The 137588-nt window shown below is 47.3% G+C and overlaps 2 protein-coding genes and 2 long non-coding RNA genes across 6 annotated transcripts; 1 reads left to right on the top strand and 3 right to left on the bottom strand.

The window, feature by feature from the left end:
• Positions 1-13386: 13386 nt before the first annotated feature.
• LOC140532354 (uncharacterized) lies at positions 13387-71869 on the bottom strand. 3 transcript variants are annotated; one of them, XR_011976467.1, is made up of 3 exons: positions 68027-71869; positions 62205-66012; positions 13387-15348 (listed from the first exon to the last, which is right to left on the bottom strand). It is a non-coding gene; the product is annotated as an uncharacterized lncRNA (long non-coding RNA). The 3 variants fall into 3 exon arrangements; XR_011976468.1 differs by lacking the exon at positions 68027-71869 and having other exon boundaries at positions 62205-65743; positions 65873-66511; XR_011976466.1 differs by lacking the exon at positions 68027-71869 and having other exon boundaries at positions 62205-66511.
• Positions 54337-61223, top strand: DLX6 (distal-less homeobox 6). The gene is made up of 3 exons (XM_072650751.1): positions 54337-56425; positions 57751-57944; positions 60044-61223. Exons 1-3 carry the CDS (start codon positions 55906-55908, stop codon positions 60293-60295), a joined length of 966 nt encoding a protein of 321 aa, XP_072506852.1. The 5' UTR covers positions 54337-55905; the 3' UTR covers positions 60296-61223.
• Positions 71870-72520: 651 nt separating the features above from the next.
• DLX5 (distal-less homeobox 5) lies at positions 72521-77672 on the bottom strand. The gene is made up of 3 exons (XM_072650752.1): positions 77002-77672; positions 74506-74690; positions 72521-73221 (listed from the first exon to the last, which is right to left on the bottom strand). The coding sequence occupies exons 1-3, from the start codon at positions 77372-77374 to the stop codon at positions 72901-72903; spliced, it is 879 nt and encodes a 292-aa protein (XP_072506853.1). The 5' UTR covers positions 77375-77672; the 3' UTR covers positions 72521-72900.
• Positions 77673-81576: 3904 nt separating this feature from the next.
• Positions 81577-84077, bottom strand: LOC140532355 (uncharacterized). The gene is made up of 3 exons (XR_011976469.1): positions 83825-84077; positions 83603-83719; positions 81577-81664 (listed from the first exon to the last, which is right to left on the bottom strand). It is a non-coding gene; the product is annotated as an uncharacterized lncRNA (long non-coding RNA).
• Positions 84078-137588: the final 53511 nt, after the last annotated feature.

The following is a 137588-nucleotide window of genomic DNA, read 5'->3' on the forward strand; positions in this document are numbered from 1 at the left end:
CAGTGACTTTGGGCAGCTCTCCTTCACTTCAATCCAATTCAGACAGGAGTCAAGGCATCACCCAGGAGGTCACCGTCCCTCTTTGAAAACAGACAGGATGTATAGAAAATGATGAGCCAAAGGGAGGCTCTGGAATTCAGAGGTGCTGTAGAAGGCTTCCCAAAGGAGGTGGGACTTTCAGGGACTCACAAGGTTTCCTTGGCCCATAGGAGCACACTTCCTGTTGCACAGGCATGTTCAGCCTGTTTTCAAACCAAGATAAATGTATGAGGGCTTTGCATTTTATCATTTGCTTTAGATGGACCTAGTGAGATAATGGCTTGCCTAACTGGTCCCATCCTTCCATAAGCCTTCTGCAGATAGAAGAATGAAGAAGGAGTTATTATTGGGGCAGAAAAGTGGGAGCCCCTGAAGGCTTTGTCTGGGAAGAGCTGTGAAAAGAATGATATAAGGATTTTGAAGCAGCAGAGTAACAGAAAAGAATGAAAGTGAAGGCCAAGGTGGGAAGTTGAAAATGCTAAGAAAAGACTGTGGCTGGTGTGCCACCTAGCCGGGTGTAAGGGATGTTCTCATTGACAGTTGGTGTGCAAAGCAGTGAGGACAAGACAGGGCACTGCTTCTAGTGCACTGAGCAGTGCTAATCAGCTGGATAAAAGAAGGGCTCCTCTGAGAAGAGCCAGCAAGACCTGTTTCAGGGGAGTCAAATCATTTGTCAAAGCCAATTGGGGTTGAGAATGTTCAGAGCGGCTCTGTTTGGGGCAAAGAGATGACATTGCTGAAACACCATAGAGTGAAACCTCACTTTTCTTTTAGATAAAGTGATTAATTGGCAATTTGCTCAAAAACCCACAGGAGATGCTGGATGTTTCCCTGCTCCCAACATGAAGGTATCCAGATACTCTAGACACAGATCTGCTTACACCTTGAAGGCCTCTGGACACACTGGACACAACCCTAGTCACACCCTGAAGGTCTCCCAATACAGCACTACTGTGACCACAACTTCCACCACCACCAAGGTGTCCAGGTGTAGACTCCCTTGTCCATGGCCAGATCAAGCTGTGGTCAGCTTCTCTGATAAGCATCCTGTTATGAAGGAAGTCAGTCTCTACTGGGCAGCTGGCACCTGCCTCATGATCTCTGAACCCCATGAAGTTGTTGCTGTGATAGGTGTGGGGGGCAGCCAACCATGATGTAGGGCTTCCTACCCCTTACTCAGATTTTACAAGCAGGGATTCTCATTCTCTGAAATGGCTCGTCCACCCCCACTTGCCCTCAAACTGACAGGTCTAGATTCTCAGAGAATCACCATCATTGTGATTATATTCAGTGGCTTAGAAGTAATCCTGTTGTGGGAGAATGCACTCCCCCTACTCTTTAGCTCTCGAGTCCCCCCCCCCCCCTCCACCCAGTGTGCTAATATTTTTTATTTTAATTAATTTATTTTTAGATTTCAACATTCATTTCCACAAAATTTTGAGTGCCAATTTTTCTCCCCATCTCTTCCCTCCCCCCACCTCAAAATACCTTGCATTCTGATTACTCCTTCCCTCAAGGTACCCTTCCTTGTATCATACCCCACCCTTCCCTTATCCCCATCTTCTCTTTTCTTGTAGGGCAAGATAAATTTCTGTACCCCATTACCTGTATTTCTTATTTCCCAGTTACATGCAATAATAATTCTCACCATTCGTTTCTAATACTTTGAATTCCAACTTCTCTCCCTCTCTCCCTCCCTCTCTATCCCTGCTGAGAAGGCAAGCAATTCAATACGAGCTAAATATGTGTCATTTTGCAAAAGACTTCCATAATAGTCATGTTGTGTAAGACTAACTATATTACCCTTCATCCTACCCTGTCTCCCCTTTTATTTTATTCTCTCATTTGACCTTATCCCTTCCTAAAAGTGTTTACTTCTAGTTACTCCCTTCTCCCATTTGCCCTCCCTTCTATCATCACCCTCACCCCACTTGTCCCCTTCTCCCCTACTTTCCTGTAGTGTAAGATAGATTTTCATACCAAATTTAGTGAGCATTTTATTCCCTCCTTAAGCTATATGTCAAAAGAGTAAGTTTCACTTTTTCCCTCTCACCTCCTCCCTTTATTCCTCCATTAAAAAAGATTTTTCTTATCTCTTTTATGAGTTATAGCCTGCCCCATTCCATTTCTCCCTTTCTCCTCCCAATATTTTCCTCTCTCTCCCCTTAATTTTATTTTATTTTTTTATGGATATCATCTTTTCTGCTTCAACTCAACCTGTACTCTGTGTGTGTGTGTGTATGTGTGTGATCCCTCCACCTACCCAAATACTGAGAAAAGTCTCAAGAGTTACAAATATTATCTTTCCATGTAGGAATGTAAACAGTTCAGCTTTAGAAAGTCCTTTATGATATCTCTTTCCTGTTTAGCTTTTCACGCTTCTCTTGATTCTTATGTATGAAAGTCAAATTTTCTTTTCGGTTCTGATCTTTTCATCATGAATGCTTGAAAGTCCTCTATATCATTGAATGACCATTTATTCTCTTGAAGTATTATACTCAGTTTTGCTGGGTAGGTGATTCTTGGTTTTAATCCCAGTTCCTTTGATTTCTGAAATATCCTATTCCAAGCCCTTTGATCCCTTAATGTAGAAGATGCCAGATCCTGTGTTATCCTGATTGTATTTCCACAATACTCGAACTATTTCTTTCTAGCTTCTTGCAATATTTTCTCCTTGACCTGGAAACTCTGAAATTATTCTTTCAATATTTATTTTGCCCTCCCAGTTCTAGTATGTCAGGGTAATTTTCCTTGATAATTTCATGAAAGGTAATGTCTAGGCTCTTTTTTTGATCATGGCTTTCAAGTAGTCCTATAATTTTTAAATTGCCTCTCCTGGATGTATTTTCCAGGTCAGTTGTTTTTCCAATGAGATGTTTCACATTACCTTCTAATTTTTCAATCTTTTGGTTTTGTCTTCTAACTTCTTGGTTTATCTCATAGTCATTAGCTTCCCTGAACTCCACTCTCCCTTTTAAGGAACTATTTTGTTCAGTAAGCTTTTGAACCTTCTTTTCTGTTTGGCTAATTCTTCTTTTGGCTTTTTGGACCTCTTTTACCAATTGAGTTAGTCTATTTTTAGAGGTGCTATTTTCCTCAGCATTTTTTTTGGTTCTCCTTTAGCAAGCTGCTGAGTCACTTTTCAAGCTCTTCTATAGCCTGGGACCTTTTCATATTCGTATTGGAGGTACTGGAGGCAGAAGCCTTGACTTCCTCTGACAGTATAACTTGTTCTTCCTCATTAGAAAGGATGGAAGGAGACACCTGTTCACCAAGAAAGTAACCTTCTATGGTCTTATTTTCCCCCCCTTTTTAGCCATTTTCCCAGCCAGTTACTTGACTTCTGAATCCTTTGTCAAGAGGAGGGTACTAGTGCTCCTCCTCCCCCCAGTACCATGCTCAAGGCTGAGATTCAGATCAGCTGCTCAATTCCCCCAGAGGTTTTAAGCTGAGTTGCCTGGACAATGGACCCAGGCTGCTTCAGTGGCCACCGTAGCTGCCTGCTGCCCACTGCTGCTGCCTCTGCCACCACCTGGGGTCAGTGCTGGGGGGACCCCATTCCCCTCTCACCCAGCTGGGAAAGCCCTCCCACACTGATCTCTGGAGCTTTCTTTGTCACTTGTGGGTTGAGGGATCTGAGACCCTCCCTGCTGGGAATTGTGCCCCAGAGATCTGTTCAGGTCCTGTTCCTCCCAGTGTTGCAAAGCCAGGGCTGGGCTCTGCTCCACTCAGCGTCCCATTAGATAGACCTTTCCTGTCAGCTTTCCAGGTTACTTTTGTCTAGAAACTTCTTTCACTCTGTTCTTCTGTGGCTTCTGCTGCTCTAGAATTGGTTGAGTCATTTTTACAGGTATTTTGTGGGCTGTGGGGGTAGTGCTAGAGTATATGTATCTTTCTATTCCACCATCTTGGCTCCACCCCCAGTGTGCTAATATTTAAACAAAACCAGCTTTCACCACATTGAAACTTTAGATCCTAAATATAACGATTTACTTAATAAGATGACTAAAGAATAATCTCATGGGTATTCACATATAAAAAGGAATGGAGGAATAATCAGACCCCAGAATCCACACAGAAATCCTGGTCACTCTCTCCTACCAGGAGATGTTCTGTGAGAGAAGAGTAGACACACACTTTCCAGCAAGGAGAATATGAGTGAGGAAAGCCTATGTCCTCAGAGGACTCACAACTCTGGCACTATAAGATTTGTTGGCTACAACAGAATGTGGTACTCTGCATGTTTTAGTTTATTTGAGGCATTTTTTGCTGTTTTTAACTTACTTTTGGGCATGTGGCCAGCAGCAGGATCACTGGGGCACAGATAGGAAGACTTTAGTCCTTTTCTTGCATAATTGCAATGTTTTCCTCCAGAATGACAAGACAATGAACATTCCCTGTTCCATGAATGGTATGAGTGCCCTCGTCTTCCCACATGCTCTCCAAGACTGGCACTTCTGCCTCTTGATCTTTACCAAGTTGATGGCTGCAAAGCAAAATTGCAGAGATGTTCTGCTTGCGTTGTTATTCTTAGTGATTTGGATAGTCTGCATTTCTTCTTTTGAAAGATGTTTATAGCCTTTGATTATTTATTGGAGAACTGACTCTTGGTCTCATGTATTTGTAGTAATTCCCTAAATATCCTGGATTTCAGACATTTATCCAAAATATGGCGTGAAAACATTTTCCCCATTCAATATCTTTTCTTCTCTTTCAGACTGCACTGATTTTGTTTTGAAAAAGCTTTTAAACCTCATCTATTTTGTATTTTGTGATCTCTTTCATGTTTTGGTTAATTAATTCTTTCCCCCAAACCATATTTGTGAAAAGAACCACTGCTTCTATTCTCCTCTCTTTCTTGTTTGTTTTTAGTGGTCTCTGAGGTCTCTTCTACCTCTAGATATGTGAGCCAGCGGTCCTAAGTGGTCTTGGCATTTAGCTTCCTTATCCATTTTGAGTTCATTGTGTCATATGGCCAAAGTTGGAAGTATATAACTGTTTTCTGTCTCATTACATTCCAATTTTTCCCAGCAGTTCTGGTCCAAGAAGCAGTTTTCCCCCATAGCTTGTGTTCTCAGGCTCATTGATCACTAGGCTCCAGCATTCATTGGTTTGTCTTGTGTGTTCCACTGAACACACTTTTATCTGTAGAAGATATTTGATGACGATGGCTCCATTATGTAGTTTTGAATTTTTCTTCATTATTTCCCTTCATGTTATTGCCCTTTCATTCCCCTAAGTGGTTTTATTTTATCCAGAAATGTCTTGGTCAGATAAGAAAACTGGGATGATTCGGTGATCTACCTATGTCACATATTCAGGTAGTATATGACAGAGTCAACTTGAAAGCATTTTGAGCATTCTTTCCATTTCCCAAGCTCTAAATCGATGTGGATGCTCCCAAATCACAACCACTGGAAACAATGGAACCTTTTGTATCAGAGCAATGAAGATTTGGTGTGTTGTACCTGAAAGGTAGCTGGCCTTATTTATATAGGTCAGGACCTACAGAAGTGGGCAAAGCTCAAAATGGTATTTGGGTAACACTCAGCCAGCCAACTTCTGTGTAAGTGATGACTCAGAACTCATCATGGAAATGCACTCTGTCCAGTTCTAGTCATCTGAAAACTATACCAGAAATCAATTCCACTCTGTTCTGGAGGAGAAGGGAAGAGGAAGAAAAGAAGAAAATGAAAGAGAAAAGAGTGAAGTCGTAGAGGAGAGGAAAGAGGAGAAAAAGAAGTAAAGGAAAAGGAAGAGGATGGGAAGGAAGAAGAGGGAGGATAAGGAGGTGGGAAGGGCCATTCTCCAATAGATAAGTAGTCAAAGGATGTGAACAGGCACTTTTCAAAAAAGGAAACATCAATAACCACTTGAAAGATTGCTCCAAATCATCAGTGATAAGAGAATATTGAAGATCAAAACAACTCACCTTAACATGCATAAAATTGATAAAAGAAGAAAATGGGAAATATTGGAAGAGCTGTGGGAAGACAGTAGTGATGCACTTATTGGAAGGGCTCTGGGTCAGTTCAGTCATCTTGTTTGCCTTGATTTTAGCAAAGCTCTTGACAAAGAATGTTCTACTTTTCTAATAAAGAAGATGGAAATCCATGGATGAAACCAGAATGCAGTCAGATTCAGAGCTGGTCAGATGGTTTGACCCAAAGAGCAGATATTTCAATTTCAGCATGGCATGCTGCAGGGAGAGGGGTGGGGAAAGGGTACCCCAGGGATCTGTGCTCAGTCCTGTGCTGTTTAATGTTTCCTCAGTGACTTGAATAAAGTCATAGAAGGTAGTTCATCAAATCTGTAGATGTCGTAAGAGAGTCAGAATTCAGGAGTCATGACAGGCTTAGAATTGGGCTGAATCTAACACAAAATTCTATAGGAATAAACATAAAGGTAAGATTTCCCACAGAAGAGACTGTGCCTACGTGGGTTTTCTAAATGGAGTACATGCAAGATGTTGACAGGCACCTCTGGAATCTTGCCTATGCCTGTCCAAGAAAGACTCACCACCAAATGTCAGTTACACAAAAGACCATCACAAATCATAAGATACAAACTCATTTATCCAAGCAAAATCACAAAGCTAAATCGGAGACATCAGGAAGCATAGAATATACCAGAAAAATAGACAAGAGTGAGAGTTCTTCCAATGGAAATGAAACAAGGTCTCAGCTCAGACCAAGAGAAATAGACCCTGATCTCAACCGGGAAGAAATTCTCTTTCCAAAGCCTCTAGCATGACAAGAAGGAAAACCAAGGATACGTTCAGTAGCAGGCTTTCCCTGCATGTATGTATCTTCCATAGTCTTTTCCTCTCTTCTCTCTGAAGTTGGTACTGAAGAGAATCTCTCCTGAAAGCTCTCTGCATTCTTTCCACCAATCTAGAGTCATGCTTTAAGCAGTAGCACCAACACATTCCAGGCCTGAGTGAAAGTCACATTATTTAAAGTCATGCACTGGGGTAAAAAAAAATCAACTTTGAGAGGCATGGAAAGACAGCACCTGCTCTGAAAAAGATCTGAACATGAGTCATAAGTATCATGGAAACCCCCCTCCCCAAATTCCTGCAACTCTGGGCTGCGGGAAGGGGAACAGCTACCAGGAAGAACAGGGGATCAAAATATCAAGAGCAGCGCTTTTTGTGAGAGCTAGGAACTGAAAACAAAGCAGATGCCCACCAGTTGAGGAGTGGCTTAACCAACTGTGGTCTGTGAGGGTAACAGAATCTGACTGTGCTGTAAGAAAGGATATGCAGAGAGCATCTTGTCAGACTTTCTCATTGTACTGATTATTTGTGCTGAATTTGTTTCCTTTCTCAGAAATATTATTATATGGTTCTCTGGGAGAAGAGAGTGAAGGGATACTTAGAATACCACAGTGATGTAAGAAACAGAAGATATCAATAAAACTTATTTTAAAAAATAAAGATGGTCTTCATGTATTTGAAGGTCTATCATGAGAAGTTACTTTGTTCTGTTGGGCCCTGAGACCCAAACCAGGAGCAATTGGCAGAGCTGTGAAGAGTTCAGGTAAGGCTGGAGGTCAGGAAAACCTTCCTGAGGATGAGCACTGTCCGTAAGTGAGGTGGTGAGCTCCCTGTCCCCAAAACCAGATGGCCACCTTGAGGTTCTTACTTAGGGGTGTGATGAGGGGCTATTGAATTCAGTCCCTTCCATCACTCCTATTCTATGCTTCTGAAATGCTATAAAACTGCTTGTGAGAAGGAAGGGGACAATCCCTACAGCTTTAAAAATGATGAATATTCTGGGGTGACTGGTATCTTGTGGGAACTGATGCAGAATCCAGTGGAACCAAGAAAACAACAGCATAAAGGGAAAAAAGCACATCAAGATTCCATAAAGGTGATTGACACAATGACCAGTCATAACTTCAGAGATTAAGATAACTCCCCTCTTCTTGACAGAGAGGTGGTGGACCACAGGTGTGGAATGAAGCATGCATATTTAGACATTGATCAAGGTGGTGATGTTTTTCTTCACTCTATCTGTTTGTTAAAAAGAAAAGATGTGTTGGAAGTGTGGTGGGGAGGGAGTAGAAGAGAGTCCCTGGAAAGCAATGTAGTAAAAAAATAAAAGAGCATCCACATGCCCTTAAAAAGAGAGAAGAGAGGGAGGAGAAGGAAGGCCCTTCACCAAAAGGGCTTTTAGTCCAGGTCTGTCCACAGTTGGTTCTCCATTGATCTCTGCTTCTGTGCCTGTAGGATCCTGGGGCCCATGATTCTCTGTCCCTTGCTCCTGCAGTGAGTATCTTGTATTTGGGGTACCCCATCTGACTCAGCCCATGGCCCCTGGCCTGCTTCCTCCATCCTTAGGGCTGGCTGACATCCTTGCCCATCTGGGCCTTAGCATCTGCACACTTGAGCTGCCAGTGGAGGCTCTGGAAAGGCCAGAATACCTCGGGCCTGGGCTCTGTCTATCCAATGCTGGAGGAGGGCCTTGTGGCCCTGATCTCCTCTCCTTCCTCCCAGAAGCCTGGCTGGAGTGACAGACTGAGTCATTACCAGACCTTTTTCTCCACCAAAGTCTTTTTTTTTTGCCTCTTTTAAGTCTTTATCTGTAATAAAATATGAAGAATATTTGATGTTTTAAATTCAGTAGCCTTAGATTTGAACCCTGCCTCACCAATATTTTAATAGCATTTTATTTTTTCCCAATTACGTTTTATTTATTTATTTATTTTCAGTGTTCCACAATCATTACCATATAACCTAGATTTTTTCTTCCCCTTCCTCCCCCTCTCTCCCTGAGATGGCATACAATTTTATATAGGTTCTACACATACATTCCTATTAAATACATTTTTACCATAGTCATGTTGTACAGACGAATTAAAATGAATGGGAGAAATCATATAACAAACCAAAATGGAATACAAAAGAAAATAATCTGCTACAATCTGCTACTGAATTCCATAGTTCTTTCTCCGAATGTGGAAGGCATTTTGCCTTAAAAAAGCATTGGGAATTTTTTAAGTCCTTGTATTGAAATGAAGTTCTAAGTCTACCAGAAAAAAATCCTCACACACTGCGGTTGCTGTTGAGCACAAAGTTCTCTTGGTTCTGCTCCTTTCACTGAGCATCAAATCATATCAGGCTTTCCAGGCCCCTCTGAAGTCTTCCTGTTCATCATTTCTTATAGCACAATAGAATTCCATTATATTCATATACCACAGTTTATTTAGCCATTCCCCAATTGATGGGCATCCCCTTGATTTCCAGTTTTTGACCACCACAAAGAGAGCTGCTACCAATATTTTTGTACATCTGGGACCCTTTCTCATTTTTATTTTGGGGATACAGTCCTAGCAGAGATATTGCTGGGTCAAAGGGTATGCACATTTTTGTAGCCCTTTGGACATAGTTCCAAATTGCTCTCCAGAATGGTTGGATCAGCTCACAGCTCCACCAACAATGAATCAGTGTTCCAATTCTCCCATATCTTCTCCAACATTCATCATCCTTCTGTTCTGTCATGTTAGCCAATCTGAGAGGTGTGATGTGATATCTCTGAGTTGTTTTGATTTGCATCTCTCTAATCAATAGTGATTTACAGCATTTTTTCATATGACTATAGGTATCTTTAATTTCTTCCTCTGAAAACTGCCTGTTCATATCCTTTGACCATTTATCAATTGGGGAATGACTTGTATTCTTGTACATTTGACTCAGTTCTCTCTATATTTTAGAAATGAGGCCTTTGTCACAGACACTAGTTACAAAAATTCTTTCCCAGTTTTCTGCTTCCCTCCTAATCTTGGTTGCATTGGATTTGGTTGTGCTCCACTGGAGTCTTATGGGAAAAGGTGCACCAAGGTGGCAGAGGTGGTGAACAGGTGTATTTTTAAGTGTATTCATGTCCATCTCTGTCACTAAGCACATTTTCATTCAGTAATTATCCTCTTTAAGCTTCCTGTGTCCTCAATCCAGTCCTGGCTGGACTGGCCTCCAGAGGACATAGAGAGTGTTTCTCTCACTTCTGGGGCTGCGTGTTGGAATGTCAGGGGAAGTCTATGTCAGAGACCATGTGTCAGTGGGAGAGCTTCTGGGCTCACAGAGTGTTTCCACCTTCTGGGAGCCCTTGGGGAGCTGGGGGGTGGTTCTCTGTTGAGGCTGTCTCCTTGTCATGAGGATGACCACAGGGTAGCCCAAGGATGGCCTGAGTGGCCCAAGGATGACTCTCCTTTCCCCAAAGTTGTCCTGCCTTAGCAATTTCTTGGCATTCCTTTGGTTTTGTTTGCCCACCCCCTTCTGACTGCACTGTTAGCATGATTTCCACAATGGGAATATGTTTTTATTTCATGGAGGACGTTCCTTCTCTGTCTTCATCGCCCACTCAGGATCTTCTCACAGCCTCTTTTCTCCCGCTCAGGCCCTGAGCTCATTTTCTCTTCCTGCTGAAGGGGGAGACGAAATTTGACACCAAGTCTCCTCCTACTTCTTTATTAAAATTTTAACATCAACACAACTTCAAGGAAAAGCTGTGGGTTCACAATTCCCAGAATAATTCCCAAGAAGAATGCACTCCAGCTGTCTTTTCATTCAATTGGTCTCTTTGTTCTATAGATGGGGTGGGGGGGAGTCTTACCTGAGATACCCCACAATCAGTGCCAGATGCCAGAGAATTACTCACCTTTCCCCTCCATTTTGTGGCTGACATTCGTCCTGCTCTGGAAGGCTTGTTCTAATGCATGGTGTTAAATGGGGGGAAAGCCTAGCGTTCCTCTCCAAGTACTTTCTTCTCTTGAGTTTGAAAGGAAGCCCTCATCCATCCCTTCAAGTGGGAAGATCATTCCCTATGGAGTTTATTATTGAGAGAGCCAAGTACCAAGCTCTGTCCTTGCCAGCCCCACCAGGAATGTGCCTCCACTGGTGTCTGTGGGCTTGACCTTTCCTTTCTCCTGAAAGACAAACCAGCTCAGAGGAGCCTTCTTTGAGTCTTCCCATCCCTTTCCTTCTGCTCCATTTTCATCTTATTTCCCTTCTTTATTTCACCTTTTCAGGATCCTTTCACAAGGTTTATCCATTCTCCTAATTCCTCCTGTGACCAGAAATGACTCGAGTCCTTGGCCAGTCTCTGGTCTCTCTTTTCCCACATGTCCCCTGGTCTAGGCTGATCTCCACCTTGCTCATACCATTCTGCCCACCTTAGGACTCTCCCTTTCCTCCACTGGCCACAGTCAGACACTGGGATGAGAACAGGTCCATGAAAGCCTGAGTATCCCATCATTTACAAGGCTGGGGATGGAAGAAGTCCCCCATGCAAGTGATGCAAGTGATCACTTAGCTTCCTCCAGAGGCAAAAGTGAGAAATGTTTGTACAGTGGGAGAGACTGATCTTGGGAGGCATTCTAAGGGATTTTAAGGTTGATTTTCCCTCTCCACTGCCCCCCCCTTTTCCCTAAGTCATTCATTCCATTTCACCCACAAAGCTTCCCTGGAAAGTATAATAAAGTCTAATTCTCTTCCTTATTTAAGAAAAATATGATGAAGGAAATTGAAATTCACTGACAAGATGACCACTTAAACAGCAGCCAATACTATCATTAGTAATTTTCAATCTTGGCACCTCTCATATTTGACCATTAGAGGGCAAGAAAAAACACGGTTGGGGATGGGGCTCCAAGGAGAGCTAAGCCCCCAGATTCCATCTCTTCCAGCTGCTCTCTGCCAGTCACCAAGAGGGAGACAAATACCTGCCTTATGGAAGAGGAGACAGGCAGCCAGTTCTTTGGAATGGAAGAAGCACAGGAGATGCTTTGATTGTTGAGAGACTTGCCTCTCATCTTTGGTTTCGAAGGGGATAGAGGGAGACAGGTCCAAGGCTTACTGGACCTCAAGCACCCAAAGGAAAGTGGAAACATTCTGTCAGGTACCCTTGGGGTCCCTCTCTACCCACCCCACCTCAAGCCCAAGTATGTGCAAACACTTAGATAACTGGATGGGTACTGGCTGCTGCAGAGACACTGAACCAAGGCAGAGCTCTCCCCAAAGCAGAGGCCTAATGGTGCCAAGTCTGGACTTTGGTGTGGGTGCGAGACAGCCAGTCTTGCTCTTGCCTTCACCTCCTGCCAGCCCTCCCATCTTGGTCATCTCATCGATTTGGGAATATTTCAGATGGTGAGTGACTGTGCGCTGGAACCTCTCTGGGTCTCCATTTCCTCCTTAGGAGAGAAGACCTTGCCCAAGTTCCTTTTGTCTGACTTTGTATCTCTTTTGTATTGACTACTCTGAGCCTGTATTCCTTTCCCCCAATAGAATAAAAGTTCCTTGGGGGCAGGGCCATTTGTCTTAGTGTCTTCAGCAGTGCAGGCACAGAGTAGGCGCTGAAAGGGTGGATGGATGAATCATCAGTGGGTGTGGGCTACAAGAGGAGGAGAAACACCCATCGGACTGTCCAAGAACTCCTGGGACAGCAGCTGGGGATTTAAGGACAGACTGTGAGGATAAACATTTCCTTTCTTTAGGCTTTCTTTGAGGGGAAGGAGTGAGGGATGACATTATTAAGAATCAATTATAAAGTTTAAAGAAACTCAGCCAGCAGGGTCAATGCCAATCAATTTGCAATTAAGACTCAGTGGTTCCATGGGCTAAGCTCCGTGTTAAGCACTGGGGAGGGCAGGGCAGGGGTGGAGGCAAAGAGGAAAAAAGGAACAGATTCTGCCTTCAAAGAGCCTCCATTCTATCAGGGAATACAAGAGATACGCAATGAAATATATACACAATAAATGTTAATTTGGGGGAGGGATGAGTGGGGGAGAGGGGCGGTGTCATTTCCTGCTGCATAATTGTGGACCTCAGTCTACACGAACCCATGGGAACAATCACTCAAGCTCCTTGTTGCTTCAATAGTTCTTCGTCTCGAAGTGGATTGGGATCCAGTTGTGTTATTGGCCAAGGCAGACCTGTCTATACAGGATCTTCAGGGAGGGCTCTTTACAGACTTCATGGAAATGTCTTTTTGTATTATTAACATTTTTAAAAAGAGACACATTTGTAAGCAGACTTTAGAGGTAAGGAGGAACTCTCCCACTACCATGCATTTGCACAGTTCATCCACCTGCTCCTCACTTATATCTGCTGAAATTCTCCTCTTCTTTCAAGCCTCAGCTCAAAGGTCACATCCTTTGTGAAGCCTTTAACCAGAAATACTATGATTAGGTCTATGCCCCAAAGAGATAAAAAAGAGAGAGAGAGAGGAAATATACATGAAAATGTTCATAGGATTTTTTTTTTTGAAGAAAGAAATTGAAAAGGAAGGGGTCCTCATCAGTTAGAGAATGGTTAAACAGATCATGATATATGCTTACAACGGGATATTATTTTTCCTTAATACTATTTTATTTTCCAATTACATGTAAAGATAGTTTTCAACATTCATTTTTGTAAATTTTGAGTGCCAAATTTTTCTCCCTCCCTTTTTCCCCTCTTCCCCCAAGACAACAAGCAATCTGATACAGGCTATAAATGTATGATCATGTTAAACATATTTCCATATTAGTCATGTTGTGAAAGAAGAATCAGAGCAAAGGAGGGAAATCACAGGAAGAAAAAACAAAAACAAAAAAGTGAAAAGAGTGTGCTTCGATTTGCGTTCAGACTCCACAGTTCTTTCTCTGAATGTGGTTAGCATTTTCCATCACAAGTCTTGGAACTGTCTTAGATCATCGCATTGCTGAGAAGAGCTAAGTCATTCACAGCTCATCATCACACAATGTTGCTGTTACTGTGTACAATGTTTCTCTGGTTCCACTAAATTCTCTTTGCATCCTTTCATGTAAGCCTTCCCATTCTGTTCATCATTTCTCATAGCACTCTAGTATTCCATGACATTAATTTCCCACACTTGTTCAGCCATTTCCCAATGGATGGACATTTCCTTAATTTCCAGTTCTTTGCCATGGCAAAAAGAACTACCATAAATAATTTTTGTACGTGTAGGGCCTTTTCCCTTTTTTTATGATCTCTTTGGGATGCAGACCTGGTAGTGGTCACAATGGGATATTATTTTGAAAGGAACTGTTTCAGAGAAACCTGGGAAGACTTTTATGAACTGATGCAGAGCAAAGTGAGTAGAACCAGGAGAACGATGCATATAGCAGCAGCAACGTTGTAAAGGCAACTCTGAAAGACTTGCCAATGCTGGTCAATTCAATGACCACTTAGAACTCCAGAAGACTGATGAGGGAGCGTGCTTAGTCTTGACAGAGTGGTGATGGACTCAGGGTGCAGAATGAAACATGCGCTTTGGGATGTGGTCAGTTGGGGGCATTAATTCTCTTTGTCTTTCTTTTATTTGTTACAAAGACTGGTTTGGGGGAGTTGTTTTTTAATTAGAGGAGGGGTTGGGGGATGGGTGAAAGGCTGGCTAAGGATAATGTTTTAACAACAAAGAGAGAAAGAAAAGGAGAAGGAGGAGGAGGAAAAGATAAATGAAGCATTTTTTAAAAGACTAAAAGGAAACGCCAGCCAAAGGGACAAGTTTAAAAGTCAGATATTGAATTTCTTCAATTCTTTTTACAAACCTCCTGCACATAAAAGTGATGTGTGTTTCCACACATGGTCCTCTTTTTTCTTTTCTATTTCATATATGGAAAAGTTCTTTTTGGCATGTGTTAAATTCAGAATGCAGATTTTAAATTAAATCAAAGTAAATGGAAACAGAGACAGTCACTCCCGCTGTCCCAAGCAAAGTGAGCCATCCTGGAGCGCTTGGCACAGTCCAGTTTGGTTCAGAGTGTCTCTGGGGTCCAAAGTGTGTCCATCAGACCTCACTGATTGTCCCAGTTTTCCCTCAACTTTATGAGTAACATCCCCACTAGCATCAAGCTCAAAAAACTCTAGAGCATTCTGAGATGCTCAGGATAGGTGAACAGAGGTTACTGTGGTTATTTTTGAGCCCTAAAACATGTGATGGGAGGAGCTACTCAAAGAGAAACAGAAAAAGGTGGACTTGGGGACGACTCCAAAGCTGGTTCCTTGTGGTTCACTTCCATAGAAGAGGCTCACCCGGCTTGTTGCTTAGAGGACACATCCAAGGGAGGCCAATCAGCACCCAGTCTAAAGGACAGACTTCTCCAGATCAGGTCTCCAGCCCTCCCCTGTCACTGAGGAAGGAAGCCCACAGAGATGCTACAGAAAAGATGCTACTCCTCAGGCATGAGTCATTTGTCAAAATCATTCAGTGAGTTTCCAGCAAGAGATAAGATTCTTCATTACTGCAATGATCTCCAACTTGTCCCACACAAATGTTCGAACTCAGAACTGAGATATGGACCTTCCTATAAAGAGACAGAAGGAGGTTGTGTTAAGTTAAAAAGCACATTCTGCATCTTCACAGCATGGACTTTTGTCACAATTTTGGAGGACAGTTTCCCGATTCTGCACTCTGGCTGCCCAAAGTGTCCTGTCATTCCACAGTAATTAAAATTCATAATCTCTTAGTCTTTCTCACCATGCTAAGGAAAAAAAAAAGATCTAATTGGATCTAATTCTAACTAAAGTGGGAATGGCTAACAGACAACCCCTCCCTTCTCCCATCCCCATCCCAGGTGGTTTGCATTCTGTAAAGAGCATTCATCAGTGAAATTAATTAGTGAAGTAAGGGAGGTAGAGGTGCTAAATAGCCTATGGCCTGTAGACTATTAATATAGGTACCCTCCTCCACCTTCTCTCACAGACAGAAGAACAGGTAGGACTCAAGAGCTGAGAGTTACCTTTATCCCATATCCTGATGGGAGTTAGAACACAGCTGAAGATGCATCCTATTCAGGGGACTCTCCCATGCCACAAGAAGTTGAAGAATCAGAGCCCTCATCTCCTCAGCCCTGGACTATTGCAAATGCCTGCTTATTGGGGGGCCTGCCCCAGATCTTTCTACTCAGCTGCTAAAGTGTTCCTAAGGTTCAGGTCCAACCCTGTCCTCCATGTCCCACCCCGCTCTACCCCACCCTGTCCAACAAACTCCAGGACCCCCCACTGACCTCCAAGATCAAATCCCAAAACAACTGTCTCCTATGTTCCAGGCTTCTTACACTTTCTTCCCCCTAAACAACCACAATCCAGTGATGCTGACCCAAAAACACATCTTGTTCATGGAGTCTCCATGCCTTCCCAATGGCTGACCCCATTCGAGCCCAGAATTCACTCCCTCTTCATTTCTGCCTCATGGCTCCTCGGGCTCCCTCTCAGAATCATCTAAGTTCCAATTGTCTGCAAAAAAGCCTTTCACCAGAGGGAGCCAGGTGGTGCCAAAGTTCACAGAGCACTGGGCATGGAACGAGGAAGCCTCGAGTTCAAATCCAACCCCAGACACTTAGCAGCTGTATAACCCTGGGGAAATCTCTTCACATCTGCCTGCCTCTGTTTCCTTAACTGTCAATTGGGGATAATAACAGCCCCTACTTCCCAGGGTTGCTGTGAAGGTCAAACATAAAGCCCTTCAGACCATGCCTAGCACATACTGGTGCTACATAAACACATTCCCTTTCTTGATCTTCCCCAAAGCCACTGCTACATTCCTGAGAAAATGCCCATCATGTATGCGTATATATGACATACACATGTTTGCATACATGTGCATATTGCAGGCCGTCTCTCCCATGGGCTCTGAGCTCCTGGAGAGTGGAGACTTCTTTGTTTGTTTGTTTGTTTTCTACCTTCTCAGTATTCCAGCTCTTAGCACATATGAGCTATGATTATTATGTAATGGTTGAGCTATGCTGGGAATGTGTGGAAGACCATGGGAAACAGAAGGGGCCCCGCCTGACTGGGGAAGGGCAAACGTGTCCCACAACTATAATAAAGGTAAGAGCTGAGAATCTGCCAAGCATAGAACCTTGAAGCCTGGAAACATCCCAGGAAGGCTCCTCAGAGACAAGGGTCATGACCAACCAGATGGGAAGCAGCTATTCACAGAGGCTGCCCTTCCTGACATCACTGATGGAGGCACAGTCCAGGGCTTCCCCAGATTTCCAGCAGAACATTTAGTAAACCTTGCCCCATGTGTTTTTGGAGAAGAGGACAATAATGCAATCATGTCATGAGAACCAGTCGGATGGCTGGACTCAACAAGCAGCCATTACTCGTTGTGGCAGGACACCCCGGAGACCAGAGAAGCTTGGGCAGGGCTGTCCTCTCCAGGCTTGATCCCCATTCTTGGCTGTGCATTAACCGGCTTCTTCCGGCACCTATTCTCCCATGATGAGCTCCTCCCCAAGTCCTCATTTTGAGGAAGGGCCTGGATCAGTCCCCACCCCCAACCCCTTCAGTGTCCAAACTTTGAATTCTGCTCCAGGAAGAAAGCTGGGACAAAACCTAGTCTCCTGTATCTCTGATATGTCAAAGGACATCTCCCAAGAGGAGAATCAAAGACTACTAACAACCAAATGAAAAACGATTCCCAATCATTAGCAAGGAAAATTTCAGTCAAAACAGATCTAAGGTTGCACGGCAGACCAGCTCATTGGTAAAAATGGTAAACGATGGAAATGATCGATGCTGGAGGCACTTAGAAACAAGAGGTATACGAATGCATTTTTGGTGGAGCTGTGAATTGGTCTGAACATTCTGGAAATTTGGGATTGTGCTTTTAAAAACTAACTAAAATATCTTTCCTCTTCACTCCAGAGATGCCCCTGCTAGCTAAACCTTCCACATAGATTAAAAACAGAAAGATGCCACATATTCCAAAACATTCCTAGCAGCATCTTTGGAGCACCCATGGGAGGAGGAGAAGGGAGAGGAAGACAGCAAATCCATGTAGAGTCCTGGAAGGGGTGATAGCTCTTCCTTATTGGCTTCCCCATAGGATCTGGCTCAGTTCCTCAACTGAGGTAGGAAATAAGGGAGAGGGGGGATGGGTTTTCCTGCCACCTAGACATTTTGGATAGGGTCTTTGTGGCCTGGGCTCCAGGAGGGGGGCCAAGGGAAAGCACAAGGGAGGTGTGGTCCTGGTGCTGAGCCGTTTAGGAGGGATTAGTGAAGGGAGGAGCACCGTGGGGCTCAGAAATGACCGTTAGGAGGATGGCTCCTCCCTCTGGGGAACCCCAGCTTAGCAATGTGAGCTGGGGGTGATGCATTTAGTTGAGAGGGAGTGATCACAATAATAAGCAGGCATTTCCACGGCACTTTAAAGAATGCAGAAGACCTGATATTATCTCATTCCATCCACACAATGACCTTGCGAGGGGAGATGTTACTATTATGTCCATTTTACTGAAGAGGAAAGAGGTTCACTTGGCTGAGGTCACACTGTGAGTCAATCTCAGAAGCAGGATTTGAATCCAGGTCTTTCTGACTCTCAGCCTCAAGTTGGTTCTCCACAGCACCATGCCAGGTTAACTTTTAGACCATCTGCACACAAATGATAGATTGCTGAAAAAGTACCCAAGAGAGGGAAAACATTAAACAGGTGGAGGCATCATGGCCCAACTGCATCTCCAGAGCGCACCCATTGTACTTGGGGATGGCCGTCAGAGCCAAGAGGGGCCTAGAGTAGAAAAGCAGGTAGCAAAGGCAGGGGCTGGGGGCCGCTGCTCTCTTTGGGTCTACCCCAGACCCGACCCAAGACTCCTTGAGTTGTAGGCCTTGACAAGCAGCAGTTGAGGAAATGCATGAAAGGGGATACTAGAAATGAGAACCAAAGGCCAGCTCAAGCCGAGCCTCTCTACTCCAAGCCAGAGAATCTGTGGTCTGTGGCACATGCTTGAAGGGCCCTGTGAAACACAGGAGCTCCTTCTAGCTCCCAAGGAATGCCAGCTCTCCAGACTCAACTCTTTTATTTATGTCTAGAAAGAGTAGTGTGTATGTGAGTGTGTAAGTGTGTGTCTGTGTCTGTGAGCATGTGTATCTGTGTGAGGGTGTGTCTGTGTGTGAGTATGAGAGAGTGTATATGGGTGGGTGCATGTGTGTGTGTGAGTATATGCATGAGAGTACATGCATGTGGCTGTAGAGAGACCCATTCCATGGTTGCTGCCTCTGCTGTAGGGTCTTTGTCCCCACTCCCCTGTTTCCTTGAGGCAGGTCCTCACCACCCCCATCAGTCTCTGTACCCATGGCCTGTTAGATCGGAGCTTACACTGCATGCCTGGACATCGGGCACCAGCCCTCTGCCAAATCAGCAGCTGACCTATGAGAAACATTTGCTCCACCAAAGGTGCTTTCTCCCTCTAGTATCATCAGCCCAGGTTCAGCCAGCCTGATCCTTGGTCTCTTCCATCCCTGTGGTCCATACTGCTGTGGTGGATGGTGTTTGGGAGGACCAGCCAGAGGGCCAGGGGTAGTGTCTCTGATAAACCAGATCCACGTGAGTAGAACCAGAACAGTTTGTTCAATAGCATGACATTAAGAATGACAAATAACTTTGAAGACTTAAGAACTCCAATCAATGGAGTGACCAACCACAGTTCCAGAGAACCAGTGCTGAAGTATGGTGAAGTTTTTCACTTAAAAAATTAAATTTTTAAAAGTTGAATTAAAAAATTAAGCCATGGTCACCTCCCCAGCCCGGTTGGTCAGTGACATCAGGGAGAGAAATCTCTCCTGGAAAGCTGTGTCAAGAGCACGTTCGGGATGAGGGAGAGAGGAGCCTGGACAACACTGGAGCTGAGAGAGGAACGAGAAAGGAAGAGTTTTCGAGAGACATCAAGCAGAATCTGGAACTGAGCTCCGAAGACAAAGAGGGGGAGGGGCATTCTCCAAGAAGTGGGAAGCCAAAGAATCCTAGAGAAATCAGTCAGAGAAGGAAGGAAAGGAAGGCTGTCCTCCACGAGGGGCTTAGCTAGCTGTAGGGGTGGGCAGGGTCAAGAGAGATGGGCCGTGCAGCCCCCAGGACTCCCAGAACAGACGGCCCCCAGGGCGAGCATGTGTAAGGAATTGGGATGCTGCTCCAAGTTTGAGAAAGGAGGTTGGTTGTGGAGACACGGAGGAAAGGATGAGTTTCAGGACCGAAGGAAGGAAAAGATGACAGAATTCTGGAAGATTCGGGGCTGAAAACTGAGTTTACATTTTGAAAGAAATACCAAGCGCTGTAGCCGAGCTCAAGCGGAGAGCCAAAGATAACCCCACAGCCGCATTCCTAGGAGATGAGGAGGGTAATGGAGTTAGCAGAAACCCCCGGAAAGAAGAGTGGAAGACGCAGGTCTCTGGCCTCCCCAAACCTCAGAGCAGATTCCAGCGGCGCCGACATCCCGAGTTACCAGACAGAGTCTGGGAGCCCCTTCAGAGTACCAGGGGACAGGGCAGGAGGCAGAGGGAAGGAGCATCGCACCCCACTCCCAGACAGGAGCACTGACGGCATCGGCGAGAGATGGGAGGGGGAGGAGTGGCCGGCAGAGACCCAGGCAGCAAGGATGGCAGACCCCTACATCCTACCAGATCAGTCTTGTGCACTGATGGCAAGGGAGTCCAGCCAGATTAATCAGGGCATGGGGTGGGACAAGGGGTGCCCAAAGGAAATCTCGAGTCAAACACCCAGGGGAGACCACTCCAGGCTAAGTGAAGAGCAACTTGTTGAACAGACAGGCTGGGCTCAGGAGGAGGAACGCCTCAGTCACACCAGCGCTAGAAGAACCCTGGGCTAGGCTCTGGAAAATAAGGCACTCCCACCCAAACCAACACAAGCTGACACAGCCCAGGTCAGCCCATGGGCACCCAGGAGGGCAGGGCAAGTGCTGGGGGCCTCACAAAACATCACCCCTCTTTCTCCCTGCTGTTTTTGGAGATATTCACGTCTGTGTCATATGCCCCTTAATGACCAGGGGACCAGTCCTTAGCTAAAACTGCCCACAATACATGGTACACAGTAGGTGCATAATACATTTTGGTTGAATTTTAAAGGACAAGCTAGCAGGCTGATGGAAGGCCACTCAAAACCAAGTGCTGGAAAACCTGCCAAAATAGACCAAAGATTAGACAGGGATATATAAGGACAACACATCAGAACTGTCTAGTGTCTATTGGGGAATTGATCCATCTTCCTGAAGAGAGAGTGGAAAGCAGAGATTCAGCTGAGCAGAGTCTGAGAAGAATAACACCAGCCTCCTGCAGGGGGTGCAAGACCTCCCAGCAAGCCCATGCTACAGATAGGAGAATTGGGTGCTTGGATCCACTGGGAAAAGGAAAGCACTATCAGCCTACTGGGGCCAACAGCACTTTGTTCCAGAGAGCAGAGTGCCTGCCTCTGGGCTGAACATCTCTTCCTTAGGAGCTGGGAGGCTTCCACTCAGCAAGAACTAGGGCAGCTTCTTCTGGTTGGAGGGGAAGGACTCCTACTCATTCTAAAAAAATAGGGTAGCCAAGCATTTCAGCCGAACTGACGATCTGGAAGCAGGAATGAGAACATCCAGTGATGATGTAGGATCTGTCGATCATTATCTGGCAGGGAGGGATCCACAGGGCAGCAGGAGCTGTCTGAGGACACTGGACATGTGAAAGACAGTCCAAGTCCCCATAGTAAATGCAGAAGAGGAAACCTGGAGACCCTATATGCCAGACGGCACCTGAAAAGATCCATCCACCACCATCTTCGTGCTTCAGAAAGTCTACAATTTCCTCGGCATGAACTGCATGCCACCAACAGAGATCAATTAATTGGATGCAAGCATTGATCATGCAGTTATGTTGTACCACACTGTTCTAGGCTCCAGCTACAAAGAAATCCCTACCCTCAAGGAGCAGAGCCATAACCTTTTGTGCCAATAAAGGCCACCTGGTGTCCAGACTCCTGGCCATGTTCCTATCATGTATCAACTGACCTCTGTAGGACCCCTTCCTTTCTACTGCCATGTTTGAACCAGAACAGACAGGTTCTCACAGGAAGTCTCTCACATGCCCCAGTCAGCCCAGGTATGTTAACTAGCTGGAAATTGCATCTCAAGGACAGTTGGGAAGAGCTGAATGTGACCAATATCACTGGGGTCAAGAAGGTAAGGGGGAAGAAGGGACAGCCACTGATTGAGCTGATATAGGAAAGGGAATGAGAGCCCAGAGTCCCCAGCCAGGAGCAGCCAAGAGGGTCTGCAGGTATGTACCTGAAGGAGGTTGAATGCTTTTGAGTGGCCTCTGGGAGGTTTCAAGGAGCTTACCCTGGGTCACTTGCTCAAACCGCTACACACCTAGCTGCCTGAGAGGTTTGTGTCCTAAGGAGCCTCTGGGTCTCCAAATGGTGCACAGCCCTGCAAGGAGACCAGAAGTCCCCAAATCCAGGCACCAATAAGGTATTTGGGTAGTTCCTGCCTCTCAGAAATGAAAAACACAGATCCAGACTGAAACACCTATAAAACATCTGTTTTCACACACATCCTGCATTTCACTTGCTGGAAGAGGCATCGTTTCCTTCTTAGAAGCAAGTAGGGCCTCCTAGGCTGTCAACAGTGATGAAAGGAAGCAGACTGCATGGTGTGAGTTGGGTGCCAGAGAGTCCCAGGCTTTCGTCCCGATGCACCACGTTACTTGGGTAGTCTTTATCACTCAGTACAAATACCCCTAGACTCAGGATGGAGTTTGAAGACAGGCAGTGACAGGCAGACAGTGAAGTACATAGGAGAAAAGGGCTGCTGACAATGGATGCCTTGGGAGGACAGCGATAAAGCCACAAGATGACTACAGGACCGCAGAACGTGGCAAACCTGGCTCCTTTCCACAAAGCAAGTCTGCATGATGGTACCAAAAGCAGCACTCTTTTCAAGATCTGATAGCAATCCCTTTGTATCTCTGGTGCTGAGAGACCTGACTGATAGTATTTGGTAGACCATGCAGGTTATATAGGTATTTCACTGAGTATAGCTTTACATACTGGTGACAGGTCAAATTCTGCCCCATAGCATCTTTTTTTCAAAATGGTTTTGTTTTGTTTTTTTACAAATACCGTTTTAACATTCATTTTCAAAAATTGCACTCCAGATGATCTCCCTCCTTCCCTCACCACATCCTCCCTAAGATGTATAGGTTATATGTATGCCATCATGTAGAACATTTCTATATTGGTCATGTTGTGCAGGAAGAAACAGGAAGAAAAAGAAAAGAACCACAAAAAAGTGGAAATACTCTGCTTCGATGTGCATTCAGACTCCATCAGTTCTTTCTCTGGATGAGGATAGTATTTTCTATCATGAGGTCTTTGGTATTGTGCAGATCATTGTATTGTGGAGAAGAGTTAAGTCATTCACAGCTGATCATTGTTACAGTGTTGCTACTGTGTAAAATGTTCCCCAAGTTTTGCTCACTTCACTTTGCATTGGTTCATGTTAGTCTCCCCAGATTTTTCTGAAATCTTCCTGGTTGTCGTTTCTGTTTTGTACAGTCTTTTTTTTCTACACATATATTCTTATTAAACACATTTTCACATTAGTCATGTTGCACAGAAGAATTAAAACAAATGGGAGAAACCATGAGAAAAATCAAACCCAACCAAAACATATCACAAGAGAAAAGATTCTGATTCATTCTGTGTTCCAATTCCATAGTTTTTTTTTTTTTTGTGAGTGTGGATGGCATTTTGCCTCAAGAGTCCTGTGGGAAGGTCTGCTCATCATTTCTTATAGCACAAAATATTCCATTACATTCATGTACCACAACTTGTTCATCCATTCCCTAGTTGATGGGCATCCCCTCAATTTCCAGTTCTTGGCCACCACAAAGAGAGCTGCTATAAATGTTTTTGTACATGTAAGTCTTTTTCCCATTTTTAAGATGTCCTTAGGATACAGACCTAGCAGTGGTATTGTTGGGTCGAAGGGTATGGAGAGTTTTATAGCCCTTTGGGCATAGTTCCAAACTGCTCTCCAGGATGATTGAATCAGTTCACACCTCCATCAACAAAGCATTAATGTTCCAATTTTCCCACACGTCCTCTAACATTCGTCATTTTCCTTTTTTGTCATATTAGTCAATCTGATAAGTGTGAAGTGGTACCTTAATTTGCATTTCTCTAATCAGTATTGATTTGGAATATTTTATATGACTATGTTGTTTTGATTTCTTCATTTGAAAATTACCTGTTCATATCTTTTCCCCATTTATCAACTGAGGAATGGCTTGTATTTTTATAAATTTGACTCAATTCTCTACATATCTGAGAGGCCTTTATCAGAGACACTTGCCCTAAAGATTATTTCCCAACTTTTTGCTTTATTTCTAATCTTGGTTGAATTGTCTGTGCAAAAACTTTTCCATTTAATATAATCACAATTATCCATTTTGTATTTCATAACGCTTTCTGTCTCTTGTTTGATCATAAATTCTTCCCTCCTGCATAGATTTGACAGATAAACTATTCCTTGCTCTTCTAATTTGCTTATGGTATCACCCTTTATGTCTAAATAATGTATCCATTTAGATTTTATCTTAGTGTACAGTGTAAGATGTTGGTCTATACCATTAATATCGCTTTTCATTTTTTCCAGTAATTTTTGTCAAATTCTTCTTATCCCAGAAACTGGGATCTTTGGGTATATCAAACACTAGATTACTATGGTCATTCACAACTATGTCTTCTGTATCTAATCTACTCCACTGATTCATCACCCTCTTTCTTGGCCAGTACCAGATAGTTTTGATAGCTACCACTTTATGTGTGTGTATGTGTGTGTGTGTGTGTGTGTGTGTGTGTGTGTGTATTCGTCCTTCACTGCCAAAGAAGACCATGCCATCAGAGAAATAATGATATGACTTGCACTTGACTTTATTTTGAGTGAGGTAGGGTTGTGCAGGTCACCAGCCTCACTTCTCCAGAGCCATCTAAATCCAGTGACCAGATATTCATCAGGATGACTGGAGATGACCCAGGATGAGGCAATTGGGGTTACGTGACTTGCCCAAGCTAGTGAGTGTCAAGTGTCTGAGATGAGATTTGAACTCAGGTTCTCCTGACTCCTGCACTGGTGCTCTATTCACTGTAACACCTAGCTGCCCCTACCACTTCATAATATAATTTTAGATATAGTACAGCTAGGCCACCTTCCTTTGCATAACTGTGAATGTGAATGGGATGAACTCTCCCATAAAACGGAAAGCAGATAGAGTGGATTAAATACCAGAATCCTACAATATGTTGTTTACAAGAAACACACTTGAAGCAGAGGGACACACAGAGTAAAGGTAAGGGGCTAGAGCAGAAGTAAAAAAGAAAGGCAAGGGTAGCAATCAGAATCTCAGACAAAGCAAAAATACATCTAATTAAAAGAGATAATAAGGAAGGAAACTACATCTTGCTAAAAGGTACCATAGACAATGAAGTAATACTAATACTAAACATATGCCCAAAGTGGTATAGCATCAAAATTCTTAAAGGAGAAGCTAAGTGAATTACAGGAGTAAGTAGACAACAAAATCACACTATTGGAAGACTTTAAATTTCCCCTCTCAGAACTTGATAAATCTAACCACAAGATAAACAAAAAAGAAGTTAAGGAGATGAATAGAATTTTAGAAAAGTTAGAAATGACAGACACTGTGGAAACCTGAATGGAGATAGAAAAGAATTTATTTTTTCTTAATTGTACATGGCACCTATATAAAAACTGATCATATATTAGGGCATAAAAAACTCAAAATCAAATATAGAAAGGCAAAAAATATTAAATTCATCCCTTTCAGATCATAATGCAATAAAAGTACACTCAATAAAGGGCAGTGGAAAGATAGATTAAGAATTTATTGGAAACTAAATAGTTTAACCCTAAAGATTAAGCGGGTCAAAGAATAAATTATAGGTCTCCCAGAAGAACATGACACCTGAACAAAAACCCTAAACACTATGATACAAGAAATAATTCAGAAGTACCACTCAGAACTTCTGAACACAGAAAATGAAATGCCAATTCAAAGAATTCATAGACAGGCTCCAGAAACAAAACCCAAAGCTACAAACTCCGGGACATATAGTGGTTAAATTTAATAATTCAATTAAAATGTCAACAAGTTCTTCAAGTGACCAGAAGAAATACCTTCAGATACAAAGAAAAGGAAATCTAAATAACAAAAGTCCTTCTGCACACATCATAAAACGCAGGAGAAAATGGAATAATGTGTTCTGGAGAGCAATGACATTCAGGATACACCCCAGTACCCAGCAAAACTAAGCTTAATCCTTAAAAACAAAGACAGACATTCAATAGTAAAGAGGTGTTTGAAACATTCTTTGGAAAGAAGAAATCATGTGCTTCTCATACCCCAGATAACAGAAATAAAGATGGGGAGAAGGAATGGAGTAGCCAGGGACGGCAATAGCAACAGAGGGACAACAGAGAGACCAGTGAGTGACTGCTTTCTAAATGTACACAAGGAGATCCAGGTGAAGCTGAAAGTCAGGTGGTGGTATCAGTGAAGAAGTGGGTTGGTGCATTATGGATAGGACCTGGAGACACCTCAACTACAGTTAAGTTGATGTCTTGTGGGACTGCATTACCAAATGGAAAACTGAATTAAAGGACGGAAGGGTGACAGGGAAGAGGGGAGTGTGGGATGTGCCCAGATCAAATCAAGAGATAGCATTCAGAAGAATGTGACCTCTGTGGTCACACAGGAAGAGAGGAGCCTGAAAGGGAGTGGAGGAAGAATGGGGGGAAATGGGAGGAAACAGGCCTTCTTTGGGTGGTGACAGGGGGCTTTACTGATGAATGCTTATATGGGTGAAAAGAGATGTTCTGTGAAGGGAGATGGGAACTGATGCTGGGTGTTGTCTGGGGGATTTGTTACCTGAAAAAATCATTTATTCCACCTTAGGAAAAGGGAATGGGAATGCCTAGGAGAGATGGATCCTGGGGTAGTCGGAGGGTATGAACCCAAGGATAAATTGAGGCAAATAGGGAAGGAAAGTGACCAGGGTGAAAGTATAGATCAGTGTGAGGTGCATAATCAGGAAGGTAAGGGGGCAGGGGAGGATCCTACTCAGAGGCAGTGCTCTCTCTGTCACTTGTACGATTAATATTGTTCTGAGAGTGAGGCACAGTAGAAAAGAAGAATCTAAGGGAAAGGGGCTACGAGAGCTACAGGCAGTGCTTCAAAGGGAAGCTCAGCAAGGGTATCTCAAAAGTTCTGATTCCATGAGGGATACAGAGACTAGACTGAGATTAGACAATCATAGGAGTCATGAAGCAAACAATGAAAGTCTAGAATAGACAGAAAGAGACGATGGAGAATGAAAAAAATAAGAAAATCCTCTCTGGAAAGGAGTGCCCAAAATGAAACAAACAAGCAAAAAGCCCTGCTGAGCAGAAAGAACAGGAGAGAAGGAGAGGAAGGAAGAATCTACTTGACTAACTGTGAAGAGAAAAGGAGGGGGAAAATGAAATAAGCAGGTCAAGGCAGGAAATAAAAAGAAATAGATAACTAAAGCTCCCAAGGGAAAGGGGTAACAAAAGGAAGCAGGAGTGAAGGAAAGAGAGTCAGTGGGAATAGGAATACCTTTTAAAAGATTAAGCTAAAGTAACTGAAGAGATACAGTGCTGTGTTTTCAGTAGAAGAGGGAAAAAATCATAACTTGAAAAAAAAGCTCAATATTAGAGAAAAATGGAGGATCCTAACTTTTCATAACTTTACATGTAAAGGGATTAAACAGTCCAATACAATGAAAAAAGGAAAGATCGGATGAGAAAACAAATCCATACAAGCTGTTGCTAACAAGAAACAAATTTTTTTAAAAAAAAAGGCATAGATGAAGTAAAATTGAGGGAATGGAAATATTTTTATGGACCAAGAGAATCCCAAAAGTTAGGCATTGTCATGATGCTATCTGACAAGCAAAGACAAACATCCAAAAAACGTACAAAGAAGATAAACAACAAAACTACATTGTTCTGAAAGTAACTATAGATGACAATATCAGAAACACACTCTAAACCCCTCTAGCATTCAAATTCATAAAGGAAACATTAACTAAGCTACAGGAAGACACAGCTAATAACACAATAGGGACAGGAGATTTCAATATTCCCCTCTTAGTTCTAGATAAGTCTAATAGAAAGAAAAGCAAAAGGGAAAATATGGAAGTGAACAAATTGCTGGAGAAACTGGAACTAAGAAACATATAGTATTTTCAAAATGGGACTGCAAAATAATATTATATACAAAGGCATACGTAGGCATAAACACATACACACATATGTACATGCAGATGCATATATACACACACATTAACACCGCGTGGACCTTCTACAAAAACTGACCATGTATTAGGGTACAAAGAATTGTAACAAATGTAAAAAAAGCAGAAATAGTAAACGCATCCTTTACAGACCATAACACAATAAAAGTAGGCATTAGTTCAGGGACAACAAACAAATGGCATAGACCAAATGGAGACTTAACAATGAAATCCTAAATAATAAGTAGGTCAAAGAACAAATAATAGCAACAGTTAATAATTATGTGAAAGAAAGTGATAATAACGGAACATCCCGAGATGTCTGGGCTACAGCTAAGGTAATTCTCAGGGGAGAGTCATACTACTACAAACACACTTTAACAAAACTGAAAAAGAAAGGATTAATGAACTGATACCCATTTTAAATGTTAGGAAGCCAACCAATAAAAAAAACAAAAAGGCACAAGTATTAAAATTTGGAGAAGTAGATAAATTGGAAACAAAATAGACATAGAAATAAAAATAAAAATCAAAGCTGACTCCTTGAGAAAAAAATCTAATAAAACTATTATATTTTTAGCTGATCTGATTAAAAAGAAGAGGACAGAAGACCAAATCAATAAAATAGCAAATAAGCAAGGTGAAATTGCAACAAAACCAGGAGAAATAAAAACAATAATCAGATCATATTATGGACAGTTATATGCTAAGAAAACTGAAAATAAAGGAATATCTTTAAAAATATAAAATATCCAAACTATCAAAAGAAGAAATAGCAATCTTACATTACCCAACCTCAGGAAAAAAAGAAATAGATCTTGTTATAAAGGAACTACCAAAGGGGGAAAAAACAGCTTCCGGACCTGATGAATTCGTAGGAGAATTATATCAAACTTGTAGAGAACAGTTATTACCATACTTCACAAGTTACTCTTAAAATAGAGAAAGAAAGCATTCTACCAGAATTCTGAGTCAAGTGTAATCATAAAATCGCAACCAGGGAAAGATAAAACACAGAAAGAAAACTATAGGTCAATATCATTGAAATTAAAAATCATCTGAAACTTTAAACAAAATTTGACCAAGCAGACTACAGTGATTCATCCAAAAAATCATTTATTATAACCAAATAGGTTAATATCAGAGATGCAAAGATGGTTCAACATTAGGAAAATAACCAAAATAATCATATTAAAAACAAAGACATCCAAAACCATATGATTATCTCCACAGTTTCAGAAAAAGCCTTTGACAAAGTACAGCACCCATTCATGCCATAAAAAAAACTTTAAAAGTGTAAGTATAGAGGAACCTTTTAAAAATTTCATTAAAAACATCTATCTAAAGCCAAAAGCAAGTCTCTTACGTGATGGGAATACAGGAGAACCTTTTTTAATAAATGCAAGAATGAAGCAAGGATGACCGCTCTCCCCACTATTATTTGATGTAGTTTAGGAAACACTAGCAATGGTAAGAAGAGAAGCAAAATTGAAGGTATAAATAGAGGTAAAGAGGAGAGAGATTACCCATATTGACTGATGATATAATATTACGCTTGGAAAATCCTGGGGGAGCATCAAAGAGACCAACTGAGACCATTCACAGCTTCAGCAAAGTTGCAGGCTACAACATCCTCAAATATCAGCCACATTTCAATATAATAATAACAAAACACAAGAAATAATAAGAGGAAGAAACTTAATTCCAAAAGACAAAATGTATAAAATACCTGGGAATCACCTCCCAAACACACAACATGCTTGTATATATTCAGTTAATACTCCTTGAAACAGTAAAGAACAATTTCATTGGGGGAGGAGGGGAGGAGAATGTCCAGGGCTCCAGGGAGGCCACACCCAGATGGTAAAACAAGACTTACAAAGTTAATTTACACTTTTACTGCCATAGCAATCAAATCATCAAAGGGATACTTTATAAAACTTGATAAAATAACAATCATTTGGAACAACAAAAGATCGAAAGTATCTAGGGAAATGATAAAGAAAAGCAGGGATGAAGGGGGAATAGCACTGCCAGACCCCAGACCGTATTCTAAAGTGGCAGTCATCAAAACCATCTGGTATTAGTTAAAGGGGGGGGAGAGGAGAGAGAGAGGGAGAGAGAGAGAGAGAGAGACAGAGAGAGAGAGAGAGAGAGAGAGAGAGGGAGAGAGGGAGAGAGGGAGGGAGAGGGAGATCAATGGAATAGACCAGACAAGAGAGAATCAGAAACAATGGAAATCAATAATTCAGTATCTGATAAAGTGTGAAATAGATATTATATTGCAAAACCTCCTTATTTGATTAAAAATAAAAACCCAGCTGGGTAAACTTGAAAGCATCTGGCATAAATTAAGCTTAAGCCAATACTTTATACCATATTCTGCAATACATTCTAAATGGATATTAATTATTTATCATTAATTATTTATTAATGATGTAATCATAACTTATTGGACTATAAAAAATCCCACTTATGGGTAAGAGTTGTATTCTTAAGCAAACTAGAGACAGAGGCGATTGTTGTGTAGTTATGTCTGACTCACTGTGACCCCATTTGGGTTTTTTTTGGAAGAGATACTGGAGTGGTTTGTCATTTCCTTCTCCAGCTCATTTTACAGATGAGGAAACTGAGGCAAACCTGATTAAATGACTTGCCCAGGGTCACACAACTGGAAAGGGTCTGAGGCTGGATCTGAACTCATGAAGGAGAATCTTCCTGATTCCAAGCCCAGGGCTCTATCCACTACACCACGAGCTGCTCCATAGAAGCAATTACAAAAGATAAAACTGATCACTTTGATTATTTGAAACTGAAAATTTTCTGCACAAACAACATTAATGCACCTAGGTTAAGAAGGGAAAGGTGAAATAGCAGTTGCCAGGAGACTCAGCGGTCTTGTCAGGAATTAGGGGGTCTGTGCCCTGCCTACATGGAAGCTGCTGAATCTGTGGCCCTCCGAGGCATCTCTGGATCCAGGAGCAGCCCAGGTATTCTTCTGAGATATTCCTCAGTCTAAGTCATTGGTTTTTCTCCTGCTGCACCCAGACCCCTGCCAAGGGAAATAGAAATAGAAATCATCCCCAAGTGACCCCTTGGTCAGAGAGTTAAGAATACCTGGGTTTAAGGCCTTTCTCTTCTCTCAGAGCTCTGGCAACTCCACCACTAAGATGCAAATGCAGTAAGTCCTCATGCCAAGAAAATCAGAGTTCCTGTTACTATCTACCAAATAAAGTGCCCTGTGTGCCAAATTCATTCATTTTATTATTGCTTTTCTTGTGAGAAATATGCATGGTAAATTCAAATTTGTTCCTTTTCACAGAGCCTGAGAGGTACAAGGTTTACTGAAAGTCAAGGGATTGGGAACCCAATGGAAACTCCTTGAGTGAAACAATCCACAAAGCAAGCTTGTAGAGTTGTTTCCCAGTCAAAAACTGGGGGCCCTGAACTATCTGGCTTGGTTTTGGACATTCATAAACTGAATGGCACCATGCTGGTGCCCTGAAGCTGGACAGCCAACACTGCCGTCTTAGGGTTCATCACAAAAGAGAACATCCTAGACTTGTGGTTTTTGAGCTTGGCTCAGCCAACTGCCAAGAACATCCTAGTGCTATGTAGGGCTCTTCTAACTGGACCAGGATCTTCCTCCAGAGATGGACTGGTCCTAGCCCTGGACCTCCAGGCAAAGGACAGACCCTTTCAACCTCACTCTTACTCTCTTAGCTGGCCTGAATCACTGACCCAGTCTTCATTCCCATCCCCCTCAGCTTGATCTCTTTCCTATCCTTAACATGCTCTGCCCTTCTGTCATGGGAATCTGGTGAGTCCCTTCGTCCCAAATGCCTCCACCTTCCATTCCTCCCCTCATCTTGGCTCCCCAGGAAATCCTGCTTCTTGGACTCTGTAGTAGAGCTTACTCTGTCTCCCCAACCCTTGCTGGGCCAGGGGAGTGCCTAGCAATGCCCTTCCCTCCTCACTGACACTTTCAGACCCTCCCTCTACTGCTTCTCCTCTGCTTCCCAGTGAAATGCCAGCCCTGGAGAGCAGGCATGGTTGTTTTTGTCTGTGTGTTTCTAGAACCTAGCCTAGCTTCTGGCTCCCAAAAAAGGTCCAAACAAAGCTTTTAGAATTCTCTGGGATCAACACCATGATCAACAATGACTGCAGAGGATGGAGGATTGAGAATGCTGCCTCTTATATTCGAAGGGCTCAGCATAATGCCTGGCACATAGTAGGCACTTCATAAATGCCTCCTGACTGACTGAATATCCACCTGCTTGACAACAGGTGAAGGATAGGACACTCTTTTTTGACAGGGGCCATAAAGGCATGTGTTTTGCTTATAAAGCTTGGTTTTTCTCTTTTTTTTATTGGGGTGAGTGGGAGATGGGAGGGAGAGAAAGTAGATTTTTGTTCACTAAAAAATTTTTTTTTTAATTTATTTTTTAAAAAAATTTTATTTAAGAAATAAACCTGTATCGAATGAATAGATCCATCTGTACCTTCTTCCCCCATTTAGCTCCTGGTGGCTCCTACCAGCTCCCAAGTCATTCTTATGGATTCGTGGGCCTGTATCTACAAGTATAGTCTCTCTTTGCCTAAAGCCCTGCCCTTGCTCCTTCACCTTTCACAGGACTGTTCCCTCCAACAGCCTGGCTTCCCATGTATTGCCCACTATGATCTCCAGCTCTTCTCAGCTTTACTCAGACAAGGTCATACCTTTGTTCTCACCTCACATGTCACTTCTCTTCCTCCATCTTCCTGGATTCAGCAGTTTCTTTGTCTGACCATAACCCCCACCCCCTGCCCCGTCTCTCCCTTTATCTCTCTCCCTGTGCCTGCCTCATGCCTCCTAACTCTAGCCTCATCTTCTGCCATCCCAAGTCCCCACACTCCTCTCTGTTCACCCAATTCATTTCTTCTGCTCCAGCACCTTTCCTCCCTTTATAGTCTGGAGTTTATCATTAACTGGCTCAGTTTTGCACTGCCTGTGGCCCCTTGATTCCTTAGCCCCCTGGGCCATATTGCTCCCCATCCCAGCTATGGTTCTCCCTTACTATCTGCTTTCTCTGCTCCTCCTGAGCCACGTATGGAGCCACATTACTGGACCAGCTGGATCCACCACAAATGTGTCTTCCCTAATCCAATCCAACCTCTCAGGGCAAGGCTTCCAATCTTCCCTGATCCTATCATGGGTCATAGATTGGCTGTTTCAAACCTTCACTGCTTTCTTCTGGGCTCCTTTGGCACCCCTCCCCTCCCTCTCAACAGAGGTTCTCCCTTTCTACTTGACAGAGAAGATAGAAGCCACTCCTCATGAACTCCTTTTTCACCTTTCCTTGACTCATTCATAGAAGGGAAAGAGGATTGGGACCTCTTCCTTCTTTGAGACAGAAGGAAAGTCAAGTCTAAGTCCATTTGTGCCCACAATTCACAGGTCACATGGTACACCCCCAGCCTCACTATGCATAGGTGTGCTTGTGTGGGTAGGTGTGTGTGCATGTGGCTATTTATGAGTGTGGAGAGTATATGTTGGTATATGTGTATTCATACAATGTGTGTGCATGTGGGCTACAAGCATGTGTGTGGATGAGGGTATATTTGTGGGATGTGTGTATATGAGACATCTCCTCCCCATCCTCCTGGCTCTACAATAGCCTTCTTCCTCCAAATGTTCAAATTGTCCTTAGCATCCTCCTTCCTTTGAATCATATGTGCAGCACCTAGTGTTTAAAACCTGGAGCAGGAGCTGAGTAGCGCAATGTGGGAAGGAGAGTGGAGTTAGAGAGGTAGGAAATGATCTAATTCACTAGAAAATTACTACCCTCCACAAGGTGTGCACACTTTAATTAAAGAAGCCTGCCCACAGGACCAGGGGCTCCGCTCCTCTCCCCACTCACACCCTGGACTCAGGGGAGTACCTGAAGCAAGAGAGATGACATCTTTACAGCCATCCCAGAGCTAGTTTCAACTTGAGCACGGAATCTTTGGCCGGGGGCCAATGCCAAGCACCTAGCACTGTGGGTCTCCTTCCCCCAAGCACTAGATACTGGCAGACAGCAGGCATGGCATAGAGAGAAATCCAAAGGAAAGGGAAGGCATTGTCATCTTTGACCCTTTTGGGGCCCCTCTTTTCTTACACTTATTTCTATCCAGGGGGAAGACAGGCAGAAAAAGTTCACCAGCCCAGCTCAACACAGGAACTGAACAATGGACAGATGCTCCCAGATCTAAATTACTTTTACTAAGTGAAAGTCTTTCTATAACTTCTTAACATCAGATTCCCATGCTCTGCTCCCTGCCCCTGCCTTTTTAAAACCCTATACTTCCTACCTCCCTGATGTCTGGCCTCCCTGAAAAAGTACTGTCATGACATAAATTATTAGTACTGTATTTGAAGAGGAGCTCCCTGATTCTTATTTCTTAATAAGAACTCATTTCTCAATAAGTACTTAATAAGAACTTACTGTCTTCTGATGCCTAATGTCATGAAACACAGTTCTAGAAGAGAAACAGCTCCTACACCTCTCAGTCATAGGGAGGAGGGAGGATGCATAACCAAATAAGGAAGAGTGCTTGTACAAACAAAATTAATGCATCTAGAATAATAAAAGAAGTAGGTGAATGAGAGAAATAGTTTTATCAATTTTTTAAATCAAATTCCTAGGATAAGAGTTTGATATCCAAGACATATAAAAAATAAACAGAATTCTATAAGACCCAAAGCCATTCCCAAATAAATAAGTGCCAAAGGACATTTTTAAAAAAATAACCTCTCAAAGGAAGAATATAAAACTACTAGCCACCACATGAAAGGATCACTAATGATAAGAGAATTACAAATCAAAACAAAGTTTGACCTCACAATGAGCAAATTACAAAGGTGACAAAAATGGGTATCATCAGTTTTAAATAGGATTGTGAAAGGAGCTAAAAGCATCATTGAGGGAGCTATGGATTAGCACAAGTATTTTGGAATTATGTAAATAAAGTAACTATATAATAAAGCATGCCCATGGAACACTACTGAGCTGTAGTAAGCATGAACGCGATGAAGACAGAAAAGCCTGAGAAGCTTTACATTAACTGATGCAAAGTTTCATAATGGAAAGTACCAGTCAAAAGTCAATGTTGTCAAACTACAACAAACAAATCTGGCCCCAAAGAACAGGAATGGAAAGATGATGCCCAGCCCACTTCTTTGCAGAGGTGGAAAATCTCCAAGGGGGGAGCCCTGCATTTCTCTTCAGATTTTTTCAATGTGTTGATAGGTTTTCTGATTTTTCTCTTCTTTTTTCCTTTATCGATAATTAATTTGCTATATGGGAAGATTCTGAGGAAGAGAAGAGGGGAAAGGAGCCCTGACTTTAATTCTGAGGGTGGAAACTAAGTTTACCAATTAAAATTTGTTGGGGGAAAAAAGAGAAACATCCTGCTATCTATCTACCATCTTTCTAATACTGTGGCCCAGTGAGACTACAACAAAGATGAAAGTGTGAAGAGGGATGATAGGAGACACTGAAATATGAAGACATTATTCAGATACAAAAGAGACATGACACACCCTAAGAATGTCTGATCCTCAATCAGCTCGATTACATATGAAGAGGTCTGTGAGACAATCAATTTGCTTCTAGGGCACAAGCTGCATTCCTACCTTTGTCCCAAGACACTGATGTGCCAAAGATCTTGACTGAGCCTATGACCTCTAACAGGAGCCTGATTGATCCCCTTCAGCCACAAAGAGCACCTAAATGATGGAACTGTCCCAGAAGTTGGCGACATTGTCAGACCGGAAAGGCTAGAGCTCTGTCATCTCCTGCCTGGACATGTCAAGCAGAGGTGATGAAGCAAAGAGGAGAGAGAGGCTTCTGCTGGTCCTTGGTGAAAGGTTGTGGCCCTATCTAAAAGAGTGTGGGAGCTCTCCAACTCAAAGGAGAATTGTCACAATCTGACCAAAAGGCGTGAAGTGTCTACCACCCATCCCAGGGCCTGACTGGAGGAGGAAGACTAGGCCAGGGAGTCCAAAGGACTGACTCACCCAATAGAAACTCTGAATGCTTACAAGCTAAGAGGAGCAGAATGCCCTGCCTGACTCAACCCAGCAGCAGATGAATCTTCTAGACTCCTAACAGCTGCAAAGTGATTCATGGAATGAGACAGCTCTTCCCCAGGAGCAGTCAGACCAGTTGAGCATTGGAGGGATTAGTGCACCACTGATACTTAGAGGAGCACTCACCGGAGAAAGGAAATCCAAAGAAGTCCTCTAATTCCAGAGCTGGGAGTTGCTTTGGCCATGATTGGCTGCATATATTCCCTATACATGTGTCTTCCTAGCATTGGACTTAAAATTTCTTCTCTCATCCCATTGTATATGTATTTGTGGGAAAGTGCAACCCAGTTTAGGGGACAATGCTTTGTAACTATTGTACCTGCTCTGCCATTTGAGTAAATGTCTTTGCTAAAGAACTAACTCTGATGGCTAATTAGTAAAAGAGGATGCCCCATTCACTGATGGGGGCTCATCATCCCTTAGTGTTAGATAGATCGCCACATACAGCCACAGAAAGCTGAAAGTAGCAGCAGCAGTTCCTATGGGAACATGGTGTGCTCCCACCAGAGAGATCAGAGACACAGCCCAAGGAGGGATGCTCTATGTAGTGTGGTGCTGACTCTGGCTCTTACTGACAGAGTCAGCTGTTAAATTTCCAAAATTAGCAGTTGTCCCTCAGAAATTGTAAAATGATACAGTTCAGAGCTTGACTTTTTTTTGTCGGTTGTCCAGCCAACAAATGAAGAAAGTGTCAATGATGCAGGGGAAATTTAAAAGTCTGTCATGCACACATTGATTTTTCTGGGGATTCCTTGGCACACACTGTCCAGGGCACATACTGCTACATGTATGAACACAAAGCATCTTGAATACTTCCCATGTGCTGAGCACTAGGACACAAATAAAACGGCAAGGCAATCTTTCTCCTCGAGGACCTTACAGGAGGAAAAACCACCTAGATATAAGAAGCAGTGTGGTTTGAGGGGACTTCCCGGAGGTGGCAGATGCAGCCCCGGAGGAGGTGACTGGCCTGTCTGTCCTTCCCCCAAATGGAGGCAAAGTGGATTGGATTACACTAAGTAGAGCAAGAGGTAGAGAGGAGGGAGCTTTCTGGGCAGATGGTAGACAGATACCCAAATGGATGGCTGGAGCGCAGCATGGCAGCTAGAGACTGTTTGGAAAGAATGGACTACTGAAGGCTGGACATGTTATTATCCAGTCCTTTCACACTCTTCATGGCCCCACTTGAACCATATTGAAGGAGTTTTGTCTCTTCCTCTCCAGCTCATTTTATAGATGAGGAAATTGAGGCAAACAAGATTATGTGACTTGCACAGGATCACACAGCTAGTTAAGTATCTGAAGTCAGATTTGAACTCAGGAAGGAATCTTCTTGACTCCAGGTCTGGCGCTCTGTGTGCTCTGGCACTCCCTGACTGTCCCAGAGTTGAGCATATTGGTTGACAAACTGGGGCAACTTAGCCCCAGGGCAGAATGATCAAAGCTTATCTGCAGTTACAGGTGCATTTTGACAAAACAAACACCCAGTCAGCCCTGTTAAGTGGCCCTCCTAGAGTTACCGACCATTAGTAGAACCCAAATCCTTTCTGTGTGGACATGCCAACAAATGTGGTCATTGTATTATTTTGCAGGACTCCTCTACAACTCACATCTGGGCTGATTCTTTCTGAATACTTTTGGAGAAAGCTAACCTTTGGGAGGCTTCTCTCCTTGCACCTGGTAGCTCTTCCGGAAGTGGTATTTAGCATCAGGGGTCACAGGCCAAAGGATCTGTCACTCAGCGAGGGTGTGGAGGAGTAGAGCCCCAGCTCCTCCTTTTACAGAAGAGGAAATTGAGTCACAAACCGGGGAGAGGAGGGTTTGTGCAAAGTCACTCAGGGAGAAATTGGAAGGTGTGGAATTGAAAAGCAGGTCCTGGAGCCCCAGAACCAGTGCTCTCCAACCTCCCTGGAGCTCTCCAGACCTCTCAGACACTCCCCAGCTCTCCCAGGCTCCCTCTAGCTCTCCCAGGTGCCCTCCAGATCTCTTAGCCTCCCTCCAGCTCTCTCTGGCTCTCTCCAGATCTCCCAGGCTCTCCCCAAATCTCAAACTTTTTAATCCACCACCTTCTCTCCCTCCCTAATCCAATCAGATTTTGGCCAGGGGCCTTGGAACCTTCCAGTCTTCCATTCTCTGAGCAGACTCAAAGGTAGTGTTCCCTCAGATACACTTCAAGGCATGTGATGCGGGGCAGGAAGGGAGAGGTGGAAGCTCCATCAAGGAAAGAGGCTCCCAGGGAAGACACAGGTACAGAGTCCACTTTCTCTCCTGGCATTGCAAGACCTGAAGTGAATGAAGGGTCTGGAGGAAGAAAGATTTCTGCAGACCTAGGCAGCTGCCTGGCGCCCTGAGGTCCTGAGATTCTGTCCAAGGTGCTCAGCTTCCTACCTGCTACCTGGAGAACCCAGGGCCCAATAGGGCAAAGGAGCAGCATCTGCCTTCCTGTGGGTGAAGTCTATGGAGAAAAGAAGGACCAGGAGAAGGAACTGAAATTTCTCTCTTCTGAAGCATGTGCTCTTTTTCTTGGGGAGAGGGGAGATATATGATACACAGGTAGATGGGAGTAGGATAGATGGGATGCACTGATTCTCGTTCACCAATTTCCACACGACTTGGCTTCTGCCTTCTCCTAAATGACTGCTGATTGTAGTTTGGACTTGGAGGTCTGGGGCAGGGGGCAGGGAGGTGGTGTGTGGACTTGAATCTAGGACCTGGGGACTTGTGTCTGGGGGTCAGAGGAGAGGCTATAGGTGTTCATAAAAAGGTCCCTAAAAGACAAGTGTTTGCTAACTGAAGTTCTCATGTGGAGCTACAGCTAGTCATTTTTGTGGAGGATGTCCGGGTTCCATACAAGGTTCAAAGGTTGAGCTGGCCCTGAGTGTCAACTGACATCCCAGCCCTTATACACACAGACCCCATCACCTTTTCCCACCAATCCCATCAGCATAAAGCATAGCTACTTAAATTTCACAGAGGTGTTTCTTCCCCTCATCCAGCTGTGCCTTCCCCTCCCTTGTGAACACTTAGACTCACACACTCCTACCACCCTCCACTCTAGTCATTTCTGCCATTGTCATTGTCATAGTCATTGGCACTGAACTGGTTCCTATTAAGAGGATCTTTTTCTGGACCCTTCCCCTCCCAGGCTGGTGTCAGGGAGGGGGAGGCTTCAGGAAGGGGAAGGAGAAGACAGAATTGTCATGAAGAGGCTTTGGGGAGGAATGAGGCCCAGTCTTGGGAGCCTCAGGCTCCCACTCATACACTTTTAAGGCCAGATCAGCCAGTGCATCTCCCCTCACAGCCTAGTTGGCCTCACCAGAAGTTAATGTTCCTGTGGGTACATACATTCCCCTTCCCCAGAGGAGCAGGGAAGCTTGGGGAATTAGGGGGAATGGGCAGGGCTAGATGGTCCAGGGTCAGACTAGCCTCTTGTCTGGGAACAAAAAGAGGAGTGAGTTGAGTTTCTCAGGGGCCTGGGTCATCCCCCTACCCATCCCACTGTCTGCACGAACAAGGGCACATGATGATACCTTCCCCCTTCCCCAGCAATCTGTGGTCCCTGCAAAAAGCCAAAAGGGTAGGACAAGCAGCTACCTGAAAGTGCCAGACTGCCAAGCTGGCCACCAGGCAGTCCTGAGTGTATGGAGGAAGGATTCAGGGGTGACCCACCAAATGTCTCTTAGCTTTTGCCCACCCTCAGCTCTGCCCCCATATTTTCTTCCCTCCCCCCTCCTCTAGCCTTGTAGTCTTAACCTGAGTAGAAATCATCTCAATTTGTCAGAGCTGTGAGAAAACAGTTGTAAATGAGGGGGGGCCGGGTTGGTGTATATGGGGGGTAGGAATGAGGGGTGGGCACCTCTCTGGTTTGTGTCAGCCTAGGTCTCAGTAACAGGGCCATCAGGTGAAAGCTGGCACTTCTGCCTTCAAAGAGCCAGAACAGATCAGGATCAGATGCCCAGACCAACCCCCACCTCCCCCGTCTGACCTTAGGAAGAGACACCTCCTTCCCCAAGTTCCACTGGATCCAGTACGATGCTGCTCAATTAGAGGTACAGGAACTGGGTCTCCAAATGCCAGGACCCTAATGATGAGGGGGTAAGATTAAGACAGTGCCCACTCTTTGGCCTTGGCCAGCGTAGCCCCCCCCCCCCCCCCCAAAGAGGCTGTTTGAGCCAGCGACAGAAGTGGATTTCCTTTATAACCTTGCTCCTTGGGGCGGAGCCGGGGGCAGGGGGGGGCAGCCATCTGACCCAGGCAGCCTTCATACTGGAGGGGACCCCAGGAAACGTTACCAAAGGAAAAGCTGCCATTCGGGCTTGTGGGCTAAAACAGTCACGGATTTTTACTGATTTTGTAGACACCAACCAATACTATTGTCCAGGATCAGGAAATCCGGACGCTAAGTTTCCCTTCGTGGCCCTTTCCGAACACAGGAGTCTCATTTGGGGGCCGAACTCAGCTCAGCTTGGTTCTCCTCCGAGAGTCTAAGAAAAAGAAAAGCTGACTCCCTGAAAGCTCCATGTGGGAGACCTGCTTTCTGGGTGTGTGCTCCGCTGTTATCTCTGTGTGTGCCGAGTGTGTGTGAATGTGTGTGTGTGTGTGTGTGTGTGTGTGTGTGTGTGTGTGTGTGTGCTCGTGGACACCAACACCCAAAAGCTGCCTTTGTGCACCAGGGACCAAGATGAGGAGATGGACTCTTCTTTTCAATTGTTGAGCATCGAATAAATCTCCCCTCACCTCACAACATTTCCAGAGAGTCCCTACTCCGGGAAACAGGAGAAAAGAAGAAAAAACGAGGAGAGGAGAGGAGACAAGAGGAGCGCGGAGGAGAGAGAAAAGGGGAAAGAGAAAGAATGAAATGAGGGAGGGAAAAGGAAAGAAAGAAAGAATGAAAGCAGGAGGGAGGGAAAGAAGAAGGGAGAAGGGAAGGAAGGAGGGAAAGAAGAAAGGGGAGGACTGGAGCCCGGTTTCCTCTCATTTGTTTATTGCCAGCTTCTCCCCCTCTCTGCAAATCCATTTGAATAGCTTTCAAGCCGGAAAATGGAGCCGGGCTCCTGCCCCCTATTTCGGCGGCGGCCGCGTCCTGGCAACAACGCAATTTTCTATCATCAAGGATAAATGGCATCGAACAGAACATTCTGATAAAAAAGAAAAAAAACTCTGCAGCCGAAGGAGCGCGCGGTGATTGCCGGCCTTCCTGTCTGTCATCCCTTTACAAAATCCGCTGCTCAGCCCTGAGCCGCTGCTGTCAGGGCTAATGATGTCTCTTCTAGAGGGGGCGCCTGGAAGGGGGAATGGGGCGGGGGAGGGAGGCCTGGGGCTGAGGGGGGGGCGGTGCTCCCAGCCTAACGCACAATGGGCTCCTTTGGGAAACACGGGACTGCCGGGAACATGGTAAATATCTTTCTTTGCCTCCCTTCAAATTAGACCAAGCTTGGGAGGCTAGACCACAGGTTGGGGTGTGGGAGGCATGGCAAGGAGATGCCCTGGGATCTCTTGGACTAGGGCAGAAGAGACAGAGGGAGAGGAGAGCCGAGAGGCCTTAGAGCACTAATGTTTCAACTGCCCAACTGGGAAGCAGCAGGGAGAAAGTGAGGAAGAGGAAAGCTGGGTACTTTGTGGGTGCACTGTGTGTGTGTTCTATGGAGGAGCCACACCACCTGAGAGTCCAACTCCCACACCCAGTGGACCCCCAGACACCCAGAAGCTGCCCTTTCTCTGGCCCTCTCCAGGAGTCTCCAGGTTGAAGTTCTAGGAACATTTGTACCTTTCTAGCTGAAGTGCTCTAGGTCTGATGTTGCCCACCACTGGAACTGGGCTCAGGTTCGAGCTGATGGGGAACAACACCCCCCCCCCCCCCAGGAACTTTCTCCTTCAGAATAAAAGGAGGAACCAGGGAAAGAGGGAGAAGGAAATTATGGAAAGAAGGCTGACCTTTGAATGAGAATGCCTGGGGTGGAGTGGGAGAAGGCCAGTGCTCCAGGGACTAGGAGAAAACCTGGATCTGTGTCACTCTAGGGCCAAGTTTGGGTCCAGGAAGTCAGGATGGGGGTAGGACTTTAGAGTTGGCCAGCAGAGAGAGGGAGAGCCATCCCAAAGAGTCATTGGGCAACTGCCTATAGCTTTGCCAAGGGCCAAGCAAGCATAACCGGATTGGACAAATCTCTTATTTTAGGTAGAAAGTCAATAGTGAGTCTTAGTTCCAGCCCTCACCTCCCCCATCCACCCCACACACATTGAAGGTGACTATGACAGTCCACTGCCAAGAGCAGGCCTGGCCTACTTTCAATGCTCCCCCCCACCAAGACTAGAATCAGAGGCCTCTGGCAGGGCTCCATAGTCAAAGCCATGCATCCAGCCCACCTCTAGCACCACACTGCACATCTCCCCCCTCCCCACTGCCCTCCTTTTACAATCCTCTCAGTTAAAAGATGATTCTGGATCAATGCTAGCTTCCAACCTCATCAAAGAGGATTTTTGCAAGAAATAAGGATGTGTTAAATAAACAGGCATCCATAGGGAAGAACCAGAGGCCTTTCTTTGCAAAACTGCAATTTCCAGAAATCACCAAGAAGGGAAACAGTGGGAGCAGGGTTCAATGCCCATTGGAATCAGGGAGCTTTTGTGAAGTACCTACTATGTTCCAGGCACATTCCTCAACTCCAGGGATTCAATGACAAAGGGGAAAGGAAGGAAAGTCAATGTCCTCAAAGAGCTCAGCTTGGGGATAAGGCAGAGGGGAGACACCATAGATTCAGATAAAATCATGGAAGGCAGTGTCCACTGTCAGCTGGAGTAGTGGTGGCAGAAAGGAGATGGCACCTTAGTTGAGTCACGCTTGGCAGCTTTGGGACCACCTGAGAGCCTCTAAAAGAGGCCAGTACAAAGACCCTAAGATGGGAATGGAATGTACTATATGGTGAAGAGCTAGCTGGCCACCAGTAAGGCCAAACCCAGGCCTGGCCTTCATGTAATTTACCATGGTTTTGAAAGGGGAGAAAAATGGTTCCTGATGTGAGCAAACAGACATCCATATAAGCTCTACTGTGACCATGGCTTCCTTGGGATTTCCTGAACAGGAAAGTTATGAGTGTGTATTAGACGGGGAGGAGGGAGAAGCCACAAGCAGCAACGCCACCCTCCCCCCCCCCCCTTGTCCAAGTAATCGGAGATACCCAAGGAGACCTGATTTCCAAGAGCACCCCTGAGGGCTTGGGTTCAGCCTAAGCTGCTTTCCTGGATTCCTCTGTGAGCCGCTAAGAAGTCAGGAGGTTGGGGGTGGGGGGAGGTTGCTTCCTACCTCCCTGAAAGAGGGATATATGTGGAGTAGCAACAGACCAGATTTTCAGAAAATAACGTCCCATTGTAGGAAGTAAAAAATAGATCCTTCCTCTGGAAATCAGAGACCTTAGACATTATTGTCAGTCTCCTTTTTATACTGGGCCCTATGTAAAACAACTTGCTACCTTGCCAAGAACCTGGATCCATAGAAAAGACTCACCTTCAAGCCCCAGCTCCACCACTTGCTAGCTGTGGAGCCTTGGAAACCTTCATCCTCTCCCTTCTTCTGAAGGTGTGTGTGTGGGAGGGGGGTGGGCTGGCAGAACTCATGGTCTATTCCAGCTCTATGATCCCATCCAAGCTCAGCCACAGAAATTCCACAAATCTAAAATGGTCATCTCAATGACTCTCCCTCCCCAACTTCTGATAATTTGACCATGAAAAGAGAGTAGACTTGCAATAGAGGACGTTTGGGAAAACAGGTGACTTGGAGAAAGAATCATACTCTCCTGTCCCCTTGATCCAAATAACCCAGGTCTTTTAATGACAGGTAAGATACTAAAGCATTCCCAGGTCTGTGGCCCATGAAGAATTTCATTACATTTTCTGGCCTCACCCCCACCCCCAACACCACCACCAAGACATGCCAAAGGGACTTCCAGTCTTGGGTTATTGGGTCTCTGATTGGGGATAAGAGTGGGGAGTTCAAAATCTCCTCCTTCCACAAAGCATCGGTGTTCACAGGACTATAAAATTTGTGGAAACTAGAGAAGTCGAGAAATGGGTGCTGGGCCAGGGTCAAAACCATAGAACTCTGGCAAACACGGAGCAGGGTAGGCTTCCTGAGGGCTGAGGAATCCCGCTCCCCAGCCCCATGCAGGCCTGAGTGTAGCAGTTTCTGGTCCCGAAGCGTGGTTGAGGAACAGCCCGCCTTTCTTTGGGTTCCCAGTTCTAGAGGAGTCACTCCTGCAGGCAGACAAAGCCTGGAGAGTTTGCCTGTCCTCTGCGGGAGGTGGTGGTGGGGTTTTCCTTGGCCTTAGCGTGGGCACAGATCGCTGCAGAGAGACGAAGTGAGGGTGGCATTTAGAGGGAATGGGGAAGAGCAGGGAGGCGGGGGGCGATCCAGACAAAGCAGGAGCGTCTGCGAGCCTCGATAGAGGTTTTTGCAAATACACCGGCGAATTTCCCGGGAGGAATGGGCCTAAGCTACTATCCCTCTGCCCACGGACCAGAGGAGACGCGCCAACCGCTGCGCCTGCGTTCTGGGGTTGTCCTCGCAAGTAGCGCGGAGGTGGGATTTTGGGGGGGGCTTCCATTGTTTCCCGACTTACGCAGACCCGCCTGACTGCCCCCCGGAAGGCTGGCCAGCGAACTTGGACAACGGGGCACTGAATGGGTTAGGAATCCCAAAGACAGACGTCTAGCGAAGAATCGCGTCCCAGGCCTGTTTCCCACTGCGCCCTCCCTTCCTCTTCTCTTTTCTTTTTGGACCCTCTATGGTCTCCCTGAATGCCTATCTTTCCAAAACCCGGACAGTAGCCAACCTTGTACCAGAAGGACTGACCGACCCACGAATGGGGAAGCCCCTAGGGCCTCTGCCTAGCCTGGTCTTCCATGGCGCTACCCTCCTCTGATTCGAGGGCAAGGATAGAGGGAGCCACAGCAGACTCTGGCAGAGGCCGAGGCCGTGCCTTCTCCCTAGAACTGGAGAAAGGCTGCCTTGGCGGAGGGGGGACGGGGAACAACTTTACGCTGAAAGCAGGATTGCCACGGTTTCACCATTCATCACGAAACTCTACTGGGAGGGAATGGGGAAGAACAGGGAGGCGGGTGGGGTAGGGCATCCAGCCAAAACAGGAGGGTCTGCTGCGGGGGGGGAGGGGGAGGGGGCAGCCGGGGGTGCTGTGCATGGCCTGGCTCAGAACTCTCAGTGACCCTGAAATTCGTTTCAGAGAAAGTAAGAAACAGGACACTCGAGCTAAAAACCCACGCCGGGAGGGGTGCTGCCCGGCCAGCTAAGGTCCGGAAAGAGGAAAGGTGCCTCTTCTCAGGCGGGTGATCCCTAGCTGCCAAGACCCTTAGTACTGTTCACCAAAAGAAAAGTTCCTCAAGAAAACTGTCTCCCTGCGCAGGCTGGCCGGGACTTGACTTCCCTCTCCTTGGCTTCTGGAGAAAGAGAAATCTCAGAACATCACCCAGCTGCCCCTTCCCTTATGCTCCTCTAATCAGAGGGAAGGCGGGATGCAGAGGGGTGGGAAGGAGTGTGTGTGTGTGTGTGTGTGTGTGTGTGTGTGTGTGAGCGCCCGCGTGCCAGTTTGTGTGTTAGAGACAAAGGAGGGACAGACAGACCAGCGGAGAGAGACAGACCCAGGCAAATAGACAGAGTCAGAGAAAGTCTTCAAGGCCGAGATCGAGACAGACAGATGCTGGCTTGGCCCTTGGCTCCTTAGGAAAGGAGAGATTAGGAGCTGGGCGATCCTGAGAGACTATGACGGCCCAAGCCCTGATGGAAGCCCGCCTGCCGGGCTCAGCCGAACAAGTATACGTTATTCAACATGTCAAGGTCCCCAGAGCCTCCCTTTGCCGGCAGTCAGTCCCAGAGAGATTGCACCGAGCCAGCTGGGGAGGAAGAAGAGCCCGGATCCGAGTTCCCTCCTATCCCCCTGTACTCTGTGCCGTGGGCATTCCAGATGTCAGAGCGCTGGACTTCATGGGAGCAGGGCTCCTTTCTTATTCTTGAGGAAGTCTGAGCTTGGCGTCTGGGCAATATTCTCTCCCCAGTGACTCCCGCAGCCTTTCGCCCTCATACTCCAAAGATGCAGTATGTGGCCCGGGGGTAGAGGAGGCGGAGGGCGTACAGAGACAAGGAGCCCCCTTGTAATGTTTTCCCGGCAATTGGGACTAGTGCGACCCGGGAGGGAGGAGAATTGTTTTACCAGACACCCTTCCCGGAAAGCGAGAACAGCCTCCTGATTTTCTGCGCGGAGGGGAGACAAAGGGGCAAAATTCTTCCTCTGTCCTAGGAGGGAGGGGCGCTGTTCCCTCCTAGGACAGAGGACCGATGTCGAGGGCGTGCATCCCACAAACGCGAGAGAAAAAAGGAAGGGGCTGCCGCGGTCCAAGCCCGGTACCCCCTGACCGCAGTCAGGACTGTCTGCCCTGGCCTCAAGCTGGTGAATCTCCTCCGACTCCACAGGAGTGTGCTGGCTTCTCTCCTCCTCACCTCACCTCTCCTCTCTTCTTATTTTCCTCCATTTCTCATCTTTTCGTTTCTTTTCTTAACTTTATTTAGCTAACTTTATTTAGGTTAAGAAGAACTGAGCTGCTTGTCGTACAAAGATAAAAGATGGTGAACTAGAAGGGGAAGGAAGGAAGGAAAGAAGGAAGAAGGGAAGAGAAGGAAGGAAAAAGACGAGGGACCTGGAAGCAAACGTTCAGGTTATTTCTGTGATCTCAGACTCCGAGACTGCAAAAGGCTCCTAGCCGACCACGGCCGCCTTAACCTTCTGCGGCAAATCCCCGAGTCCAGTTAATGAGATCTTTAGGCATTGCCGATTCTCCAGCTGTGAACGCTTGCCTCCAGTCTGGTGCTCTGTGAGCCCGGTTCAGTTCGGTGGCCCCGCTGAAAATAGGCCCAATAGAAAACGATAGCCTTCCTACCCTTATCCTACCCTGGACTCCAGGGAAAGGGTGCGGGGTGGGGGGTGGAGGAGGGGAGCTGACTGGCAGCCCAGGCCAGCCTCCTGGAGACAGGCGCTCAAACAGCCACCTGAAAAGACTGATCTTCAAGTGGGCAAAGCTTTCCAAAGAGGAGGAGGTGGCGAGGGTGGGGAAAGAGAAAAGTGGCGAGTGGGGGTGGGGCAGGTTAGGGCATACAACTCTCTCCCTGTCTGGCTGTCTCCGCGTCTGTCACCCCCTGGGCCCTCCAGACAGCCCGCCGGCAAACGGAGGAACACGCAACAGAGGGAAATTGCTTCAAGACCTGGGTCCCTGCTCTCCCCGCCTCCTCTACCTCACCATCTTCTTCTATTCCTTATCTACCCCAGCCTCTCCACAACCCCGAATTTGAGGCATGGCGGAGGACGCAGAGTGTGAATGCACTCGCCACCCGACCCCACCTGGGAGCCTCAGGCAACCCCCAGAGTAGCCAGGGCCCTGCTGACAAGACCTGCAGTCCTAACCCGAATCTCCCTGCGTCCTTCCTAATGGCGCGGCTCTGCCCCTCAGCTGGTCCAGCCAAGAGATTCCTGGCTAACGCCACCGACTGAGTCTCAGCCCCTAATTCAATTGTGAAGCGGATTGTTACTATTACAAACACTGACGAGCAACACACTGAATTAATCTGGTTGTACGGTTTTAATTAAAGGGAGGGCTTCCCTACACATCTGTACAAGACAGTGGCTGATTCTCGGAGGACTCTGTCTTCGGAAAAGGATTACTGGGGCCTGCAGGCCTCCCAGTTCCTGCATCTGCAGGCGGGAAGAGAGAGGAAGAAGGCAGGGGGAGGAGAGGGCAGAGGATAGCGTCCTCCGTCTCTCGCTAGCTCGCTCACGGGCTTTATCTCCAAATCTCTGATTCTGGCTTTTGCTGTGTCTTTCCCTGTGCTTCTCTCCGTCTTGTCTAATATATACACATGAATACATCTTGTATGTATGGGTATGTGAATATAGATAATGGTATGCTAGATCATGAATACACATGTATGCACGAGGTATGGTTCTCATTCTACTTGCTCAGCCACATGGCACGCACCTCCTCCCCGATATGGCCCGAGCTGGCGGGACTGCTGAGACAAACAGGTGGAGGAGGGTGGCAATCAGGGAGCAAAGGAAATCGGGGAAGACCTGGGGAGGGGCCTTGGGACTGAAGGAGGCCTGAGAGCACTGAGGGAGGCCTGGAGAAAAGCGGTGAGCATAGACTTCAGCTACACCCGCTGGATCTTCCAGGGCCTGACTAGTTAGTGGGGTCCAACTCTAACTGTTGAGAGTATTAATAATGAGGCCTCTGAGCTGGTGCAGGTCGTGACAGCTAACAGGATGTTCCAGAGTAAAGGTGAAAGCAAGGTCTGGCAGTATTAGCAACAGGACTGTCCGTCCTGCCCTTCTTCCTCCTTCTCCTCCTCCTCCTCCTCTTCCTTCTTCTTCTCCTTCTTCTCCTTCTTCTTCTTCTTCTTCTTCTTCTTCTTCTTCTTCTTCTTCTCCTCCTCCTCCTCCTCCTCCTCCTCCTCCTCCTCCTCTTCCTCCTCCTCCTCCTCCTTCTTCTTCATCTTCTTTTCTCTCTCTCTCTGTCTCTCTCTGTGTGTCTCTCTGTTTCTCTCCTCTTTCCTCCCCAACCTTTCTCGCTAAACTGCCACATCTCTGTCCTCCCTCTTTGCTCATCCTCCGGGGTCTCCTTTCTCCACAGAGCTTTTGTTTGTCCCATTACACGGGTCTCTGTCTTAGCCAGGATGCAGCTCAAAATTTCTGTTAAGTGAGAGCTGTGGGATAGATACTAGGCTGCAAAGCCCCAGGAAGTTTTCAGGACACTGGGGAGGCTTCCCTCCAGCCCTGCATCAGAAGGCCTTTGCAAAGGGGAGGGCAGGGGAGCCGCAGAACTGTGGGACTGAGAAGGCTGTTACCTTTCACCCATTTCAATATAACTTTGGACCCCTTCTTTCCCTACCACCGAAACCCTACGGCCAGAAGGGATGGGACAGAGAAGGGCGATGGAGTAGGGGCTGGAGGATGGTCTGCATGATCTCAAACTCGTCAGAAGAAGCACTTCCCCAAATCTAGGGAGCTCTGTAGAGGACTTCTCAAGCCCGTTTGGCCGAAGTCACTTGCCTGCCAGGTGTAGAGGTGTGTGGCCCTAAAGAGGCAAGCGCTTGGGGAAAAATCGCCCCTTCCCTTCTGGAGGGAAGTCAGGGAAAATTGGCTTTTCCTCATTGGAAACCAAGAAACTCAGGAGGAGTGGGTTCAGCCCTGCCAGGATTGTGATTTCTCCCCGACAGGTTTGGGGCCCTAAAGTCCAGGGAGGGACAGGGAGTCTTTGTTGTCGCGACAGTGGCGGCAGCTGTGGCGCGGCACCTCAAGAACTTACGCAGAGCAGAAGATGCTCCGAGGCATTTGCTAAGACTCTGGACTCGGCCTATTAACTCTTTATTGCTGCCTAAACATAGGTGGCTGCTTCCTGTTGTCTGTCTGGTCCTTCCACTATCTGCCCACGGCCAGAGAGAACTGGCCACACTAGCCTTTGAATGAAAGCTGGGGGCTCTCCTCCACCCCCTTGCCCCTCCCAGCCCCATCAACCCCCTACACTCATGGCCCCAATTTCCCAAGTCCCAAGTTCCAAGAGCCAGAGCTAAAAAAGTTCTAAAGGGTCCCGCCAGAGCCCTTCAATTTGGGGGTGAATTCTGGGGAGGGCAAGGGAGGTGCAGACATGGAAGAGGGGAAAAGAGCGTGCCCCTAAAGCAACAACAAAAAACCGCAACCGCCACAAGAGCAGGAAAATTGGTCTGTATTCCTTGCTTGACTGTTTTAGTAGTGAACTAATTCTCGTCCAAGAAAAGCAGGCCCCCTGTTACCTGGGGGTTTGGCCCAGAGGAGGGGAAAGAAGGGTCCCTAAGGCTCCCTCCCTCATAAGCCAGGATACTGGACTCCCAGAAATAACCTCCCCACTCCTAGGCCTCCTGGGGTGAAAAACTTCCACCAAAACCCCTGTCTGGGAAGTCCAGGTTGGCTTCCTTGACAGCTTATTGATATCTGGGGATATCACTCCTGGAACTTTCAAACGAGGATTTAAAAAAAAGCAACTTACCAATCTAGCCGAAGAAAACAAAACTAGAGGCCTGTGGATGCTGGCCAGGAGACCCCAAGAAGACCAAAGGCCGCACAGGCTCTGCAGCTATCTCAGCAATGGGCTGGGCCGAGGATCACCTCCGGATCGGATAACTGACTTCACTTCCCATGCCCCTCCTCTGCTCCCCAAAAGAAAAACAGCCCTGTACTAAAAAACTAGAAACATAGAAACTTTGTAGAAACGTGTTTGCCATCACCAGAGCAAAAAGATGCCAACATAGTGCAGGTCTTTCCATCAGAGCTGGAGCCACAGCCTTGCTATTCCTCTACCCCTCAATGGCTGTTCCAGGCTGCTGCAGACCAGGACAGAAGGTCTCCTGATGCCAATGCGGGATGGCACGTGTGTGCTGTGGGCCAGTGCTCACGCTCATCCATATCCACACAAGAACTGAGTGTATGTATGCACAGACCCCTGGCCTAGATTGGAGATGGGCCAAACAACTGCCCCTAGGCCCCCATCCCACTGGCCGGGCCCACAGACCTGGCGTTATGAAGCAAATCAGCCTCAAAATGTTTTGTAAATTGTTTTAATCCAACGCATTCTATACAGGTCGAATTTCATTAGAATCAATGCAGTAAGACAGCTTAACTTTGAAAGCCAACCTGACTTCTAATTAGCGCCTATGTTCTAGAACAACCTCTGTCTCTCAAGAATGACTAGCCCCGAGATGTGGGCCAAGAATGTCCACCGCCCTCACTGTCATGCACTCTCTGTCATCTTTCTCAGAGTGTTAGAGCCTTCGGGGCATGCCCTCTGGCTCCCTCACACCCCCAGCTGGCCTGAGCGATTACATAGAAGGGTGGGCCTCTTGTGGGGCAGCAGTGTCCTCCCTCGTGTTCCATTTAAAATACTGTTTACTCTCATGCCCTGCTGGCATCGCAGTTTTCTGAGCTGATGCTAACTCCAGCTGCCGCCCTGGTCAAGACCTCTGGGGGATTCCCTGCCCAGTGGTGAATCTCCTGATACCTGTGGAGGACAGCGGGTCTTCCTTGACCTAACTGTCTTTCAGGGGGCATGTGCTCTTTCGTGGGACAGAACAGCTAGGAGCGACCCGGGCTCCTGCATGCCAGGGAACCCAGCGATTGGCCAGGGACTAGAGGCTTCCAGCTTGGATATTTCCCATTCCCCAGACTTCTCCGTGATATCAGAGGTACGGGCCAGCCTTGAGGAAGCGAGACCTCCTCTTCCTCCTTTTCTATTCAGCCAAACCTTTATCTACATCCCGGCCTGGAGACAGTTGATGAAATACCGAGAGACTGGGTGGTGGGAAGCCAGGGAATCAGAGATTGGCCTAGGGTGCAGCCCTGTCCAGCGCCCTGGCTTCTGTGTCTTCCAGCCACCAGCTCTAATGCTCCAGAAACTCAGCCCTCTGGGAGGCGCATGGGGTCAGGTCCCCTAAGCCTGCGGGCCTGACGCAACACTGGCGACCATCTCCAAGTTGACCGGAGCACTTGGGCATTGGGAAAGCGGCAGCATCGGAGACAGCGCAGGCTTCGAAACGACTTACGAGAAAGTCAAACTCGTGTTTGTCTTGCTCGCCGGCGTGCAGACAGCGAAGGATATCTGAAGCCCGAAGCCCTGGCGGGCAGAGGGGGCGCCTGGCCAAGGCCACTAGCTCTGACAGCCGTCGAAACCTCGCCCATCCCCCCAGTCCTTAGGGCTGAGTATGGGCGGCGATCAGGTCTTCCTCCCTTCCCTGCCCCCTCCCCCCCTCCAACACCCTGCTAAGGTCTTGCTTCCGAGAAGAGTGGGGCGGGAGGAGGAAAAGGGTACTTGAGGCAGGCTGCAAAGCTTTGGAACTGCACCTGCCGAGAGGAAAAACTACAGGGGGGAAGGGCCTCCCCGGCTTAAGAACCGATTTGTGGGCTTGAGGCCATGAACCAGACAGGTCTGCGTACAGCCACACAGCCTGGCTAGTATCGAGTGCAGCGCGAGCCCCTTGGAATATCTGCCAATCTGCAGGGGGAAGCTGGCGTCCTTTTCTCCCCCTGCATCCCCCCTCCCTCCCTTTCTCCTTCCTCCCCTCCCCCCCCCCCCCAGCCCTCGGGCTGCCCTGAACGTTCTAGTCACAGCAGGTTTGAAGCGAGTGGATCAGATTACCCTCTCGCGTGTTAAAGCAGAACCCTTGTGCAAAGCGGTCAAACAAGGCCCAATATTCACGAATGAATTCGGTGGGGCGGAGGGACGGGGAGGGGGGAAGCAGGAAGAAAACACCATCCCAGAAACACCGGGAGAAAATCCTATGGGCACAGCTCTACCTTAGAGGGAGGGAGTGAGAGAAAGAAGGAAGGAAGGAAGGAAGGAAGGAAGGAAGGAAGGAAGGAAGGAAGGAAGGAAGGAAGGAAGGAAGGAAGGAAGGAAGGAAGGAAGGAAGGAAGGAAGGAAGGAAGGAAGGAAAGAAGGAAGGAAGGAAGGGGAAATGAAGAAAATGCTGAGGAACGCGCGGAGCGCTAGTTCGTGGGGACCCTGGAGCTCTGGGCCTGGCCACTAGTTCATCGGACTCCAGAGGGTAGCTCACTAAAAAAAAGGAAAAGAAATGCAAATGGAGCAGAGATCCGGCAAGCCTTTCCCACATTGCGATAAGCACTGGTTTCTGGGGGTGTGGGCGGCGGCGGCGCAATCCCAGACAGTTTGTTTCTCCAAAGAGAAAGAAGTCCGTGTTGGGCTGTAGAGTCTCCGAATAGGCACCAGCACACAACACTCTCTCACACGTTTATCTTCGAGGGGCCCCGGGGCTCTCTGCCAAGAGTCCGAAGTTAGGGACTCCAGAAACCCTACTGAAGTCCGCTGGGTCCTGGATCGGTCTGCCTTCTTTCAGTGTACTGCCCGGCCCAGTCTGACCTGGAAGCTCGGGCTGCCTTTACACACACACACACACACACACACACACACACACACACACATTACACTCCTTCACACCACATATATATACACATAGAACACAAGCCGTTCTACCTTGTGCGCTCTGCAGGAGCTCCCAGTTGAGGCCAAAGGGCACTGGTCACCTCTGCGCCTACACACCTAGCCAGGTGGAACGCGCCGGTCCACTATCGCGATCGGCTTACCTGGTAGCTTCCACGCGACCCGAAGCTGGGGAGCTAGGCTGGAGCCAGGAATGAGAGAAAGAGAGAGTTGGGTGTGTGTGGGGGGCGGGGGGGTGGAGAGGGAGAAGGGAAAAGAAGAGAAAGGGAGAGGGAGAACGAGAAGAAAAGAGCGAGCGAACGAGCGCGGGCGGTGAGCCCCGAGCTCCTAGAGACGCCCGGCCGCTGCCCCCGCCGCCGCTGCCGCTCTGGTGGCGGCGGAGGCGCGGGGCGGGTGAGGAGCTCCCCAGCTCGTCTCTTCCCCGAGTCCGTCCATCGTTGCAGAAGGAGTGCGCCTACCACCACCTGGATGTTCCCCTATAAATCCCCTGGCAAATAATAAATGGACTAATAATAACAAGGTATGAAGTTCTTTTTATAGAAAAAAGGAGAGAATTGAGACTAAGTGCGGTGGGGAGACAAGCATTGATAAGAGGATAATTGAGGCGACAGCAGCGTATAATTAGAGGATAATTTATGCTATATCCACTTTTATTCCACCTCCCAAAATAAACCCAGTCCATAATCATTACAGGGAAATTGTTCGGAATTGTGCGGCTCCCATTCGAACCAAGTGCCGCCGTTAATCACGGCTCCTGATTACAGGCCTAATTGCCTCCTTCCCCCAAGTAAAAATAACTGCAAACAATAAGTGGCACGCGCGGCTCCAGTGTTGCCATTAACGATGTTGATGATAAAATACAATCAATCGGAATTGGGATCGGAGGCGCGGCGAGGACGCGGCTGGACCTGGCCGGGGCTGGGACCGCGACGGGGGCAAGGAAGGGACGGGGCCGGGCCGGGGACCGCGACTGGGGCAAGGAGGGGACGGGGCCGGGCCGGAGACCGCAACGGGGCCAAGGACAGGAAGGGTCGAGACGCGGACCGCAACAGGGACGAGGACGGGAAGGGGCCGAAACAGGGACAGCAACGGGGAAGGAGACGGGCACTGGCCCAGTTCAGAGCCAGGTTGGTGGCGCTCATCTCGGCTCCACTCGGCCCCCCAGGCTCGGGAGGGAAAGATGGGAGAGAAGGAGCCAGTCGAGGGCATTTGTAATCAGCATTGCCAAACCACTAACCACACGGATCATTTGCATATATTTGAAAGCATTACAGCGGCTTCTGTTTTCAATAGGAAAAAATGCATTAGTGTCAGGCCTGCATGGGGCGCTGGGGACGCGAGGAGGGGCTCTGTGCCCGAACCTCTCCCCAACGGGAGGGAGTCTGTGATTTTTGCTGTTTGTTTGTTTTGATCCCTTGGAGGAGGGTGGGGACGGTTTGCAGACCCAGAACTTGTCCACTTCAGCCAGGACTCTGCCTGCTCCGCTGCCAGGCCACCTTGGGCTCTGGGGGCTCCCTGTCCTCGCCCCTCAGGCTGCGGGACAAGCCACCTGAAGCGGCTATTGCTTGGAGGAAAGGGTGGGAGCAACGTGAAGCGCTGGGGCCAGGGGCCAGAGATCCAGGAGGCCAGGAGGCCGAGCCTTGCTGAGCTACTCTTGGCTGAGGAAGGGCGGGGGCCGAGGCAGGCGGGCTAAGGAGGCTTGTAAGGCCCAAGGCTGGGGAGGGGCGAGGCCAGGGAGGGGCCCGATTTCATTCTTTGTTTAGCGCGGGCTGCGGGGCTCAGCTAAGGGTGCGGACCGAGGCGCAGGGGCTCGGCGGCGCCATGCCAGCGTCCGCGGAGGGTAGCAGAGCGCCCCACGCCGAGGTGCGCCCAGGGGCCGCTCTCTTCCTGGCGCTGGGCTAGCTGAAGGTAGGCTAAGAACTCGGAGGCACAGGCGCCAGTAGAAGCCGTGCGCTTGTGACGTCAGGGGTTGAATGACCAATGGGAAGGCGCTGCCCTTTGGAGACAAACCATTCGACTCGTGGCGTCTGCATGAAGTCTGATAGCAGAAGCGCAACTTTCGCAGAATCCACCTTAAAATCTCTGCCTTAAACGGCACCAGCCCCCGAAAAGCCAAGGGGGGAAACGGGGGAGCGCAGGCCCCCTCCCCCTCGCCTCTGCGCTCCTCCGCCAGCCCTCCCCCTCCTCCCTGCTAGTTAACAAGGCCCCGCTCACTAGATCTCTTTCTATTAAAAAAAATCGAGGGGAGCGAGAGAAAGGGAGAGAGGGGGAGAGGGGGGGGGAAGAGAGAAAGAGAGAGAGAAGGAGAGAGGAAAGGAGCGAGCGAGAGAGCGAGCGAGAGGAGGCCAGAGCGCAGGAGAGAGCGCCGGAGAGAGGCCGAGCGGGGCAGAGGCCCAGGGAGGGCGAGGAGGACAGAGAGCACCCCGCGCCCCGCGACCGCCGCCGCCCCCCGACCTCACCTCTGCAAGAATCCCCGCGCGAAGGTGGCTGGAGAGGCGAGAGCAACGAGCGCCTCCGCCGCCGCCGCCCAGGGGGGCCGGGCCCAGGCCAAGGCGGCCGCCGCCTGGGAGGAGAGGGCTCCCTCCGAAAGCCAAAGTTTTCATGATGACCATGACCGCCATGGCTGAGGGCTTGGACGCCCAGGACTCGTCCAAATCGGCCTTCATGGAGTTCGGGCAGCAGCAGCAGCAGCAGCAGCCCCCGCCGCCGCAGGCGCCCCCGCAGGCGCCCCCGCCGCCGCAGCCGCAGCCCCCGCCACCGCCGCCGCCGCCGGTGCCCGGGCAGCCGCATTCGGCGCAGCAGCCACCCAACTCTCCGGCCATGGCGGGGGCCCACTACCCGCTGCACTGCCTGCATTCGGCAGCAGCAGCGGCGGCAGCGGCGGCGGCGGCCGCGGGATCCCACCACCACCATCACCATCACCACCACCACCAACACCACGGCGCGCCCTACTCGTCGGGGGCCGGCGGAGGAGGAGGCGGCGGCGGGGGCGGCGGGGGTGCCTACAGTCACCGCTCGCTGGCTGCAGCATACCCCTACATGAGCCACTCGCAACACAGCCCCTACCTCCAGGCCTACCACAACAGCGGCTCGGCCGGCCCGACGCGGCCCGACGACCCAGGTGAGCCCGGCGCCCAAGACGCCTCCCCGAGCTCTCCCCGTCTGCCTGCCCCGCTTGCCCTCTACCCCGCCTGCCTGCCTGCCTGCTTGCCTGCCTGCCCTCCTGCCTGCGTCCCTTCGGGCTGCGGGCCTTCCCCGATCCCCTCTCTCTCTCCTGCTCTCCCGGGATCTCGCCTCTGGCCTCTTCCCTGTTCCAGCCCGTCACTGAATCGCTCCGGGCTCCTCTCCGACAGCTCCGTCCCATCCGCGCTTCTCCGCTCCCTGGCACACCCGTGTTTGGGAGTGAACTCCGAACCTATGCGGGGGCTGTGTGCCCTGAGGCTCTGTCCTGGTGCACACATTCACTCACACACGGTTACGGTACCAGTTTGGCCCAGGGGTCCCCTTTCAGCTCTTGCCAGCCCTCTGGTCTTCTTATCCTTCTTGCTTCTCTTCCTCGGCTTTGCCTGGCCTCGGTCCTACCGCTGGCGCCTCTCCCTAGAGTAGGGGCTTACCGCAGAGCACCAGACCCGGCCTGGCGGTCATGCGGGGCCGGGGGCGGCTAGAATTGTTTGGCTTGCCGGTGGAGCTGGTCCGCAGGCCGATCTGAGGATACCAAGAAGGGAAGGGAGGAGGTGGGGAGGGTATTCTGGCCCAATTCTTAATACAGGCAGCAGGGCGGAAGGTTCCCACGGGCTGGTTGACAGTCTGTCCCCACTTCGACTCTCCAACCCAAGATCGGAGGAACTGGGTTGAGTCTTTGTTAGCCCCTGAGGGTAGGGAGGCTAGCAGCCTCGCCGGAAATGTTTGGAGTCGGCTAGAGGCCGGGCTCCGGTAGCGAGTCAAAGGATTCTACGCACCCTCACCCCCTCACAGCAGCCGGGTCGCACCTAGGGCTCTACGAGAAGACCCCCTAGTCAGCTGGGAGGAGGGTGTGGTCCGTGTGTTTGGAGTCAACGCGGACGCTGTGTCTTCCGCTGGCCTAAACCCACAATTCGATGAAACTGAGCAGAATCCCAAACACCAAACACCAAACTGGGGGTGGGGACGGAGGGAGGGAGGCATCTTCTCAGGTGGGTATCTGAGCAGCCAGAGCCCTTGTCCCTCTGGCGCGCGCCCTCCACACCCCTACTGCGGCCTGGATGTGGGACTCCCTCCACTTCCCCAGCTCAGTCCTCGTTTCGCCCTCCGAGGGCTCCGCGGCAGCCGACAGGACTAGAGCTCTTCCACCCCGATCGCGGCTCTGGGAGACCTCGGGGAGGGAGAGTGAGGTCCCTAGGGGCATCCCTCACTGGCTCACGTCGATCCCTCCCCAGCGTCGTTCCCACCGGCTCCCTTTGCTTACAGATCAACAGAAAACCACGGTTATTGAAAACGGGGAGATCCGGTTCAACGGTAAAGGGAAGAAAATTCGGAAGCCTCGGACCATTTACTCGAGTTTGCAGCTGCAGGCTCTGAACCATCGCTTCCAGCAGACCCAGTACCTGGCTCTGCCCGAGCGAGCAGAGCTCGCAGCTTCCCTGGGCCTGACTCAAACCCAGGTAATTCTGCCCCAGGGAGCTCTCCTGGCCCGCCTGCCGGCGGCCTTGTGGTTGAACACGGGTTGAGGAAGGGATGTGGCTGAGGCCAGTGCATACGGCCTCAGGGAGGGGCCTTGAGGCTGGGGGTTCAGGGGAACATTTACAGGGTATGGACAAGCCGTGAAGCGTTGGAGGGAGATTCTGGTTTGGCCTGGCCTGGTGTGCACCCTCCCACCCCACCCTGCACCGGCGTCCAGGTCCTCATCGCTCCCGCTCCCCCCCACACACACCACCTACTCAGTGCAGTGAGATTTGACAGAGCTAGGTTAGCGGGTTTGCAGTGGAGAGCTTGACCAGGGGGAAAGGCTAGGATGGCTCCCGAGATGAAGGAGAGGCAAGAAGGCTAGGCGACCTGAGAAGGCGTTGCTCTGCAACCGAGTGTAAGCAGTCTCTTTATCGAGCTAGGCGACATTAAGCACTCAGTCTAGCTCCGTGGCAGAGAAAAGGAGTAAATAAAGTACAGCTGAAGAAGCTCCTGGCCTGTTACAGCTAGGCGGAGGGTTAGGGCTCAAACCCAAAGGATTCCACCCAGGTGCAGCTGCAATCCCCTTCCCAAGAGAGGAAGGGCTTGGAGCAGCAGAGTGTCTGATGGGAGAGCCCTCCTGGGGACTTGATACCCAGGGCAGTGGTTCCTCCGGGATCCCAAGCTGTCAGGTGTGCTTCTGTGCCACAGTAGGCAAAGACACTAAAAATTTGGATCTAATGATTCAAGATAAAAGGAGAATCTGAGGCATCCTTGGCCAGGACTGACAGGGCAAACGGTCCCCGCGGCTGGCCATCTTCGAACTGTTGGGCTGACAGAGACCTCCTCAGAAAGCAAATGGGTCAGTCAGGAAGAAGGGAGCAATGGCGGCTCCGTCTGAATAGGCAGTTATCGGGAAGGTCAGTGCTCCAGGGGCTGAGCCTTAATGCGAGGCTTTGAGGCTTTGCACAAACGGGGTTGGGGACTCCTCTGCCAAAGGCGGTCCTTGCACACCAACTGCGGCCTCCCCCTGAAGCCGCCGACCTACTCCCTGCCTGAGTCGGCTGCAGCTGCCTGGCCGCCTCACCATTTGTCGGGATGTTTTTTGCTTCGATAGGACTGGGAAAGCTCTCTCCAGTTTCTAGCGATTAAGATGTGAGTGTGTGTGAGTGCGTTTACATTGGTATTGGTGTTTAGGTATATTGTGAGTCTGTATGTGTGTATGGTGTAGATATGTATTAGGTTTAAATACACGTGTATCTGTCCTTGTATGTGCTGAGTTAGCTTCCAATGTGTGCCTGTATTTATATATATATACATATATATATTTAGGTGTTTATACAAATATTTTTTGTACCTGTGTATACCTAGACACATAAATTCCTGTAGTACACACCCATACACATTATATATATATATATGTGTGTGTGTGTGTGTGTGTGTGTGTGTGTGTGTGTGTATAAAGGCCCATCATTTAGGTCTTGCACCAACTTCTGCGTCCAAGGCAGGGGATCAAAGAGGCCCGGCCTCCCTCCCCGCCCCCCCAGCTTCCCTGGGTACCTAGACTTGAGCCCCTAAACTCCACATAGTCCATAGTCCCTTCACTCCTGGATACCTGACCACAGCGTGATAGATCAGAGGCTCCCCAAGCCAGTGAGTGAAGGATGGATGAATGACGAGCCTTGTGACTGCAGCAAGACCCTGGCACACTCAAGCACTCACATTCTTACCCACCCTGAACCCACAGTATGTCCTGAATAATACTCTTTAGCAGAGTCACAGGATGGCCAGTTCAGTTAGGGCTCACCACCACTCTTGCGCACTGTGAGCAAACACCCACTCGAATTTGGATGCAGGGAGATCAGAAAGGAACTCTTAGGGAAGGAGAGGAGGCCGAGTCGAGCAAATCTGGCTCCCGAAGGCCCTGCAGCCCTTCGAAGTGGCTTGCTATTCTGGTCCTGAGCCTCCTCCAGCCTTGTTTAGGCTTGACTGTGGGAGGGCTGGGAGGGAGGAGGCCGGGACCTCTGCTCTAAGGCTGCAGGTGTGGGTCGGGCCTCTGCTCTGCCCTTCCCGGCTGACTCCTGCGTTTTGCTTCCAGGTGAAGATCTGGTTTCAGAACAAGCGCTCCAAATTCAAGAAGTTGCTCAAACAGGGCAGTAATCCTCACGAGAGTGAGCCACTGGCGGGTTCGGCGGCTCTGTCTCCGCGCTCGCCGGCCCTGCCTCCGGTGTGGGACGTTTCTGCTTCAGCCAAGGGAGTCAATATGCCCCCCAGCAGCTACATGCCCGGCTACTCTCCCTGGTACTCTTCTCCGCACCAAGACACGATGCAGAGACCGCAGATGATGTGACCCCGCAGCGTCTCCCTTGAGCTAGCAAAGGAGCCGCCTCACGAGGGCAGGGGAGCTCCGGGTCCTGGGTCCCCAAAGCAAGAGGGCCAGGCAAGCGGGGCCAGGCAGGGCCCAGGAGGCCAGTTGGGCTTTTCTGCTTTGCTTTTCTCCCTCCTCCCCCTCCCGTCTCCCCCACGGAGCAGCTTCTCTGAAGTAGCTGGAGCCTGGGAGCGAGCCTCAGCCCTCCACACTTCTCCAGGAGGGTTCCCGGGGCCACCTATGCGGTCAGTTTCGCTGCCTCTTGGGACAGCCCGATGGGGCCTGCAGGCAGAGACTTGTTCCGGACTTTCTAGCCCATCGGAGAAACCTCCTTCCTCTAGCAAGACCAGGCTTTCCCTAGTTTTGGGAGTTTAGAAGCCGACCCCAGATGAAGGAGGAGAAAGAAGCTGCTTACCCTCACTCCTCCTGCGGGGGGGATTTTGCCAGTCCCGTACAGGAGACAGCAACTTTCCTCTCCCCGCCCTTCTCCCCCTATTCTTGTCTGGAGGAAGATGCTCTGAGCCTGTCGGTCCCATTGAAGGGGGTCTGGGGGGTGGGGGTGGGAGAGTGCTGCATGTTGTGCTCCAAGTGGGCTGAGCAGGAACACGGACAGACAGAGCCTACTGTCCATCCCCAGGCCCTGACTCCCTGGTCCTCGTCCCTTACCATCCTCTCCAAGCCATAAACTCGGGAGGAAAGACAGGACAGCGCATCTACACCCCCTGCTGACCCATGACTTGGCAAAGCTCAATCAGTGAAGTGGCAGCCAGCGACCCCCATTCATGGAGCAGCTCGTTGGGACGCTTAGAACGAGAAACTTTCTGTATATATTGTTGAATTTTAGCTGTACAGAGACTTTGTATGTTTTTGTCTTCTTTCATATATGGAGTAAAAGCCACAAAATGCTGAAGTCTCTCTCTCTCTCTCTCTCTCCCCTCCCCCTCCTCCCCTCCTTCCCTCATCCTCCCTCCCTCTCTCCTTCCTTCTTCCCCCACCCCGCCCTCTATTTTCTTCCCCTCTTAAAAAAAACCTTCCTAAAAAGCGATGCCACAGGCTCCTGGAAAGGGGACATTGTGAAGACTACTCTCCTTTCTGGGACCTACTTCAAAATGAATCCTGGTGTCTTGGTAACTAGCCTTCCCTTTCTCTCTTTTCCTCCCTCCCTCCCTTCTTTCCTTCCTTCCTTCCTTCCTTCCTTCCTTCCTTCCTTCCTTCCTTCCTTCCTTCCTTCCTTTCTTCCTTCCTTCCTTCCTTCCTCCCTTCCTTTCCTTCCTTCACTTTCTTCTATCTCCCGTCTGTTTCTACCTTTGAAATTCAAGAGACATATTTAGGTCATACGACTGTGCCTAACATATAGAAATGGAGAGGACCAAAGAGGTGTCCGTACCCATCCTCCGTCCCTCCCTTCTCCCTTCTCCCCCTCCTCCTCCTCCAAGAGCCCACTCTGACTTTTTTCAGAAACAACTTCTTCTGTCTTTAAAGCCAAAGACGAAAGCCAGGAATTGGCTCGGGTACATCTCCACCACCTCTGGCCGAGGGCCCTTGACCAGTAAGCAGCCGGCCTGGGATGGGGTGGTGCTGTCCGGCCAGGCTGAGTTGGGGCTCTTTGGGGGTCCTGAGTAGAGGGTGGGAAGCCCTCAAGGGAAGGGCACTAAAGGCCTCGGTCTGCAGAGCCGGCCGCCAGCACCATACTGCGAGAATGAATGTCTAGGGCAGCCCTGGGCGGCCTGCAAACCCTGAGCCTTGAATGCCGGGCGCCATTGATCAGGAGTCAATGGGCCGTTCGCTCTCTCCCAGGCTCCCCCCAGGCTAATGACAACCGCCGCCGCCGTCGCCGCTGCCGCGCAAAAGGACAGTCCCTATAATTAGGCACAAAGCAAAGACTACTTACCCAGAGACCCGCTCCCTTTTTGTTGAGGAACTTCCCCGCGCAGTCAGGCTTCAGAATGGTTTAAAACCGATCAGTCTCGTCATTTTCTACCGTTCGCATTGTTCCATTAGGAAAACTGTTTTCTTTTCTTTTCCCCCCTTCCCACTGTGAAACTTTGGGCTCTGCGCTCCCCAGGATCACGGTGGAACAAAGCCTCCAGCTGCAGTGCCATCCAATTTGAGGCAGACATTGGGGACAATTTAAGGGTTTTATCCACAAGAAGGTTTTTTTCCATTCTCTTAAATGCAGCCATAATTAGAGTAATTTTTCATGTAGCCCGCTGATTACAGCGTTTTTACCGTCAAAGATAATTACCTGTAATTTCCCCCCACTTTTAATACTAAAAAGCCATCTTTATTTAGATTCAGGAACAGGAAAGGCGAAACAAAAGAGGGGAATTATTCTGTTATTCATACACAAATTGCAGAGACGTAGGACCGAAAATTGAAAATTAACCCAAATTATAATGCTGGAAAGAATGGAAGAGGCTGCAGAAGTACAGCTGCTAGTGGGCTTTTACTGAATTATTCAAATGACGTTCAAGAGAAAGCTAGCTACCATACATGAAACCAACGGGAGCCCCGTGCCAAACCACTGTGAGCGCCTGGCATCCAGGACCCCAGCGAGCTCCTGGGAGCTCTGAAACCTTCCTTCCATCTTCCCTTCCTCCCTTCCTCCCTTCCTCCTTCCTTCCTTCTTTCCTTCCCTCCCTTCCTCTTTCCCTCCTCCATCTTTCCTTCTTTGATGCCTTGATTCCTCCTCCCTTCCTTTCTTCCTTCTCCAAGGTTTCATGTCACCATTCCTACTCCTTTGGGTTGGGATGACTGGGGGTGGGAGGGATCTGTCTTCTAGGGGTCTGTAGTCTCAACCCAAGAAGGGAGTTGAACCGACCTTGGACTCCTTGAACTTCATGAGTTATGCAGTAACTGCAGAATGCATGAACTGCTTAGGAAGTCCTTGACTGAGGTCCAGGATGGGCCAGGGAAGTGTGTAAGCATCACGCATCCTGGTACCCGGGGACAGTGGCCCTGGCTGGAGCTAGCTGAGCGTACCTTCCGGGCTCCAAAGGCAGTTCACTCTGTGAAAAGTTGCCAGGTTTGTGTGAGAAGGAAAACAGGGCCTCCCTCTCCTGCTACCCAATGCCCCTGACCATCTCTTTGTCTTTTGACACAGCTCAGTTAGGTTCAGTGTCCAAGGAGAGCCCTTTCTCTGGCACAGAGAAGGGTCTACAGGACACACTGGCTTCCCAGGAGCTCACTGGCTCTGGCTTCCTTTCATTTCGAGAGCTGCCGGCTGGAGCCGAGGAGAGCGGCCCTGAGCCCCGGGAAACAGCGTCATCTATGGACAGCGAAGAGCAGCTCTCTCAACCTCCACACAGCACTGGAGGGAGACACCTTTGCTGTGGCCTGGAACAGATCATTGACAGGAAGGTCCGCCCATCTGAAGGACCAACTTTCATCTCTCTTTCTGCCCCTCTAGCAGGCCCTAAGCAACTCATCCAGAACTGGGCGGAGGCATCATGGGGAGGCTTTCACAGAAGAAATGGGTGACATAGAAACAGCCCTGCACTCACTGCCAGCTCGGGAGACCCAATGCAGACTATCAATGGGAGGGTCTCAGACAGAGGTCGCCAGCCTTTAGGGACATTTTCAGGCAGGAAATAGAATAAAGCAGCTCCAGGAGTCCTGCAGGAGTGGCCCTCTGGAGCACCAACAGCACGCAGCCCAGTCAAAACTGAGAGTAGGCCAGGGCAAACAGCCTTGGCCTGACCAGACTGAGAAACCTCGTATCTGCCTTTGGAGTTCAGACTATCACTCAGGTCCTGCAAGGTTCCAAACTCGCAGCATTTCTCGGGACTCCACTATTCGTGTGCACCAGAGGCCAACAAATTTATCATCCATTCATTTGTCACGTATACAGTAACGGCGAGAAACACAGTGTTTGTGGGAAGTGGGTGAGTGGGAAGGCAGACAAGCAGAGAGACAGAGACAGAGTCAGAGAAGAGAGACAGAAATAGAGACTGACAGAGAGACAAAAAAGAGACAAAAACAATGAGACTGAGGGAGGGAGGGACAGAGGGAGGGAGGGAGGGAGGGAGGGGGAGAGATGGATAGAGTCTAGGTTTCCTGAGTATTCACCATGAGCCAGAGGGTCTGGCCTTCCTTGCCTCCATGATCCCTGCCTCAGTGTCCCATCCCATTCTCCACCACTGACTACTCCAGCTTCTGTCTTTCGAGGTCGCAGTTGGGGGTGGAGGCCTGGGAGCTCTATGGAAAGCCCTCAAAGGCCTTGGAGGCTCCAAAGGCCGAGTCTTGCAGCCTCATGAGACTCAGAGGCAGTGGAACAAGGCAGCCACTGAGGCTGGCCGCAAGGAAACGAGAAGGACGCACTTACCCTCGGGGCAGAGCCTGCAGCTCTGAAGCCGCGGCTTGGGGTCGCCAGCGCTGAGCTGGCCGGAAGAGCCGAGCACACTCGGCTGCGGCTCCTACGGGCGCAGCTCTCGATCCCTCCGTCCTCGGTTGAGTGAGCACAGCCAGGTGCGAACTTGTTCGCACAGCCCAGCACCTCTTATATCGCCAGCGAAATTAGCGGTTATTACTGTCACTGTTTAGTGATGGTTAGCTTGATAAAAACACACACACACTGCTGTAATCAGGACCTGGTGCATCTTTGCAAATTACAGATAATTGGAAACGTCCAGATTATGATAATAGCATCCTAATCCAGCCCGCGAGGTAATGATTCCGGAGTGGTACATGGGAAACTGTCCAGTAGGACCAATCCAGCCATTGTCAACACAAATGCGCTGCTGAGAGGCAGCTCTCGGCTGCCGCCGGGCGCTTCTCATTTCCTGGGCTCTAGGGGAGGCCCGGAATGGGGAGGGGGTGGTGATGAAGGAGCCTCTCCCGCTTCGGGGAAAGGAGGGGGTCGGTGGCGGGCAAGGCCAACTGCGGGGATAAAGGGTTTCGGGATTCCCCCAAGGAAACAGCGAACCCGAATGGGGAGCAAGGAACCTGGGACGAGGAGGGGTTCAGCCTTAGCCCCCGACTCCGGGATTCCCTCTCAGGATTTCTGATGGCTCCTCGGGTTCCTCCCTGACCGTCGAGTTCCCCGCTTCTGTCCTGGTCTCTGGGGATCCTTCCATAGAAGGAAGGAAAGTATAGCCCTGGCTGTGCAGCACCCTTCTCTCTCCCCCTCCCAACTCCTCCCCGCCCCACATAATCAGTTAGTCTCTGTCCGGCTGGTCGCCCTGGCCTTCCCAGTGGCCTCTCGGCCCCCGTCAGCCCTTTGGGACTTTCAAAGCAAAAGGTTCCCCCACACCCACCCAGACCTTAGGCTCACTGATCATTTGCCAAACGGTGTGCCAGGGACCTTTTCGAAAATGTCTTTGTGGCCTCTGGAGTTGTCAATGACGTTGGTAGGTGGGCATCAGGGGAACTCTGCCAACGTGCTCTCCTACTTACGCCCCTTCTTTGTACACCTTTTCCAGGCCCATAGTCCTGAAAGGCCCGAGTAGAAAAATAAGTTTGTCGCTAAGGTACCATCTGAACCCAAAGTCCCAGTGGGTTGGTTGGATGCCCTGCCCCTACTGGCCTGTCTTCAGGGGCTCCTCAACCAAGTCCACAGACCTTGATCCCCTGCGGTGCTCAACTAGGACTCTCAGGGGCTCTGACCTCCAGGACAGTTGAGAGCCTTGAACCTGTCCCTGGATGAAATCCAGCTTGGGGGGCGGGGAGAGTCTCTTCTTTCCTTCCCTCCAGGGGTCAGTCTGAAAGCCAAGACAACGCCTAGAGGAGCCTCCTCTGTATGGGACCCTCAGGCATGGAGTGAGCCTGGATGGGAGAAGAGGGGACTCTACTGCTTGAAGTCCTCCAGGCAGGCCTTTACATTGTGAGGGAGTGGACTACGATCGATCCTTGAAGGAAGCAGCCGGATGGATGCTCGGGGCTCCCTTCCTTCAGAACCAGAGGCAAATGTCCTAAGGACCAGGGAAGCCGAGCATTTACGATTAAGGTTCTGCTTTCCTTCCCTTGACCTTACACCCTGACCCGAGGCAAGTGCTACATTCTGGCGTAGGAAAGCCAGCACTTCTAAATCGAGAGGCGAGTGGAATGGGCCTGGCTCAGGTAGAGCTCCCGAGGGCATTCTTAGAGTTGGCGGGCCTTGTTTGTACCTCTCCCTGGTCACCTCCCTCGCTCTTTCTAGCAAAGACCTAGTGGTCTGCTTCCCTCCCACCCCCACTCTAGCAGCCTCTACAACCTGTCTTCTTGAACTGGGGCGGGGGGGGGGGGGGGGGGGGGGGCAGACTTAAAGTAGATTTCAAGCCCTAATTGTTTGCCTTTGTCAAGCACACCTATAGTGCATTTCTGCTACTTTTGCTTATCTGGGGACTGTGCCCCTGAGCAATCTGGAGGGAGACTCGGCTGAGCACTGACACAGAGGCTGGAGATGGCTGGGCTCGGGACTGAGGAACGTGGTCTCCCTGGAGGGGCAAAGACCCGGACTACATTTCAGGGCTTTGTCGAAATGAGGACTTCAGGTGTGGCTTGGACATCAGAAGAGAATTCTCTTGGGAAGCTCTAAGTAGCTTCCCCATCCTCCCCTCCCCCCAACCAAGCTCGACGTAATCAGAAGCTCCGGAGAACAAAGGCTGAGTTCATCGCCAGCAGGGACTTCTCCCTAGGCCTAGACCAACGCCATCCTCGGCCAGCCCGTGGCCATTGCTGCTCACAGGCACCAGCTTAGTCTGTACAGTGGCTCCTCCCTTTCTGCAGAGAACTCCGGCCAACGGAGAGAACTAGAGCCTTTCCCCCTCTTCCTTCTCTTTCCTCTTCTCCCTCTTCCTTTCCCTCCACACCTGTCCTTCCCCTCCCTCCCAGTACCTTTCCCTCCCTCTACCTCCCGTTTCCTTACTCTTCCTTCCCCTGCCTTCTTTCCTTCCTCCCACCCTTCCTCCTCCCATCCCTCCCTCTTCCTCCTCCCTTTCTTTTCCCCTCCCTCCCTCTTCTTTCTTAGTACTCCTTCCCTCTTTCTTCCGTTCCCTCTTTCTCTCTCCCTCCTTTCCTCTCTCTCTGTGTCTCCTAACTCTTCCTCTCACCCTCTCTCTCTTTCCTGTCAAGTTTCCCTTTCTTCCTCCTCCCTCCCTCTTCCTCTCACTCCTTCACTTCTCTTCTCCCTCTCTTCCTTTTTCTCCTTTCCTCCTTTTCCTTACCTCCTTCATTTTCTCATAGACAGAAGCAAGAGATAGACTTTCTGTGGCCCACTAGCAGGGCCCCAAACCCCTCAGACTAGGCTATGGGTAATTGGGGGAAGAAAGTTATTTTGGAGAAATGTTAGAGAAAAGCCAAGTTGTGGTCTCCCCTCCCCCCCCCCCCAACTGCTTATTGAGCTTCCTACCCTGTGGGAAGGGGGTGGGGTGTGGGATGGTTAATGAATCTGGACTGTTGGTGTCAAGGTCATGCTTAGGTACTGAGATCCCCATCTCAGGAGCAATACTAGGGCTGGAAGCAGGCCGAACTTTCCCCAGTCCAGGAGGTGCCATTCCACCCTAAGGATTCCTCCTACACTCCAAGCCAAGTGACCTTCACCAAGGCTAAATGATCTTGGCTAGCCCTGACATTGTGTGTGTAGGGAGAGTCCTCAACAACCTCCCCTCCCTTACCCTAGACACAAGTAGAGGTGTGCGGACGTACTGGGGCCCTGAGAGTAGATGTCTATTGACAGACAGAAACCCTGGGCCAGGAGATCTCAGGGGAGATTTGAATGGGAGAGGGGATGCTCACCATAGAAAGAAAGCTCAGGAACCAGTTTGGGTTCTCTCAATCAGTGGGTGATCTTCAGGGCATCTGGTTGGAAGTTGTGAGTGGGAAAAGCTCTTGGGATCAGAGGGACCAGAAGAGTTGAGCTGGTATCTGAGGCTATGGGGTAAGGAGGGAAAGCACTATTTTGGAAGGGGTTGGAATTGGAGCAAGGTTGGGAAAAGAAGGGAAAGAAAAAGCAGACACACTGGGTCTTGAGGTTTGAGACTGGAAGAGTGTTGGACAGGATGTGCGAATATGTGGGGGGGGCAGGCAGAGACAAAGAGAGACAGAGACACTTATAGAGTGAGAGACAGAAAGACACAGACAGAAACAGACAGTGAGAGAGAGCTAAAGAGGGAGAGAGACTGACAGAGGGAGGGACAGAAACAGAGACAAACAAAAACCGAGAGGCAGAGAGACAGAGCCTGAGGCAAAGGTAAGGAGCGCTGGGACAGGGGAGTGGGTGGCATCGGATAAAGGTTCTTTTCCCAGGGGCAAGTTTTGTGCCAAGCAGAATGAATCTGCTTCTCTGTGGAATGACTGTGCTGGGGTGGATGGGAGTCCCGACTTGAAGGCGGGTGAGAGGGAAGGAACGAGGCCTAGGGTAGAGGCTGAGGCCATGAGGCCATGGAGGGGGGCCGTGCGTGTGGGGCTGTGCTTCAGGCCCTGTGGCTCAGCCCTGGAGCCGCCTGGCACCCGCAGGAATGCCGCTCCTCTCGACTCCCTGGGCTGCCCCCGTCTCCACTCCGAGGGAGCAGTGGCGGAGGGGTGGGGAGGGCGGAGGGAGGGCGGAGGGAAGAAGAATGAAGGGCAGAAAGAGAAAAGAAGCCGAAATGAGTGCAGCCCAACCCAGCCTAGCTGGGAGGGAACAAAAGGTGCTTCACCTGATCCCTCCCAGCAAGATTTGGGGGATCGGAGCTAATCTTGCTCCAAGCAGCTCGGCTCTGCGGGGCTCAGCTTGGCTCCTCCTCGTCCGCTCCCTGCACCCCCTTTCCAATGCAAGAAGCCGGAGGAGCCTCAGTGCTTAGGGGAAAAAGGGAGGGGGAGCCTTCCTGCCCCCACTTCTGCACAGGAGGCTTGAAGGAGGAGCACCACAATCTGGGCAGGGGGAATTGCTCCCCCTCCCGGCGGGGTCCATACCCGGATTCCCACCCACCCTGCACAAGCAAATTGGGGGCAGCTACGGCAGGACTGGGCTTTTTCTCCCCCTCACATTGTATCATCAGACTCGACACACACGGTGGGAGCTGGAGACCAAGACCCCTTCAGACCGACCCGGAAGGGTAGATAACGAAAGTGATCGAGAGAGACTAGAAACCGAAGGAGACAAAGAAGGGACGCAGACACAGAAAGACCGATGAGGAGGAAAGCAAAAGACACAGAAACGGAGACAGAGAGATAGAGACGGGAGAGAACGAGACAGAACTCCACCGACATCGGGACTGGGAGCGAAGCCACATCCGGGCTATATTTTGGGAACCGGCTCTGCTGCCAGCGCGTTATTTTTCTGTCTAGTTGCTGGAGACTCCAAGGGCCCCAGGTCCTGGCGGAGAAGCCTCATTGTCCTTGCTGTCTAAGGGAACTGGTAAGCAGGCGCTTCTGCCAGAGCATTTTTGTCCACCATTCCCGGACCGCGCCAAAGAAATGGGAAGGAAGGAGACAAAAGGGACAAGAGAAGAAAAGCAAAGAGAACTCAAAGGAACCACACCAGCCTCAAAACCATCAGGGTCCCGAAGGAACCCTTTGGACCCTTCCCCGCAGTCCAAACTAAGGAAGTGCCCGAGGTGGCCTGACTCGGAGCTGTCTGGCCACGAGGCTCGTCAGCTCGAGAAGCCGCGGTGCCCTCAGCTCTCTCTCTCACAAGAGGCTGCCCTCCCAGCCGCACACAGTAGCGCCCGACCTTGGGCTAAGAAAGGCACCCCCTCTGCTGCCCCTCCCCCTTTCTTTGTGCGTCTTTGTGCCCAACAGAGGTCAGCCTAAACCTCAGAGAAGGAGGAGAAGGCAAGGACAGAAGGTAGAAGAGGAGGTTGAGTGTGTGGAGAACAGAGGAGAAGACGACGATGGAAAAGCTGGTGTCCAAAGTGATAAGCGGAAAGCCGTTGGTTATACCCAAGTACAAGGCTTGGAGAGCTGTGCGTCCCACGCGGGAACAGCACCCAAGCCATCGTCCCCAAGCACACTTGTAGCAGACGACACGGGGCCCGTGCAGACTTCGGGTCCTCAGCCAGCCAGGAGAGAAAAAGGGAGTTCCACCTGCTCTGTGCCATATTAATTCCCCATGGTCGGGGGAGGACAGCTTGAGTCCTTCGTCCTCCAGCTCTGTGTCCCCGAGTCAGACTCGAGTCTGGATCCGTCCAGGATGTCATCGGGTCACTGAACGTTCCAGGGAACCAAAGGGGGGCTGCTCGGGATGAGCCCTGGGCAAAGCAGAGGTTGGCCCTCGGGCTTTGCGAATTGACGTCTGGAAACTCGTTTTTTTCCTGTACTGCCTGGGCCTCCCGGCTTCCTGCACTCCCACCTGAGCCACTAGGAATCCCGATATTCAAGTTAGCTAATAATATTTAACTAAAAAAAAAAAAAAAAGCAAAACGAAAGAAAACTAGATAAAATTGAACCTAATTCCAATTCGAAAGCCTTGGTAGTCTTTACTTAAACGAGATCGAGTTAGGAAGCAAAGTTGGGAGACACTGGGTCAGGAGGAGGTTCGCAGGGCTAGAAGTAAGCCCAGGGGCAGCAAAGCTTACAGGCTGAGCAAGTAGGAGGTGAGGGCTTTGGCAGTTGGGCCCATCACCGTCAAGGCGCAGCCAGCCTTCTAGGTACTGCTTTCCCAGTTCCGAGGTCTCCAATGGGCCTGAGGATGTTTCAAGCTCTAATCTTGACCACCCACCAACAACCACCACCAACACCCACCACCACCTCATCAACCAACCTACCAACCAACCGAGGACAGCTACTCCCGTCAGCCTCTGAATCCAGGGACTGGCTGGTGGACTTCCTGGCGGCCAGCTCTGCATTTGCCTATTTACTGCTCCCAGTTTCTTTTGGTAGCAGGGGGACACGGGAGGCAGAATAGAGAGGCAGTCCTAGGTAGAGATTGGGAAATGTCTGGGCCATCTCTGTAGACTGTGCAAAAGCAAGAATCAGACCGACAGATAGAAAAGCAAATACAGATGCAGACAGATGAAGACGGACAAAGATAAGGACCAATAAATAAAGAGGACAGACAAGCAGACAGACAGACAGGTGAAGCCCAATTGAGAAACACAGGCGAGGAGAAAGACAGGGCCATGGCCCAGACTGGCCCCATTTTGGGCAGAGCGAAAACAACTCTGCTTTAGTTTCTGGCTTTGGGGGATCTGCTTTGCCCAAGCGCTAGACAAGCCCCAAGTCTCCTTTCCTGGAACAGATCAGTCATAAAAGAGATTGAAACGTTACCCACGTTATTATGCCCTTTATAGTGACACTCCGAAGTACCCTGCTTCAATTACCCAGCTGCCAGTGGGGAAATGCTGCTCTCATCATTGGAGAGGGAGCTCTTCTAGCACTGAGGGGCTCCCAAACGTGCCCCCTCAGATACCCAGCTTCGACCTCTGGGCACTGCCTGGGAAACTGTCCTGAAACACACATAAGGAGAGGACCGGGAGCCCGCCCCTGTGCCTATTCCCATTGTCTGAAAGAACTCCTGCAAAGTGTTGTTATTATTACCAGTAATGTAGCAATTAAAAATAATAAAAAACTCAAGATATTTGAGAACTCATCTCTTATCCCTTCTCCTCCTCTTTCTTCTTCTTCTTCTTCTTCTTCTTCTTCTTCTTCTTCCTCTTCTTCTTCTTCTTCCTCTTCCTCTTCCTCTTCCTCTTCCTCTTCTTCCTCCTCCTCCTCCTCCTCCTCCTCCTCCTCCTCCTCCTCCTCCTTCCTCTTCTTTTTCCTCCTCCTCCTCTTCTTTCCCGGCAGAGACAAAGTAGACCCTCATTTTTATTCTTTACTTTGCTCTCAAGCTTGCTTGGGGCCCAGCGTAATCTGCCTAATTGCTCTGGTTACCGCCACCCCTGCTATGCTCATTGTGCTAAATTCCGAATTCCGGAGGCCTCCGCGCTGGCCAGCGCAACTCCCCCGGGGGGGGGGGGGGGGGGGATGAGGGAGGGTAGAGAATTACACCTTCCGAACTTCTCTTCAACAGAGCTAGTTCGAGGTTAAGTTCGGCAAGATCTGTCAGTATCACGTGGCCAGATCCATAAACCCCAGTAAGTCCCTCTCTCTGCTTGTATGTGTTATATAGCACAAATAAAGACTGTGGTCCATTGTCCCAGTGAAGTTACACACAGTGGAGCCTATGTCCTATACATCAGACTAACCAATGTGGTGCTTCCCAGAGGTGCTTCCATGTTTCTCAGAGATTCCCCACAATGGCTTTCATGAAGCATCTCCAGACAGTTATTGGAAAGTCAGAAAGAATATTTTTTCAGACATTCTGTATTCATGGTGGAAATAATTTTATTTGTCCAGAATATACAGTTTAATTCCTCTATCTACACCTATTTACATGGTTAAAATAACATTGAAAAAAGTCTTTTGAAAAGTTGAGGTCATAGATTTCAAGGCACCATTGATAGTGTCCACGGATGCGCAAAAAGTTCATCTATAAAAAGGGGAGAGAGGGTCCTTTGAAATGCAATAACTTACATGCACAAGCTTTACACACGAATCTGGGTCTCCGGTCGTTGGTTTTAAACACTTCCCCACACGCATTCCTTTCATTAATATTCCTAAAACAGCAAAATACAGGAGTCCGGGCGACAGAGACAGAGCGCAAGCGGCTGGCTCGCGGGCAAGGGGCTGCGCCCGCTCCTGTCTCTCTAATAAAGCGTCCCGGAGGTGAGCGCCAGCGGATGCTGTAGGGAGCCATGCGGCTGGAGGTGGGAATTGAGGGAACCGGCCCCGGGGTACCAGGACGCCGAGTTCTCCAGGTAGCTTGAGGCGGGGGACGGATTGGAAGCTGGATGGTGGCCCAGGGAGCGAGCTGCTGCCCCGCTTCCCGGAGGCTCCCACACAGCTGGAGACTGCGGAGAATTACACGCCATGGGGTCACTGGAGCTGGGGCTGTGCTCCGGCGGCATCTCCCCATTCTTCATGATCTTCTTAATCTTAGATCTTTTGTTCTGAAACCAGATTTTAACCTGGAGAGGGAACAAACGCAGCGATTAGGAGGACAGTCTGGGAGGAGACGGTGGACCCCTGGCCAAGAGCCCCCGCCCCCGCCGCGCCTTCCCTCACCGTCCGTCCCGCTACCCCTCTGCCCCACTCACACTCCAGTTTCCGGGCCTCCTTACTGAGCCGAGCCAGAGCCCGCATTAAACAAAGCTAGGGGCTGTGAACCAGGAAGATTCGTGTTCCTCCCTGCCTCTCTCCATTGCTCCAGGTCTTTTTTCCTCTCCCTGGCCTTGGTAGCTCCAGAACACCTGGCTCAGTAGTCCTACTTATGGCGCTCGACCCGGGTTCTCCTTCTTTCCCGGGTGCGCCGGCCTCCCGGTTTGGACATGTACTAGAGGCCAGACACCTAGAACCTCCCCTATCCTGCACCGCCTCTCTTCAGGCCCGGGCAATCCCTTCTGCTTCCTCTCCCTCCCACCCACATCCCAGGCTCAGAAAAAAAGAGCGAGGGAGCAAAAGAGCGGCAAACGACCGCGGGGTGTGTGCGTGGGGAGGGGGCGGATAGAATGAAAATTCGATTCGCAGGAAGTCACCGAGATGACTTTTATAGGGGAAAAGAAAGGAGAAAACAGGCTCCTGGGGGTGGCACGGAGCCGATCTTGCGGCCCCGAAAGCCCTAGGAGAGGAGAACCGACAGAAGGACAGCTAGCCAGGCAGGCATTGGTCAGACTATCAGGGGCCGCGTGGGCCGACAGACAGAACTGCCTGTGCCCAGACGCCGGATCCGGGCTCTAGTGACCTGCTTGGATTTTCCACTAGAAGAGGGGAGCTATCAGCGCGGGAGATGAGCCTCAAACACCCCAGTGCCCTCACGCTTCTCCTGCTCCTGGCAGCCTCTAGCTGGGAAGCCTGACGAGCACCAGCGCTGGGCGGTTCCTTTGTTTCTGCGCCCACAGTGTGGGCCCCAGGGGCCCGGGCCTGGACCACCTGGCTGCCTAAGTGCTTCCCCGCTCCAAGGAAAGAGGACCCACTAGTTTGGAACTGAGGTGGGGGGCCGTCAGCAGACCGGGTGAGTACCCACCAACATGTACCACCTCCCGGCAAAGGCCTTGGAAGCTAGAGGGAGGAGCGGCCCGGAGGTGCCAGCCGAATGAGAATAGGTAGGATGCAGTGCCTGGGCTCTCACTACCCTAGTCTTAGCCAGAGCTTTGAACATAGGAAGAGCTTTTGGGGGGGGGGGGCGCGGCTGGAGGGCGGTGGCGCCGGGACTGGAGCCCAGGCCAGGGAGGCCAGAGGGCTTCTGGCTTTACCTGTGTCTGCGTGAGACCCAAAGAGGCCGCCAGTTCGGCGCGTTCCGGCAGGGCGAGGTATTGGGTCTTCTGAAACCGCCTCTGCAGGGCAGCCAGCTGAAAACTTGAGTAAATCGTCCGAGGTTTGCGCACCTTCTTGGGTTTGCCATTCACCATCCTCACTTCGGGTTCTGCAGCGTCTTTGTCTAAACCATCAAAAACAGAGCCGGTTAGGGTCCTGCTGAACAAGAAGGCAGCTTCCTGCCGGCCTGTCTGGCTTCCTCTTCCAGATCCTGGAGCGAATAGGGCGCCTCAGGGCCCGCCAAAGTCCCCGGGAGCCCAGATACCAGGGTTTTCGTCCCAACAATAATCTTCCTCCCGCACTGCACACTCCCTTCTTCCCCATCCCCACCTTCTTTAAGTGGCAGAAAGACTATGTCAGGTCAGACAGACTGCGGACTGGCCTTTCTCCTCTGTCTGTGACTCCTCTGTCTGTCTCATTGCCCGGTCAGTTCAACCCGGCTGCTTTCTCTGGTCACCTCCTGCCCGGAGTTCTTTGGGGGCCTATTTTCGCCTCTCCCTCCCCTCACGTGGCCCGCACGGACGTAGCAGGGCCGACCATAGTACGAGACGGGTCCAGAACCTGGTGAGAACTCTGCCGCCACCGTCTCCGCCCTCCGAGCCCACACTTGCTGACCCAGAGGCCGCGAGCCGAGGTCTACCAAGTTCACAGAGCCACAAGCAAGCACACGGGCTCCTTCTGAGCTGAGCTGCCCCAGACAGAGGGCCGATTATCCCAGGCCCGTAATGTCCTTGCAGATCGGCTAGGATACAGATGCGTCTGGTTTCTTTTACAAATAGACTTAATAAGCCCTTGACAAAAAAAAAAGGGGGGGGTCGTTCATTTCATGAATGAAACAGAGAAACAGTGAAAGAAACAGCCTGGCCAGCTCCTCCGGTCTATGTAAAGGGCGGCAGAAGGCAGGGGATGGGGAGGGGCAGGACAGACAAATGCCTAGCCACAGACAGCGCGCGCGCTGCAAAAGATTGAGAGCCTTCGTAAGAAAAGGGAAATGTGGAAAGGCCGAGAAAAATTCTAGGGCGTCCCGCGATCTGCCGAGTGTTAAACGCCAGCAGAGATGAGGGGTGGGAAGAAGGGACTGGGACAAAGAGCCCTCTCTACGGCGAGAAGCGTCCCTACGGCAACAGAGTACCTCCTGCCCCCAAGAAATGATTTTATCAGAGGCTTCATCTCCAAATTTGGTGAGACTTCAGAGAAATAACTCGTGTGTAGTGTGAAGTGTGTGTATGTATATGTGCACGTTGTGTGTGGTGTGTATGTGCATGCATGTATAAGGTTGTGTGGTGTGTATGTGTATGCGGTGTGTGGTGTGCATATGCATGTATGTATACGTGTGCAGTGTGTATGCATATGTTTGTATATATGTGCGTGTATGTATGTGGTACAGTGTGTGTATGTATTTGTGTGGTGTGTGTGTGGTATATACACTCAGCACAGCTCCTGGGGGGTGGGGTAGGAGGTGCTGGAGGGCTAGGGAAGGCTGTGGTTTGCTTCTGCCAGCTCAGGGATGCTAATATTAGAAGGATTATTCATGTGTTGAGGGTGGGAAGCTCAAAGCCCATCAGAAAAACCTCCCCACAAAGACCCCCCACTTCTAACTGCTGAGCCGCAGCAGCCCAAGCTCTGGAGGCCGCAAACTCTGAAACCAGCCTAGAGGAGAGGGAGGGACACACACACACACACACACACACACACACACACACACACACACACACACACAGAAAGACGGAGAGGAAGAGAGAGAGATACACAGAGACAGAGAGAGACAGAGACAGAGAGAGTCTGTGTCTGAGTGTCTTTCTCTGTGTGGAGAGGGGTGGTCACTAACATTACCTACTCGGCCAGGCACACACACACCTCATTTGGTTAGACGGCTTCTGAAAACGCTGAGCTGAAAAATTCAACTGCGTTCTCGGAACTCCGGAGTCCGAGTAACTGACCTGGGCAGATGCAGTCTGACGCGCCCCGGGCTCAGGCGGAGAGTGCTGGATGCCCGCAGCTACCCTGGTACTGGCCCAGGGCCTAGCTGGTTCTCTCCTCTGAGCTCAGTGCCCCATACATTTCCCCCCCTCCCTCCTCCCCCCCACCAGTCTCAAACTTCCCGGGATTGGGATTCTTTCTGCTCAAATCACCTCTTGAGCCACGGCCAGCAGCTGTGGAGCGGGGACCCTCCAAGTTGGGCTCGCCCACAAGACGGGGGTCTAGCCATAGAGGCAACTTATAACCAGAAGACCTTGGACCTTTGAGGGTCTATTTGCTGACTGCCCTCTCCTCGTCTGTCATCGCCTTTGCTGCGAGGGGCGCACCCACTCTCTCCTCTCCGTTCTTTCTTTAGCTGCCTCGTGTTCCCCCAAACGCTTTCTCCCTATCTCTCAGTTCTCTCCCCAGCCCCCGCCCATTCCCTGGCTCTCCACCCAGTCCGGCCCAGTCCTCACCTGGCTGGCCGGAGGAGCTCTGTGTCCGGCCATAAGCCCCGCTGTACTGGGGATGGTAGGAACTGGCGTAGCCGTAGTCCGCGTACGCTTTGGCCGGGTAGGTGCCGGGAGGCGGCCCGGCGGCGGCCCCGCTCACGCCGTGGTAGGGATACTGGTAAGGATGCAGCGCCTTGCCGTAGGAGGCGGCGGGGGGTGAGCAGTAGCCATGCGGGGCACCCCCCGTCGGGCTGTAATAGTCGGCGTCTGTGGCCGAGGATTCCGGCAAAGTGGGCGACTCCTGAGACGGGTGATGCATGGCTGCGGCCGTCTGAAAAGGAGCCGGGAAGTCACTGGAGCGGATGCTGGGACCCCTCCGGTCAAACACCCCGGTCATAGTTCGGTGGCAGAGGCCGACACCCAGGCAGTGGAAGTGGCTGCGGTTGTGGGGGCGGAGGCTCAGGGTTCTCGGGGAGAGGAGGCGGCGGCAGTGGCGGAGGCTCTATCTCACTCTTGGGGCTGCTTCGGTCTAAGCAGACATGGCTGTGGGAGAGGAGGAGACAGAGGAGGAGGCGGGGGCACTGGAGAGGGAGGAGGCAGAGGAGGAGGAGGAGGAGGAGGAGGAGGAGGAGGAGGAGGAGGAGGAGGAGGAGGCGGGAGAGCAGAAGGGGGAGGCAGAGGAGGAGGAAGATGAGGAAGAAAGGGAGGCGGAGGAAAATAAGAGGCGGCGGCGGCGAGGAGGCTGGGAGCCTCGGAGTCTCGGGCTCGGGCAGACTGCTGGCGGGACGCAGCCGAGCCTTGGTTAAATCCTTAATTGAGCGCTTACGCACAGCGGGGTGGATCGGGTTCCATTGGCCAGAGCAGTCGCGAGCAGCGGCACTCGAACTCACCCAACTAGTTCAGCTCCTTGACAAAACTGGGCTCAAAAAAAGTGTGTGTGTGTGTGTGTGTGTGTGTGTGTGTGTGTGTGTGTGTGTGTGTATGTGTGTGTGTGTGTGTGAGAGAGAGAGAGAGAGAGAGAGAGAGAGAGAGAGAGAGAGAGAGAGAGAGAGAGAGAGAGAGAGAGACGGAGACAGAGGGAGACAGAGACACAGACAGAGAGACAGAGAGAGAGAGACAGAGAGCCAGACCCTGTGTGATGCAGTGTGGGCTGGAGGAGGGTTCCCTGAGGAAACTCACAGGAGTTCCCTCCTTCCCTGCTCTCTCACTTGCCCCGAAGCAAAGACACACTTGGACACACAGAAACACTCAGATACCTACTCGAACACAAGCACACTTACTGACCCTTCCTCGAACTGACACCACTTGAAGGAAGGTTGGCCCTGGATTGGAGGGCTCCAGTGCCCTGAGGAGCAGGAAGTCTTGACAAGGGAGGGACGAAATTCGAGGGGCTGGAGTGAGGAGGCCTAGACCGACTAGGCCAAGAAAAACCAAGTGCTTCTTTTCTAGAAGAGATGTTGGTCAATGGGGGTCATCACATGTTGGGGATTTCAAATTTGGGGAAGCTAAAGATTGAGCATTTCCTTCTCTGAGACATCTGACTAAAAGACCCTCACTGGGCTATGGGCGGGTGCACACCAGAGCATACACCACATGTGGGACCACATCATGCAGGGGCACACACATCTCACATACTGGCCAACACTCTCTGGGCCGAACCATGTCATAAGGGACTCCATAAGTTTTCCCGGTCCATGGATGTAAGTCCAGGGAAGCATCCCCCCTCCCCAAAGTTAGGCTCGAAGGAGCTATCTTTGCAGACACCTGCTCCTCTTTCCCCCCTCTTCCTCTTGCTTCATGTCTCCCTTGTCTCTCCCTGGCTCACCAGGTTCTAACAATCGTAGTTCTAAAGCCATGGATACTTCAACCTGGGACTTTGAGGCCAGTTGCAAAACGCATTCTCAGAAAGCAACCAAGACACTGGCCTCTGGTCCTTCCACTTGCACCAAGAGAAAACTTGGAGAAAACAAGAGCCAAACTGTGGGAGAGAAACTGAAGAAGGCTGCTCCATTCCCTCCTTCTGTGTCCAGGAGCCACAGGGGTCTCCTTGTACCCTTGAGTCATGGGTCCTTCCTTTTCTAAAGTCCAGGAGAAGACCACGGCCTTGCCCAAACTTCTGGCTCCAGTCTCTTGGGCCCTGGTCTCTTAGTTCCACATCTTGTCCACCATCCTTGAATATTGCCGCACCCAACCCCCGCCTCCCAGTTCCTTCATGAAAATTTGAGCAGGGGAGGAGAGAGAGAGAGAGAGAGAGAGAAAGAGAGAGAGAGAGAGAGAGAGAGAGAGAGACAGACAGACAGACAGACAGAGAGACAGACAGAGAGACAGAGAGAGACAGAGAGACAGAGATTTAACAGGGATTTCGGACCTATCTGTCCTTAAGCTGAGCTTCCAGTCACAGAAATCTCCTTCCTTTTTTTACCCCAAGAAGTAGGGCTGGGATCTGAAGGTACAAGGGTGCATTCCTAGCAGTTTCTCCAATACAGGCGGGAATCCTTTCCCAGAAGGACTGTCCACTGCAGGCCAGTGCGCCCTCGGTGTCTGAGTGTGTGCCCTCCGGGGCCTGTGTGTAAGGAGTTTTGGTCTTCATTGTTCCCACACAACAGGAGCCCCCACCCCCACCTCACCCCCTCCTCGAGAAGAAAAGACTGCTCTGGGAAAAGGGGAAGGAAAGGAAAAGACGACTCTCTGTATGTTCTGACTTTAAATATGAAACAATACTAAGGGAAGAACATAGGCAAGTCCTTGAGCAATAGTCCAAAGACTCCGGGCCTTGCTGGCCTGGAACTCTCTCATCTGAACCCACACTCGCACAGACCCGGGACCAAGGAGCGGAAGCAGGCCCCTTGCCTGGCCACAGCGGTGCCCACGCCGGAGCTCCTCAAAGTGCCTTCCCACTACCACCCCCCACCCTGGGTCTCATCGGTATAGACTGAGGCTGCCCGGTGCTGGTCAAGAGTCTAGGGGAGGGAAAATGCGCCAAGGGGGCTGAGAGCGGGACCAGCGGCTCGGGGACCCTAACGGCTCAAACCTCCGGAGCCTCTTCTGAGAGGCTGGGCCTTTCTGTTGGAGAGGAAAGGAGCTGAGCTAAGCGTGACTCAGGTCCAGAACTCGGCAGGTTAACAGTGAGTCACCCACACCCCTGTCGGTCAGGCCAAATTGCCTGCAATTTTGGCCAAAAGCGCAATCAGCCTCAGCCCTCTGCCAACCTCTCTCGCTTCTTTTTAATTCTTGGACAACTCTGCGAGTGTGTGTGTGTGTGTGTGTGTGTGTGTGTGTGTGTATCTGTATCTGCGTCTGTGTGTTCTTCCCCAGTTCACGAACTCCACCCTCCTCTGCCATCACACAACCCCTCTTTTCTCCTCGCGAGCCCTCTTTCCCTGCCCCCCTTGTCTCACTTGTAACCATGCTGGGCAGTGTAGCTGCTGGGTCAGTCCTTTCAATTCCATTAGTGGCCGTGCTCCTGCTCCTCATCCCAAGTTGCGTGTGCTCGTGTGTCTGTGTCTATGTACATGTCTTGTAGGGAGCAAGGGGTGGGGGACGAGGGCCGCTGTCCCCTCTCCTCTTGAGGCACCGTGGGTGACAGCCCGTGGGAGGGTCGCGGGTACCAACTCTGACTCTCAGTTCCCACTCAGTTCTCTCCCACCTCCTCTATCAAGTTCTTAGGTGGTCAAGGGATGGGGGGACAGTAATACTGGGCTGCCTCCTTCCCCTGAAAGAGTCTACAAACTCGTGCTCTTCTCCGCCCTCCCCCCAAGATCAGACCCCTACCAAGCCCCAGGAGGCTGGGTGAGGAAGCTTGTACTTCCCAGCCCAGCTCAACCCACAGCCTCGCTCCTAGGCGGCAGAGACACAGCGCGAGCAGCTGGGAGCTTGGGGATGCAGACTGAGTGGCCAGTAGCATGCCTGTGCCGCGAGCGCCACCTTGTGGCTGAAGAGAGCAGCTTTCCAGCGCAGGATGCTTTAGGTTCCCGGAGAGACCAAGCTAGCCTCAGCTGAGGAGCCAGATGCGACTGATCCCTGGCCACGTGGCCTCAAAATACTCCTAATGGACGAAGAAGCTCAGGCTGAAAAGATGAGGTGACTGTACCAAAGGCAGAGTGGCTAGTGTCCTTATCACCCCCTCTCCCTCATTTCTGCCCACTCTGCTTTTGCCTCATTGCCCACGCCAGTCCAGAATTGCTACAATCCCCTCCCTCCAAGGCCAGGATGAGTCTTTCCTCCTCTTCCCTAGGGCTACAAGTCTCACCTTTCACTCAGTGCCCATTTTCCCTGTGCTGACCACTAACAACAGCTCCACCCATCCCCCAGAAGCCCTGGATACCTTCTGCCCTCCTACGGAAGAGGAAAGGCCTGCTTTCTCTGTCCACACACAGAGAAAGATGCTCCATTCAGGTTGAGACAGAATCCCTCCCCAAATTCCCCACCCACATACATACATATACTCCCATTCACCGAAAGCCTCCCTTCACAGATACAGAACAACAACTCCTTCCCACAACATTAGATGAAGAGCTGAAAGGGACTTTAGACATCATGAAGTCCACTCCACCTCCATTTTACAGATGGGAAATCTGAGGCCCACGGAGACAAGTGGCTTGTCAACGGTCACATAAGTAGTAGTTAATACCAGAATCAGTTCCTCTGACTCCAAATGAAGTACTCCTCCTGAGTCACAGCTGGCACTCTGGGAAGGCAAGTAACATTTACAAGGTCATACAGCCCCTTTGTGTCAGAAGCAGAACGTGGACCCAGACCTTTTATCTCTGAACTGGCTCTGTCCTTTTACTCTGTGTCTTCCTGTCAGATCAGAATTGGTATAGTTTTAGGGTGAGGCTCCACTTAGATGTCACTTGTACCTGACTTACAGAAAGTAATAAGATGCCTTCATGCTTGAAATGTTGAGAAGACTTGATGGATGTCTATGGTATGGACATCATTAGATATGGATGAGGATTGGCCATGTCTGTCCAATAAATCACTCATTCAGAGAATTTCAACTATGTGTAAAAAGCTTTGATTGATTTAGCGATCTTTGCAAGGGAATGTGTTAAGATTGTTTGAGGGACTTGGTCTTGCCCATATAGAAAACCAGTGAGTGAACTGGTATTGGGGAATGTGTTATCTACTAGGCCAGTGGTGGAAGTCTCCAGACAAACCCCAGAAAAGGAATCAAGTGGGTCAAGAGAGTGAGAGAGCAGGGTGCTTCAGCCTTGGCCCCATTCTCCACCAGCCTTGCTCAAGATGAGCACCTGTGGGCTTTGAAGGATTACAGCATGTGGAGTTTTCCATTAGTGTCCAGTCATTATCCCTGGGACAGCAACAGTTGTCAGAAATGTCTACATCAGGAGATGACGACAAACTAGGTACATTGAGGACTGTACAAGGATCCTAGCAGAGAAGCTGTATCATATGGAAGCAAGATTTAGGGGACTTCAGTGAGGGGAAACAACTTATGAAAGCTGTGAGTTACCTCCTTCATCATGGATGCCCTAAGACTGAATTTTCTTTCCCCTGGAGTCTTAGAGAACAGCTAGATGTCATAGTGGATAGAGTTTGACTTGAATCCTGCCTCTAGGTAGGTGACCCTAGGCAAGTCACTCAGACTCCTTCAGCCTCACTTTCCTCATCAGAAAATGGGGACAGTAATCACCCTATCTCCCAGGGGTATTGTAAGGATCAAATGAAATAGTATGTAAAACTCTTTGCAAATCTTAAAGCATTTCATAAACACTAGTAGTAGCGGTGGTAGTAGTAGTAGTACTAGTAGTAGTAGTAGTGGTAGTAGTAGTAGTGATAGTAGTAGTGGTAGTAGTAGTAGTGGTAGTAGTAGTAGTGATAGTAGTAGTAGTAGTAGTAGTAGTAGTAGTAGTAGTAGTAGTAGTAGTAGTAGTAGTAGTAGTAGTAGGGGTAGGGTGTGTAGAATGTTGGCATCACAGACTTTGGAGGAATTGTTTTGTAGCAACAACATTAAGTGGTAAATACCTTCTGCTTAAATCTAATTAAGTCTATCAGGCTAATTGATATCAACTGGTAATCATGAAAAAAGCTAGTGGAGCTTCTTTAGGGGCTCTACTTCCATGAGCAGAGAAAAGGCCTCTGATCCCTGGTGTCCCAGGCTGCTAGGGTTAGTGATGGGGTGGCAGAGTAGCTATTCATGCCAAAGTATGAGCTATGAAAAGAAAAGGAGAATTTCCTACCCGCACTTAATGAAAACATTGCCTTTGAAACCTCTGTCCCTCTAGCCCATGTACAGGTTTTGGATGGCATGGGTGCTTGATCAATGTTTAACCAATGTTGATCAATGAATAAATTCATTTTAGCACCAAATTCAGACATCTATGTGAGCTCAGGCCACCCCAGAGTGAGACCAGGCTCCCCACCTAGTCCACAGGGAGAAAGCATCTGCTTCAGAAAGAAACATGACAGATTCCTATCTAGGGTCATTGATTTAAAGTTGCAAGGACCTAAGGTTACCTAGTATAAGGCTGAAAGGTTAAGTGAATTGTCGAGGTTCAAACAGGGAGTAAGTTAAATGTCTGAGATAAATTTCAAATTCATGTCTTTCTGGCTCCATGTCCAACTTTCTATCCTTTGCCCAGTACTTCCTCCCGAGCCTACGTACCACCAGTCCTGCTTCCATCATGGCCCCTGTAGTCATCATCCAGAGAGCAAACACCTCTTGTGGAGAAAGAGCCCATCATCCCTGCTGCCACTCAAATCAACTCTTGATCAGCTGCCACTGAAAAGCAGACAAGACCAAAAACTCTGGTGGCCAGAAGTATCCCCTCACCCCTCCATGAGTTCTACTCTCAGACTGGCCTCTAGGAAAGTAATTGACAATTACCTCTGCAGGGGTCCCAGCCTCTGCATTCTCAGCAGCCACAGATACTGAAGAACCAGAAAGTTCTGCTCCAAGTCTTTACCATAGTCAGATGATTGTATAGGGTGTATGGGGTATTCAGGGAGGACTAGCACCTCTGGTATGAGGGTTGCCTTAATTATATCACATTAGTACATTAAAACAAATAGTAGGAAAATGCAAAGCCTTCTCCTACAGTTGTGGTTATCACCATATCTTCCCCTCCTCCTCTATCTCCTCCTCCTGTCCCCTCCTCCTCTCCCACTTCCTCCTCTTCCCCCTCCTCTTCCTCCCTCTTCTCTTTGTCTTTCTTAAAAGTTCACTGCACTTTCTGCTATCACTCCACTGTTTTGACTCCTCGGTATTAAATGTGGAAAGATTGGTTGGGAATAGATTGGTTCTAGTATCAGATGCCAGAATACTAAATTGTATACTTTTTTTGCAAGCCAGTGGGGAAGTTTTGAAAGTTTCTCAGTAGTGTATGATCAGCGCACGTTTCAGAGAAGTGACCCAGGTTATAGTGCAAAGGCTGTATTGTGGAGGGCACCAAGACCAGCCACGAAGCAGTGTCATTTCTACCTTCTTTAACATCCTCCACATCTGTACCCTTCTCTCCACCTACCTGACCAGCACTCGAGTTCATCAGTTTCTTCCTGGGGCTAGTGAAATAGTCTCCTATTGGTCTCCTAGATGCAAAACTCTTCCCAAAGTGCTCTGTCCCCTGCACAATTACCAAGTAATTTTTCTAAAGTGCAGGTCATTTTCCTTCTTTAGGAAATCCAGCAGTTTCTTATTTACTGCTAGGATCAAAGATTAGCTCTGTTTGGCATTTCAAGCCTGTCACAACCTAGTCCCAATACACCTTTTCAGCCTTCTTCTTTCCTTCCTTCTTTTCTCCCTCCTTTCTTTTCGGAAATTAAAAGCTTTTCCATTCCAAATGCCCTCCCTCCCTCTAGTCTCTCTCATGCATCAAGAGGATGACCAATAAAATCATCATACATGTGAAGTAATGCGAACTTTCAGATCAGCCATGTTGTTTTAAAGCAGCAAGAAAAACAAAGGAAAAGAAAACAATCTGCTTCGCTGTACATCAGTCCAACGTACGCGTGAGCTCCCTCTCTCTGGAGGTGGAGAACATTTTTTTATCAGGAGGCCTTTGGAATGATCTTGGGCCATTGTATTGCTGAGAGTTCACATTCCTCTCCAAGGACATTCTGTTCTAGCCAAATTGGCTGTTCTTCCCAGTGGGGATTCCATTTCCCATCTCCACACCTTGGCCTTGGCCCCCACTGCCTAGCATGTCCTACCTCCTCCAATCTTCCTTAAAATTCCTTGTTTGCTTCAAAACTTAGCTCAGGTGCTACCTTTGCCATGAAACCTTTCTTGACCTTGCAAATCTATAGCCCTTTTCCTGACAAATTATCTTGTTCCTTTTTAAATATATGGAGTACATGCTCTTATGTATCTCCTTCTTGAACTGGCATTTTGGGTCCTCAGAGCAAGGTTATTACAACTCCCTCAGAGTGACAGAGAAAGACTGGAGGAGTCGACTTTTCCCTCATCCCCAAATTGCACAAAGTTCACATTCCCCACCAGTCTACTTGTCCCATGGTTACTAGTTGATATCATTCAATCAGACATAAAAATTTCATTCTGAACTTAAATACTCCAAAAGAGCATTTCCATATGCAACAAACAAAAAGATGATTGATTGTATATGAAATTACAAATCCCCACTTGCTATTACTTTAACAAAAAAAAGGTCATAGTAAATCCCACACATTATTTTCAAAATTTTTCTACATGCCTTTGCTTCATTCTAAACTTCCTTCTCTTGTCTTCTGTACACTTAAAAAATTTACCCAGGGCTATTTTGTCAGCATCCCTATAGTTAACCTTTCTCTTTCCTCCCACCTCCCAATTAAAAACTGAAAGGAAAAAAATGCACAACAAATAATCATAGTTAAGCAAAATGAACCCAAATGCTGAGCATGTCTTCAAATGTATGTCTCTTTCTGCACTTTAAGGCCATCCACCTCTCTGTCACAGGCGAGCAGCATGCTTCATTCTAGGTCCTCCAGAGATAGGATTGGGTCTGTGTTGTACGAGCACCTAAGTCTTTCCACTTTATTTTTCTCTACCATGTTGTTGTCCTTATATAAATCATTCTTCTGGTTGTGTTCCCTTCACTCTACATGTCTCCATTCTCTCCAGGATTCTTGGCAATTTTCTCATCATTTCTTTTGGCAAAATCATGTTGCATCATGTCCATATGGGAAAATTTCTTTCAGTCTTTCCAATGGAAGGGTGCTTCCTGAGCTTCCAGTTTTCTGCTTTTGATTTTTCCGCTCTTTAATTTTCCCTTCATTTTTTTTACTATGCTCAAGTACTTGCCTTTGAATGCTATATTTTACATTATTGGTGGCAAAGAATGTCCTTTATAATTATGTAACTTCTATTTCATTAGGCTGTCCCACACAAACTATAGATACTGCTACTATATCTTTAAGAATCAAGTGGAATATTGTGGAATAGGCAGTTTGGACTTAACCATTTTAACTGTCCTTCTATGTGCTATTTCTTTCATTCATTGCAATCACTTAATAAAAATTACTTCCCCAATTGATCCAGATACATAAAGTTCACCCATGAATGTGAATCAATCATTGAATAAACTTTTATCAAGTGCCTATCATGCACCAGGCAGTATGCTAAGACTGGAGACACAAAGAGAGGCAAAAGACAGTTGCAGCCCTCCATTCAATGTGGGAAACAAGAAACAAACAAATATGGGCAAAGAAGCTATGTACAAGATACATAGGACATAATTAACAGCAGGAAGGCAATAGAATTAAGAAGGGGGAAGGATTCTTGCAGAATGTGGGATCTTAGTTGGGACTTGAAGGAAACCAGGGAAGTCAAGAGGCAGAGATGGCCAAGGAGAGCATTCCAGGCATGGGGGCACCCAGAGAAAATGCTCAGAGCTGAGAGGTAAAGGGTTTTATTCACAGAATAGTCCGGAGGTCAGTGGTACTGGTCAAAGAGTATGTGGTAGAGATTAAGTTTCAAGAAAATCAGAAAGGTAGAAGAGGTCAAGCTTATTTGGAATTATAGTTGTGTGGGAAAGGCTCAGTTCTTTCTCTTAATACTTCTTGGCATCCATTAAATGGGAGGAGTCAGTCCTGCTGTGCTTTGGAGAGTTATTATTCTCCTTTGAAGACTGCATCCCTTTTTGTTGGGGTGTTGAACTCTACTGAGGCATCAAGGTGGCGCAGTGGGTAGAGTTATGGAATTATAGTCCATAGTTCACTGGGCTTGGAGTTAGGAAGACCTGTGTTCAAGTTGGGTCTCAGACATTCCCCAGCTGTTTGATGCTCAGTCAGCCTCAGTTTCCTCAACTGTAAAATGGGAATAGTAACAGTACTTACCTCACAGCATTATTGTGAGTATCAAATAAGGTTTCTTGTTTGTTTGTTTTACTACTGAGATTTCTTCAAAGAGTAAACCTAGGAGTCTTTCCTTTCACAAAATTTTCCATGTCCTCTTTGCCCTTGTGGAAGTTACTCTGGGGGGTTCTTAGCGTTAGAGCACAAAGCCAAGGAACAAAGCAAACATCCAATGGAAAGTGCTTCTCAGCAGCCTAGTCTATTTTGGGCAGGAAGATGATCATATCAGGCATTACCAGAGACAAATACAGCTTGTTAGCACTGGATACATCTTGATGAGAGACAACTGGACAATACCAAAGGAGATTTGGGCTGCTTGAAATCATCTGTCATAACAGACATCCCCCACCCACCCATGGACGGTGGTGAGCACCGCCGTGATTTCTGCACTTTTGACAGTGTGATCTTTTCTTTGCAGACTCATCTTGACAGTCTTTCATCCTGACATCATGAGATCATCTCCCTTGACTTCGACCTGAAAGCTTCAGGAAATGCCAGCAATGGCATGATTCAGATGCCAAGAACAAGCTAGCAAGTCCCGTGGTCCTTGTGGCCTTTGGAAAGCAGCTCTGAGGGGCTCCCTGGGCCACTGCAGGCGTTGAGCTCTGGGCTATTTGCTTAACCTTCTTTTATCCAGGGGGCCTTAGGCCACATCACAAGACTTGAGGCTGGACAGCCATTCCTCAAGCTGCTTTGATTTCTCAATCCCCATGGATTCCTTGAACAAATTTCCAATGAGTCAACACGAATTTATCAGGTACCCACTATGTGTGAGGAACTGGGCTGGGTGCTGGAGATACAGTGACAAAAAGTCAGACAGTTCCTGCCCTGAAGGAACTCGCATTCCAAATTTGGAAGATAGAGAGTTTGTGTGAGGTTATAAAGGAATGGAGCCTGACCAGGGATGGAACTTACCATTTTTGTTTCACAAGAAATGATGTGAGAGGGGGTTGCTGTTAAAGAGCTTTAAGGTGATGTGAGTGTGAACATTTGAAAACCCCCTGCTTCCATCATGTTTCCTTCTGATTGGAAAAAGTATTGACATATGTGGGCCACCAGGAGCTGGCAATGGGAGTTGAGGATTTTGCCATTTTTACTGAGTAGAACCAGTCAGCTGCAGGGACTCTCCAGGATCCTGTGGCCAGCGGTTGTTTTCTCTTCCCATGCGTGCATGGTCCCTTGGTAGGTTGAGGCAGGGCATACTCTGACTTTCCAGGGCTCAGCTTTCCTTCCACTATGCATGTGGTGCCTGAATGGAGCAACTTGCCAGTCTCAAGGCTTGTTATTTGATGGAATATTTTTTGTTTATTTTGTCAGTTTGCTTTAATTTTACTTTTTTATTTTGAGTTTATCAAATATAAAATTCCAAAATATGAAATAATAATAAAAGCTAGTATTCATATAAAGGTTTAAAGCTTGTGAAGTGCTTTAAAATGTGATCTCATTTTATGCTCACAGTCCTGGAAGGTTTGCAATATATTATCGCCTATCTAATAAATGAGAAAAATGAAGCAGATGGGGATTATGCGACTTGCCCAAGGTTACACAGCTAGTAAGTGTCTGAGACCTTCCTGACTTCCTTGACTCCAGGTCCAGACATCTACCCACTGCCAGTAGAACAGAAAAAGAGAATTGTACAAGAATCCAATGAACTTCTGCTACATAAAACTTGTTTTTGTATGAGTTCAACATATAACTTTCGAAGTTGTCCTGTTTATCCCTATTTCCTTCTAGATTTCTTTCTGTTTTCTTATGTGGATTTACAACGATGCTGCAATGTTTGCTTTTTATTTTTTAATAAATCCATCACTATTCTTTGTTCCTCCTACATCTATCCCACAAATTAAAAAAGCAAATAAAACCAAAATTCTTCAAAAACAAACAAATATGCACAGGCAAGCAAAACCCACTCCCACCTTGGCTGTGCCTGAAAATGTACGTCTCTTTCTTCACTTTGAGTACACTTGCTGGCAGGAGGCCAGTCACATGCTTCATTGTAGGGCACAGTCAAATCAACAATGATTTATCAAACTCCTATTGTGTTCCAGGCACCATGCTAAGTGCTAGAAATATGAAGAAAGACAAAAGCAGGTCCTTGCCCTCAAGGTGCTCCCATTGTAATGATCCTCCGAAATCCAGGCTGGTTATGACATCCATCAGAATCCTTGTTTTCCAAGCTGTTTTTCTTGACCATGTTGTTGTCCTTACCTAAATTATTCTCCAACTTCTGCTCACTTCACTCTGCATCAGGTCATATAAGTCTTAGGAGATTTCTCTGAAATTCTCCCTTTCATCACTTGGTACATTGCAACAATATTCTATTACGTTGACATACTATAATTTGTCACTCATTCTTCAACTGACTGAAAGCCCTTAGTTTGACTGGATACTTTTTCAAATCATTTAGGGATGGGAAGGGACTGTTTCTTGCAAATCAATCAGTTGAGAAATTCATATGTATTTATTAAATCATTATTAGCGGCTCGGTGCTGAGTATTCAAATGTCACACGTGTTCTACTACCACCCTATTAGGTTGACTCCCAAGAAATCCTTAAGAAAATTTTCACATCTCTAAATAGTACAACAAAAAAGAGAATGGATAGATCAATGATTTGAGCATACAATAAAAAAAATCCTAAGAAAAACAACAAAATTTTAAATCCATAATTACATACTAAAATAGAAATCCTGAAAAGCAAAGAAGAGATGAACGAAATTCACAGCAAAAACCCTTCTGAGTCTATAAATAAAATTAGAAGCTTTTTGAAAAGAATAAAGTAGATGAATCATTAGTTAATTGGATTTTTTAAAAAGAGGAAAACCAAATTACCAAAATTCATAACACGTGAAAAAGAAATTAGGGAATTACTGGGTTTTTTTTTAAAAACTATTTTACCCAGCTACGTGCCAATAAAACCAACAACTTAAATGAAATGGATGAATATTTACAAAAATATAAAATAACCAAATTAACGGAACAAGAAATGAAGGATGGGAGTAACAAAAATTCAGGAAAGAAATTTAATATGCCATAGATGAATCCCCAAAGGAGAAAAAGAGAGATGTATTATACATGAATTCTATCAAACATTAAAATAAAAATTCCAATATTGCATAAATTATTTGCAAAAGCAGATAAAGAAAGTATCTCACCTAATGATGCAAATCGATCTTGATATCTAAACTAAAGAGTCAATCTAGTAAAAGAAAACTCTATCCAGACATCCCCAGGGAACACTGACACAAACATGTCAAATAAAATACTAGCACAGAGCTTATGGCTCTACTCAACAGTAAGACCAGGTGGGATTTTTACTAGGATTGTAGGACTGGTTCAATATTTTGAAAAACCACGAAAGCTATGATTGTTGCTCAGTCATGTCCAACTCTCCATGACTCCATTTGAAGTTTTCTTACAAAAGATGTTGGAGTAGTTTGCCATTTCCTTCTCCAGCTCATTTTACAGATGAGGAACTGAGGCCAACAGGGCTGAGTGATTTGCCCAGATTCAATCAGCTATTGTCTCAGGCCAGATTTGAACTCATGGAGATGAGCCTTCCTGAATCCAGGCCCAGAACTGTACCACCTGGTTGCAACAGACCCCATTAATAAGAGGAATAGTAACAATCCTGTGCTTACATTGTTAGATACAGGAAATGCTGATGCAAATTAAAATACCTAATTCTAATAAAATTCCAGAAAATATAGGAATAAATAGACCTCTTCTTAATATGTTCATTATCATCCCCTAAGATCAAGAACCAGTACTATCTATAATGAGGATAAATGAGAGGTTTTCTCAGTAAGACCAAGGGTTAAGGAAGGATGGCTTTTATAGTGATGACTATTTGATATTGGCACTGGGTTAGAAATGCTGGCTACTCGAGCAATAAGACAAGTGAAGGAAATTGAGCGAATAAGCCTTGGCACAAAAAAGTGTTTTTTTTCCTTAAGAATCTCTGTTGCTGGACCTCTGGTAGTTCTCCCAGTTTTGTAAAACTCACAAGATCTTAGCCTGGTCCTGTCCACCTCTGATACACATTCTCTTAAGGTCATGACAGAATGAGCTCAACAGAGAAAGGACAACCAATGAGCTATGTATTCACAGCCTGTGGTGACCAAGTGGGAGATGGGCTCCCCTGTTTAAAAGCTTACAGCACCTCCTCCTTCACTGAGTTTCTTCCTTCCTCCTCTTCTTCACATTTAAAAGCCTCAGGGAGAGAGACTTCTTGTTTCACTCTTAGTCTGCCCTCTCAGTTCTGTCTTAGCAGGCATCCAAAAGGTCTCGGACCCGAAGGGAAGAGCTGACAGCAAGCATTCAGAGATCCACGTCTGCCCTGGAATGGGGGCCCATTCTGCCGAAGCCCTGCCATCATTCATTTCCAGAGATTGTATCCCTAAACCCTGCCACATAGCAGGAGACAGAGCGCACAGTGCATGTTCCCATCGGCCCAGACCTCTGCTACCCACCCCCTCCCATGCCTGGGGCACCCTCACGCCTATAAACGGTCTCTTATCCTTTCAAGTCTCACTGACAGCCTCGCTGCTGCTTCTGCCCTGATCATTTAACGGAAAGGACTCTTCCAAAGTGACCAGTAATCTCTTAATTGCAAAATCTAATATACTTTTCTCAAACTGCATCCTTGCTGCCCTCTCTGCTGCTGGAAAGTTCGCTACCCACCACCACCACCATCACCCCCGCCTGGAGTGACCCCCCACCTCCTGGCTTCCTTCAACATTAAGCTGGATTCCATCTTTCCCGGTTCCCCTCTCATGCGTACCCCCACTGCTAGTGCCGTTCCAGTAAAACTGACTTCCTCTTATACGCTCTGTCGCTTGGATTCACGGAGTTACTGGCGTCCTCCCTGGTTAGAACGCGCGCTCCTTGTTGGCAAGTACAGTCTTGGCTTCCCTAGAATTTCAGCACTTAGGACAGCGCCTGGCCTCGAGTAAATGCGCAAAGGCTTCCTCGATGCGCGCGCGGACCAGATACCGAGACTTCACGATCTTTGTCAAGAAGCCGTTGACTGTCAGTTCAGTGACGCCTAAGATTGTTTCCACAGTAAGGTTTTTGAAAGCATAAAATAAAACACATAGGAAAACAATTCTATCGAAATGCAGCTGTCAAGGTATGATAAAAAATCTCCAAATCACAGACTCTAAGTTAGGAACCCCTGCCCCAGAAGGACTTCCACCTGGAGGCCCAACAGTCCCCAAACACTATATCAGGAGAGTCCAGCCACCAGACTTCTTTTCACTGCCATCTCTTTGGCCTTTGACCACAGGTGAGTGGCCCAGCGGATAGGTCTGGAGTCAGGAAGGTTTGTGTCCAAATCCATCCCTCAGATACTAACTAGCTGTGTAACTCTGGGCAATCTTTACCTATGTTTGCCTCAGTTTCCTCATCTGTACAATGGGAATAATAACAGCATTTACCTCACAAGGTTGTGAGGATTGAGTAGATAATATTTGTAACACTCTTAGGACATTGCCTGGTACATAGCAGATGCCACATAAATACTTATTCTCTGCCTTTCCCCTGCTCCATAGGAGGCCAACTACTATATCAATGCCCTTGCCTTCCCACATCCCCAGCTCTGTAACCGTGAGCCATGAGCAAATAAACTCTGCCATTGTTCCTGGATAAGTATGTTTATCTACTCCCCTTTGACCCCTATTCGCTATCGCCATAACTTTTTGGACCAAAGGCTCCCTCACTGGTCACCACTGCTCTGTTTGGGACCAATGGCCTATGTGTATTGTTTCTCAGTTTAGAATGTCAGGACTGTCTTTTCTTTTGTGTTCCTGCATTTAGTTCAACACTAAAGAAATGCTTTTCATTCATTTTCTTGCTCTGTTGGATTCCTGGATGCTCCGAGATTCCTGACTTTCTGGACACATCCATTGCCTTATGGAGTCATGAACCCTGAAGAGAGTTCTGTTCTCCATGTTCTTCTGGTGCAACTATGCAGAGGTCATCCATGAATACATATGTGTGTCTGTTGTTCAGTCATCCAGTCATGCCTCACATTTCATGACACCATGGACCACAGCACTCTGGGCCCTTCTATGCTCCACTATCTCTTAAAGTATGTTCAAGTCCATGTTTGTTGTTTCCATGACACTATCTCTCCATCTCATCCTCTGCCACCCCTTTTCCTTTTGGCTTCAGTAATTCTCAACATAAGGGAGTTTTCCAATGAGTCTTGTCTTCTCATTATGTAGTCAAAGTACTTATTCTTCAGCTGTAGTATTTGTCCTTCCAGTGAATAGCTTGATTTAATTTTTAAGTATTGACTTATTTGATATCCCTGCTGTCCAAGGGACTCTCAAAAGTCTTCTCCACCACAATTCAAAATCATCAGTGCACAGTTTTATAGCCCTCTGGCTATAGTTCAAATTGCTTTTGAGAATGGTTGGATCAGTTCACAACTCCATCAATAACGCATTAGTGTTTCATTTTTCCACAGCCCCTTCAACATTTACCATTTTCCTGTTTTATCATGTTAGTTAATCTAATAGATGTGATGTGGTACTGCAGAATCATTTTGATTTGCTTTTCTCTAATCAATAGTGATTTAGAGCATTTTTTCATATGATTACAGATAGCTTTGATTTCTTTGTCTGAAAACTGACTGTTCATGTCCTTGATCATTTATCAGTTAGAGAATGACTTGCATTTTTTTTGTAAATTTGACTAATTTCTTTCTATATTTGAGAAATGAGACCCTTATCCAAGACAATTGCTTTAAGATTCCCCCGTCCAATTTTCTGCTTTCCTTCAAGTTTTGGTTGCATTGGTTTTGTTTGTGCAAAAACTTATTAATTTTATATAATCAAAATTATCCATTTTACATTTCATAATGCTCTCTATGTCTTGTTTGGTCCTAAATGTTTCCCTTATCCATTCCCTTATCATATGACAAGTAAACTTCCATCCTCTCTTAATTTGCTTATGGTATCACCCTTTATGTGTAAACCATGTATCCATTTTTACCTTATCATGATATATGGTGTGAAATGTTAATCTATACCTAGTTTCTGCTACACTGTTTTCCAGTTTTCCTAGCAGCTTTTATCAATGTCTTTGTCCCAAAAGTTTGGATTTGGGGGCTTATCAGACACTAAATTACTATGGTCACTACCTACTATGTATTGTATACCTAATTTAGCTTACTGACTCACCACTTTATTTTTTAACCAGTACCAGTTTGTTGTGATAATTAAGATCTTGGAGGTTTTTTTTAAATGTTAAGCATCAATCCAGCTTTTACACTCTCCTCTTTCACCTTCATCAAGAGGTTTCTTAATTCTTCTTCACTTTCTGCCATCAGAGTGGTGTTATTATCTGCATATCTGAGATTGTAGATATTTCTCCTGGCAGTCTTTTCTTTTTCTAATTTTTCAAACTTTAAACTTAAATACAAAAAGAAAAAGGAAACAAACTTAAATACAAAATAATAAAAGGAAAAAATTGCCATGTGCACAGTAGAACATGAGAGGATTCAGAATATAATGCCATAAATTTCCATTTCAAGAAAATCTATATAATAAATATGACACATTGGGTTGAGGGCTGTCCCATCTTTTCTTTACTTCCTTGTAGGTTTTATTTTGTTCTCTTCTATGCACTTTCTATGTTGTTCTCCTCCCCCCCAAGAAGGTTACAATTAAGCATAGATACACACAAACACACTATATATATGTATACATATATACACACATATATGTTTATATACACACAAATTATATATAGATATATATATATACACTTACATACATACATATACATAGATATCTACAATCAGACACATATACATTCATATGCATCTATGTAAGACCATACTAACTTGTTTATGTTCTGTTTCTCTGAGGTTGGATAACATTTTCCTTCATAAGTCCAAGTCTCTCCATATTTTTCTAAATCCACCAGTTCATCATTTCCTACACCATAGCAATATTCCAACCTTATACATAAAACAATCTCGATTAATGTGGCTGATGTACAGTGTCGTTTCTCCATTTTTCTCTTTTGATTAAATCTATTTTAGATTTCACTTTGTCTGAGATCATGACTGCTACCCCTTCTTTTGTCCCTAGTAAATGCTACTCCTGATCTTTATTCTATGTTTGTGCATATGTCTTATTTTCTACCCCTCCTGCCTCCTCTACTTTACTTCTACTTTACTATACTTTCCCCTCCTATTATTTAACCTACCCCACCTTGAAGGATTCATCCCTTATCCTCTCCCACCCACCCCTTACCCTTGCTCTCTTGTTTCTATATGAATTAAGAAGACTTTTACAGCCTTCCAAATATATATGTTGTTTCCTTTTTATTCCATTTCCATTAATCTAGACACTCTCCTATACTCCCCCTTATCCTATTCCCTCACTCTCTCATTTCTTTATAAAGTTAGAAGACTTGGGGGCAGAGCCAAGATGGCAGAGTAGAAAGATGAACATATGCTAGCTCTTACCCCACAGCCCATAAAATACCTGTAAAGAAGAACTCTCAACAAATTCTAGAGCAGCAGAAGCCACAGAACAATGGAGTAGAAGAGATTTCTATCTCAGAGTGACCTGAAAGAGTGATGGGAAAGGTCTGTTGTGCACAGGACTCGGAGCAGAGCCCAGCCTTGCCTTGGCCATGGGCACTGAAAGGAGCAGATCCAAGCAGGCTTCAGGGACAGAATTTCTAACAGTAGCACAGATCCCTCAACCCACAGGCACCAAAGGTCAGTGAAAGGGTCTTTTTGGCTGGCCAAGAAGGGAGCAGGGCATCTCCATAACTCAGACCTCCTCAGGTGGCATCAGTAGAGGCAGCAGTGGACAGGGGCTCCCAAAGCAGGCAGTAGTCCACATACCTTGTTGAAGGTCTTATTGTAAACCCCCTGAGGGAACTGAGCCCAGTGAGGCAGCCCTGCCCCCTCCTGAGCAGCTGATCTTAATCTCACACTGAATAGCAGCCCTGCCTCTTCCTAAAGCCCCTGAGGCTTTGAAGCAGCTCATCTGAATCTCAGCCCCCAGTGCTGGCTTGGCAAAACTGGAGGCAAGGTGGTGGTGGAGAGGAAACTCAAAACTGGCTGAGAAAATGCCCAAAAAAGGGTAAAAAAATAAGACCATAAAAGGTTTCTTTCTTGGGGAACAGGTGTCTCCCCCCCCCCCCCCCATCCTTTTGGATGAGGAAGAACAAGGCATACTGTCAGAAGAAGTCAAGGCCTCTGCCTCCAGGGCCTCCAAAGGGAACTTAAACTGGGTTCAGGCAATAGAAGACCTTAAAAAACAAGTTAGCAGCTTACTAAAGGAGAACCAAAAAAAATGCTGAGGAAAATAAGTTTAACTCAATTGGAAAAAGAGGCCCAAAAAGCCAATGAAGAGAAGGAGGTTTTAAAAAGCAGAATTAGCCAAATGGAGGAGAAAGTTCAAAACCTCACTGAACAAAATAATTCATTGAAAGAGAGAATTGAGTTCAGGGAAATGAATGCCTATGAGTTAAACCAAGTGGTTAGTAAGCAAAACCAAAAATTTGAAAAAATAGAAGATAATGTGAAGCATCTCATTGGAAAAACAACTGACCTGGAAAATAGATACAGGAGAAACAATTTAAAAATTATGGGACTACCTGAAAGCCATGATCAAAAAAAGAGCCTAGACATCATCTTTCATGAAATTATCAAGGAAAACTGCCCTGAGATTCTAGAATCAGAGGGCAAAATAAATATTGAAAGAATCCACCAATCACCTCCTGAAAGAGATCCGAACAGAGAAATTCCTAGGAATACTGTGGCCAAATTTCAGAGTTCCCAGATAAAAGATAAAATACTGCAAGCAGCTAGAAAGAAACACTTTGAGTATTGTGGAAATGCAATCAGGATAACACAGGATCTGGCAGATTCAACATTAAGGGATTGAAGGGTTTGGAATGGGATATTTCAGAGGTCAAAGGAACTGGGATTGAAACCAAGAATCACCTACCCAGCAAATCTGAATATAATACTTCAAGGGAATAAATGGTCATTCAATGATATAGAGGACTTTCAATCATTCATACTGAGGAAAAGAACAGATCTGTATAGAAAATTTGACTTCCCAAGACAAGAATCAAAAGAAGCATGAAAAGTTAAACAGGAAAGAAAAATCATAAAAGACTCTCTAAAGCTGAACTGTTTACATTACTACATGGAAAGAAAATATTTATAACTCTTGAATCTTTTCTTAGTATTTGGGTAGATGGAGAGATTGTACATACACACACACACATACACATATATAGATAGAGAGTACAGGGTGTGTTGAATCAGAAGAGATGATATCCACACACACAAAAATAAAACAAAAATTAAAGGGTGAAGGAGGAAAACACCAGGAAGAGAAAGGGAGAAATGGAACAGGGCAGGCTATAACTTATAAAAGAGATAAGAAAAATCTGTTCAATGGAGGAGAAAAGGGAGAAGGGGAGAGGGGAAAAATGAAACTACTCTCTCCACATGTGGCTGAAGGAGGGAATAACATGCTCATTAAATTTGATATGAAAATTTATATCACACCATACGAAAGTAGGAGAGAAGGTGACAAGTGGGGTGAGGGAAATGTTAGAAGGGAGGGCAAATGGGAGAAGGGAGTCACTAGAAACAAACACACTTGAGAAGGGACAAGGTCAATGTGGGGGAAAAAATAAGGGAGGATAGAGTAGAACCGAAGGCAATATAATTAGTATTACACAACATGATTATTATGGAAGTCTTTTGCAAAACAACACATATTTAATCTGTATTGAATTGCTTGCCCTTCTCAGTGGGGCTGGGGAGGGAGAGAAGTTGGAATTCAAAGTATTAGCAACGAATGTTGAGAATTTTTATTGCATGTAATCAGGAAAAAAGAAATACAGAGAAAGGGGTATGGAAATTTATCTTGCCCTACAAGAAAAGAGAGAAGATGGGGATAAGGGAAGAGTGGAGTGTGATAGAAGGGAGGGTACATTGAGGGAAGGAGTAATCAGAATGCAAGGTATTAGGAAGCAGGGGGAGGGGAGTGGTGGCGAGAAAAATTGGATATGTTACAAAGTGAGGTAAAAGCAATTGGTATTAAAACAATTGACTGAATTAATTACTCAGAATAAATCAATGACTTCTTTAGTTTGGGGAAAAGAATTTTAGTCTAAATTTCCTAGAGGAAGGTAACCTCAGGTAAAATTTGGCATTGATGGAAAAGTTAAGGTTTTAATGGTAAATTTGATTTTATGATTGCTATTTAATCAGGAACTAGAACATGTATAGAAAGGCATATAAGCCACTTAAGACTTGCCTCAAAAGATATTCCTTAGCCAAAGTGAAATTATAATCATATTTGAAACCTGGTTATTGGAACTTGCCATTTTTAGATTAAGTGACTGTTCTTCTGAGTCTAACTCCAGGTATGGATAACAAGAAAGGCGGTCTGAGCCTCCAATCTATGATGCCAGTAAGCTGGTGAGATGCTGGTATGAACTGCAAAAGGTGATCTCATGGGAAGGGTGGGAGAGTAGCTGTTCATCCTGGGCTGAGGTAAGATTCTCCTGACTCAATTTCCCCACTGACACCTGGCAGACTTTAAGCCTGACTGAATGCAAGTGGATAATCTAATCCTGCCTGGAACTGATATGAAGTTGGGGAGATATCGTATCCCTGCAATGTCCTTACTCTTGGTGGTAATTTCCTATATTCAAAAGTTTTGTAAGCTTAATACCAGATCTATTCAATTATATATTATTGGTAGGGGAACATCCAAGGTTAAGTCTAAAATTAAGCTATTAGACATAGGACTTTAGACCAACAACAGTAAATTAAGGTCCTTTAATTCTTAGTAATACTGTGGAGACAATTAGATCAAGAGCTTATGAAATTAGCAACATAAATATTATTTGTGTTTCAGTTGGTTAATGTTTTAAAAAAATTCTTTTGTGGTCCATATTGTAATGCTTTAAAAAGAAATATCACCTGACCAAAAGTTTGAATTGTTTTATCTCTTACAAACTGTGTTAAAAATGAATAATAAAATTTAAAAAAAAGTTAGAAGACTTTTATAACCTTCTAGAGATTATATGAATGTATGTATGTATGCATGTGTATATATATAATGTATATATGTGAGTATATATATGTATATATATGTGTGCGTGTGTGTTCATCCTTCATTGCTGAAGACATCCATGCCATCAGAGAAATAATGACATGACTTGCACTTGACTTTGTTTTGAGTGAGGGAGGGCTGTGCAGGTCACCAGCCTCACTTCTCCTCCAGAGCCATCTGAATCCAGAGACCAGATGTTCATCAGGATGACTGGAGATGACCCAGGATGAGGCAACTGGGGTTAAGTGACTTGCCCAAGATCACACAGCTAGTGAGTGTCAAGTGTCTGACATGAGATTTGAACTGAGGTCCTCCTGACTCCTTTACTGGTGCTCTATCCACTGCACCACCTAGCTGCCCCTGTATATATGTATGTATGTATGTATGTATGTATATATGTATGTATGTATGTATGTATGTATTGTTCCCTCTTTAACCCATTCCCAATGAGAGTAGGGTTCCATAACTACCTGCCCTCCTCTCCCTTCTAATGCCTCTATATCAGTTCTTCATCTCACACCTCATTTGTATAAGATAATCACTTCTTTTGCCTTTTCCTAGATGGTATTGCTTTTTGGAATCACATTACACTCAGCTCTACCCCAGTCTTTCTTTCAAACTACCAAATTATTAATTACTATCTTAGACATACAGTTTACATTTCCTCATATAAAAAGCAAACACTCTGTCCTTGCTGAGTCCCTTGTAATTAGTCTTTGATGATCACCTAACATTTCTCTTGGATCTTTTATGCCAAATTTTCTATTAAGTTTAAGTCTTTTTACAATAAAATCCTGAAAGTCTGGCACTTCATTGAATATTCATTTTTTTTCAGTCAGGATTATGCTTAGCTTTGCTGGGTATGATATTATTGGCCACCACCCCAGTTCCATTACTCTTTGACACATAGTGTTCGTTCAATATAGTCACTGCTAGGTCTTCAGGGATTCTAATTGTGGCTGCACCATATTTGAATTGGTTTTTTTCTTGTTTCTCATAATATTTTCTCCTTGAGCTGGGGGTTTTGGAATTTAGCTCAAGCAAGTCCCTGCTTTTACTCTGCCATCTTGGCTCTGCCCCTTCCTCCCCCTCCCATTCTAATTTTCAAGGTGTCATTTTCTTCCTTAAGGTTCTGGATTTCCTTTTCTTTAACTTTCTTTTCATAATTGTCTTGTTTTTCTTGGGTTGTTCTTTTTTTTTTTTTAATTTTCCAGTCTTTCCTATTAGATTTTAAAAATCTTTTTAAAGTTCTTATATGCATTCTTTTTGGGCAGGCCACCTTTTGTTGTTACTCTTTGGGGTAGGAGAGGGTTTTTTTTGCTTTAGTATCCTTCTCTGAAGATAAATCTCGGTCTTCTCCATTCCCATAATAAATTTTCTATAGCTGGGTTCTTTCTCCTTTGCCTGCTAATTTTTAAAATTTATAGCAGTTGGTAATTGTAATCACCTCAAGTCCTGGGATATGAGGGATAGTGCCTCTGTCCTCAGGTCCTCCTTCTACTCTGCCCTCTGGCCTGGAGCCAAAACCAAAACTCTGCCCTCCTGTAAGTGTCCACAGGCAGTGGGTTTCCCACTTCACTGCTTCTGCACTCATTGAATGTGTACTGGTTCCTAATCACCCAGGGCCACATCTTGGCAACATAGCTAGGCCTGGCATCCCTTATCAGCAGAGTTTCCCTCAATCTTCCTCCACTCAGATGCCTGACTCCCAACACTGTCCAGAAGGTGCAAATTCCTATAACTGAGGTCTAGGCTACCTCCCAACCCAACTACCCCCAGTGCTCACCAACTTGCTGTTTCAGCAGAACTAGCATGGAGGTGTTTACATTTCACAGGGACCAAACCTTATTTCTGGGATTTTTCTTCCATTCTGCTCCGGTTGTCCTGGGAGAACTAGTGTTCTGCCCCAACTCCAGTTTTTTTTACCAGTCTCTGTTTGCCCAGGGGAGTTATTTTATCTTGTTTGTGGGGGAAATCTGAAGAGCTTGGAATTTTCTGACCTACTCTGCAATCTTCCCAGAATCCTCTCCTCTCTGGCAATCTTAATTCCAGCTTTTGATTTTTGATGTTTTACATGATGTACTGTGCATAGAAGTTAAATAAATAATGTGACAATAATATAACTTTGTCATACTCCTTTCCCAATCTTAAACCAATCAGTTGTTCCATGTTTGGTTCTAACTGTTACTTCTTGATCCACATACAGGTTCCTCAGGAGACAAGTCAGATGACCTAGTCCTTCCTTTTCCTTGAGGACTCATCATATTTTCTTGTGATCCACTCAGTCAAAAGCTTTAGTAGAGTCAAAGAAGCAGAAGTAGATGCTGGAATGCCCTTGTTTTCTCCATAATCCAGTGAATGTTGGCAGAGGTTGCTCTGCCTCTTGAAAAACCAGCCTGATCTTCTGGTAATTCTCAGTTCACATATTGCTGAAGTGATATAAGATATAAAATATCTCTTGCTTGCAGAATCTAAAGCATAACCTAGCTAGTGTGTGAGATGAACACAATTGTTTGATACCTTGAAATTTCCTTGGCATTGCCCTTCTTTAGGATTCTGATATAAGTTGCTCTTTTCCAATCCAGCTACTATGTTGAGTTTTGAAAATGTGCTGATGTATGGAGTACAACACTTTAACAGAATCATCTTTTAAGTTTTTAAATAACTCAGCTGGCATTCCATGACCTCCACTAGCCTTGTGGTTAGCAGTGGTTTCTAAGGTCCACTTGACCTCACACCATCATGGTTATCAATTATGTTAAGACCTCTCTTGGAGAGTTCTTCTGTATATTCTTGCAGCCTCTTTTTAATCTCTTCTGCTTCTGTTAACTCCTTGTCATTTTTGTCTTTGATAATGCCGATGGTTGCATGAAACTTTCCCTCTATAGCTCTAATTTTCTTGAAGCAATCTCTTGTCTTTCCCATTCTATTGTTTTCTTCAATTTCTTTGCATTGATCATTTATGAAAACCTTCTTATGTCTCTTTGCTATTCTCCAGAATTCTGCGTTCGGTTGGGTCTTTCTCTTTCTCCTTTCCCTTTCCCTTTCCTTCTTTCCTCAGCTCTCTGTCAAGGCTCATCAGATGCTATTTTGCTCCTTGCTCTCCTTCACCTTTGGAATGTTTTTTGTTGCTGCCTCCTATACAATGTTGCAAATCACTATTAGACAAAAACTGTTAAGAAATTTTGAAAGCGGTCTAGTAGAATGTAGGTAAGCACCAACATCTCACATCCTATCCCAAAACAAGATTCAAATGGGGATATGACTTAGACATAAACAGATGAGAAAAACAGAGAAGAAAATACCTGCCAAATCTGTGGTTAGGGGAAGGTTTCATAACCAAGCAAGAAATAGAGAGGATCATAGAAGGTAAAATGGAAAATTTTGACTACATAAAACTAACAAGGTTTTGCACAAATAAAACCAATGCAGCTAAAATTAGAAGAGAAACAAGTGAATGACAACAAAAATTGTAGCAAGTGTCTCTGAGAAAGATCTTATTTCTAAGATATATAGGGAACTAAGTTAAATTTATAAAAACAAGGGTCATTCCCCAATTGAAAACTGGTCAAAGGATATGAACAATCAGTTTCCAAGGAAAGATATCCAAGTTATTCATAGCCACATTAAAGATTTTCTAAATCACTAATAATTTTAGAAATTCAGAGTTGTCTGTCATATCCATCAAACTGGAAAAGTTTATGAAAATAGAAAAGATCAATTATGGAAGGGCTGTGTGAAAATATATACTGTATATTAATCTATTGTTGGTGGGACTGTGAGCTGGTCAGGTTATTTTGGAGAACAATTGAGAACTAAGCCCCAAAACTATTAAACAGTACCCACCCATTGGCCCAATGATACTGCCATCAAGTGGTCAAAGAAAGAGGAAAGGGACCAATATGTTAAAAAAAAAAAACATTTCTAGTAGTTCTTTTTTGATCACTTTGAAACTTCAGTGTTCCACCTCCTAACCCAATGGCATCTCTGGAAGAATATATATACTGAAAAGTCAGGCCCATTCATTCCTTCCCAGTCTTTTTCCACTTCATTTCTCCTCAAGTACTCTGCAATCCAGTGACAGTAGCTTTCTTGTTCCTCCTTGCACAAGACTGGCTGAGCATTTTCAAAGGCTCTCTTCCATGCCTGGACTGCTCTCTCTCCTCATTTCTATCTCTTGGTTCTCCTGAATTCCTTTGGGCTCTGGCTAAAATCTCATCTCTGTCAGAGATCTTTTTCTGTCACCCTTCACACTAATGCCTTTCCTGAGATCATCCAGTTTATCCTGTGTATATCCTGTTCACAATAGTTGTTTACATGATCTCCTTCACATTTCATTGTAAGTTCCCTGAGAGTAGCGGCTATTTTGCCTTTCTTAGCACTTAGCCCAGAGTCTAGCACCATAAATGCCTATTAATTTGACTTGATTCACGCGGAAGACTACATTAATGAATTTTATCCTATTAAATTCAGCTCAATGTCTTAGTCTGTCATTTGGATCGAGACCCTGGGATTCACCATGTTAGCTGTTTCCCTCCCGCCTGCAGTTTGGATCATCCTCAGATCTGACAAATGCTCATCTATGACTTGATCAAAAGCATTGATAAAAGTGTCTGACTTTGAGATTAAGGTTTGAATATGTCATTTTTTGGCAAATATCCCAGTTGTATCCTTCTTCTTATCTTTACCTTTTTCATTTGATCTTGGTTTTGATTGCTTCTGTAACCAGTTGACAGTTTAACTACAAAGAGACCAATGATTATCATATGATTCTCACATCACTAACCAGTTGCTTCTTACCATTAAAATCAAACTTCTCTTGGGGATGTTTGGTGCTCACCATGGCCAAAACCTTCTGACATTTTCCAAACTGCATTTCTCCATTCTTCTGGCATCAACCTTAGCCTCACCATTCATGCTAAACCAAGCACAGGTTGACTTGGTTTGAAGGCTTTTGTCAAGTTCCACATGGGATGTCTTCATTCTTTTGTCTTGGGTGTTGATGTGGAAGAAGCAGTTGCTATAATGGCAATATTTACCTATGGTCTTCATGGGAGTCACATGACAAGACCCTCTAGAGTCCCGTTAAATAATGTTTCTTATTTCTACGACCTTGCAACGAATCCAGATCTCCTCACTTCCTGTTGACCTCACTTCCATTTATCTGTATCTTTCTTCCATCTTCTTTTTTCATTTACTTTAAGAATGTCAGTTTTGGTGTGGTACAGTTCCTATAATGTGACATTCCACTGATTGTTCGGAAATATGGCTTCTTTGCTCACAGCACTCTTGAGTTGAGTTGAACTGAATCCACCTGGAAAAAAACAAGGGGCTGATGAAGAAAGTTCACTGCCCGGATTCCAACAGGAAATTCTATGGGCAAACTGAGGTATTCCTATAAGATGCCGACCAATGCAGGTCCTGCAGATGGCCAATGATCTGGGAGCAGAATAGGATAGCAAGAGAGCAAGATGGAAACTATTGGCAAATTCTGTAGCACTTTCAAAGATCTCAAGGGGATCTTTTTTAAAACACTGATAATATGAGTGGGCCGTGAATCACTGAACACCACATTCTCCACAGAAAGTAAATTGTAGATGGCCCAAAGGTCAGTGGAGAGGCACTTGGTGGGAATAAGCAATATTCTACCAGTGTTGCCTTGTGTTCAAGAAGTGAAAAAGAGGATGCTACCCCCAAATATAGTGTTGAAACAGGAGACAGGCAAGGCATGTATTGAGAACAAAGGATAACAGGTGGAGATCCTGAGGACTGGACTGGTTCCCAAAGAATGTTTTAAAAACTCAGAGGAAGTATCCCAGGGCCCTGGCTAAATTCTCTATAGAGTGGTCCAGACAATGACAACAAAAAGAATTTATCAAGTAACTGCTCTGTGCCTAGCATGGTGCAAGGTGCTAGAAGCACACAGATAAAAGTGAAAAATAATTCTTGCTTTCAAAAAGTTTACAATCTACTGAGTGGAGACAATATGTACCTTGGTAAACACAAATTATATGCCAAATCATGAAAAAGTAATTTCAAGGGTGGGGAGGAGAATCAGGAAATCTCTTCTTGGAGATGGCCCTTGGCTCAAGCCTTGAAAAAAGTTAGGATTTCAAGAGGTGGAGGTGGAAAGGTGTAGACAGGAGGAGAGAGGTAGAAACTAGGAGCACCTCGATGGAATGCAGCACACACCAGGATCAAGGATGTGCTTTTGGTCTGGATACATCAGCTGGAGAGAGGGCTTTGAATGTTGATCCAAGAATTGTGCATTTTATCCTAGAGGCAACAGGGGACCTCTGAGACTCAGCAGCAGAGGAGTGAGGTCACAGTTATACTTTGGGAATCCCACCTTGGCAGGCCTATGGAAAGTGGATTGAACGGGAAAGAAACTGGAGGCAGAGAAGACAATGGGGAGGCCCTTTCAATAGTCTGGTCCAGAAGGGCTAAGGGCCCAAAGAAAGATAGAGGCCACTCAAGTGGAAAGGATGCATTTCAAAGAATGAAAAGGTAGACATGATTGCAGTTTGCACAATACTGGACAGACTGGTAGAGGGAACGTCCATGTGGACAAAGCACAGATAGAAGATATTGAGACCCTTCACTCATTTTACAAACTGCCCTATAAAGCTCATAAATCAAGGCATGTTTGCAAGAACTGGAACAGACTCAAGTCAGTGGCTTAGCTATTGAAAGCCTGGAGGACTGCTACCTTCTCTTTGCAAGAGTATGCTGGGCCTTCTGCCTCCTCCATCCCGTATAACTCCAGAGACTGCCCAGCCCAGTCCAGCCCAGCCCAGCCCAGCCCAGCCCAGCCCAGCCTAGTCCAGCCTAATCCTAGTCCAGCCCAGCCCAGACCAGCCCTGCTGGAGACTTGCAGCCTACCAACAGTGACATCTGGTGGCCAATCCTGTGCATTGCAGCCCCCAGCCTCTTTTAGAGGGAACACATCTAGGAAGAAGGGTAAACAAAATCAGGGCTTTAAAGAACAGACTCTGTAACAGTCATTGAATGGAAATCAATGTAGGTAAAAACAAATAGGGTGTATCCTAGCCCTGGGACCCAGGATCATTTAGGGCTAAGTGGAGAGGCTGACAGGTAGTGAGTTGTTGATGAGCCCTGTGTTCTCCCAGCTCCCCCAGGCCTGGAAGGGCACAGCCCAGGGGCACACAGGGGCTGGCCTGGTGGCCTCCTGCAGCTCCCATGGAAACGAGGCTCTGAGCCACCTGGAGCAACCCCAGAGTCCAGGGAAGGCTTAACCTTACAGCCTTCTTGGCTTGGCCCATCACTCAGGACAGCCTGGAGACTCCACTACACCTCGGGGCAACCTCGAACTAGGGTGGTAGAGAAGACTGCCATGTCAGCTGGGTTCAAGACCTCTCCTAACTGAGCTTCTTCAGCCTGGCAGGGATAGTGCAGAGGAGAGGCTGGTCTAGGTCCAGCCTGGTCTAGGAGGCCTTTAAAACCCCTTCCATCTGGACTCAGCAAATGAGAAGGATCAGTGTACAGCCCAGTGCTACTGAGACTGATAACCTTGTCTTCAGATATGGCACCTCCCCCATTCTTTCCTCAGTCTGCCCCAGCTAAGCCTGCTCTCCCCACAGCTCAAGGACCCCTTGAAAGTCTCAGCAGCTCATGTCTGAAATCCGAGCCTCTCCATCTGCCCTTGAAGACTCTCCCTAACCTGGCCCCATCCTACTGCTCCTTCCCAGAATATTCCCTGAACTCAAATGACCCTAGCTTCTTTGGTATCCTTGGGTCCACCATGCTCCTATCTCTGTATCTTTGTATGCTCTGGTCATTCTGCCTAGAATATCCTCATTTCTACCCATCTTCCCCATCTTCCATCCAGGCCTTCCCTGCAGCTCTCCAGCTCACACACCCAGGCTCCCATCTGTTGTCAGTACTGACTGAACCACCCAGCTAGGAGATGGCTTTGTTGTTTGTACTTCTGGGTGTATCGCACTGCATCCTCGTAGGGTCACATCTCCCACTTCTTGTGGTTTCCCACATTTCCCCGACCAGCCCAAGCAGCGCTGCAGAATGCAGCAAGCAGTGTTGACTAAGGCACCATTCCTCCCAAAGTAAGTGGTTGACTGCAGAGGCAGGATGTGAGAATACTGATGGACAGGTAAGGGGCTCCTCTGGGGTCCACACAGTGTCAGCAGGACTACAAAGCAAATTCTGAAGGCTCAACACCTAGGCAGGTGTGGCCCAGCTGCAATTAGTGCCAGTGAGATGCCCCCTACCACCACAAAGGGACCACTTAGCATCTCTGATGCAGCCCCCAGGAAAATAGTCAGGAAGCAAGTACTCTAAGAGACTCCACACACACATACACACACACACACACTCACACGCACACACTCACACACATACACTCACACATTCACATACGCTCACACACACACAATCACACTCACATACACACACTCACACACACTCACATACACATACTCATACACATACACTCACACATTCACATACACTCACACACACTCACACACACAATCACACTCACACATACTCACATACACACACACTCACACACACATACACTCACACACATACACTCACACATTCACATACACTCACACACAGTCACACACACACAATCACACTCACATGCACAATCACACTCACACACACTCACATACACACATACTCACACTCACACACAATCACACACATGATCCCAGGTACATGCACTGACCGAGTCTGAAGAGTCTGACTAGCTTCCAACTTCTCATTAGGGGGGATGGTGTCTCCTGTGCAGCCCTCTTGCACAACAGAAATGGCCACACTCACATGAACACACTCACACACACACTCACACACACACACTCATACTCACACACACACAAACACACTCACACACAATCGCATACACAGATACACACACTCTCACACACACACAATCACACACACTCCACAAGATGCATGCTTTGAGAAGAGATGAGTACAAAATTATGGTTATTAATGTAAGATAATGGTCCTTTTCAGCCCCGCCCCCACCCCTGCAGAAATTTGAATGAAAAATATTTAAAGATACTGTCTTATATTAACCAAAACACCAGCTTGGTCAACACAGTTTTGGTTAAGATTCCACCAAAGGATCGAATTCTCTTCTGGGCACCAGGTTTTGCAAAAGCCCGATGTACTGGAGCGAGTTCAGAGGAGACCAGCAGACATGATCAAAGTTTTGGAAAATTAGCTCTGTGCAGAAAGGTTAAGGGAGCCTGGCGTGCTCTGTCTGGAGAAGGGGGACTGAGGGAGATGCAGCAAGGGTCCAAAACACACAAAAGGAAGTTTTCAAGGGAAAAGGGACCCATTATCCTCATTAGTCAACAAGGACAGGACCGGGCGTAATGGGGCTTAAAGCTTCAGGAGAGGAGAAAAAAAACGAGATTAAATATTATGAAAACCTTCATTTCAAGGCTAGCCCTGAGTTCATCAGGCTACAGAAGAGGAACTCACTGTGCTGGTGGGAGCAGCCACCAGGGGCGGTGATGGGGGGCTTCTGCTCCTCTCTGAGGGCCAGCCCTGCAGGACGATGGGCTGTCACAAGAGTAGACTGAACTGATGTCTCTGGAGCTCCCTAGAGCCTGAATATGAAGCTTCAAGACTTGCTCTCTGTGTACCCTGGCACTCACACCGTGACCATCCCTGTCCAATGAGGGCAGTTGTACATATGTTCCAAGTGTTTAATCAGGAATTCGTTGTAAACAATTGTAAACAAGTAAACAAGAGAGAGCCTAGGGAGTGCTGGGAAATCTTCCTGAGTGTTTGCAGAGACTCTGGGCTCCCTCTTAGCAGCTGACAGGACCAGACCCAGAATTCCCTGGGGTGGAATGGATCTCATCCGTGTTCCCTCCTGAGCGTACCCAAGAACAAAGTGACCCAGGAGAATGGAGGGGACGCTCAGACCCATCTCAGTGGAAGAGTGTATTGTGGGGATGCAGAAGTCATGGGTTTGGTATTCTGCATTCCAGAGGTCATCTGTGCAGTCAGCACCTCCTTTGGATCATGGCCAGCATGTCATCTGGGGTCGCTGGACACTTGCAGGGCTTTTAGCACCCTGGGATGCCAGGCATTGGAGCACAGAGATTCTACTGCGTTGTCTGGTATGGAGGGAGGTGTCCATGTTCTGCCTGGTGGGGCCACAAGCATGCCGGAGATTTAGGGCATCAGTGAGTTTCCTTGTCGAGCAAGAAGGCAACCACTATGAATGCCCCACGTCTTCAGCTCTTGGCCTCATGTCTTTGCCCTCTGCATCTTCTGTAAGCTGCATCTTCTACTTTATTTTGAGTTTGCCTAAGTCCTCTCCAACAAGCCTTGGGAAGTGCAGAGTTGAGTACAGGTCGTTGTTTCAGACTCCAGAGGCCGGAAAGGGAAATGAGTTCTGCTGGCAGCCTTGGTATCAGAAAGAGAGAAATGCCCTGACCTGGTGGTGGTGAGGACATTTGGCTGCATCAATGACTTGGGAGAGAACATGGGCACCTGGGTATGAGTGCTCCCCTAAGAGGAAATGGGAGGAGAGTTGGAGAGACTGGCAGCGAAAGGTGGGAGCAGGCAGGGAGAGGAGCAGGATATTTGGAGTCAACTCAACCAAGAGAATTTCCTAAGTACCTACTATGTGCCAATCCCTGGGCTAGGCCCTGGGGCCACAAAAGCCAAAATAGTGTCTGCCCACAGGAGCTTATGATCTAGTTGGGGATTTCCCCTTGCTTTTGTTTTTAAGCGGGAGTAGGGAGGAGTGAGGAGCTCTGTGAAGTCTGACTCTTGTTGCCTCTAATTCCAAAATGATTTTCTTAAGAATTGACTGCAGCCTAGCAGACCTCTCCAAACCTCCCCATGGCGGTGCAGGCGGTGTGGCAGCAGCAGCAGCTGCAGCTCCAGCCTCTCTGGAGGGAGAGCATGGCCTCCTATGGGACTGACACAGTCAAACGGATGGGGTTTAGTAGGCGAAGAGTGAGGCTCCTAGGGGACTCCTCAGATGGACCCCTCTCTTTCCTGGGCCACTTCCTTAGAATAAACACTGCCCAGAAGTGTGGGTCCAAGTGGCTCTACTTGTCTATAAGCTTTGGGCAGAGTAGTGGAAGGGCTGCTGTTTCAGAAGCACGGCAACGAATGACTTAAAATAATAAGGTGAATTGATGTCTCGTATTTTCACACACAGTCATTTCTGTGTCTGTTCCTCACCCCCATCCCCTGCTCTGGGATCGGGACCTCCCTTGGAACAAAGAAAAAAAAAGTCAAGCAAACCAAAATGAACATAGGGATTGAATTTGGCAACAGAGGCACTATTTTGCTCCTGGAGTCAATAGATAGAAAAGAAAGGGGAAAAATAGCTTTTGACAAAGTACACATTCACTTTCACTCCCACCCTCACCCTTCAGAGTATAGGTATGGAGGGATCTTTTTAGAAATATAATCCATGGCATCCACCTAATATGCAAATCTAGCAGTATGCGTACAAGGGGCCTAACGAAAGTTTTCTTAATAAATACAAGTAAAGCCAAAATGCCCTTCTCTTTCATAATTCAGTACAGTTTTAGAAATGCCTCTTGTTGCTGGGTCATTTTCAGTCATATGCAACTCCTCATGACCCCATAGGAGGCTTTCTTGGCAAAGATACTGGAGCTCATTTTACAGATGAGGAAACTGAGGCAAACAGATTTAAGTGACTTGCCTAGGGTGATACAGCTAGTAAGTATCAGAGGCTGGATTTGAACTCAGGTCTTCCTGACTCCAGGTATATCCACTGTGCCACCCAGCTACCCTCTACAAATAGCAATAGAAATTAAATAAAAGAAGGAAATTAAAGGCATAAAGACAGACAAAGAAGAAAGGAAACTACCCCTACTTGCTGACAGTACAATGGTTTACTTTAAAAAGTCTTGGGAGAATAACCCAGAAACTAACGAAGTCAATGAATAACGTCTACAATATGGCCACCTACAGATACAAAAATCAGCAGCATGTCTATGTAATAACAAAATCCAGAAGGCAAACCCAGAAAGGGAAGTCACTTTCAAAATTACTACATAAGACATGAAATACTTGGGAGTCACTCTACAAAAGACTACTCGATACTTGTACAGCTTCAGTTACAAAGAGCTCCTTAAAGAAACAAAAAACAATTTGAATCGCTGGAGGAATAGCCAGTGTCCATTCCTAGGGTGTGCCATCAAATAACAATGACCATGTTATCAAAGCTGAGCTTTAGCATCTTACCAGTCAAACTACCAGAGGGATCCTTCACCGGGCTAGACAAAAAAGTAACAAAATGCAAGTGGATGAACATAAGATCTAGAACGTCAAGGGAAATAAGGAAAAAAGATAGGAATTAGGGGAGACGCAGTGCTAGATGTTAAATTATGTTCTAAAGCTGCTGTAATGCCCCCTTGGGGCTCACTTCTACAGGTTCCACTATCACAGAAAGATAAGCTACTACTTCCAGCGCATTCTTCGAAATTTTACCTTCTAAGCCCCCACCACAATGCTTCCCCTTAATAGTAAGCCAGTAGACCAATTCTTTAGCAAAGCCTTTTTTACTCATAGTGTATTGTAAGAACAAGAGTCACAAAGCAGGCTTTCTCAGGGGATCTGGGGGACAGATTTTAGAAGTTTCAGTGAAGTTCTTCATTTTCACTAACCTCCAGCTGAAATTTAGCATTTTCTTTGATTATGAAAGTAGGCAACATTCTCAGAAGCCTGTAGGGTTCCATGATATTAAAATGGCTAAGAACTCTGTTATGGAGCATTGTCCCCCAACAGCAGGGGCGCCCTCTTCACAAACATGCTCAGAGTCCAGAAGAAAAGAATGGGCCCCGGATGGAAAGAACAGTGCTAGTGAGGCACACACATGAGCAACATGTGTGGCCAAGGGAATTCACAGCTCCTAACATTCAGGGCCGCCATATCCTTTATCTCTCCAAGGGCCCTCTTGAAGTTCACTAGGGATCTCTCCAGCTGCTGTCTGACCTTTGAGGCTGGCTCCTTGGAGGGCCCATTTTTGCCTGGGCTAGGTGGGGCAGGTGGCTGGGAGGATGCCCTGCCCTCTTGGGCTCTTCTTTGACTGGTGAGACCGGGTGGTCCTGTAATTGGCTCAGCTGCAAAGTTAAGGTCCTCCCTGTGACTGGAGCCCCAGAGAGCTCTTTCATGCCCTGATACCACCCTGAGCTTATGTAGGGTTGACAGAAGCATCTTCCTTTGACTGACTCAGCTGTGAGGTTGTTTGTTCCCTCCAGGCAGTGGAGAGAACACTTCCTCTCCTTTTGACAAATGCTTTTTGACTCAAAAGTCCCTTCCTGCTTCAGTCACCTCATGATGTCTTAGGATGATGGGTTTTAGTTCAGTCACTTTCACCTCCCAAACTCCTTTGGGAATCTTTTGTAGGTGAATGTAGTTGGATGAGGATGAAGTCTATCTCCCACTTAGCTTCCAAAGGGATCAGGCAGTGACTTCCCCTTATCTCGGTAAACTTCAGTGGCACCCTTATTCCTGTCACAGCTACCTTTGGTGAAGCTTCCTGTTTGACTTTTCAAACCCTTCCCACTTTTCCGGTCTTCTTTACTCCCCTCCCCACACTCTGGGTTCCAGCTCTATGGGCTTCTGTGCTGCCCTAAGCACCAGGCTTTCCATCTCCTGACTTAGCTGCTCTCCTCCCCTCCACTTTCCAGCTTCTGGGTGCTTTCTTTAAGAAGGCTTTCCCGGTGTTCCTTGGTCTGATGCCTTATCACTTAGATGATGTCCAAATTTCCCTGGATATCTTCTGTATGGACAGTGTATGTATAGACAGTGGTTTGTATGTTTTCTCCCCCTTTAGAATCTAAGACCCATGAAGGCAGGGCTTGTTTTTGCCTTTCTTTGTGTCCCTGGCACTTAGCACAGTCCCTCCCATGGTGGGAGAGGTGGCAGAGGTGAGTTCCAGCATCCATGTTGCTACACCTACTATGCGTCAGGTACCTGCTAAGCTCCTGACACATCTGGTCTCATCTCTTCTCCACAACAACCCTTTGAGGTAGATGCTGTCCCCATTTTAGAGTTGAGAAAATTGAGGCAGACAGAGTTAAGTGACTTGCCTAGGGTCACACAGCTAGTAAATGCCTAAAGATAGATTTGAACTTGATCCTTCCTGCCTCCACTGCATCATTATTTGACTCATAGATTTGTATGAACTGATACAGAATAACAGGAGTAGGATCAGAAGAACAGTTTATACTGTAACATAAACATTGTAAAAAAAGAAACCAAGCAATTTTGAAAGACTTAAGGAGTATGATGGGCTTAATGATCAACCATGATTCCAGAGGACCAAGGGGAATGGCCTCTTGACGGCCTCAACACACGGAGTCAGGCACATTTTGGGATGTGGCTGACATTGGAATTTGTTTGGCTTGACCAGGCTTATTTTTTTAAATAAAGGTTTCATCTTTCTTTTTGGTTTCCAGCAGTGGAAAGAGTTGGGAGAACGAAAAAATGCTTGACAATTGGGGGGGAAATTGATGCCAGGATCTTCCAGAGCCATTGTGGCTTCATCCAGAACAAAGAGGCCAGGCCAGATTAATTCCATTTCCTTTTTAATTAGGAGCCTGGTACATCAGAGGTTAATCAAAGCATTTGACCAAAATATTTCATGTCATTTGAATAGAGGTGCGTCCTATACCCCAATGAATATAATCAATCTCAGTGCTCTAGACCTTGATATTTGTACAAGGTGAACAGCTTCTCTAACTGAATTATAGAATGAACCCATCAAAAATAAATAGATCTGAACATTTGAGGAAAACTCTATTAAATCAATCAATCAAAGCGAGAAAGTAGGCAGGAACAACCTCGTTAATCAAGTTGGAAAGTGAAGTTTTTCTAGCTATTGAATAATGTGAGATGATTGAGGTTTGTTGATTTAGACACACCTTTGGGCTGAGATGTGGCAGAAATAGAGATTCCAACAGGAGAATCTAGCAATTGCTTAAGGAATCAAGCTTTGGGATCCTATTGAAAAGGCAGACCCACAGAACCCATATCCCAGGGCAGCAAGGGGCAGGGGGTGTGACTCCCAGAGGCAGTGTCATCAGAGACACTGAGTCAGCAATAAATAAAGCATCCAGCCAGGAACTGAGACATGGCAAGCCAGATTCTTGGGAAAAATTCAACTCCTATACTTTATAAGGGCCCCAACACCTGGCTTATATACACCTCAGGGAAAGAAACACCATGAAGACTCCACCAAAGTGGAAAAGAATTGCCCTCAAATTTCAGGGGCTTTGAGGTACAGGCAGATTTGATTTTATTATGCTTTGCTTTGAAGAGATTTTGTTCTTACCAAATTGAAGGTTTGTGGCCACTCTGTGCTGGACAAGTCTATCAGCGCCATTTTTCAAACAGTGTGCTCCCATTGTGTCGGTCACATTGGGGTAATTCTCACAACATTTTCATTATTATTGTTATAATATCTATTATAGTGAGCTGTGATCAGTGAGCTTTGGTATTACTACCGGAATTGTTTTGGGGTCCCATGAGCCGTACCCTTAGAAGATGACAAACTTTATTTATAAATGTGTGTGCTCTGACTGCTTCACTGACCAGTCATTCCCTGTCTCTCTGTCTCTCCTTGAACTTTCCTATTCCCTGAGACACATCAGTATTTAAATTGGGCAGATTAAAACTGTATGATGGCCTCTAAGTGTTCGAGTAAAAGGAAGAGCCAGTAAATGCAACCAATGTCATTGTTGTCTCATTTTAAGGAATTGGCTTCACCATCTCATTTGCCTCGGCAGGCACAACCCTGATCAGTCAAAAGCCATCAACAATGAGGCAAAACCCTCCACCAGCAAAACGATTCCTACTTGCTGAAGGCTCAGATGATGATTAGCATTTTTAGCAGTAAAGCCTTTTTTAATCAAGGTACGTACATTGTTTTTTTAGACGTAATACTATTGCCCACTTAATAGACAATGGCATAGTGCAAATATAACTTTTATTGGCACTAAGAAACCAAACAATTTATGTGAGTTGCATTGTTGTAGTGGTCTGGAAAGGAACCCACATTATTTCTGAGATACTTTTCTCTTGGAGTTTGAGGACACTTTTCATTGAATGGTGTATGTGTTCATGGAAGAATATGTCTCTTTGTATCACTGTTCTTATCATCCTACTTTAGTAAACACTCTTTTCTAAAAAGCTAATTACCTTTGACTGGCAATCAATGAAGGAACACACTGGCAAGGGTTCCTAAGTCTCAGCAAACCAGAAGCTGCTCCACACCAGCCTATCATCTTTACTTATTCCCACACCCAGAACTCTGAGGTGCGCACTAGTGAGCTACACTTTGGTGACCCACACTCATTTGCAAGCGAGAGCTGAAGGAGTATTTCAAAAGGTTTGCATCATTCCTATGGGGGAAAATGGAGAAATATGTGCTACACAGCGATTACAATTAGGTGGGTTGAAAACTGGTGGAGTGACCTGCCCCCAAGGGTGGTAGAAATCACTGATATCCACTTGGCAGGAATTTTCCAGTACAATGACCTACTGACCTTTCCATAGACTTGTGATGTTTAACATCTTTATCAATGACTTAGACGTGTTGAAGGGATGAAGGAAGGAAACCATTGGCATTCATGACACACCACCTTGACATTCTCAACCAAAAATCAGCCTGACTCATCTGCTTTAAGTAGAGGGAGGAGGACTGTGTTTCAGAGACTTCCTGTGGAGAGCGAGGCGTCTGCTAGAAGGATGGATCAGCTGCACTGAGGGTCTTGCTGAGGCTGTGTGCAGTTGGCCACTCCAGAATCTTGGTCACCAGGCCACCCAAGAGCCCTTCATTTTTGCCACACTCATTTTAGAATGGGTGTTGAAAACAGATCCGGGTTTCGAACGAGCCAAGTGCAGCATGCCACCACAGAAATCAGACACTTTTCAAGAGCCTACTTGAAAATCGTGTTCCTTTTCTTTTTTGTGAGCTTTGCTGCCCATGCCCAGGAGTGAGAAGGATGACAATTTTCATGAAAAATGTTTGTTATGGAAGAAAATGATGGTAATTTCTTTTCACCAAATCCACTCTGTTGATACTCCTCCACTGTAAAAAGACAGATGGTGGAAACCACGGCCGCTGTACTCCAAACATAGGGTTTCTTCGTGTTTGTTTAATTCAATACAGCTGCCTCCACAGTTTTGAAACCAATGTTGTATAGAAATAAACTCTCTTAGAAGAAAAAGTTATTCATTTCATCTTGTTTGTACAGTTGATGCCAACTCACCCAAGTCCTGCACTTTCCAGAGCCGTAAAAACATCCAGAAGAGCTTGGGGAAGTTGACAAAAGATGGCTAAAGACATTGTGTGGGTCCTGGGACTTGGGGGTCACCTCTTGGGGTTCACCTCTTGGGTCACAGGCATGCCCCATAGTGATGGCATTTAAGACCCACCTACTTTCCAGTCCTAGGAATGAATGCCCACCCTGAAAAATCCAATGGCTGAGCTGATGATGCTTGTGGGTGGGAATCTGGGGGTTAGAGGGAAGGAAATAAAGCTGAGGTTTCTGGCTCTGTCAGTTAGGTCTGCCAGTATCACTTGGGACCCGAGACTTTACTTCCTGTTGTACCTATGTTCCTTTCAAAGTAAGAGGCCATGGAAAGGAAGGCAAGAGAAGGATACGAATCTCCCTCACTCTGGGGGCTGCCCAAGGGGCAGGTTTAAAGGAGACACAGCTTCTTGGCTTCTCCACATTCTCCACCACCCACAGCTGAATTCAGGACATGACTTTCACAAATTTGCTCCAATTGTTGACCTCCAGGTTTTTAAAAATGACGTGTCCCTGAGTTTGCATCCCTGATCCAAAGAAACCCCAGGAAATGAAAAGAGAAGCTTCTTCCTCATTGGGTGTGTGTGTGTGTGTGTGTGTGTGAGTGTGTGTGTGTGTGAGTGTGTGTGTATGTGTTTCTGTGTATATGTGTGTGTGTTTCTGTGTGTATGTGTGTGTCTGTGTGTGTGTGAGTGTGTGATTGTGTGTGTGTGCTTAATTGTTTTTTTTATGCCGGACCAAGGTCACCTAAGGGAAAAGAAATCAGGGAGGGGTGGGTCAGAGCCTTGTTTGTCTGGCTGGCCTGGTGGAGACCACTGGGGACTTCTGTCAAGGCTGCATACAACATACTCCAGGTGACAACAATATCACCATCTCCCTCCTATGGATATGGGGAATGCTGAACACAAAGCTCTCCAAAGAAGGGTCCTGCAAGGCGCAGCCTGCCCTTCAGAGACTGGCATTTTGTGGACAGACTAGAATTCTCCTCTCTTCCCCTTCACTCCTCTCCTATTCTCCCCTCCATGCCCCATCGGACTCAGAGACACAGAGACAAGTCCACACAATCACACTGTTCTGTCTGAGTTTTGGCTCAGAACACTCTGGATTTCTGTAGACAAGATGGACAGTCTGACCTGCCCAGCAGGGGATCTCGGTGTTGCAGGTACCTGGGAGATAGACTTTAGCCAAATCAGATGAGGGGGGTGGTCCTTGCACATTCTCTTGGGCAGAGAAAGGGATGAGAAGGTCCAGCAACTGGGAGCCCAGACCTTGTAAAGGAGCAAGTAAGGGTGACAGGAAAGCAAGAGGTTATCTACAACATGGCTCAGGCTTGAATATGAACTCTCCTCACAATCCTGGGATTGCTGCTGGCCCCGCCACACACACACACACACACACACTCACACACACCCTGCCCCAGCCAGCCCCCGCCGTACCCTCTGGGGCTTAGAAGCTGTATCTGAGATGGCTGTTAGGTCAGGACTCTGTCACTCTGTCTTTTTCTGGGAGGGGCTTATCTGGACCTCCTCAGATATCAGAGATGTGCCACCTCCCAGGGACCATCCTTGAACACCTTGGAGCACAGAGCACTGAAAGCCTTGGGCCTTACAACTCATCCGTACCATACCGTAGGTTCCCTCTGTGTCTGGGAGGGCTGGAGAACAGAGCTACAAATTCCTCCCAAATCCTCTACTGAAAGAGGATGTAGAAGCCCAGCCAACTTCATTTCTTACCAGCTTTTGAGGATAAGTTCACTCACCTTGGTAGCGTACTTCCCAAGGATGTCCACATTGATAATGAGATTGATTCACACATCGCCAGAGCTAGCTCAGTGTTTGGGAGGCTTCAAAGGAAAGTATGGGAGAGAAGAGGTATTAGACTGACTACCAGACTGAAGGTCTACAGAGTCGTTTGCTGACCTCATTGTTGTATGTCTGTGAAACCTGGACAGACTACCAGCACCATGCCAGGAAACTGAGGAGCTTCCATCTGAATTGTCTTGGGAAGACAGCATCTTCAGCCAGCTTCATTCATGCATCCAATAGCACCTGCTATGTTCTGGGAGGAATGACTCCTGCTCTCATGGAGCTAACATTCTACTGGTCTGACTGATGCCGCTGTTGGTGATCTTTCTGGCCTCTCCCCATCTCACCTGGGTGCTTGCTGTTCAGTCGTTTCAGGTGTGTCCAAGTCTTCGTGAGCCCATTTGGGGTTTTCTTGGCGAGGACACTGGAGTGATTGTCCATTTCCTTCTCCACTGGGTGCTTAATAGTTGCTTATTAGATGAATAAATGGGTGTCATCCTGCAATTTCCTCCTAAATGATGTCCCTTCAGGAACAGCCTATTTTACATCCTAATTGTCCAGCTGCCTTCTCTTTCTCCTCTGGGTAACGCTCCTCCCAGCTCAAGCCTCCCTCCGCCACTGTCTCTGATCCCTTGCCATCTGTTTCCTTTTCCCTTATAACCTGGAGTGTGGAGAAGTGTTCTAGAGTAGAGTCTCCTCCACCTTCTCCAGGACACCTGGAACATTGGCCCCAGTTGGCACTAGAAGGAAGATAACCATGGCGTCCTCAAGACTTGTAGCCTCTCATGCTCCATAATGACTGAGAATTGGGGTCTTTACACCCCAGCCTATGCACTGGGTTCAAATCTTTACAGAAAACCTGAATCAGGTTCCTTTTGTTTGTCTCCCAGCAGCTCCCAGTAACAGACATCCCCTCCCCATCCATGTATTCATGTTGTTGAGTCTCTGAGTTGTTCACCTTGACTTGTCTTACTTCACTCTGTCTTGTCACCAAGATGCTCCTTCATTCCTTCGCCGTCTCCTCGACTGTCATCCATTCTTCTCTTCTCATAAATCAGGCAGCAGAGTCTGGCCCCATGGACCTGGCCTGAAGATCGTTTTCTTCCAAATTCTTTCCAATATCTATAATATGTTGCCAAATTTCTCCTTCCCGGTTCAACTTCTGATGTGTCTCACTAGTCCAACCCACCCTAAGTCTCCTTCAACAACGTCTTACTATTCAACTCCAGTCTCTCTCATCTTCTTCTTTTCCCTCAATGCCCTCCCAAGGAAGCCTCAACAACCCACCCCGGGTCCAGGCAATATTCTCAAAAGTCCCTTGCAGGGACTTCCTGACGTGGCCCCAAGTGTCTTCATTTGGTTCTTTCGGCCTAGATCTAAATCCTGTCAGCTCCTCTCTATCTGGGCTTGTTTACTCATTTGTAAAACAAGGTGGTCTCTGAGGGTCTCCTGACTCTAAAACTTTCTTCTCCAAGTTGTTGAGTTAGCCTGAGACTGGATCTTAAGGGATGGAAACAGCTCCATCGTCCTCCAGTTTAACTATGCTCTGTATCAAGAAGACAAGTGGTCTGGATGGGAGGTTATACAGGCTAACGCACATTGTGACCCTCTAGCCCTCTCCAATCTCAAGGATCTGTTCTTGTCTCTGAGAGGTGAAACAGCCAGGCGGGGGGACAGGAGAGGAGAGGGAGGAGAAGAACTGGTGGGAACTGCAGCGTGGAGGGAGCAAGAGCAGTTTGGATTCCCCAAGCCAAGGCAAGGCAGAAGTGTTCTCTGCGCTCCCCCTTTCCCTTGCACTGCTCCCTCCCTTGCCCTCTCTTCCTCATTCTCCCTCTCCTTTCTCTCCATCTCTTCCTCTCTTTCCCTGTCCTTCCCACTCTCCTTTCTCTCCCTCCATCCCCTCAACACCTCTCCCCATTTCCATTTCCCTGCCCTTCCTTCCTCTGTCCCTCTCCTTTATTTTCCCTTCTCTCCTTCTCTCCCTCTTTCTCTCCTTCATGCCCTTCTTTCTCCTTCCTATCTCTCAACCTCTCCATCTTTTCCTTTTTCCTTCTTGCTCTTTATCTTCTTTTCTTTGTCTCTTTACACAGCATTCCTCTGCTATTTGGGGCTGTCCTCAGTAGACTCATCAGCCCCCCTCCCAGTTTCTGTCTGTGTCTCCCTGGCTCCCTCAGGGGCAGGGTCTGAGCCAAGGCTGTACTGTCTCACTCTCTGTCTCACACACTGTGCACTGAGTTTTCCTTCCAGCTGTTTTGGAGAAGGCTAAGCCTAACTAGCCCCACACGATGTATGTGCTCATCCACAACATTGAATTAGAAGTCAGATCTATGAATGAAAACCCAGATCTGCCTTGTGGCTGCTGCCCTGGGGACAGCTGGGCATCTGGTGTGCCCCCTGTGCCTTTCACCTGTCCTTCCCTTTACCTCCTTCTGTCTTTGTTTTTGTTATCACCTTTGTCCCTGCCTATTCCTTACCCACAATCACACACTCACACACACTCACAGTATCACACACTCACAAACACATACACATACACACACACGCACTCACCCATACTCACTCACACTGTCGCATACTCACATTCACTCACAAACACACACATACACACACACACACACACACACACACACACACACACATACACATGCTCCAACTACTAGTGGGCAGCTGGCTCTGTTTGACTTATTCCTTGCCTTCTTGGGAAAGGCGTGAGGGCAGGGTTGGCAGATAAATGTGTGGAGGTGTCCCAGAGTTCCTCCCAGCTCCCCTACTCTCTCTGCCCAGGCAGGATGGGTGGTCTTCAACCTTCCAGTTGGACTCAGCCTCTATGTTTTTGGAGGGTGGGGTTGGAGGGTGCCTCACAGGCTTTTTCCACCCCTAGTTTGAATAGTGAGGGCCATCTGCTTGGGAGTGCCAGCCCTTGGTGCTCAGGTAGAAGCTCGTACCCTCATGAGTCTTTCTGATGACTCTGGTTGCCTAACTTGAGATGGGCCTCATTCCTTTGGCTCCCCTGAGGATGCCAGGGTGGTTCCTGGCAGACATCAGAACTGAATGTTCATGGTTCGGCCTTCTTTGGAGTCCCACTTGGAGTTCAGTGTGAGTGGTCAAGTTGGGAAGGAAGGCTAATATAGAGGGGGAGTGCCCTACTAGCTGAGAGTCCAGTCATGGCTGCCATCATGAGGCCTGTCAGCAGAAGGGCCTCAGGTGTGGGTTCAAACTAGTTCTGCTGAAGAGGGGGCTCTGGGCCAGGCTCACAAGAAGCATCTTTGATTCTGGCCTGAGAGTGAGTCAAGCTTTACATCAGATAGGAGTGTGTAATGTGAGGGACTTCAGAGAACACATGCCTGGTCTTCTATGTTGGTGGTCTCCTAATTCTCATTTGTCTTGTTGCAGACCCTTCCCAATGTTCACCCCTACACCTCCTCTTAGCTAAAGAACAAAACATTCATGGGTTTGTGAGGGAAAACCTTGAAGCAGAAGAAACCTGCCCCTCCCCACCAGACTGCAGAGGTGCCAGCCTGGGAGAGGCCTCCAGAGCACCTTGGTGAATTTTCTAGGGTGTGGCTCTCAAACTTTCAGTCTCTTGACCCTGTTACACTCTTTAAAATGTAAGCAGATGCGCCCCCCGCCCCCAGCCACCCAAGAACTCTGTTTGATGTGATTCTATGTAGCCATATCACAGAAGTACATTATCTTAGCATGAGTATGAAGAAGTTGTAACCCTGCAGATACACCAGCCCCCTGACCACACTTGGTCAGTATTGTACTGGGGAGCTTGGCAGAACAAGGTGGGGGGTCAGTGGCCTCAGCCCTGGAATGGGGACTTCTCAGGGTGTCCCACCATCCTCTGCTGCAGGGAGGATCACTTGGTTCTGTCTCCTGCCTTCCTCTGAGCTCTGCTGACTCCATGGAAGGCACAAAAAGAATGGACCAGAACAGATGGGCCAACCTAGACTTGGTATTTTTAGAAAATGGATCTGGTTTAATTCAGGGAGGTAGCAAGCTCCTGGCTCTGAAGTCAGCTTCCATCCTCCTAAAATCTGGGTAAATAGGAAGGAGTGAAAGGCGGTTATGTGCTCACTTTCCCCCCAGTAATTGACTATTTCTCTTAGGACCCACCTAGGCCAAGAGCCCTACCTCTCGGGCAGCTTCCCCCAGTGGTGGGCAGACCACCCAGGAGAGGCAGCCACAGAGGCTGGTTTCGATTTTGAGGAGCCAGAGAGGGAGCCCCTGATCGACTGCCTTCCCCAAGGCTCCTCCCTGCTCACCCAACTGGGTGACTATGACAGGACAAGGATGCATGGAACAGATACAGCAGTGAGGTCAGACCAAGCTGGGCCAGGCCAGTCACAAACCTGCTAAGCCTCTGCTACTCCTGTCACAATCACCACGGATCTCACCAAGGAAGCCAAGAAGCCTGGGGCTCGAAGCAATCAAAACCCCAAACCTCGAACAGGGCCTTGGGCTGGATCCAGAGATTCCAGGAATGGGCCCAGCTGGTCCCCGGTCCTCTGACCTCCTCTGGAGTCCTATGTGCCATGTTCTGGGTGCCGTGGTTTAAGAGGGAAATACATGCAAAGCTTTATCAGTGTGGGGCAGCGCCCTGAGCAGCCGAGTCTCCAGAGGCCTATGGACAAAGCATGCTACTCGCCTCTGCAGAGGGAGCAAGGGACCAAGAGCTGAACGAGATGTACATTTGGAGCGAGGCCGCTGGACAGCATTGTTGATCGGGCTCTTCTTGTTACCAGAATTGTGCTTTCCCTTATTTGGAAGCAATAGTGTTGAAAACATTGAAAGAAAATAGTTGTTCTTAAAGGGTCATGGAAACATCTTCCAAAATGGAACACAGGGAGTTCAGGGGGAGACTGACAAGCCAAACAGCTTGGAAAGGAACATGCTGAATGCATATGTTGTACAATATAAACACGCACACACAGATACATGCTCATGTATGCAGAGGAATGTGAACAGTGTGACTATTCGACTGTACTACAGCGTGCTGTAGGCAGTAGAGACTCACAGTCTACCATCCAACCCTCTTTTGTCTGCTACATCATGTAGGAAAAGGCTTTCTTTCTGTTTCAGGATCAATCCATATTTAAAAGGAGACTTTGGTCAGCTGTAGGTTACCCTGATGGAGGCAATTAGGGTGCTCAAGGGCCCAGAACCCTGTCCTGTCTAACAGACATGTGTGGCCAGCTCTGCCCTTGGGCCCTTTGGAGAAATTGAGGCCACTGGCCATGGGTGGACATTGCGTGTGCCTCAGCACTGAAGGACTTGGGGGTGAAGGTGTCTACGTTGTGAGAAGTAAGGGCCATTGCCCCTTTGCTCAGCTCTACATGTGGATACCCTTTGACCATCTGGATGGAGGGGCAGGAGGGGCAGGAGAGTGACTGGTGCCATCCCCCGGCCCCAACCTAGCATTGTATCTACAGTTCTACAGTCACTAAAGCCAGGCACAAGAAGGCTCCCTCCTCTGATTCACACTTCATCACAAGCTCCCAGAACTGGCTTCCAAACCAAGATGTCAGCCCTCTGTGCCTAGGCCCACAGCTTCTGTGTCTTCAAAGTCTGTCCTCCAGTCATCCTTGAGGTAGCTGACTAGGAAGCCATCCGATAGGTGCCCACCTCGATCACTTTTTTTGTGAATGTACTGACTGCCCAGGACATTTTCCAGTCTTTTGAGTCTTCTCCACTAGGATCCACTGTGGAGGGGACTCCTTGAGGGTCATGCCAGTGGTGCCACCATCAGTATGGTGCCAGCCTGCTTTTCTTAACTTTACTTTCTTATGGCTTGACCTAGATAGTGTACTCCAGTTACCACAGAAATGTGCATGGATTGGATGATTAGAGAGCACTGGTCCTCAGCTGAGAAGTCACCCATCTTCTGTCTGGGGGGAGAGCACCAGAGGTGTGTCCGCCACAGCTGTTCCTGCATAGCATGTTACACTTAGACCATGAAGACTCCCCTCAGCTCCTCTGAGATTTACACTGAGTGAGAGGATCCAGTTAGGATGGGTTGCTAGGGAAGCAAAAAACATTCAGAGGTGCCTTTGAGATTTATATTTAACTCGATGGAGCTTTCTCAAACTCTGGTCTTGCTCCCGTTAGTTTGCATCTGGTTCATCCCTTTTGGTGAGTCTGGTTTGGGACAACTGTCTCTTTAGGAGCGGTGCCTTTGCCACAGGCAAGTCGAGGGACTGCTGGCGGTGGTGCAGCCTCAGGGCACTCCCCACTAGGGAGCAAGACCAGGCTGGGTCAGTGGCTCCTAAGCCTGTCTCCATTGTCTCCCCCCCCCCACAGTTGTGGCAGGGGTCCCCCACCATGTGTGGTGTTAAGAGGAGGAACTGAGTTTGCTGGTCACACATCAGGACTGAGCCACCGCAGGAAGGAAGATTAGATTTCTTAACCACTGTGTTTGAGACTTTGTTCTGGAGATTAATAGCTCAGGGAAGAGTTTCTGCTTCTTCCTGCAGTGGGTTCATGAGAATGTTGGCTGAGCCTTGTTTTCTGCCTGGAAATTGAGCACATAAAATGCCAAGGCAGTTGTGAAATGCAAAGATACGTTCACTTTGTCTAAAACAGAAGGGGAGGCAGTAACATCCAAGGACCAGCCTTAGACCTGGGCTCTGCTTGAGTGACCTTGGACAAGACTCCCAGCCCCCAGGCCTCAGCTTCCTGATCTGTAAAGTGTCCCCTAGCTCTCAGTATTTGGTCTGGTGAATGAGATAGCTTTCTCAACAACAGCCTAAAGAGAAACATAATCCACCCATTGACTCATTGTTCTTCTAGGCTGTGGTCATTCATTATCTGTGGAGCAGAAACACACCCAGATAGAACACTTTTAATGTCTGCCGTGTGTGTGTGTGTGTGTGTGTGTGTGTGTGTGTGTGTGTGTGTGTGTGTCTGTGTCTGTGTGTATTTATGAGTGTGTGTGTGTATAGGTGTGCGTATGTATGCGTGTGGGGGGGTGTATGTATGAATGTGGGGTATGTGTGTTTATGAGTGTATGGGGGGGTGTATGGGGGGGGTGTATGAGTGTATGTGTATGTGGGTGTGGGTGTATGTGTATAAGTGTGAGGGGTGTGTGTATGTATGATTGTATGGGGTGTGTGTGTATGTGTGTGTGTATGTGTGTGTGTGCATAGGTGTGTGTGGGGGTGTGTGGGGGGTGTATGTATGAGTGTGTGGGTATGTATGTGTGTGGGTGTGGGTGTGTATGTGTGTGGGGGATGTGTGTGTATGAGTGTGTGTGTATGTGTGTGTGTGTGTGTGGTTGTGTGTGGGTATGTGTGTATGGGGGTGTGTGTATGACCGTGTGAGGTGTGTGTGTATGGGTGTGTGTGTATGAGTGTGTGGGTGTGCGTGTATGGGGAGTGTATGGGGGGTTGTGTATGAGTGTGTGTGTGTATGGGGGTGTGTGTGTGTGCGTATGTGTGCATGTGTATAGATGTGTGTGTGGGGAGTGTGTGCATGGGTATATGTATGTGTGTGTGCGTGTATGGGGGGGTATGTATGGAGGGCTGTGTATGAGTATGTGTGTGTGGGGATTGTGTGTATGGGTGTGTGTGTGTATGTGTGCATGTGTATAGATGTGTGTGTGGGGAGTGTGTGTATGGGTGTGTGTGTGTATGTGTGTATGTGTATAGATGTGTGTTTGGGGAGTGTGTGTGTGTGTATGTGTATAGATGTGTGTTTGGGGAGCATGTGCATGGGTGTGTGTGTGTGTATGTGTGCATGTGTATAGATGTGTGTGGGGGGAGTGTGTGCATGGGTGTATGTATGTGTGTGTGCATGCATGTGCACACGTGCGGACTGCACATGCACATCCTACAACGCATACACACTTGTGTTTACCTCGGCTCCCTGGAAGAACCTCAGGTCTAATATTTGAGTCCAGAAACAAAAGCAACTCAGGATGAACATCAAAGGCCAAGGAACCAAGGACCCAGGTAAGTGAGCCCTCGGGCCGGGCAAAGCTGGGTCACTGACAAGGCGGCAGCTGATGCCCCTTCTTGGACATCCTGAAGAGACAAGCAGCCCCTTTGCTGACTTCTCATGGAGAATGAGTGAGGGGGTCACATCTCTGGACTAAGCCAGAGAAAAGGTGGAGTGACCTGAGATGGACAGAGGATTGAGCATAGGGGGAAGCCAGAGAGTTGAACTGGGTCCCTGCAGGAGATCGAACCCGGTGACCAGAGATGGTAGCAGTGAAGGTCAAAAGAGCCTTGTGGAGAGAGGAGGGGGCTTCTCTGGCCCTGGTCTCCTGAAGGGAAGAGGAAGACTTCCTCCGGGGCTGCTGGATCATGCCTTGTGGACAGAAGACCTGGAGGAGCAGGCACGGATGGAGGTAGTGGGTATGGGGGTGTATGTGGTTTGGCCCATGGAGGTTATGCGTCTCTGCCTGGGTCTGTGTAGGTGTGGCTCAGAGGGAGGCAAACATAGGCCTGTCCTCCCCCCTCTCCCCCAAGGGAGACTTGGATTCTTGCCAGGAGGGGAAGCAGGAGAGTCACCCCAGAGGCTGCCCCTTCAACTCTCCCCCGAGAGAGGGTATATGGGTTGGAATGCACACATTTGCTCCCTTTAACAGTGTTCATTCAGGGGAAATAAATTTTAGGTTCAAACTGTGTTCTTGATCTCTATCCATTAACAGGAAATGAGTGTCTTGAGCTGTATATCCAAGGCATGATCCCCTTTCCACAATTATACTGGTGCTTGCCCTTTGTTCTGGAAGAGAACTGTGACATCAGGGAGGTGATGCCATGACATGCAGGTGAATTGGATTTAAACAAGGCAGGGCTGTGCAAAGCCACCAGCCTCGCTTTCTCCTCCGAAGTCTTCTGGGTCCAGTGGCCAGATATGGATCAAGACCACTGGAGGTGGCCCAGGATGCAGTGGGAGACCTTACTGGGCTCAGTTTGCCTGAGGAAATGTCCATTCAGCGATTAAGGCATGATAAGAAAAGAGATAGAGAAGGACTTCTTTTCCTAGTTAAAAAAAAAATCAATCTGGGAGGGGAAGAGCCTCAGGGTTTCTGACCAAAACAAACAATGGACGTTTACCATCTTTCAGAGCCAGTCAGGGCTGATTCCACAAGGAACACACATGGAACACAAACCCACTTGTCTAAGTTAGTATAGCAAAATGGAAATGAGAGAAAGTGTGGCATACATACACATACATTAAATATACACATATATACACATGTGTATATATAGACGTGTGTCTATACACACGAGGTGTGTGTGGGTGTGTGCACGCATGCATGCGCCAGGAGAATGTGTTTGGGACAAAACACAGAGTAAAATACACAGTGTCTCATTGGGAGCCAGATAATTCAGCTGAACCAACAGTCTCAGATCTCATCTAGGGTGGAATTCCCCCTTGTCTGGAACTAGGCATCTTCTCCCTGGAAGCTGAAGATGGGGCTGTCCAAGTCTCCCCCATTCGGGTCCTCACACAGCCCTGAGCCCTGAGCTGTCCATCCCCACCAAGGGGCTAAGTCAGGAAGCCTAGTCCTTGCCTCTGCGGACCCTCAGAAGCTTGTGGCCACTGCTCCTTCCTTCAGAAGAGATGTTGACACTATCCTGCGGCCAACGTCATTTCTTTCTTGCTGGTGGAAGCCTCAGCACCACAAGATGTCATGGCAGGAGCAGTGAATGTGTCTGTGAGAAGCAAGGCTTGCCAGATCTTAGCAAACCTGTGTCAGGGGTCTACTGGCAAATGTTTAACACTCAGCTCTCTGTAGGAAACCCCTTTAATCATTGTTCATTCTTTCTCTGTCATATGTCCGAGGTATCCTTGCTCACCCTGATGGACCTCCAAGTCTGGAGGACCATATGAATCCTGGGGGAAGGAGTGAGCCAGCAGAGAGAGGAAGGATGGGCCCTAGTGAGTACAGAGCACCTTCTCCACTGAGAGGGGAGACAGGAGCCTTACTCAACTTCACCCAGTGGTTGAGGCAGCTCTTATGTACATGGGGACAGAGAGATTCCTAGAAGGAGTCAGATGGGGAGGTTCTCAAGAAGGGGTTTCGTGGGAAGACCCCTTCCCCCACCTTGAGATGACCTGACCTGTAGGCGCCTGGAGCTTGGGGCTCTCAGCCGTGGTTCCCAAGAACACTACTCAAAAATAGGACATCCATACTAGGGCTTTATGCTGCATCACCCTAGCTGGAATAGAAACGTGTGTGGCCTTTGGAATGGCGCCTGAGAGGGACTTCTGGTCTGGAGACCCAGGGAGAAGACAGGGAGCTGCAGGTGGGGCCTCCTGAGGAGTTCCTGATGATTCCCCAGGCCCTCAACCTCCTTGAGAAGCGGTGGCCTTTTCTTAGCAAAACTTCATGGGATTCACTCCCTAATGCTCTCAAGCCCTGCATCAATGTGCGCGTGTGGGCACTGGAGCTAGGATGCTCCTCCTCCTCTTTCATTTCCCCCAGCCCGCCACTCTAGTCACCAGCCCTGAGCCCAGGAACAGGCACCCGGGGAAAAACCCCAAAAACTCCACTTGGATTCTCTTCCAACCCCCCCCTTACCACAGGCATTGCTGCTAGAGCTGAGGCTGCCACACAGAGTAAAGTAAGGAAACTTTAAAAACTTAATTAAGGGATAAAAGCAAACACAGTAACACGACAGTGGCCCGCCAGGGAAACCACAGGGCCAGCATTTATGTGCTCCTACCATAAGACACATCTCATTAAATCTGGAGACAGGACAACAAGCTTTCTTCTCAGTTCATTTCAATATATGTTTATGTGGTGTTTAAATTTCCTTTGGGTTCATGTAAAGGCATAAAAGCCATTTTGATTAGGCAGTTCCAGGCTGAGCTGAATCCTTGGGACCTAAAGTACTTAGGGTGGAACTTTTCAAAGATGCAGAAGAAGCCTCTTTCCCTGATCTGGGCCACCCTGTAAAATAACAACAAAAGGATGGTGGATTTGAACCACTGTATTTCCCCCTGCCTCCACTGACAACAAATGATTCATGGGAGATTTTTTCTTTTTTTGCTTCATTCACCTCTCAGTCTATAGCATGGTTTTTTTGTTTTTTTGTGTGTGTTCACTGAATCAGCCCCCTAAAGTCATCATTAAGGGCTCAAGGGATCTCAGGAGAGTCCAGGGATGTGGACTTGGACTTTAATGCCCATCTCAAGGTCTTGGAGAAAAGCAGACAGCTTGCTTATCAAGTTTGCAGATGGAATGTATCTGATTGTCCAGCTTTCACCTAGTGTTGGCTGCACCAGGCCCTCTGCCCTTTGACCTTGCTGGCTGGACTTCTGCTCCTGGCACCCCAGTTCTGGTCTAAAACGAGGGAAGCCTGGTGAGGCTTCCCAGTCACTGTACCCCCTTTCCCTTTCCAACTCCAGCTCTTCTGCCTCTGTAAGGGCGAGGACTGTCTCCCTTTTGTATCTCTGTCCCCATGGCTGGCACCCTGATTATACACAGTAAGCATCTGATAAATGCCCTCCACTCATTTATTCTTTGATACACCAAATGTTGGACGCATCCAAACATCAAAATTAATAGCGATGAAATTTCAGTATTCAGAAGTCAGTTTCATTGGTACAGGGTCAGAGGATGGGGAGTGGTGAAAGATGTGACCAGAAAGCAGTCATTTGGGAAGGAACTGAGGGCAAGCTGAATAGGAGACAGTTGGAGACAAGAAATATAATGGAATCTTAGAGAGTCCAGGAATGGGTAGGTGATGGACCCGTTGGACTCTACCCTGGTTGGAACACATCTGGAGTGTTAAATTTAATCCTAGGCTTGTTATCCTCATTTTTACAGATGAGGAAACCGAGGCATAGAATGGTTAAATGACCTGGGGGGGGGGAATCACATAGCTAATAAGTGTCTGAGGAGGGGCTTGAACTCAGGTCTTCCTAACTCCAGGTCTTTTGCTTCATCCTCTGTGCCAAGTTTGGCCTAAAAAAGAGAAGGTTTGGGGAAAATATGTTGTCTGACTCCAAGCATTTGAAGATCTGTCACATGAAACAGGCAGGAGATTTGTTCTGCCTGGGCCCAGAAGTCAAAACAGCATCCAGAAGTGGATTCAATGGAAGAATTTTCCTAACAATTAGTCATTCTAAAGAGAAAGGTCCTAATCCTCCCTTTTAGCTGCATGTAATCTGCACATTTGATAACGTGGGATTTGTGCCTCTTTTCCAAGTCACTGACAAAACCAAACAGCCTATGGTCAGATCTCTGACCAGATCTCTGACCAATGACTCCTTCTCATTCAGCCAGCACTGAATCTTTCTAACTGGACTGTCCTCTCATCCACAGTGGTCCATCTTTTCCACAAGAATAGTAGAAGATCATTTCTCCAATGCTTTGCCAAAATCCAGGTGACATGATGGGAGCAGTCAATGTTGGAGGGACTATTGGAAGACAGGCAGACTACATTATTGGTGGAACTATATAGTATTGCGTTGGTTCTGGATTTCAATTTGGGACTGTACAAGAAAAATGATTTAGTCTCCAAACCTTTGGACCAGCAACCCCACCAATGGGCTTATATAACAAAATTCATATCATCATGTTTTGTGATAGAAAAAAATGAAACAAAATGGATGCTCATGAATTGGGTTAAAAACAATGGGAAGGTGGCAAAAACTGGGAAAAAAACAACTATGGTATTTAAATGTGCTCTAACATTCTTCTATGGTGTAAGGGTAGGGTCTGTTTTAGCTCTGATACCATAACTAGATGAGAACTTGTCTCAATCAAGCCATCAAAAGACCCTTAGATTACATGGGATGTCTTTGAAAGCCATTGCATGAGGTGAAATGATGACAGCCGGGAAATTGTTCTAATAGGCTTCACAGTGCTTCTGGGGATCATTTATAAATTATCCAGCTAGTTAAGAAGACAGATTGTAAAACCATAATAGTCAAATTAAAATCAATGACTATGAGATAACATGAAATATCAGAAAAAAAATCAAAAGATTAAAAAAGGATATTTAGCATTTATCAAGTGCTTTAAGGTTTGCAAAGAGTTTTAGAAATATTATCCCCAGGACACCCTGGAAGCTAGGTGCTATTACTGCCCCTATTTTATAGATGAGAAAACTGAGGTAGGCAGTTGTGAAGTGATGTACTTGGGGTCACATAGCTAGTGAGCATCTGAAACTGAATTTAAACTCAGGTTTTCCAGACTCCAGATCTACTCTTTTATCTCCTATGCTCCTTCCAATGTAAGATATTTGCTAAAAATAAATGACGTGGCAAAGAGGAAAAGGAGAGATAATTTAAGAATCTCTAGAGTCCTTGAAAACCATGATACAAAAGCCTGTATCCTATATTGCAAGAAATCATGAATGAAAACTGCCCAGATCTATTACAATTAGAAGTCAAAGTAGAGACTCTAAGAATCCACTGATTGACTCTTGAAAGGAACGACAAAAAAAAAAAACAAAACTTCTGGGAATGTCATAGTCAAAATCTGGAGCTTCAGGCAAAAGGAAGAAATCATGCAAGCAGCGAAAGTACACAGAGAACTAGACCTGCTACTACAAGAGACCTGGGATTGCAACATTGCAAAAGGCCAAGGAGATTGAGCAGAACCCTCCTGGAGGAAAAAGGAACGTTAATCGATGAGAACACTTCCAATCCCTTCTAATGAAAAGACCAGGAGCAGCTTTGAAATGCACATGCCAGTCCAGAGAAACCTAGGAGGCAAACTGATTGAAACCACATGATGACTAACCCTCTAACAGGAGGAGGAGAAGCAATTTCCCTTGAGAACTCTAAGGGCTTCAGAAGGTATTGATGGAGGTAAGGAGAAACAACAGGGGAGGGTGTCTGGGTGGCTCACTCTGTTCTGAGTGCTGAAAGAGGAGAAGGGGAGGGGGAAAGAAGTACCAACTAGTGTCGAAAGGAGGAGGAAGGGGATGGACCTTTGTGTTTCTCATAACTGGGGTATGTGAGAAGAAGAGTGTTCAGGATGGAGGGGCGGCATGGGAGGCTTGAGCATCACATGACTCACTCTTATGTGAAACGGACAGTTGCTGAACCCCCTCTCCCCATCCTGCCCCCTCCCCCAGCCCAGCCCAAAGTGTGGTGCAGAAATGCACAAAACCTTGGAGAAACAAGGGGGGGGGGCAGGCTGGGTGAAACAACAACACCAACATTTTTGTAGGGCTTCACACAAATCACCTCTTTGATCCTGGTTAAGCCTCAGGATCAAAGGAGGGAAGAGTCACAAGGAAACCAAGTTTTCTCAACCTGAAGGTTGGATTAAAATGGGTGGAGTTGGGGGAGGGGGAGAAAACTAGAATCTAAAGGAGAATCTTAGAAGGTGTCATAGACAACTGGGGATTGGCTGAACAAACTGGGTTAATTGGGTCATATGGACCTAAATGGGGAACAGGCGTTTCTGGAGCATCTACTAGGTGTGGGCACTTTTGCTAAACACTTAATAAGATCTCATTTGATCCTGGTGCCATAAGAAATGATAGAAGAGTTGGTTGCAAAGAATCCTGGTCAACCTGAACTATACTAGAGTGGAGAGAGCAGGAGGACAATATCTGGTTGAACATTACTTCACAAACTCCAATATTCCATGCCCCTTGGATACTCCATAGCACCAAGAGAATTGTGGCTTTAAAAAGACAGGCTTTTATTTCAGGTACAAGCTTGAAGTCCCTAAAGTCACTTCAGGAAACTGAAGTCTTTGACTTGTAACAGTGATTTGCCCAAAGTGTAATGAAGGCCAGCAGGCTGAAATTTATGACAAACTAGGGGTTTTGAGGGAAGAGTGGAGAACTAGTTACCATCAGATAAATGGGTGAGCAAAAATGAGTCGTGTGGCAAGATCAAAGATGAACTGCTCCAATGCTCTACATTACCTTCTTTCTATCAGAGGTGGAAGTCATTGAGTGGGAAGGCTGATCAGCCTAGGATGAAATCATGGGAGGACATCCACAAAGAATCGTGCCATATTTTTGCATGTGTATAAGAGATGTTTTGTTGAAAGACAGCCTTCAAGGCTAATTAGGCTTCAAGGCTAAGATACTTTGGGCATCAAACAAAAAGCACAATGGGGTCTTGTACACCCTTTGTCTTCCAGTTTATTGGTGTCCTGGTGAGAACATGACTGACAGTTCTGATGTTTGTGTCAGTGGAGAAGTTGGTACTTGGGTTAGTAGTTATTGATGTTCTTGGAGCCACCATTTTTGGTTTTGGTTTTTGTTTATTTGTAAAATAAAATCTCAGCTCCCTTACTCCCTCTCCCATGCCTTGAGAAGTGGAACCATGATGCTGAGTCCAAATGGGAGAAATTCCACTCTCCTTCACAATGAAGTTTGTTGTAAACATTTCTGCAGATCTTTTCCACCTTTTGTTTGCTTATGGTCTTCCTTTGCTTTTTCATCCCTAAATGCACTCCAGATGGCTCTTTGGGAATCTCTCTCTAAACTTTCTTTAAATTGGGTTTCCCCTTCACTGCTTTTCACTATTTTATGAGGCAATATTGCTAGTAAATTTCCACCCTCCTTCTCTGTTGAGATTTTAGGAACAAGTTAATATTTTAAACTACTGTTGCCCTGGGCTGTGATAATTTTCTACTTGGTAACTAATTACTGACAAAGATAGATGTTAAGCTCATTATGACAATCTATATTAAACTTCCATTGAAATTGTTAAAATCTGTGTCAACATTTCTTTTTTCCATTAATTCCCCATTTTCATCAATTACTTGTTTAATTGGGTTTGTTTTAAAATGCAAGACATTTTAAAAATACATTTTGATCCCTTTTGCTTTATTGATACCATCTGAGATCCCACCCTATTACTCCTTCCAGAGAGCTGTCTTTCATAATAATTAAGGAATGAAAAAAAATTACAAATTAAACAATATATAAATGAACTGATGTTATAGCAGTGTCTCATACCCAGTGTCCCCAACTTCTGTAAACAGAAGAGGGAGAAAGGGAAATGTCAGCTGATATCTCTTCTTTAGGGTCCAACTTGGTCAAGAACATTTTACAGCTTTGACTTTTTCTTGTAAAGATGGAATGTAGTACAATTGTGAGAGTTAGCCTCAAGGCAAGGCCTGGGTTCAGATCCTACCTCTGACACAAGCTGTGGGACCCTGGGCAAGACACCTTACTTAGCACTAAGGACAAGTCTCCCAAGACTCTGCTGGTGGCGGGAGCTCCCTCCCACAGAGTTGTCTAGACTTTTTGCTTCCATGGCCACCAACATCATGCATAGCATCTTCGTGAGGGTCTCCCCACATTTCTCAGCCACTTCTCCTTGACAGTGGCCTTGACCAGCTCGACCTTGAAGTCTCATTCTCCTGATTAGTGACCCCCTTTCTCTTTTCCAGTTCCCTTATAGGTGGCATCTTTCCCTAGTAGAATGTAGAGGCAGCTAGATGGCTCAGTGGATACAGTACTGGGCCTGGAGTCAGGAGGAACTGGGTTTAAATCTGGTCTTAGCTACTAACTAGCTGTGTGACCCTGGGCAGGTCACTTCACCCTGTTTGTCTCAGTTTCTTCACCTGAAAAATGAGCTGGAGAAGGAAATGGCAAAATTGCTCCAGTATCTTTGCCAAGAAAACCACACTAAACAATAACTAGGATATAAGCTCTCTGAGGGCAAACAGGAACCATCCTTCATTTTGTGTCAGTCTTCTAAACGATCAGCACCGTGTCTGATACATAGTGCTTGATAAATACTTGTTGACTTGAAAACCTTTGATTACTTTTCTTTTAGGAATGGATTTTCATCTTATATATTTGTAAGCTTTAGACATCATATGTATATGAATATATATGTGTATATACATACCTCTATATATGTAGAATAACTTGGATATCAGATCCTTATCAGAAACTTTTCATATATTTTCCCTAGTTGACAGTTTGCCTTCTTGTCCTAGCTTCATTTTTCTTTTCATACAAGAGCTTTCCAATTCCATATAATAAACATGATCCATTTTATCTTCTGCCTTTGGATTTTGTCCTTAGGGTTAAGAATTCACCAGCCCTTCTCCTCCTCTAGCTAGGATAGCTATATGATCTGCTCTCCTAACTTTGTTCTGGCATGATCAATTATATCCATTTGGGATTTAGGGTAGGTCTTCTCTTTTTCTTACACTTATTCTTTCTCCTAGTGTTGTAGGGATTTTGATCTTTTCTCTGATTCTGTGTAGAGATGACTCACACATCAGTAATAAATTATTTTCTGTCTTAAAATGAATCAGTTTCAGTTTTGGGATGTGACTGAGACTTACCATGTCCAGTGCCTTTGAATTCTGTCCTTAATGAACAGGTATGAGATTTCTGTGCAATCTACGGTCTTCTGCCATCTCCCCTCCCTTACTCCAAAATCACATTTGCTAACATACTTATCCCCATTTGCCCCATTTCCATCTTTTCATTAAAGTTACCAAGCACTCCAAAAGAAAAGATACAATTTGGAGCTTATTAGTGAATTCTTACAGATTCCCCCCCTATATTGGCACATAACCTGCAATTGTTTTTATGGTTGTCATTTTGCAAATACTTCCTATGAGCACTAAAATATGAATGGATCAGATATCCTACGAAATGGTGGTTCTGGCTGCTTTGTGTGTGTCAGGTTGAGGGTTGATCAAGAAACTAAATCACCTCATCCCATTGACGAGAAATGATAAAATGCTACACTCTGAAACCGTAGCCAGGTAAGTCAGAATAACATTTGCTGTTTCCAAGTATAATTGAAGGACATGCTAAATTTCCAGTTAGAGAAAATAAAGATGTATGATTGTTTCCCATCATGGACTTCTTGGGGGGTGGGGGGAATGTCTATGAACCAAGGAAAAAAATCTGTTTAGACCAAATGTGAAAAAATCATTGGTAACCTGGAGTGATGTTGCATAGCAAGAGTATTCCTCTTGGAGGAGAAGATTGAGTAATGGGTTAGACTGGGGAGCTAGATCAGAACCAAAGCACAAGGAAGTGGGAAGGAGAAGAAGGCTCTAGCTTAGCCTCTGTGAGAGGGGGGAGAAGTGACATCTCAGGGTCTTGGTCTCAAGCTCTTCTTAGAACCTCAAGGGGATGTGTCGGATCCATGCTCTGGGACTGCCACTCTTTACCACTCCTGGGAGTTGGGTTAGAAGCTCTCAAGCATGGCTACCCTGTTTAATAAAGCCCAACCCTGCCACCTGCTGGAGAACCTGGACACCATCCTTCCAATAGGCTTCTACTTCTACACTGCTTTTGTTTACAAAGATGTCAGAATCAGCACATTTCAGTTCCCTGAGGAACTGGTCCACTTGCAGGTCACTGCCCAAGACCTCACATGTAGAGGACTAACCTTCAAGTTCCTATTTGTAGTCTCTTGACTGTGACTCTCAGCGTCCTCTCTCTGACTCCACCACCATTCTTTACTGAGGACCATTTTGTATTTCATGGTTGGTTGTCTGTCATGGCTTGGAGAGCAGCCGTGGTCACTCTCGAAAGCCTTGCGAGAATGGTAGATTGGGTCTGACCTTGTGCTCCAATGCCACAGCCTTTGAGAAGCCAGGGAGGGCCACCTCCATAGCATGAGGAGGCATCACAGGGGGACCTCATGGAAGGTGAGGGAGCAGGGAGATAAAGAAGAAACTCCCAAGTCCGCAAAGGAGTTTTCTGCATAAAGGCTGAAGTAAAAAATGAACAAGAGAATGAAATGGGGTAGGGTGTGTTATGTGTCAATGTCCTGGAAAGACAAGAGAAGAGAAGAGAGAGTGGGGTGGCTCCCAGCTGAAGGGAGGAGACAGGAGTGGGAGGAGTGGCCACAAATCTCAGTGGGGAGGAGTACTAATCAGTGGCAGGGAGACTCCATGAAAGCAGAGACTGCTCAGGGCCCCTAGCCCCACCACCCTGGGCCAGCATCCTCTCCAGACCACTGCCCATGAGCCACCACTGAGGGGGAAGAACCCATGAGTTCAAAGCAAAGGCACTGAGACTTATCAGCAACAGGCCCCTTCCCACACTTCCCAAAGCCATTTTCACCCTAAACGTGGAGTTCTCACCAATGTTCTAGAGAAACAGAGCTGCTTCTAACAAGAAAAACTTAATGAAAATATATTGTCTCTGGCAAGCTTGT

This window comes from Notamacropus eugenii, chromosome 3 (assembly GCF_028372415.1).
Source record: "Notamacropus eugenii isolate mMacEug1 chromosome 3, mMacEug1.pri_v2, whole genome shotgun sequence".
NCBI lineage: Eukaryota > Metazoa > Chordata > Mammalia > Diprotodontia > Macropodidae > Notamacropus > Notamacropus eugenii.

What these genes read in the sequence shown, in the direction of transcription:
- DLX6 (XM_072650751.1), top strand. Translation starts at nt 55,906, where the DNA reads ATGATGACCATGACCGCCATGGCTGAGGGCTTGGACGCCCAGGACTCG. An exon ending in GACGCGGCCCGACGACCCAG is followed by an intron (nt 56,426 to 57,750) that starts GTGAGCCCGGCG and finishes CTTTGCTTACAG; the next exon opens with ATCAACAGAAAACCACGGTT. An exon ending in TGGGCCTGACTCAAACCCAG is followed by an intron (nt 57,945 to 60,043) that starts GTAATTCTGCCC and finishes TTTTGCTTCCAG; the next exon opens with GTGAAGATCTGGTTTCAGAA.
- DLX5 (XM_072650752.1), bottom strand. Translation starts at nt 77,374, where the DNA reads ATGACCGGGGTGTTTGACCGGAGGGGTCCCAGCATCCGCTCCAGTGAC. An exon ending in GAGCTCCTCCGGCCAGCCAG is followed by an intron (nt 74,691 to 77,001) that starts GTGAGGACTGGG and finishes TTGATGGTTTAG; the next exon opens with ACAAAGACGCTGCAGAACCC. An exon ending in TGGGTCTCACGCAGACACAG is followed by an intron (nt 73,222 to 74,505) that starts GTAAAGCCAGAA and finishes TTCCCTCTCCAG; the next exon opens with GTTAAAATCTGGTTTCAGAA.